At 39.5% G+C, this 144,179-nt stretch overlaps 4 protein-coding genes across 8 annotated transcripts in view; 2 read left to right on the top strand and 2 right to left on the bottom strand.

The window, feature by feature from the left end:
• The window catches only part of tlcd1 (TLC domain containing 1), a 24,497-nt gene extending 3,348 nt beyond the window's left edge, over positions 1 to 21,149 (top strand). The window contains exons 2-4 of the mRNA XM_028806588.2: positions 3,226 to 3,308; positions 11,790 to 11,872; positions 20,288 to 21,149. Coding sequence (XP_028662421.1) covers positions 3,226 to 3,308; positions 11,790 to 11,872; positions 20,288 to 20,686 — 565 coding nt within the window. The 3' untranslated portion in view covers positions 20,687 to 21,149. The remainder of the gene's footprint in view (positions 1 to 3,225; positions 3,309 to 11,789; positions 11,873 to 20,287) is intronic.
• Positions 21,150 to 30,663: 9,514 nt separating this feature from the next.
• rpl23a (ribosomal protein L23a) lies at positions 30,664 to 40,478 on the bottom strand. The gene is made up of 5 exons (XM_028806589.2): positions 40,359 to 40,478; positions 38,196 to 38,376; positions 33,963 to 34,139; positions 33,563 to 33,632; positions 30,664 to 30,722 (listed from the first exon to the last, which is right to left on the bottom strand). The coding sequence occupies exons 1-5, from the start codon at positions 40,381 to 40,383 to the stop codon at positions 30,708 to 30,710; spliced, it is 468 nt and encodes a 155-aa protein (XP_028662422.1). The 5' UTR covers positions 40,384 to 40,478; the 3' UTR covers positions 30,664 to 30,707.
• Positions 40,479 to 40,925: 447 nt separating this feature from the next.
• On the top strand, positions 40,926 to 90,336 carry LOC114655522 (ras-related protein Rab-34-like). 2 transcript variants are annotated; one of them, XM_028806586.2, is made up of 11 exons: positions 40,926 to 41,387; positions 47,331 to 47,435; positions 65,082 to 65,173; positions 72,527 to 72,595; positions 74,223 to 74,324; positions 74,433 to 74,497; positions 77,393 to 77,444; positions 82,185 to 82,266; positions 83,181 to 83,271; positions 85,629 to 85,736; positions 89,293 to 90,336. In XM_028806586.2, the coding sequence occupies exons 2-11, from the start codon at positions 47,382 to 47,384 to the stop codon at positions 89,355 to 89,357; spliced, it is 780 nt and encodes a 259-aa protein (XP_028662419.1). In that variant the 5' UTR covers positions 40,926 to 41,387; positions 47,331 to 47,381; the 3' UTR covers positions 89,358 to 90,336. The 2 variants fall into 2 exon arrangements, with proteins under 2 accessions (XP_028662419.1, XP_028662420.1); XM_028806587.2 differs by having other exon boundaries at positions 40,928 to 41,387; positions 72,530 to 72,595.
• A 13,378-nt stretch (positions 90,337 to 103,714) lies between these two features.
• zgc:174895 (uncharacterized protein LOC100126024 homolog) lies at positions 103,715 to 128,340 on the bottom strand. Of its 4 annotated transcripts, none has more exons than XM_051930562.1 (6): positions 128,317 to 128,340; positions 119,935 to 120,059; positions 113,125 to 113,218; positions 109,566 to 109,712; positions 106,271 to 106,366; positions 103,715 to 104,403 (listed from the first exon to the last, which is right to left on the bottom strand). In XM_051930562.1, the coding sequence occupies exons 2-6, from the start codon at positions 120,055 to 120,057 to the stop codon at positions 104,252 to 104,254; spliced, it is 612 nt and encodes a 203-aa protein (XP_051786522.1). In that variant the 5' UTR covers positions 120,058 to 120,059; positions 128,317 to 128,340; the 3' UTR covers positions 103,715 to 104,251. The 4 variants fall into 4 exon arrangements, with proteins under 4 accessions (XP_051786522.1, XP_028664146.1, XP_028664145.1 ...); XM_028808313.2 differs by lacking the exon at positions 128,317 to 128,340 and adding an exon at positions 120,608 to 120,862; XM_028808312.2 differs by lacking the exon at positions 128,317 to 128,340 and adding an exon at positions 120,322 to 120,421.
• Positions 128,341 to 144,179: the final 15,839 nt, after the last annotated feature.

The following is a 144,179-nucleotide window of genomic DNA, read 5'->3' as shown; positions in this document are numbered from 1 at the left end:
GAGCTCTATGTCACTAAACTGCCAGTGGTCATACTGCAATAGTTTTGTGTTTATGAGGTGCTTAGGGGCAAAGCTTACCAGAAGTCATGCCACTTGCACTTCAGAAAAGGTTACCCACCTGAAGCTAAGCAAGTTTGGGCCTGGCCAGTACTTGGATGGGCAGTCAACTAGGAAAAGAGTGGGCTGCTGTTGGAAGAGGTATTAAGGAAGCTAGCAGGGGGGAGTGACAGGGAGAGTGTGCTATAAAAATGGTCCTTTGAATAAACTAAAACCAAGTCTAGAAAAGTACTATATAAATGTAACTAACTAACTAACCTTAAGAAAGAGGTCTCATTCATGGTTTTATTTAAACAATCATTAGAAATATTACCGTGAATCAACGTTTTTGGCCTGGAACCTCGCTTGAAGGTTACTAGTTGATGACTACACAAGATGTTCCAGAATTTGACTGTGCAGTTAAGAGTCACCTGACTGACACAAAGACATTGCCTTCACAGCAATCAGACAAGAGTTTGCCTTCACACTGGTCAAACACATGTTTCTTTTGAGACAAAGATGACACATGCTTTATGTTTTGTTTATTAATGGGTATCAGAAAATATCCCTCCATTCATTGATTTTCAATAGTCACCTAATTAATTCAGTGTCTGACGAAAAAACAAAGAACCCATTGAAAAACCTGCTTAAACATGGGAGAATGTGCTAATGATTGGGCTAGGATTTCACTATTGGCACTACCTAATGTGCCACCTGAATCATAAAATATATTAGTAGTTTTAAGTAACATGGAGGCAGGGCTCAGTAATTTATATTATAGTGACCTGCAAAAAAATTTAATTAGAACAAAGATTGAATTATCTAGCGTTTGAAACCTCCATCCACAGTCTACTGATGATATAAGGAGACAGCAGACTGGCCTGTCCATTCAAGAGATTAATCTCCATTCACTGCATCCTCTACCATCCTGCTAGAAACTATAAAATGTTTCACAAGTCAAATCTATTAATACATGTTACCCTAATAAGTTTAGTTGGGGGTTTTACACTGATGAACATCATAGTTATATTTAAACATAATTTTGCCCAGAATTGTAAATTAATTATAAGACAAAACCCTAGATCATAACAGAAATTAATTCTAGGATTAAATCTCTGCCAGCTTTACACATTTGGACACCAGTTATTTCCATTTTTCATTACAAAATTGGCTTATTTTGTTCTATTGTTCCATTTTTGAAAACTGGTGAATAGCAAATAACACTGCTGCGTATTCCTAATTGGTCTCAGGTCAGTTTTTTAACTGGGCTACTCTAGAACCTATTTGCATTTAAGCTAACAGAGTGTGCTTTTGATTTTTAGTTTTGGGTCATTGTTCTGCTGGAAAATGAACCTTTTAGAAACCTGATTTTCTTGTAAGTTGTGTAAGGTTTTCCTACATGAATTATTCATAGATTGTTGCATTCATTTTGCCTACATTCTTCTCAAGTCTTCCATGTCCTGGTGCAGAGAAGCATACCCATAACAAGATATATCCACATGATGGCATGAATTATGTTCATCACTAATAAGACAATCAGGTAGACAATCCCCGTCTACAAGTGAATGCAAAACCTGCTAACCACCTCATCAACACCCTGGAGTCAGTCCACCATGCTACTACACACCTGCATGCTGCACCCCAAGTTTTGAGCACAATTGTTTCTAGAAATTTTCACTGGCACGGACTTTCCTTCATGACAGTATGATATCAAAAAATCCTGTAAATTTAGAGAATAACACCAAACATAAAGAGAACTCACCAACCACCAAGTGCACACAATGTACAGCAGAGGGACTGCAATTTCCATAGGCCTTAATTGGGACTTGTAGCAGTCCCAGAGCTGAAATTGAAAGCTGGCTCCGCCTCTTGGGGAATCACTCACAAAACACCAGGAACAAGACACAACATACTCTCATACATAGAAACTAAATAGCAATCACAACTGAAAAAATACATAATTACACAAATTATAAACATTATTAACATAAATGATAATATTTTAACAAAAAAGACAAACATTATTTAAACACTCACTTAAACATAACATTGAGGATGGAAATTCAGAAAATGACTGAGGACACCTCTATATTATGACAAAGTATCCACATAGTCCACCATCTGTAAGGAGTGAAAGAAACAGTCTGCTTAGAGTGTGCCTCTAATGATTCACCTAATGTATTCAAAGTCAGGTCTCTTTTGTCTCCAAGGGAGTCTAAGCCCCGCTCACACAAGAGATGCTTTCCCAACACAGGAACTTTGCTTTCAGGAAACAGTGAATTCCTGTATGATGTAGGCCCTGGGCTACTTGGGGTCCCTGACCAAATTTGTGATGTGCAAAGAAGATCGATTCAGTGCAACATGAGTGGCGTTCGGGAGTTTACGGAGTTTACAGGGTAAAACCCCCCAGATTTGGCACTTGTACTTATGGCCAACCAATCAGAATTCAGAACCCAAGCCCAGCCCACTATAAACTCCTGACTGAATAGAAAGTACATACCCTAGAGTAGTAGCTACCTTCCAGGAACTACAATTTGCCCGAGTCCCTGTAATAGGAATGCTACAAAAGTTTCAAAAAAGTCTCTGGTTCCTAAAAAAAGTTTCTGAGGCGAGAAAGTGCCTAATCAGAGGAGTTAATGTACAAGTGGCAGATTACTACTGCTGCTGGAAGTTCAAAGGTCCTGTTTGATTTCTCTCTGGAAATTTCCGAGGTCTGTACTCTGAAAGTTTGACTGACCACTATGACAACAACAAAAGTGAACTGTTTGGTGGGGAGTGGACTTTGTTTTATAGTCACTTTAAATGCCATGGCCATATTAGGTGCATCATAATAGATCAATGCTCCTCTCTTTTGCAAGTCAGGGCCCAAAATCTACAGTCTCCACATTGACATACACAGGTGGTCTGTCTGTTCAGTCCAGACAGTCTGAACTCTTTTTTCCATACATTCACCCTTGACCTCTTCAAGTCAGACATGAATCAGATCATCTGTTCAAATAACCATATACTGTATATGGCATTACTGCAAATTAATCTGCTTATGACAACAGTTTCAGAATGACATAAATGACCATGCACCCTAATGTTGCCTGTCCTCATAGACCACTGCTAGTGTTCATGTGTTAGGATTGGGAAAGCCTTATATACATGTCATTATTATTTCTAACGTCTCTCTGCTTTTACCTGCAGTGTTTTCTTAAAGCCGGATATGCTTGCAGACATCATGCTCTCCTTCTCGCATGCAGCTTACCTACTGGTTTGTGTGTCCTCAGGTGAGAAACATTCTTTAAAGCTATTGCTTCATATATAAGTCAGTGGGCTGAAGGGTACTTACAAATTTGCTTTTTGTCATTCATCTTTTTGAGTTTAATTTTTTTTAACTGTTGTCTGAGGCAAGTGGTGTGTTTGGTCTAAAATTTAGATCCAAATATCAAGAAAATGGAAGGCATCACAATACATCATATTAGTTCTGTGTCACAGATTTACTGTAAGTCACAATAAGTTGTTCTGAGACATATGGTCATAATTCAGCCTAGGGCTGGAACACTATTAGGCCAGCCTACCTGTTCAGTAGGTCATCAAGAAAACAGTGGGCTGCTCACAAATGAAAGTACTTATAATGAAGAAATGATCAATCTCACCTTATCAAGTGTTTAATAGTCATTAAGTGAGGCTATGTCAAACAATGAAATAAATGAGCACAGTGCCAACTCATTTATACCTTTAAAAAGATTGTCTTTGGTGTATAACTGACCCAATTACTAACTTCACAATCAGACTTGGTCACACACTCTATAAAGGGTGGCATGGTTACACAGTATTTCACTGCTGCTGTTCAATCACTCCAAAGTCCTAGATTTGAATCCCAGCCCGGATGCTGCCTGTGTGGAGTTTACATGCTCTTTCCGTGATGATGAGGGATTTCTCCTGTTACTCCTGTTTCCCTCCCACATCTCAAAGATGTGCATGCTAATTTAACCAGTGACTCTAAATTGGCCCATTTAGGTGTGATTGTACCCTGCAATGAACTGGCATCCCATTCAGTGTTTGTTCCTACTTGGCATCTCCCTTTTTTGATTGAATACCCCTCTTGTCATAACCTTGAACTGGATTAAGCAGGTTTGATAATAAATGGATGGATAAATCAACCAGTTACAAACAAGGAAAACCAAAAAAGATATCTGTTTCTCAAGTCTATCTATTAGTTGTCACTAAGCCTTTATTTTTGTACTGTAGCACAAGTAATGCACATGCTGTATTTTTGGTCATAATTCTCTCTTTACTATAGTTATTTTGTGTTTGAAGGTTATTCTTGCTGTTTGTTATAATATTTCTTGAATCTCTGTAAAAATCTACATTGTCCCTTGGGACAAATCTATCTATCTATCTATCTATCTATCTATCTATCTATCTATCTATCTATCTATCTATCTATCTATCTATCTATCTATCTATCTATCTATCTATCTATCTATCTATCTATCTATCTGTGCATTCAAATGAGACATACTCTGTTTGCCACAATATGATGTTTACATGCAAGGCTGTTATTCTTGTATATTTTGCAATTTAGGTAATGTTACAAGTTGGGTCAAACAGGGGCCAGTATGGGGACCACTGTTTTTTTATTAATATATATTTCTGTTATAGATAACAGTGTTACTAACAAGCTGGTTAAATGTACCTGTGACACTAAACTATAGTTAACATTGGATACTCTAGAGTCAGGAAAATGAATACACAAGAACTTGTACAGAATTACGAATTAAGCACATACAGTATATGGAAGGTGATGCTGAATGTAAATAAGGTTTTCCACAAATGAAGTGAAACATCATTTACCCAAAATATCAGAGTGTGGGGTTTGAAACTTGAACGTGCAGAATATAAGAAAGACTTTTGAGTCATAGCGGACTTTTCACTATTTACAAGAACAGAGTATAGAGTGGGTGGCACGGTGGTGCAGTGGTAGCTGGGTTCGCTTCCTGGGTCCTCCCTGCATGGAGTTTGTATGTTCTCCCCTGTCTGCGTGGGTTTCCTCCGGGTGCTCCGGTTTCCTCCCACAGTCCAAAGACATGCAGGTTAGGTGCATTGCCGATCCTAAATTGTCCCTAGTGTGTGCTTGGTGTGTGGGTGTATGTGTGTGTGCGCCCTGCGGTGGGCTGGCGCCCTGCCTGGGGATTTGTTCCTGCCTTGTGCCCAGTGCTGGCTGGGATTGGCTCCAGCAGACCCCCATGACCCTGTGTTAGGATATAGCGGGTTGGATAATGGATGGATGGATGGAGTATAGAGTAGTGATTAAGAAGACTAAGGAAATGTCAGGTTAGAAAGCACACAGTGCCTAGTACAATTCATTAGGAATACTGTTTGTAGTTTTGGTCTAAATATTATAAAAAAGACATATTAGTGCTAGTAAAAGTCCAAAGACGAGTAACTAGACTGATTTTAGGATGGCAGGGTATGAGAAACAAAGAAAGACTGAAGGAGCTTTTGATTTTAGCAATTGAACATTAAGAGGTGACATAATAATAGTGATTAAAAGTAAAAGAGCATTAGTCTTGAAGTTGCGGAGTGTTACTTTAAAGTTAGATCTTCATCACATGGAGGCCCAGATTTCGGTTGAGAGTAAACTTCACATTAAAGGAATACTTCACTAAAAATATTTAATTCATTTATTACTTTCCCCATGTAGTCTGTAGAGTTGGCCAAGAAAAATTTTAATCTGATGTTTTCAGGCAGAATGAGAGAAAACAGTTTATGATATAATGGAATGAAATTGTGACCCATGTTTAATAGCAAATTATATGAAAATTTTAAATTGAAAAGAGTAAAACATTCTCAAGTCCATTATCCAGTTGAATGCTCAAAACATGCAAAATGTACACAATTTTTGTTAAAATATTATTAATACTTTTGGAAAAATCATTGTAAAAGGTAAACAAGAAAAGGCTCATTCCCGCCTCTCCTCCTTATTCATTGGTCAAGAGCCCTGTCTTTATTTAAAAACCACAGACTTATGAGAATTGTCTTTTTCTGCTTACCTTCTGCTTACCTAAGTATTGCTAAGTTTTTATCACAAATGGCTCACTGAACATCAAATTTTTCAGATTTTTAATTCCTATATATGCTAATATATTCACCAACTTACTGTTGGTAAAGAAAGATTCACAGATCTTGACTTTGTCAATGATGCTGTGATCTTCACAGAGTCAATGGAGGCTCTGATTGGGGCTCTCGAGAGACTGAGCAAGGAGTCTGAGTGTCTGGGCTTGCGAGTGTCCTGGATAAAAACCAAGATCCAGGACTTTAATGACCTTTTGGGCACAGCCATCAGCAGTGTGTCTGTCTGCGGAGAGAGTGCGGACCTTGTAGAGAGGCTTACTTACCTCAGCAGCGACAGTCATGTCTCTGGTGACTCTTTCTATGAAGTCAGTAAACGGATTGGGAGAGCATGGAGGATCATGAGGTTGCTGGAAAGGGGTGTGTGGTGCTCCATTTATCTTTGCAAAAGGATGAAGTTTTGCTATATGGTTGTGACACATTGATGCCATCCAGTGACCTAAGATGAAAACTGGACTCCTTCGATACTGTGTCTCTTCCGAGAATCCTTGGGTACCACTGCAGTTGCTCATGGAGTCTCAAATGAGGCACATTGCCTGCATTGTTAGGGAACGTCAGTTACGACACTATGGCCATGTGGCGTGATTCCCGGGGGTGATCCAAATAACAGGATCCTCATAATTGGGGACCTGAGCAGCTGGACCAGGCCAAGGGGATGCCCATATAACACCTGGCTGTGTCAGAAAGATGGTCATTTCCAGGCATTGGGACTGGACCATTTGTCTGCCTGGGGGGTTGTCAACCAGGAACCCAAGCTGTTTAGTCGTGTGATGGATGAGGCAATGTGCTGTACCAGTGCATGCTCACCAACCTGACCTGACCTGATAAGATAACCTGTAACCATAACAACTTTACCTAATAAATTTGCAAAAACTTCTAAATTTCTGTTTTTGCTTTGCAATTCTAGGGTATTGAGTGTTGCATGATGTGGGGAAACATTAATTTAATGATTTTAGCAGAAGGCTGACACATTAAAAAAATGTGAAAAAAAAACTTCAGGGGTCTGAATACTTTCTGAATCCATTGTAAATGAGAACTAACAATATGCATACACATTTGCAAGATATTGCTTATTTACATAAAGAAACACCACTATGCAGAGGAATATGTTACATCCATTGTTTCTGATCAAGAGAAACAGTTATAGAGCATTGAAGAAGTCTCATCAGATCCTTGTGAGTAATGGAGTTTTTGGGTGAGCTTTAAGAATTTAGAGCTTGACTCACCAGACAGCCCAGTCTGGCAAGAATAAACCGGAAACTGAGCTTTTCAGGAGTATAAAGTAAGTACTGTATATAATATATTTAAGAATACAAATTAAACACATTCATCTTGGCATGTCACTGTAATATTGCGTGAGTCAAGCCATGTCTGATGACATCAAAGTTTGCAAGTTAATGAGATTTTTTTTTTGTTTGTGCCACCTTCCCTACTGCTTTACTTTAGAAAAATGATAAAGATTGCACAAACTAACTGGCATGCAGCCAAAAGCTGTCATTTCACAAGACCTCAAAGGTATGCTGAATGGTCCCATTAATTAGCTGGAAGCGAGTTGATAAGTAGCTTTATTTTTAAACAAAGGTTGACGCCTTGTCTTGGCAACAAAAGAAAATGCAATCCTACGTGTCTCTGTCACACATGTCTACACTTGACCTCTTTAATTGTTTCTATTCCCGTTAAAATTATGCCAAGAACACTGACGCCCATCGAAGATCCCAGTTAAATGCAACATTAGCATAATTTGGCAGGATATTCTGTGAAAAAAATAAAAGGTAAGGTTATTAAAGATATACACTTTTCAGTATTGCTGAAACTACTTGCAATCACTTTTTTGGTAAATGTTTTATTGTAAGATTAAGAGCTTGGTCACAAAAAGAAGAGGTCCTTTTAGTGTCCTGTAACTATTATTTATTAAACCCACATACTGATTTGAATTTCTTAAACTGGATATAAAAATATCATTTGTTTTAATATGAAATAACACTGTTCAACAACATTTTTTTCAGAATTGTGATGTATGTTCTAAGCACACTTTATAATGCTGAATCCAAACATGAAGATTGCTATAGACTATAGCTCAGCTTTTAATGCCATGTGCCCCAGACTGTTCACCAAACTGAGGGACTTGGGGCTGAATACGCACCACATAAATTGGTGTTAGACTTCCTCACAGATCCCATGTAGTAAAAATGGGACGCTTTATCTCCAATACTATTATCCTCAACACAAGAATCCTTCAAGGATGTGTTCTAGGCCCCCTTGCTGTATTACATACCAATGACACACAGCTCCAACTCTATCATGAAGTTTACTGGTGTCATGTTGGTGACAGTTCTCATCTCAAATAATGATGAGATGGCCTACCTAACAGCCTCCAACAGAACATCAGAAAAACTAAGGACCTGCTTGTGGTCTTCAGCAGGAAACAGCAGCGGTCCTTCACACCAGCCTGTATTAATGGGTCTCCAATGGAAAAGTAAGCAGTTTCAAGTACATTGGAGTTCAAATCTCTGAGTACCTCATATGCTCAGGTCAAAAAGTAAAGTACATCCGTACCATTTGAGGCACCTGGGTACGTTAAGGGATTCCTCAATGTTTCTAAAAACTTTCTGCACAGGCAATCTGAACACTGAACATCACATTCTGGTTTGGAAGATGCTCTGTAAAATACTGCAAAGCCCTGCAAAGGGTGATATGAGCACCATCAGATTTGCTCTCCCCTTCCTGCAGGTCATTCACACCAAGTTTAGGGACAAAGCAACCAAAATCATCCAGGATTCCTCCCATCCCAGTAATGGACTGTTCTTCCTGCTCAATTCGCTCTGCAGTCTTTCAGCCAAAACAGAGTGCTTCAAGAAGAGCTTTTATGCTTAGGCTATAGGGCTTCTTAAATAGGACATACACCACAACATTTTTTTAATATTATCTACGCTCTGGTCTTGTTTGATCCCTCTCCCTCCTCATATGTGTCATTGTTCACAACTGTAAACAGATACATTATTCAATTTAGCTTATATTTAAATTATTTCTATTCAACCTTATTGTATTTAAATTTAAGTTGTTTAATTTAGTCTGATATTTGATGTTCCTATTTCTCTATATTTATCTCTTACTTTCTTCCTGAACAGTGTGAGTAATGAACCAGGCTTACATTTCACTACACGTTGTATGTGATGAATACATCCATCCATCCATTTTCCAACCCGCTGAATCCGAACAAAGGGTCACAGGGGTCTGCTGGAGCCAATCCCAGCCAACACAGGGCACAAGGCAGGAAACAATCCTGGGCAGGGTGCCAACCCACCGCAGGACACACACAAACACACCCACACACCAAGCACACACTAGGGCCAATTTAGAATCGCCAATCCACCTAACCTGCATGTCTTTGGACTGTGGGAGGAAACCGGAGCGCCCAGAGGAAACCCACGCAGACACGGGGAGAACATACAAACTCCACGCAGGGAGGACCCGGGAAGCAAACCCAGGTCCCCAGGTGTCCCAACTACGAGGCAGCAGCGCTACCCACTGCGCCACCGTGCCACCCCGTGATGAATACATACATTTTTTATCTTGGATTATCTGTGGATATCTAAAGTTGATTGCACTTTTGTTTAGCTTGCAGCTTGACTACTACAAATCCTATTATCTTTTGTGTGAGTGGAACAGAAGGGATAAGAATTCAGAAAATCTGGCCAAAATGTTTCTCACATGTTCTAGGAATGAAAAATGCCATAAATAGACCACCTGTTGAACCTGTGAAAATTTTCCTTCCTCCCCTACATATCAAACTTGGACTTATGAAAAACTTTGTTAAAGCAATGGATAAAACACAAATGGGATTCATGTACTTGATAAATACATTTTCTCTGGATCAGTGATGCCATCACTAAGAAAAGCATTTTTGCCAGTCCTCAGTTCAGAGCAGTGTTAAAAGATAACAGATTTGAAGAAGAGTTGAATGAATTTGAGATAACTCCTTGTCTGAGATTTATAAGTGTCTGAACAAATGTTTAGGAAAACTGTAAGGCTGACAACTATCCTGAAACAGTAAGTGATCTTCTCAAGTCATACCAAACAATGGAGTGCAATATGTCACTGAAGATTCATTTCTTGGACTTTAACTTAGGGCTTTTTCCCTGATAACCTTGGTGCGGTCAATGTTGTATCCTGAAAGTGATTTCATCAGGGTATATCCAATATGGAAAGCCATTAAAATGCAAGTCAAGTTCCAGTGACTACTACTGAACTCTTTAGAGAGACCAAGTATAGCAGAAAATCAAAAAAATGTAATAAGCATTTAAATTTACAATATTATCAGATTTAATTTATAAAATTTCAATCAAAAACCATTTCCTAATAGAGAATTATTAAGAACATTGGATTCAGCATACAAAATGCTATCAGTCAGTTATGGCTGTCCGTCGATTCCAATGATAAAGCTGTACATCCATTTGTCCATCTCTGTCACTCCCCTTCCTATGTGTTCACTGCAGGGAGAACAGCCCAATTTGGGAAAGATAGACCCAGGGGCAGGACGGGCAAGAGAATCACATCTCTGGGCACAGCAAGGTGATGTCAATAGAGATGTCTTGCTCCTCTCTTTAACTCTCGTTGATGGGTTCATTCTTGTTTGAAGTGACAGTGTCCTTCAATGACATTCTGTCTCCAATGTGTGCAATCCCCAGCAATTGTCTTGAGCTGCCCTTATGAAATAGAGCAGGCTTTGAGAGAATGCTTAAGTGGTCCTTCTAGGGTTTCTTCTGACCAATCCGAGGTTGCCTTCACCAAGTTCACTATAAAGGAACATATGGTGGAACTGGGACTAATTTTCACCCATGGGACAAATGGGTGTGCCCTTTGGTGGAGTGCCATCACAACCAGGGTAGGTTCTCACCTTGCTGGAAGGATAGGTGCCATATCACAACAACCCTGAATTCAGTCAGTCAGTCATTCTCCAACCCAGTATATCCTAACACAGGGTCACGAGGGTCTGCTGGAGCCAATTCCAGCCAACACAGGGCGGAAGGCAAGAACAAATCCCGGGCAGGGCGCCAGCCAACCGCAGGACCAACCCTGAACTGAATGAGTAAATTAGAAAATGCCCAAATATTAAACATTTATTTTTTTAACACTGAAATGCTTTATATAACCTTAAATAGCACAGTTTCCTACTTTCTAAGCAGTAAAATATAGAACATTTTATGAAGTGGCCAAGGCAGCTGCTTTAAGAAATGCTGACTGTTAGGGGACTGCAGGGCACAGGCATTCTCTCCATTGTGTTTTCTTTCAGATAAGTCGTTAGGATAACTCTTGTCACTTAGCAACAGTATGCCACACCTAAACACGCTTTGTGTGTCGCAGGTAGTTTACCACAAGTGCACCACCACCACCTCTCATATACTTAGAAATCTCATGTGCCAATTGCAAAACATGTGTTAAGGCAAGGTTTGAAGTTTGTTCAAAGTGCTTCTCCAGGCCTTCAGTGTCTTCAGAAAAGCATTTATGTTTATATTCTTTTACTTAGGTAGATATTTTATACATTTACAAAATTTTACCATCATAGCCAATTAATACAATAATTGATATATGACAGCATCCTCCTAAAGTGCCTTGCGCATATTATTTTTCAGGGTATTTCATTCAGGATGCGGCTGACATCATCATCAGTGGACAGTCACGAGCTTCCTGGGAGTTTTTGGTTCATCATGCCTTGGTAGGTAGAATTGACATGTAATACTTATGCATTTCCTTTCTGGTTCCTCCCCTTTCTGCTAGTGTCTTTTGATGGAGTCTGCTCAGAAGTTTTCCTGTTCAAAAAATGGGATGCTCCCAGCTCAGACTTTGACCTGCCAAGTGATACTAAGCCGATGATCTACACATCCTGATACTCTACTGAGGAGGTTTTTGATGCTCAGTGTGTAAAAGATTTTAAATCAGGAAACTTTCAGTATAGATTTTAACTTGGTACAAGCTACTGAACCAAAGGCCAACATTCCTGTGATCTTTCCTCGGGTCTTTACTGAGTCTCTTGTAGCCCCAGTTAAGTCACTTCACTTTTTCAAGTCTTCCAGAAATGCTAAATGCTGGATGTTTTTTTTTAAGTTGACTCAAGACACTATAGCTGAAAGGCAGAATATGCAACGATGCAAAGAGGACGATAAAATAAAAAATGCACTTAGACCAAATTTGGACAAGACATATAAGGTTAAGTGTGACTGTAGAGGTCCTGATGTGTGTCTGTGAACATGGCTATGTCCTTGGTTGGTTCATTCCTTGATAATGCATCTAGTGGGCTTGGTGCTGGCTCACTGGGCCCATGTACTGGATTGGTAAGCTAGAAAATGGATGGAATTTGCATTCTTTATTGTAGCATGTAAAAGATCATGCCTGTCTAAATAAAACCTTTTTTGTTTGTCCATAACACTTGAGCGTTTTTAGTCTGCCACTAAACAACTTGAGTCAAATGGTTTAGCAGGTAGGACTAAAACAAATCCATGAGAGGATCTGAGCAAAACGAAAGGCTTTTCTTTAATTGTAAATAATGTGTACAATTTCCATAAAGCAATATTCCCTCTGGGAATGCAGAATAATCAATAATAGGCATTCCTATTTTGGCCCAGAAATGATGGAAAGGCCTACAAAAAGGGCTAAGCTACATTCAGTTTGACTTCCACATGATGGGGGATTTCTTGTGTGAAAGGGAAAATCTTTGTAATGGCACATTGTAAGTTTACGTTGCTCCGGGAATGCTACAATCCTAGAATGGGTGTAGGCAAGCCGAATCGCCTTAGAAAACATTGCAAAACTAAATAATTGAGATAATATTCAACCCTATATTATGCTGTAAAGGTTGGGCGTCTCATCTAGGCTTGTTTCCTGCCTTGATCCTGATATTGACAGAATAGTCTCAGGCCCTTGTAACCCTGAAAATATACAGTGGATTCAGAAAGTATTCAGGCCCCTTCACTTTTTGCACACTTTATTGTGTTGTAGATTTAATTTTAAATGGATAAATTTGCCATTTTCACCCATTTACATTTCTACACTTAACAGTCTGTAAAGACAAAATGGAATTGTGTTTTCAAAAAGTTTGGCAAGTTTATTTAAAATCAAAAACTAAAGTCTCTCATTCATATCAGATTTGCCTATAACTTTATTGGAGTTCACCTGTGGCAAAACAATTGATTGGACATTATTTAGAAAGGCATGCACCTCTGTATATAAAGTCCAGCTATTCCCACTGCATGTCAGGACAAAAGCCATGAAGTTCAAGGAACTCTCTGTAGACCTCAGAAGTTTGAAACCACCAGGACTCTTCCCAAATTAGCCGTTCAACCAAGTTGAAAAACCTGGCAAGAAGAGCTTTGGTCAGGAAGCTGACCAAGGACCCAGTGGTCACTCTTACAGAGCTTCAGAAGTCCTCTGCTGAGATGAGAGAACCTGTTAGAAGAACAGTCATCTTGGCAGCACTCCATCAATTAGGTGTTTACGTTTGAGGATTCTGAGGGCATGAGGACAAAGATTCTCTAGTCTAATAAGTCAAAAACTGAACTCTTCGGACAGAGCCCCAAGCGCTATTGTCTGACAAAGACCAGGCACTGCTCATCACCTGCCTAATACAATACCTAGGGTGAAGCATGGTTTTGGCAGCATCACACTATGGGCATGATTCTCATTGTCAGGAACAGAATTGAGGTAAGGATAAATGCAGCCACATATAGGGAGGTATGTGAAGAAAATCTGCTCCAAAATGCAGGCCACCTCAGAATAAGTCGATAGTTCACCTTTCAACATAACAGTGACCTGAAGCATTCTGGAAGATAACACTAAAGTGGCTTCGGGAGAAGTCTCTGACTGTCCTTGGGTGGCCCAGCCAAAGCCCAGATCTACTGTAAACACCATAGAAGACCTGTGAAGAGACCTGGAGATGGCCTTTTACAGGCATTTGTGTTCCAGTTGAACAGAATGTGACAGGATCTGCTAGGAAGAAAGAGATGTACAGGTGTACAAAGTTTGTAGAGACTTGCCTAAAACAACTTGAAACTGTAATTGCTGCCAAAGGGGATTCTACAAAGTACTGAATTAATGGTCTGAATACTTATGTGATACATTTTTCAGTTTTTGATTTTTAATACATTTGCAGACCTTTCTGAAAACATACTTTCACTGTCTCATTCTTTATTGAATTGGCCATTTAAAGTTAAATCTACAGCACAATAAAGTGTGCAGAAAACGAAGGGGTTCTGAAAATGTTCTGTATTCAGCTGTATTCAGCATACATTTGTAAAGTAGTTCTGGGCTGCGGGGGACCGGAGTCTGCCCTGGCAACACTGATCACATCTGGAAGGGGTGCAGGACTCACACACAAATACAAGGGTTGCGATTCAAAAAACAGCCAATCAACTCAACAAAAGCATTTTTGATGGCTGACATGGAAAGAAAGTGCAAACTCCTCACAGACAATGGTTAGACATGGGTTTGAACCCAGGGCTAAGGAACTCATTTTATTTCATGTTCAAGAAATTCATAAAATGGTCAAGTTAATATTAGCAGTGGATAGAAAAATTAACATAAAAAAACTACTAAATGCATCATTATACAAGTTTAAAAACTTTTCCAACTGGTTTTGCTAAATCATATGATGCCTGTAAGCTGAGTAAAAGGCAAATAGTTCTGGCCTAGTGACTAAGGTGCTGTTCTGGAAGTCATAAGATCCCATTGTTCATTTGCCACCACTGTGTTTTGTGTGAATCTGAGCATTTGGGTAGTTGCAGAATTCTGGATTCATTTGGTCAACCTGGTCATTGTCTGTATGGAGTTTGCATGTTTTCCCTGTGTCTGTGTAGTTTTATACCTATATCTCAGAGATATTTAGTTCATCCTGATTGGCGACTCCACACTGGCCAAGTTGTGCCAAACTAATACTGTGGTCCTGCCTTGCAACTGATGCTGCCAAGATTGGCTTTGGCTTGATGTGCCAAATACTTGAAAATTAATTTATTATTATTATTAGTAGTAGTAGTAGTAGCAGAAATAATTAAACATGTTGCTTCCATACAATAGTAGAGCACTGGCTTCACAATAGCCTTTACTTTCCATGCACCTGGTTTAGAAAAAATGGGTTTGCAAATTGCAATATTGCTCTGCTACTACTACTAATACTACAGGCTGAACATCCCCAATGGGAAATTTAAAAATCCGAAACTTTTTGACGCCAGTGGTTGAAAATTCCTCTGACCAATTCTCCCTCTAATTTATTTATTTACTTGTGAGTGGATATGAGTAACACATGAGCAGGTACTTACCGTTTACGACCGATTTCAACAATAACGCTTTGAATTTTTTGCGGCGCGTAGAACTAACACATGGACGCCGAGCGTGTGAAGGGATCGGGTTTACAGGGGTCCCTAGTGAAGGTGCAGTTTCAGGGGTCGGAGGAATGTCCGCTGGTAGGGTTTCGGTACCAAAGGGTAAAACGCGTGACAATGCCTGAGTGACACTTCCAAACTGCTGCGCGGGAGACGGAGTGCGCGGCAGGAGAACACCAGCTCAGCGGTTAAAACGCACTGCGCGGCATCCACGCGGCTCTGACGGCCTTTTGGCGCCAGTTTGTTATCAGCCATCGTCACCGCCAGCCCTCTGTGCGTTGCTCACTGTGTTTTTCACTTATTTTCAGTGTGCAGTAACCTTCTAATCAAAACACAGCATCGTAGATGGAGACTGAAAGCCTGCCGTTGTTTGTTGTTACTGTTGCTTAACAGCTGATACAGGTATTATACTGACGAAACTTTGTTTCATGCACACAATTATAAAAATTGTGTATAAAATTACTTTCGGGCTATTTGGATAAGGTGTACATGAACCAAATAAATTTCGTGTTTAGACTGTGTCCCGTTGGCAAAATATCTCATTATGTATATGCAAATATTCTACATTAGAAAATATCAGAAATTCCGAAATACATCTGATCCCAGGCATTTCGGATCAGGGGCCTCGCCTGTGCTGCTAGTAATAATAATAATAATAATCTGTTAGAGTGGCTCGGTGGTGCAGTGGTAGCGCTGCTGCCTTGCAGTATGGAGACTTGCATGTAGTTTGCATGTTCTCCCCGTGTCTGCGTTGGTTTCCTCCCACAGTCCAAAGACATGCAGGTTAGGTCATCCTAAATTGTCACTAGTGTGTGCTTGGGGTGTTTGTGTGTGTGCCCAGCCCGCCTTGCGCCCTGTGTTGGCTGGGATTGGCTCCAGCAGACCTCCGTGACCCCTTGTTAGGATATAGCGGGTTGAACTGATGACCGAATCTGTCTATGAATTCTTGTAGCCACAGTAGCATGTCTTCCCTTTGAAAAAGTGGTGAGCGTCTTGCCTAGCACCACAACAGCAGGCCTATTGTAGTCGCCTTCTTCGCAGCATCACAAGACTGCACAAGCTGGGTGGAAATTGGAGGTTTGGACAATCGGTCATATTTATTTTATAACAATACATTTATTTTTCTACTCTGGTTGCCATCGGTTTAATCAGCGGCTGACGTACGCAGGCAGGCTCAGTTACAAATAAGCCATCCTTTCTTCCTCCAGCCGCTACATAAGCAGTCAACAGCCACAAGAACCGAAGTGTTTTCATCCAACAAAGAAGGCTTTTTGATCTTCTGCTTGGCCAGGTTGTAGGTCGACATTCTTTACTCGTCAAACTCCTCTCATAAGCTATGTTTCCATCCAGTTTTTTCCGACGTTTTGTTATCGACAAACAGAATATACGTAAAAAAAATGTGCGAAATTTGCTGTCTCCAGCCTGTTTCCATCAAACTGGCTTTTTATCGATAAAATGGTGTGCGTGATGACGTCATCCCCCCCAAAACGAACTGTCGCATAACTTTTGTTGTATCGCGAAAAAAATCTGCCCTTGAGCCGTTTCCATACATAATTTTGTGTATGTCGCAAATTATCAACCTTTTGTTTTCCACGTTACACCCCCTCCACTAAACAAAGAAATGGAGAGATTATTCAGACAGTTTTTTGAAATTTGCCAGCTTACTGTTATTTCAGTTTCACAAATAATTGGAATTGTACATAATATCCGAAGACGACAGCAGAATGAAGCAGTTGCTTGTCTGATAGCCCTAGAGCTCGAAGAAAGTACCCCAGTGCGACGAAACCCACGGGTATGGGAGAGACGATGGAATAAGACCTTCTGGGAGGAGGTGGTGGAGAGACACTTAACAGAAAATCTCTGGCTGCAACATTTTATAATGACACGGCCGACGTTTGACATGTTGTGTGGATTCATCAGTCCTGATGTTGCGCCCATCACAGGTTGCCACCGACCACCGGTTCCAACCCAAAAGCGGATTGCCATCGCCCTTTACAAGCTGGCAACCTGCGCCGAGTATAGAGTAGTTGGAGAAACTTTCGGGGTTAGTAAAACTACCGTCCATCGATGTGTATATGCTGTGTGCACCGCTATTAAAGAAAAATTAATGCGGCGTTATATCAGACTTCCGACTGTAGCGGAGGCCAATGAAATTGCATACCGCAATTCCTTGGTGCATCTTGTGCCACAGATTTACGGTGCGCTGGATGGCACGCATGTGCCTATTCTTCCCCCGACGGAAGGCTACCGCGATTACATTAATCGCAAAGGGTGGCCATCTATTGTTCTCCAGGCCCTTGTTGATGACAGGTGCATGATACGAGACATTTGTGTTGGCACTCCTGGAAGTGCCCATGATGCAGCTGTGTTTGCAGCATCGGATCTGTAAAGGTGAGCCTACCTTTCAACATCCCTTCACAGTGCGATAACAACTGAATTAACCTGCTTCCCTGAAGGTTTTTAATTAAAACTGAAATTTGAATTAATACAAAATAACGACGTTTAATCAAAAAAAAAACTCTCTTCATCAGACCATGCGAGCCGCTCCGCCATTCTCGTTTTGATTGCACGTGATGAAAATGTGACACATTTATTTGCGTTACAGCCCTTTTTTCCGACAAAAACTGTTTCCAATGTAGTTTTTGCGACATCTGAAGTATCGACATGGAATTTATGCGCTAAAGTTAAACGGAAAAATATTATGTCGACATGTACAACATTTCATCGATAATTAGCATTTCCATCAGCTATATCGGTAAAAAATTTGAAGCGCTAAATATTTTTTCGCAAAAACTCCTTGGATGGAAACCTGGCTATAGTGGAGAGAAAAAAAATGAAAACGTTGCCACCATGTGGTCAAGTAGTGGGAATGCAGTTTTATTATATGGCTAAAATGTGGATAAACGGGCGGAGCACAGGGATGATTCCTCACAGCTTCAAGAGAGCTGGTCATCCTGGCCATGGTCATTCTGTGGAGTCTGCATATTCTTCATTTTTCTGTTCTATTTTCACAATCCAAAAACTTACAGGTTAGATTGATTGGTGACTGTCTATCCTCACAGGTGGCACAGTGGTAGTGCTGCTGCTTTGCAGTAAGGAGACTGTGGAAGATTGTGGGTTCGCTTCCCGGTTCCTCCCTGTGTGGATAGCGCTTTGAGTATTGAGAAAAGCGCTATATAAATGTAATGAATTATTATTATTATTTGTATGGCTGAGTCTAGGTGGGCATGTTTAGACTAACAGGTTCACTATAATAATAACAGTGACACGGTGCACAGACCTTTGGTGGGCAGTGGCTTAAAAGAGAGAGAAGGGGCAACACTGTAAATACATTTGTTAGTGATAAAATAATAAAAATAATTACCTTTTGCTTTCTATGTTTTGCCAGCTTTTGGGTTTTATAGCAAGATCTTCCTTTTGGATGATATGTTTAGACGGCGTGCAATGACTATATCATTGTTAATAGTAATGGACAAAATCAGAAGATCAGAGAGCCATTCTTGTCCACACAGATTTCTGAGTTTTGACTTTGAAACTGTGCTTGAAAAAAACAGTTTCTGTTCATACAGGCAACGTGGCATTGATTTTCAGCAACTGTCCCAGTATAAGAAACACACAATTAGCATCAAACTTTGAATACAGTTGTCAAAAAAACTTTGTTCAACAGTTACTGTTCATACAGGCAACGTGGCATTGATTTTCAGCAACTGTCTTGGTATAGGAAACACACAATTAGCATCAAACTTTGAATACAGTTGTCACTACTTGGGCAGTACATTTTGGGCAGGTGTTTGCAGAATGAAATCCTTTCATCTCTGTCAGTACACTCACCCTGATTGATCTTAAATGTTCCTGCCATTACTGGCCCCACTCTTTTCCTCTAATAGACGTGGACACACTCTTTCACAGACACCCACAGTTTTACGACACTAGCTGCAGTTTGCTTAAGTTGACCAGTAAAAAAATGCTGTGTGCTGTGAAATATACTTATCTTGTAAATCTCTGATACTTTTCTAAAGTGGGGAGGAGATGTTAACTGCAACAAGACTGCAAGAAAAGTGTTAGAAAAGGAATGAGCATATTGTATGTGCAGCTTGTGTGCAGACATTACAGCTACCTTACACATCATTACATGATACAAACTAACAGGACCAGTACACAAATATTTATTGTACATTTTTGTGGAATTAATAGTAATAATTATCATAGACCATACTTTACATCCAATATGGAATAGCACAGAGTAGCCAAAAGAGGAATGTTGCTTATCGCTGTTTATTTCTCTATTTCCTACAATTAAAAGGAGATGCTACCTTGTGCTTGGAATGAACAGACAACACTTGGGTCAATGAGTCCCTGACTGACTTATGAGACAGCTTAGCTATTAGCTAAACAAACAGGCTTGATGGGATGAATGGTCTCCTCTTGTTTGTAAAATGTTTTTTGTGCCTTATAATGCACTGTAATGGGCAGTCATGCCTTGCTGCATTATCACATAAACCACAATGTTTTCATACCACCTTACAGAGGAAGATATATCAATAGATCATAAACATGTAATCAGTTAACATTATATACTAAAACATGACTCTTTTGAATCCTCAATAAGATTTGCTACCCTCTAAGTCTATGGCCTTCAGTTTGGTCCACCTTTCACTTTCTCTCAAACTCCATTTATAAATATGTTGGAGATTGGGAGGGCATGGTGGAGGTTGTAACTTGTTTTAAGCACTAATCGGTATTCATGCTTGGATTTGTAGGTCATCTCCTCCTTCTTGTATACAATCTACACTCATCGTTATGTAGCTGGCTCTGTCCTTGCTCTCTTTGTGGAGATGAACAGCATTTTTCTTCACTCAAGGCTCCTTCTCAAGCTCGCCAACGCCCAGACTTCAGACTTATATTGTGTGAACAAGTATGTCAACTTTGCCACGTACGTGCTGTTCCGATTGGGAGCCCAGTTCTACATTACTTGGTACATCCTCTACAACTTCAACACATTGGTCCACCCGTCTTTCTTTCTAGTCGCCCTCATGCTTATGAATCTCATGATCCTTGTGTACTTCTATCGCTTGCTCCGTACAGATTTCCTGAGGTCACCAAAGAGCCGGATTGTACTCAATGGCACCAACAACAACTTGAAGTTTGTAGATGATTAAGGCTAACTTTGGACTTTTCACTAAAGAAGTTAAGAAACATTTCACGATGGAATGACCATGCTGTTCTGCAGAGTGTTGGGGGTGGACCCTCCAACTCAGCCGGCAGTCAGCTTGTGACAGCACTTGGACTGAAAAGCTGCACACAGAGGAATGGACATGGACTTGTTCTCTTTGAAATGAGACTGTTCTTGTGTCCTCCATTAATAAACTAGAAGACAGTTAAATGATGAAGGCTGACAGCATGACCTGAAAATGTTGCAGTTCCATGGCCCTCTCCAAGGACTTAACTGCTACTGCTCACTGTGTCCACCCCACTTTGATATTTATTGATGTGAAAAGTCTCCTCTGACAGATTTTGGGTCCATTTTCTTATTCTGACAGTGTTTTGCAAATTAAGTTGTCTAGTGTAAAGCACTGCAAATGATACCAATGTAACTGTGCTAGTAAATGATTTTTGTTGTCAGTCTGAGTTATTGTTCGCAACCTTTTTTATGGTAGGTCAGCTACTCTCCTTTGTTCAATTATTCTTCATTTTACATCAGATCTTTTATGCTTCAAAGCAAAAAAGATAAAGTCCAATACAAAAAGGGGGTGTTGTGGTGGCATTGTGGTTATCATTGAGTGCCATGCAGCTCCAGTAGGTCTAAAGCTAGATCTGGTCACTGTCTGTGTGGAGTCTGCACGTTCACCCTGTGCCCCCTCATAAGTTAGATTAATCTGGACAGTCTGAGGGTGTCATGGACTGCCATTTAGCTGTCCCCATTGAAGTTGCAAACAAGGATGACCTAATTATAAAGTGAGTAGGTACTGTAGCAAAAGTTTTATGACATCAAATTGCATTGGCAAGCTGGATGTGGTAGCACATTATTAATTTTTGTCTGTATTTACTGAATTGTAGATGTAACATAAACAAGAGATGATGGAGGATCTTATAAAACTCTATCTTTTCATTTTTAGAGTGGAAATATATAGTACACATATAAAATATCTGTGGATCACAAACAAGTTATTAAAGCAGTAAAGGTGAAGGCACATTCTTTTTACATCTCTGCTCATTTACTTTTGCATGACGCTTGAAACGTCTTGGCATGTATTACAATGAGTTTGGAATGAATTCAGATGCCTTCACTTTGTTACATTTTGTGATGTTCGAACCTTGTGCTAAAATCTTTTAAATTCTATTTTTCCCCACATCAAGAATCACTTAATACTCCAGAATGACAAAGCTCAATAAAAGATTTAAGTGGAATAATTGTATGCTTTGCGCATGTGGAGCTAGAGTGAATTTCAGTTTCTTTTCAAATTTATTAAAAATAAAAACCTGAAATATCACATTGACACATGTACAGTATTCAGACCCTGTACTCGGTACTTAGTTGAAGCACCCAGGTCTGAGGTCCAGAGTGCTCTTTAGAATATTTTCATTAAGGATACCTCTACTTTGCTCCATTCAGCTTCCCCTCAAACTTAACTAGTCTCCCAGTTCATGCCACTGAAAAACAACCCAACATCATGAAACTGTCACCACCATGCTTCACCAATGGAATGGTATTCCACAGGGGATGAATGGTGCCCTGCTGCCTCCAGACATGATGCTAATCTTTAGTTACATCACAGTAGAGACTTTTAATTCTCACAGTCTGACAAACTTTTGCAAACTCCATGTGTCTTTTACAGAGGAGAGGCTTCTGTCTGGTCATTAAAGCCTGGATTATTGGAGTCTTGCAGTAATGATTGTTCCTTTGGAAATATCTATCATCTCCACACAGGTTTTCTGTAGCTCAGCCTGAGTGACAATCAGGTTCTTCATTACCTCTCTTACCTTGGCCCTTCTCCCACAATAGTTCAGTTTGGCCGGGCAGCCAGCTCTTGTAAACATCTTCCATTTAAGAATAACGAGATCATTGTGCTCTTGGGAACCTTCAATACTGCAGGATTTTTTTTTGTAGCCTTCCCCAGATCTGTGCCTCAACACATCATTTCTCTAAGCTCTGCAGACAATCCCTTCTACCTTAAGTTTTTTTTTTTGTTGTTGTGATACACATTGACAGATGTGGGACTTTCTATAGACAAGTGTGTGCCTTTCCTAATCATGTCCAGTCGACAGAATTCCAAACAAGGTGTGGAAACATCTCAATGATGATCAATAGAATGAGATGCACCAGAGCCAAATGTCAAGTGTCATAGCAAATAGTCTGGATACTTGTGTTAATGTGATATTTCAGTTTTTTTATTTTTAATAAATTTGCAAACATTTTAGGATCCTGTTTCACTTTGTCATTTGGGTCTATTGAGTGTTGCTTGATGAAGAAAAAATGAATTTAAATGATTTTAGTATAAGATTGCAACATAACAAAATGAAAAAAGCAAAAGAATGTGAATGCTTTCTGAATCTAGCTCATGCACTCACTGGACACTTTATCAGAGTGGGGAAGGTGATTTAAAATGACTTTGAATGTGGCATGGTTGTTGGTGCCAGACAGTATTTCAGAAACTGCTAATCTACTGTGATTTTCACACACGACCATCTCTAGGGTTTACAGAGAATAGTCTGAAAAGAGGAAAATATACAGTGAGAGGTTCAGTTCTCTGAGAGAGAATACCTTGTTGGTGCCAGAGGTCAGAGGAGACTGGCCAGACTGGTTTGAGCTGATAGAAAGGCAACAATAACTCAAATAACCACTTGTTACAACCGAAGTATGCAGAAGAGCATATCTGAATGCACAGCACATCAAACCTTGAAGCAGATGAGCTACAGCAGCAGGAGACCACACCGGTTGCCACTTCTATCAGCTAAGAACAGACAACTCAGGCTGCAGTTTGCACAGACTCACCAAAATCGGACAATAGAAGATTGAAAAAATGTTGCCTGGTCTGTTAAGTATTGACTTCTGCTACCACATTCGGGTGATAGGGTCAGAATTCGGCATCAACAACATGAAAGCATGGTTCCATCTTGCCTTGCATCAAGGCTGGTGGTGGTAGTGTAATGGTGTGGGGGATATTTTCTTGGCATATTATGGACCCCTTAGTACCAACTGAGAATTGTGTAAATGCCACAACCTACCTGAGTCTTGTTGCTGACCATGTCTATCCCTTTACCCATCTTCTAATGACTACTTCCATCAGGATAATGTGCTATGTTACAAAGCTCAAATCATCTCAAACTTGTTTCTTGAACATAACAATGAGTTCACTGTACTCAAATGGCCTCCACAGTCACCAGATCTCAATCCAGTAGAACATCTTTGGAATGTGGTGGAATAGGAGATTTGCGTCATGAATGTGCAGCAAACAAATCTGCAGCTACTATATGATACTATCATGTCAATGTGGACCAAAATCCCTGAGGAATGTTTCCAGCACCTTCTTGAATCTATGACATGAACAATTATGGACACTCTGAAGGCAAGGCGAACCTAATAAAGTGGCCAGTAAGTGTATACAGTTAGGTCCATAAATATTTGGACAGAGACAACTTTTTTCTAATTTTGGTTCTGTACATTACCACAATGAATTTTAAATGAAACAACTCAGATGCAGTTGAAGTGCAGACTTTCAGCTTTAATTCAGAGGGGTGAACAAAACGATTGCATAAAAATGTGAGGCAACTAAAGCATTTTTTTAACACAATCCCTTCATTTCAGGAGCTCAAAAGTAATTGGACAATTGACTCAAAGGCTATTTCATGGGCAGGTGTGGGCAAGTCCGTCGTTATGTCACTATCAATTAAGCAGATAAAAGGCCTGGAGTTGATTTGAGGTGTAGTGCTTGCATGTGGACGAGGTCTACAGACAATTCCTTTGACTTCATGCTTGGTTTGTGCTCCAACATGAACTGTCAACTGTGGGACCTTATTTAGACAGGTGTGTGCCTTTCCAAATCATGTCTAGTCAAATGAATTTACCACAGGTGGACTCCAATTAAGCTGCAGAAACATCTCAAGGATGATCAGGGGAAACAGGATGCACCCAAGCTCAATTTCGAGCTTCACGGCAAAGGCTGTGAATACTTATGTACATGTGCTTTCTCAATTTTTTTATTTTTAATAAATTTGCAAAAACCTCAAGTAAACTTGTTTCACGTTGTCATTATGGTGTGTTGTGTGTAGAATTCTGAGGAAAAAAATGAATTTAATCCATTTTGGAATAAGGCTATAACATAACAAAAGGTGGAAAAAGTGATGCGCTGTGAATACTTTCCGGATGCACTGTACATATATATACAGTATATACGCACACAGTATATTATATACATATATATACACACATTATATATATATATATATATATATATATATATATATATATATATATATACTGTATACTGTATGTTGCATAGTTTACTGTCAAGTAATGCAAAGAGTATGCGACACGTGTTTCGCCCTCATTTGGGCTCATCAGGCGTACACACTCTACTGCTCCCCTCGGAGTCCCTTTATGCTGTGCCACAGCGTGTGGTTCATTTATTTGACAGCCTGTAGTTCCGGAGTAATTACACTCATTGCATTCGTAGTCTGAGTCCCGACCTGAATTGTATGGGTGGTTACCTACCAGGTAACACTTGTGGATGTATATAAGGATAAATCAAAAATTAAGAAGTTAGTTCAAACACATTCAGAACATGGACGCTTCACTGCAGGACTGCACCACTGTTGAACAACACACCATCGTGGGTTTTTTTTTGGTATTGGGAGTGAAACCTGCTGAAATTCACTGAAGGATGTTGGCTCAGTGTTGAAGTGAAAACAGCATGACTCAACACAAAGTTTATGAATGGGTAGAAAGTTTATAGCAGGGAGAAAAACAGTAACCAATGAAGTTTGATCTGGTCTACCATCAACCAGTTTGTGGTTCCGGAAAACCCACATTCACGTGCACAAACTAATTTTGATAAGGTAATCCAGCCTGTGCACCTTTGGCTTTAGGAGGTAAAATGAGGTACCTAAAGAAAAACCCATGGAGGTAATTAGCTACAGTAAACCTCACAGAGACAGAGGTCAGGGTGAGATTTAGGCAAAAGACAGCAGTGCTAACCACTGTACCACCATACACAAGCCTAAAAAGCACATTTTTAGGTTTAAATGCAGTTGCTTGACATCACTTGGTCATAAAATCATCTGGAAGCTTTATGTAGAATAAAAACATGGCTATCACCAGGAGTTCACATGTGCCACTTTTTCCAATCTATTATAAAAAAAAATCCTGGGAGAGAAAGACTAGGGAAACAAGACGTGATCTTCATGTGAATATCACGGAAGACACTTAAAAGACCCGCAAGAAGAAAGAGATTGACCCAGGACCGTCTCGCGGGGACGTAGAACATGAGATTCTTGCAAGACATCCTTTACTTACAACCAATATCAAATAAGACCATGGGCAGCAAAACACTCAGTCATGTAAAGGCTTTGAGCACACACAGATCCAGGGCTCTCAGCGCATATAAAGCATACAAGGACAATACGTTATAGATGAAACGTCGACGACTAAGCGAAGAAGAAAGAGCAGCGTGGAGAACAGAGACTCAAAAGCGTTGGGAGAGAAAAAAATGCAAAAAAGAAAAAGAATAATCTAGGTGCAAATTAAGAAAATAAGGAAATAATCAGCCAAACAAGTGGAATTGGAAAAAAAAAGCATGACCAATCGGGCTCAGAATTAAAAGACAAAGAACTTCATAAAGATGTTCAAAAACGTTGGCGCTATACACATGCAGAGCAGGTTAGAGGTTATGAAAACAAAGCTCAAAAAAAAGTTGTGATACAAATGCAGAGTAAATTAAAGAATATGAAAGCAGGAAAATTATAAAGTATCAAAAAAATAAAGATTGCAGTAGCGCAAACAAACAAATTATTACTTGAAAAAAGGGAAAATAATCAGCACGGACCAGGTGTCATTGAAAAAAAAGCAGGACAAAGCGAGGTCAGAAATAAAAGACAAAGAGTAGAAAACAAAGTAAAAAGTCATAAAGAGGTTAAAAAACAAGGGGGCCAAACACATGCAGAGCAGGTTAGAGATAATGAAAACAGTGGAATTCAAAAGACTAAAAAAAAAAACGTAGGCGCAACACACATGCAGAGCAAGATACAGAATATGAAAGCAGAAAAAAAACAAAAGTGTCAAAACAAAGAAAGTAAACATCGCATTAGTGCAGAGAAATTATTACTTGGAGAAATAACAAAAAGGCAAATAAAGATCGAATATATGGGCATAGGTGATATGTCAGAAGTATGTAAATATTGTAAGGCTTTGATGTTTAAGTCGGGGTTTACCTCACATGCATTGATTAGTTATTTTGCAAATAAAATTACTAACTGCTAATGATGTCGATCGTTTTGTCTGTGCTGAAATTCCAAACCGAGAAAAATATCCTGAATTATGGTACAAAGTCATTAAACACGTCTCACGGACCTCATTTAAAAGATTCAGTATGTTGGGACTCGAAAGATTCCAAATATTGTTTATAAAGAAGGTCTGAAATAAAAGTGAAAGTAATGAAATAGCACCAATTCAAAGAAAAAAAAATATTAAAGTGTGTATCTGGAAAACCAAACACGGGGGTTGGTGAGCGAAGCCCCCTAGTTTCTTAAAAAATGATTTGCTAATGTATATGGGGATACTTTGAAATAGAATAAGAAGCATGGGAAAGATATTCATCTTGACAGTGTTGATTCTTCTAGCTAAAGTGAGATGGAGGGAGACCATCTATGCCCATTTATCCATGCAGACAGCAAAATTTTGTTGAAAAAGAGCTTTATATTTACTTTGTTTACCCCTAGGTATTTAAACAGATCACCAATGATAAATGGGAAGGTGTCCAATGTAATATTTTGCGCTAGAGTTCACTTTTTTCAAATAAATTTTGAGTCCAGGTATCTTTTGAAATTCTGCTAGTGCTGTTAGCAGTGCTGGCAATGAATTTTGTAGGTCTGATATATGTAGTTCCAAATCATCTGCATATAGTGATATCTTCTGTTCAAGTCCTTCGCTGATGATTTCCTTTATCACTGATGCATTTCAAAAGTGAACAGCTGATGGCGATTGCAAAGAGCAGTGGTGATTGGGATATCCTTGTCTACTAGTATGTTATAGTTTGAAGTATTCTGAAATAATGTTTATACAAACCAAAGCTTCTGGACAGTAGTTTGATCTATGCACATATGTTCAGGTCAGTGGTGAATACATAGTCCCATTGAACTGTATCAGATGATTTTTCTGAATATAAAAATAATAAGTTCACTGGGGAGTTAAGACTTTATGGGTGAATATATTACCTTAAATAGACAATGAAGATTGAAAGCGAAATGTCCACCTTCAAGAAGTCTGATTTGGTCTTGACATTACCGAAGGGAAAGGCTACAGCGTAACAAAGAACCAATCAGAGCACAATGGAGTGTGCACTTCCAAAAATCTTAGTTATTTACCTATCCACACTGAAACACCACACCGGCATTTTCAAGGGTTTCCAGATTTGGAGAGTTGTTGCAAAGGTATTAATTTTCACTGTTTAGAAACATTGGGGTAGTGTGGATGAAAGTCAAAAACAGACAAATGTCTACATTTTTAAATGAAAACATACTAGTGTGTATATGTGGCCTTTGATCACCAACTGCAGTCTCCAGTCAATTATGACTAGGAAATGGAGGGGAGGACATTACATGACTGCCTCTCAACATCTCAGCCCAGTTTCAACTTTAAGTTACACACCAGTGGCTACATGAATGTTTTGAGATGTAGTGCGGGGAGGTAAGTTTTACATTCTGTTGTGGTAAGACAAACATCAGACAGGCAGCTTTCTTTGTTTTTGTGGCCCAAAACATCAGCTTTCTTTCATTGCAGCTGCGCAATTTGCACTGTACTTCTGGCCATGTGCTAATCAGTTGCCAACTTTTGTCCACCTCTATAACTTAAGACAAAATCAAACCTAATATTGTAAAACACAGGAACCTAAGAATTTTGACAAATGAGAGGGGGCCATATGGTCCATCAAGCTCGCTTGTTTAGGTAATAGCTAAACTGTAAGGTTTAGTAGGACTGAGAGAAATACATTTATTATAACAGCTAGAGTGTAAGGATATGATTTGTGAAAGGATAGTATGAACTTTCTAATAACTTGGGCACCTGACTCATGGTGCTGAATAAGAAATGAAGTGGTCATTAAAGAATCAATGAAGTGTATTTACCTTGCTTTTAACATTTTTAAAAAATATTTTCAAATGAATGGCACAATTGACAATAGACTCTTCCAAATGAGTTCTAAAATTTTTCAGCAATTATCCCTGGAATTCAGTGATAAATTCTTTCTACAAAAATTAATGTGCAATTTGCATTTCATGTTCACTGACAGAATGGATCTTGATGAAGAATTTGGAAGATGATATATTTTAAAAAAGGTCACTAGGGGAGAAACAGAAGAACAAACCTGCTGTCACCATCTCCAAAGCTACCATCAGACACCACCTCCGTCCTATGATATTTAGAAGGCATTGTTCAAAAAAAAAAAAAAGCATTTCCTATCATTTAACCATAAAATGTAAGCAACTGGAGTCTGCTAAATACTAGTGAAACTTTGATTAGAACTATGTTCTAAGGTCAGACAAAAATTCAGCCTTTTGGCAATCAACACTTGTGAAGTGTGTTTGATGTAAAAAAAGAATGGCTACACCAAAAAAGAACCCAGTCCACACTGATGTGGTGGGGCCGTTTCTATTCCAAAGGACCTAAGGAACATTTTTGGTACACTGTATCATGGACTTCATGAAATACTAGAAGATTTTAAATCTGACTGCCTATGCCAAAAAACTAAAAGTTGGTTATAGTTAGATCTTTCAACAAGATAATGATTGAAAATGCATGTCCAAAATTAACACAAAATGGTTCAATGAAAACCAATCACACTTCTGAAATTTTTCCATTCATGATCCCACTAAAAACTGGGTTGAGCAGAAAAGGGCACACAATAGAGGATCTAGGACACTGGGTGATGTGGAGAGATTCCGTAAAGAAGATTGATCCTTGCTCTGTATTCTCCAAACATATAAGGTGATATAGGAAAAGAATCAGTGCTGCCTAACAAAATACTAAAAACAGGAGTGGCAATAATTTTGGCACTTGTGATCATATTATATATAAAAAAGAAAAAGGATGAGGAATCTCCCCCCCCCCCCCCCCCCCCAAATAAGTATACTTCAGTTAAAGGTTGAATTTCTCTTTTTTTGTAACATTTATGTAATTCAGCATTTTTTTTTTTAAAATACACAACCCTTTACACTAATTCTTCTCTGGGCTGAAAAGGACTGTAGGTATGGGTCATTCGCCTACAACAGTGGTCAGCTTACTCTTATTCACGAAGTGCCGTGTTTTGTTTTCAAACAATTGATATAGTAAAATAAAACAGACTTACAGGATTTAAAAAATATCCAACTGAAAATTTCCTATTTGAATTTAACCACCAACTGACAACAGTAAAAACATTAATAGATGCAATACAAATATCAAAAACAAAAACTTCTCATATAATCGTGATGGTCTCCCAACTTATGTCAAGGATACTACACCTGAATGGTTAAACAATTTTCCCCCTCAACCAAAAATTAACAGTTCACATCATAGCTGCACAAAAATATCCATGAAGCACAACAGTAATAATGCAGTATGGTTCAAGCACCAGTAAAATGTAAAAACTTAATTCAGAAACAAAACTGCTGAATTTTTGCAGCTGGAAAACGGCTAACAATACATGTTAAAAACTAAGATATCTTGATACAAAGTGACAGCAGCATGCAGGGAAAGGTAGTTATATTTAAAAAAAAAAAGAAAAAAAAAAAAAAGAATCAAGAAAGTACAATAATCTTTTCTATATAACATGTCACAGAACAGTAAACATACCAAAACATTCGAATATTTTAAATTTGTCCCTTTTTGTTTTGTGGTTGCAAAATCTAAGTGAAAACATTTTGAAATGAAAAATGAGACAGTGTCTATTTTTACAAATTTTATTATCATCTGTACATTTCAAGAACAGTTTAGATGATGCCAATCTGCAAAAGAGGAAAAAAAAAAAAAAAGTAAATAACAGGAAAAAGTTGAAATTCAAAAATGGCACATCTTAAAATGGCTAGTGACCATCATTAGCACGTCACAGAGCTTAGAACTTGAATTAAAATTAGATCTTTATTATCATTGACACTTTTACAAAGGAACAATTGGACAAAGGAAATTGAAGGTACAGTCGACTCTTTGTGAAGCATAAGTTACAAAGACAAGGAGAGAAAATAAACCGAACAGTAATAAAAACTATAGGAAAAAAAAAAAAAAAAAAACAAATTTTATAACCTATAAAATTAATAGGTTAATCAACTAATTGATTCTTTTTAATTCTTTATATTTATATAGCGCTTTAATCACTACTCGAAGCGCTCTCCACACAGGGAGGACCCTGGAAGCGAACACACAATCTCCTTACTGCAAAGCAGCAGCACTACCACTGCGCCACCTGTGAGGACTAAGATGCAAGTCACTTGTCACTGCAGTGAAACCACACTGCACCAAAATTGCTCTCATTAAATCAATAAAAAGTTTATCATATTCATTACTGCAAATCAGAAAATTCTGTTATACAAGTCCTTAGCTGTGTGTGGCTCTATACTGCACCATTTTCTAAGAAAGCCCTCCAGTTCTTTGTAAAATGGAAACAATTAAGTTACACTTGATGCCACAAAATTCCCTGGCAATTAGGGCAGACGGTAATGAACTACTTTTATTGGGGAGTGGGGGTTCAGGGTTATTTGTTTGGCTTGCGATTTATCATCTTGGTAAAACAGGAACATCATGATGGAAGTATTCACACTATTGGGTGCATCTGGAGCTGTAAAATGATTTCATTCACTCTGGCGATATTAAGAGCATGTAGGGCAATCAATCACTGGACCGAATGACTACATTATGACAGCTAACCATATCATTAAGTACCACCTTATGATTAGATAGATAGAGATAGATAGATAGATAGATAGATTAACAGGCAGAAAAAGACATGGCAGACTGAATGAACCTTTTTTTGACAAAATTCAGCCAATACGTAGGAAACTTGGTGAAAAACTGATGACCTTTTTCCCACTTGCTGTTCAAGGGTACATAGTCTGCTGTTTATACCAGGTTATTTGTGAGTCTTTCTACATTGGCCATGAATAGAAGCAATTTCTAAATGATAGCTCCAGAAAAAAACAGATTTGAAACACCCAAAGTGTGTAGGTTTTGCTACTACTGGGTCAGAGAAGGGCAAAAAGTCTACTTTGCCACAAGTCTCTATACTTTGAAGCATTCAGAAATAAGTTTGGAAGTGTCTATATATTCCCATTAGTTGCCATTGAGGACATCTTTGCATAGGCTATCATTTAGAGACTGTTCCACTTGATAAAATTACCTTTTTAGCTTGCGTTACAAATGTTTACAATCTGAACATCCACCATTTGGCCTTTCTGGATCTCTGTTAGGTGTCTCATATGCTGCCATACCTGTTTAATCACTCACAAATACTTGTAACTGACCTAATATCTATATACTGTGCAAACCACCAAAAGTTAATTGTTGGCAGTATACCACTAAATAGGAAACACTGCTATTAAGGCTGACAATCTCAACTCCAAAATTACTGACCATGAGCTCAACCCACCTGCTACATCTGTAAAATGTATAACTGAAAATCACTAACATATCCTGAACTACTTTAAGGTGCCCTGGTCTCAGCAATCATCTAAATGTAAAAAATACTAAAAATGACAATATTTTGAAATTTCTAAACATCTGAGGTAGAACAGATCCCCAAAAACCTTGATATTAAATTCCTCTTTATTTCAACCAGCTTCTGGCATAAGCTCATAATCATGCAGGGAACAAGCCAAAACATGCACAAATGTGAACCTAACAGTACTTATTTAAAACACACATGGCTTTAAAAAAAAAAAAAAAAAAAAAACACACACCAAAGCCTGTGTTTGTAAGATAAAAAACAGTCTTAAGCACCACAGATGTAGATATGCACACATTTTGTATAATCACAAAAAGATTAAATGGTTAGATTTTCCATGTCTGTATCCAACAATGAGGTGTTGAGAAGGTGGAATGAAGTTTTAGAATTGCTTTTAGCAGAAACATATACACATATATATATATACACATATATATATACACACATATATATATATATATATATATATATATATATATATATATATATATATATATACACATACATACATATATACATATATGAGAGAGAGAGCACTGCATAACTAATAATCCCATGTGAAAGTTTGGCTTCACATCCTTAAGGATGTGCAGTCTTTGTAGTGAGCGGTTTCCTAACCTGTAATAATGCTAGATTTAGTACTGCTCAACCAGAACAATGAACAGGATTAAGCAGTTTGTTTGTTTTTTTTACTGAAATGACATAAAAGCTGTCCTATGCACTTATTATAGATATGCATATTTTGAGGGAAAATGTTATTACCAAACTACTATTTAAAACTTTCAATGATCTTTAACCAGAGGAATCTGAGAACAAGATATATCCATTCATTTAATTAATTTTACATTTTTAATAAACACATGGAAACCAGTAAGTATTTTCTTGTGATCTGGCAGTGTTCTGGATTCGTGTAAGGGGGTGAATCAGCAAAAATGTTACATTTTAATACTACTGCAATTAGTTCAATTAAATCTACCAAACAAAAAAAAAAAAAAATGCATGTGCACACAATTAAGGAAACTTTCTGGAACTAAACAAAACAATCACCATTACTTAACTTAAAATCGTATCTTAACAAAATAAAAACAACCCTCAATATTAAAACTATTATTTTGGCTGTACAACACTTACTTTGTTTGCAACATCCAGGGCATCATAATCTGGTGCAAGACGAACGTATGCTTTTTTCTCACCATCAGGCCTATAAATAAGACAGTCTGCTTTAATGGACTTTGTAATGTTCCAAATCAAATTGAACATTTTCAAAAGGTAAACCTGTCGACACTTCAACCCCCCCCCCCCCCCCAGCATAAATTAAACTATCCACTTATTAGACCAAAGTAAAAAAGCTTTGCAAACTAACTGTACACAGAAAACTTGACAGTAAACATTTCTGTTGATGCCATACATGACAGGGAAATATATGTACTGTCCTTCTACACAATAAAGAATGTTGAAATGGAATTAGGTTAAATCCATAATGCACAAAGAGCTAACTAGAACATATTAGTAGCTTGACAGTCAACAGTACCTGATGAGAGTGTTGACCTTGGCCACATCAATGTCATACAATTTCTTGACGGCATGCTTGATTTGATGCTTGTTGGCCTTTACATCAACAATAAACACCAGGGTATTATTGTCCTCTATCTTCTTCATGGCAGATTCGGTTGTCAGAGGAAACTTGATAATTGCATAATGGTCCAGCCTAAAATGAAATTGAGCACAAATTGAGTGAAAAACCAAGTCTCAGGTATCAACATATATCAGATTTTTTTTTTTTTTTTTTAAGTTTCTTGATTATTTTTTAAGTTTCTTTAAGGGCATCAATTTCAGACAAGTAAATCATTGTTCAGTCAAATTTAGCTTTTTTTTTTTTTTATATGTCAGGTTTAAAATTCCTTTAAATTAAAAAAAAAAAAAAAAAAACAAAAAACCTGGAGTCATAAAATGTTTATGCCAAGCTCAGGTCGTCCCACTGCCATAAACACAATAATGCTGTTGAGAAGCATAGCTAAATGCATCGAAGTGACACAGGATTAGCTAAACATTACACTTTACGTGATACACTGTACTGAATTTTACTTTTACCTGCATACCTTTTCTGCACGTCAGCGGAACAAGTAAATTTTCCTGAACATGCTGCAGTGTGAATGCTCATCAACAGAGGCATTTAAAGCCTCAACTCTCCTGCATCACTCCACAAATGTGTTCTTAATTATTAAAATGATCAACAAAACTTATTTTTCTACACACGGTGAAATCAATGAAAACAAAGTTGACTTTTTTTTTTCTGTCCAAAAATCACTTCTAAAAAAATCCAGACCACCACTTAGGGCCGGGATATACACAGTGAGAAAAACCATCTAGTTTCACCGTGTTCAAAGTTGAGGGAAGAAAGATACTGAATATAAAAAATTCTTTGTACAATAAATGTTGCAAAGGTTCAAAAAAGGCAGTAACAGACACAGAAGATGGTGACACCTTTAAATGTATCATGTAATTACGACAGGGAATATGAAACACTTGTATTGCCTTTGTGAGAAATGGATGATGCTTAAATACTTTCAAATGTCAGCAGTGAAGTTTAATAATTTGCTTCACCACATCAAACCAAACATTGAAGCATGCACATTGGTCCTGCTGGAGCTACAATGCAGATTGCCATTACACTGCGTTATCTTGCAACAACTGAACCCCCACTTCTTTTCTTGGATATGTTCTGCTTTGCATGGACTTATCTGTCTCGAATTTCTTTCATTTTATCCTGCATTTTCCACATCCACTTTGAAAGAGCTGGCTATTTCATGCTAGCTGTTCTGACAGGCATGTCGGTCATTATGGAGACTTCAGTAGCAAACAACAATGCCGATGTCACGTACTAAAATTTGAACACACATTCTGCTGACAACACAACTCGAGCATGTGCAGTGTTAATTTCTGAAGATGTGCTCTGAGGATGTGTCGAGCGCTTCTGCCACAATTTTGTGTTTACTACAAACTTACACAAAGCTAGTTTTGTAAACTTACTGTTTCACTTTATTAAAGGGAAAAAGTGAAAGGTAAGGTATACTGGATGGTTTTTTCAGAATACTTTGTGATGCATAATGCAATAAGAACAGAAACCTAAGATTTTTGAAATAAGAAACAATATCAATTTCTGGTATGCACCACTTGCACTGAGGATGCATTTTACAACTGCCACCACCATTTCAGCAAAGCATATATATATTCAAGTATTGCTCCTACATAAACAGTAAAAAATCAGGTTCCACATACACTTTCAGATAAAAGGCAAACTCATACAGTGGCTTGTATGAAATGTCTATTACTGTGATTAGTTAAGTGAGCAGAAAATGAACTGATCAACAAAAGGAATAAAAGTTAAAGATGATGCAGGTTTGTCAGCATGTTATGCAAGAACCAGCAAGCCCGCGATTCTCGAAAGAATCGCAAATCCAAGAATGGCAATCACCTCATGGAGGGTGGGTGCGTCCTGGGAAATGTCATTTAATTAAATAAACATTTGTAGTAAAGAGTTTTCTTTTTGGAGCTGTGACTCATGTGGTTGTGGTGTTTCAGAAGCGCTTTGTAGGCGCCTTGTTTCCATCAGGACGTAAATGCATGACAATATCGCGGTGAAACGGAGGCTCACCATCATCACTTTGAAACACAATTGCCACTTCATTAACGATGGGAACATTGTATCGTCTCGGATCCTGTTCCTTGTCCTTTATTAACACTAAGGCAATTGTAGTTGGTGCCACACCGTCCGCCTCTGCTTTTGTATTGGCTTCTCTTTCAACCTCATGTAGCATTTTTATAGAGTTTGCTAATGGGTGATCGTTTATGACTTCAACTACGTTTCTCATTATTAGCTCTGTGGTTGACATACCGCGTCATCTAGATGTAACACGTACATTTGGACACATTTGCGGTGGCGATTTGGCTCAGGGTGCACTATTCCAATCCGATGCAATATTTGTCAACACACGCGAAAGCAGTATGGGCCATTCCCAGGGGGGAAGCTGGTGCGTGATGAAATATCATGGAGGGGGGGTGCGTCCTGGGACAGTTCATTTCAACGCGCTTCTGTTATTGTTTTTCTTCATGCAGTCTTGTTTTTGTTTTTTTATGGCTGTGTCGTCGTATATGCGGTGGTGTGGCCGGTCGTGTCCGGGCGGCTGTACAACCTGGCGTGCACGCTTTACCTCAGGTTTAGTTCACAGGTCGTAGGCATGGTAAAGTTTCCATTTAATTCAATAACCCCATTTGAACTAAAGCGGTTTCTTTGTGTGGGCGCCTTCGTTCATTGTTTTTATCCATGTTGTTTGGGCGCCACCTACTGACTCTGGTTTGAACTAAAGCAGTTTCTTTGTGTTGGTGCCTTCGTTCACTGTTTTTATCCATGTTGTTTGGGCGCCCCCTACTGACTCTGGGAAGCCGCTGCGTTTGACTCTGGGGCGGGCGCCACGGCCGCAGTGCGCATGCGTGCGTTTGACTCTGGGGTGGGCGCCAAGGCCGCAGTGCGCATGCGCCTCGGTGCGTCCGCTGTGCATAAATTAACTATGGTTTAGTAAGATAGATAGTGCAGTTTGTTTTGTACAACTGTACAGTGGTAAAAAGGAGCACCGTGCAGAAGTTTTAACACCACAAGGTACTTCAGGTCTCAGACCTTAATTAGCTCATTAGGGCTATCACTTATTCACAGTCATCATTAAGAAACCCCAGGTGATGCAAATTGCAAAGCTGTATAAATGACTCCTCAAACCTTGCCCCCAACAATCAGCAGCAGCCATGGGCTCCTCTAAGCAGCTGACCAGCACTCAAATAAAATAACTGATACTCACAAACCAGGAAAAGGCTACCAGAAGACACCAAAGTGTTTTCAGATAGTATTATGAACTAAGGAAATGGCTATCAAGAAATTACTGTTAACAAGAATGATGGAAGTCCAGTTGAGGTCTGGAAGACCAAGAAAACTTTCCAAAAGAACTACTAGTTGGATTGCAATAAAGGCAAATAAAACCCCGTCTGACTGGAAGAGATCTTCAGGAAGATTTATCACAATCTGGAATGGTGGTGCACTGTTCTACTGTGCAGGGAAACCTGAACAAATCTGACCTTCCTGGTAAAGTCAGCAGAGGAAAACCTTTCCTGCGCCCTTGCCACAAAATTCAGCACCTAAAGTTTGCAAATGAACATCTAAACAAACCTGATGCATTTTGGAAACAAGTTTTGTGGACTGATGAAGTCAAAACAGAACTTTTTGGCCACAAAGGTATGTTTGGAGGAAAAAAGGTGACAAATTGCAGGAAAAGAACACCTCTCCAACTACTAAGCATGGGGAAGAATCACTCATGCTTTGGGCTTGTATTGCAGCCAGGGTCAAAGGGAACATGTCACTGGTAGAGGAAAGAATGGATTCAAATAAATACCAGCAAATTCTGGAAGCAATCATCACACCATCTGTAAACAAAAGTTGGAACTTAGGAGGATGGGTCCTACAACAAGATAATCCAAAACACACCAACTTTTTAAAAAAATTTTGTACCAGTGAATGATGTAAATAAAAATAATCTTGCTTAAAATAGTAAGAAGTGTTGCTTTTATAACTGCCTTTTGGCGATCAAATCATCTTCTGCTGACTTTATTCAGAGTAACAGACATTTTAAGCATGGGTGCCACTTTTACAAAATACAAGAATACATAAGCCAAGAAAGTTGAGAAACATTTGGACACAGGTTTGTGTGAATTAACATACTTGTTCCGTCTAGGGGCACTCTTCCTTGGGTACTTGGGATGCCTCTTGAGCTTGAGGGTCTTAGGCCTCCGGAAGGTAGGAGAGGTCCTGATCTTCTTTTGCCGGTGGCTGTGCACTCCTTTTAGTACAGCCTTCTTTGCTTTCAAAGCCTTTGACTTGGCTTCAGTTTTGACCGAGACAGCTGTAAAGGTGCAAAATGGAAAAACCAAAGCAAATAAGGATAAAGTTTAAACTTAAACAGATTTTGTAAAACTTTTTGGTACTTATGTATTAAATGGACGGCTAGTACCCTTTACTATTATTGTGACGCAAATCGGATTTTCATTTTTAACATTAGGCACCTATAGGCAACTATGCTCCACCCCCACTAACTTTAGTGTTAATATTTGTGGTTGGGGTAGGTCAGTCTAATAAACTCCAAAAATTAAGCAACCATGGCACTTCCCCCAGAGACCACCACTAGAATGGGTAGGAACTACCGTCCATTTAGTACACAAATACCAACTTTTTTTTTTTTTTTTTTTAATAAAATATTTTAATTGACAGCCTGTTACCAGAACAAAAAAACATTTAAATTTGAAAACTGAAGCACTACTCAAAATATTGTTCTGAATATAATGTGTTTATTAAATAAAACCTTCAATACCCAAAATATTCAGCTTTGCATTTGCGAAAATTTTTGCTGCCACACTGTCATGCAGCAACCTTTGGAATTCAAGGAAACTTATATAAATGTAAACTGAAAGATGACTGTAAATCAAGAAAGTTACTGTTCAAAGATAAAGTGTAATATAAAATACAGTGGGAAACTGGAAAAAAATGAAAATCACAAATATCACATACACAGCAGGATTGTACATAGTAAGCATCAAATTATTCGCAAATCTACATCCCAAAAAGCCACATAATACAGTCCTGTTTAAAAGTAAACCAAGGAACCTTCCATGTGCATTATTATTCTCAAATGTCTCAAGTTATTGCTCAAATGGTGGAATCCGTTTAGGTACAGACATTCAAGCCTTAGCTCTCTCTTCTTTAGGAGTATTGGATTCAATTTAATAAAATAAAAAAAAGTAAATTCCTTCAGCCAGAGTATTCTTCACCCGTTACTGCTCCATAGTTCCAAGATTAAACTGTAATGGCAATTTATAAAATGTTTGAAAGATAAATAAAAAGGATTTTTATGAGCGTTAGTCACCCGTTATTCCCCATATGGTATGATTTTGGCATCATCATGTTAAATATTTAAATAGATAAAGGAATTTACACTTAAATCGCCAATATACAATTATTTGGAGTTTTGAATTCTATCACATCATTTAAATGTTCAAAAAAACTGCGTATGATTGAAAACCGGGTTAGCTGCACTAAATCTAAAAAGTAGTACTTGAAAGGTCAGAAAAGGCAGCATTACAAAAGATTGTATTTTAAGAAATTACAATTTTATGAGAGATACACACATAATGAAACATCGGTGGAATCAGGCATCCATATCACGAAATTAAGATATGGTCTGGTTTTCTACAAAGCATGTTACAAAAAGAAAATACATATAATTGGGACAAAACTTATTTTCCTACCAACACAACGAATTTCCAGCTTTGAATAAACAGAGCCGGATATCCTAAAACTAAGTGGAATAAATTACACTATGCCATATACCAACGTTCTGTCATCGGATAAATTAACGTTAGATCCATTCCGCCTTAACTGATCTAATCCTTCTTGTTTAAAAAAAAAACAAAAAAACGTTATAAATAGCCTCAATTTGGATTCGTGGTACATATTATTGCGACTGCGGCACTGATCAAAATGTAATCTAGAATGTCGTCTTCTCTGTATAGATTTAATTTCACGAATTTATGACACGACTACATAACCACATATGCCACCAATTAAATACGAAACAAATGCGGAAAAAACACACGTTTATATGCAACTCTTCTCCGCGTGCCAGGCCGCAACTGCGATACGACTTACACGTTGTATACTGGTTGCATGTGGGGAAATAGTTCTTGTATACGTTCAGTTTCGTTCAAATTTATAGCAAGACGTCACCGGCACCATGTAAAGTCTGGATAATCCCTTTATGATGTTACAAACGAGAACGCAGTCTACATATTTACAAAATATAATGAAAATATCGCCGCTACAATTACAAACCTTCCTTCTTCACCTTCGGAGCCATCTTGGAAAAGGAAGAGCACACGGGGTAACACGGGCTATAATGAAGGGACTATCTACCTAACATCGCGAGAATTGTGACAGCGGATGTCTGAAGAGATTCTGGGTGTTGTAGTTTGCGTTTTAAATAAAACGCAAAATATGAGATTGCACAGCAATAGCTAACCAAACTATCAAATTGCCATTTTTTCAAAATCCCAACAATTAAGTGATACTCCTTATAAATACAATCTACCTAACCCATAAAAAAACATCACAGTATCAACATCATAAATTAAATGCAAATTCAATAACTAAAGGGAGCTTATACGTAAATCTGTAACTTTATCAAATGTAAATCAGTAACCCATCACCTGTAAAGGTGTGATAAAATTATATTAAACGATATTCGGTTATTACTGTAAAATGCATTGGTGAACAAGCCATTATAACCAATAACTATTAAGTGAAATCGCTGAAATCACAGCTATTCATTTATTTGCGACTTTCCCCAGAAAAGGAGTAAAATAGATGCGGATCGCATTAATTAACATGTAGAGACGTCACGTGTTTTTCTTACGCGACAACTATCCGACAAATGCGTGAATAACTACAGATCTTCGTATGGTCGTTATATGATCCTAAGTGACGGTAACGGATTTTCCATAGTCGCCAAACCGACAACAACACGAAACATCATTGCTGGAACGCGCCCATGCTAAGGCCAGGCCAGCAGAGGGAGTCTCGCCCACTTTCACGTGGCTTCTTGTCTCGCCGTGGTTAATAGATTCCAGCTGGTTTTGGAGTCACAGACCCACCTTTCCGAGATCGCGTTCGTTGTGGGTTTAAAGAAACACACATGTTGGTGTAATTTACTGGTATTTCGCACATCAGCTTTCTTTTAAAAATTCATTACTAAAAAAAGGAGGCACTTGTCAAGTAAAGCGAATCAAACGGAATCATCCGAACCGGCAGCGGGACGTGTGGGTGCAGACGGACTGACGGGCTTCTGATCACTGGTTTGAGGAGGTGAGGAGTGGAGGTATAAAATCATTATGGTGTTCACCCTTTCTAACTGAGGATATATGACTGCCAAATGCTGGACAGTTTGTTTGCGTTACAGTTGCCAGGAAAACTTTCTCTCGGGCTTTAGAATTGTTCTATCATTGCGTCTCCTCGTAAACGGAATGGGAGATTTGGAGTGAGTTAGTTTGCAGCCGAATTTCTTGCTCCGCCAGTTATAATAGCAAGCCGATCACATTCGGGGAAATGTATTGAAACCCTTTAAATCAATCGGGAATTACGTCGCGATAGGAAAGCCGTTTTTGATACCGTATCACATCACATTTGCAACGTATCTTTTGTCGTTTCACTAGAAATTCCGTTGATTTGCCCAAGGCCTTTTAATTAAGTGGGTTGTTTTATTAAACCTTTAAAAGAACTATGCGTTTTATGACTAATTTGTGTGGATTTTGATGAGTGTAGATTTCATTTTTGTTTCATTGTCTCAAATATAAAACGACTGGATTCTCTCTTGGGGTGTTTAATCACGTTTAAGCCTAAAACGAAGTTGCAGTTTTTAGGACATGTATACGGGGTCGTACTTTGGCCTTTGATGTTTCTTATTTATCTTCGTCTCCACAAATAAACTTGCTGGTACATCCAGCTGAAATTCCCTTACAGTAAAGCACACTGTGATTTGTTCGATCTTTTCTATGAGAAAGTATGCGTTAGCTGTGGATCAGAGTTTCTATTTCAGAGGAAGGTACATGGATACACGTGGTACTGTATATCCTTGATTCGTTGGACAGCACATTTTGATTAATAATGAATGATGTCCTTAGAGCACCATCACTGCCATGCCTTTAAGGTTATGTATCTTTTTTTTTTAACTACTACGTTATCCGAAGGCTGATTTTCTGCTGTGTTTTGATGAACGGATTTTTGGAACTTCTGTAACTGTTTTGAATTTCTGGAATCCATTGATGGGCATGTATGCATAAAGCTTTGAATGCTTTGCTTTAATTGATGACTTGCATTAAATACTTATAAGCATGGGCATCATAGTGGGGGGAAAAGGATAATGACTACCAAGGGCCCATGGGGGGGCTTGAAGCCTGGAATGAAAAGTTTGTTTTGGAGAGGAAGGGGCCCACAGAGACTGCTTATGTTTAGAGGCCATTTGCATATAAGTAGAATACACATACCCACACATATACATTTCTTTTTCTTGGCTGTACAACACTTTTAATTAATCGGAAAATGCATTGGATTTTCAATTATATTTTGTTGTTTGGTTTAAGAACTTTTGCAGAAAGCCAAGAGTGGTAACCAATGTTTACTATTTTCCTTGGCTCATTCATCCGTCTATGTATTTTAACAACCAACTTTTCTGTATTGGTAGCTCCAGCCTATCCCAGCAAGAATCAATTCTGAACAGAAAGGCAGTTCATCACAGAGGACGCACATAGTCATAGTAGGCTAATTTAATAGTAATCTAACAATTTAATGTGCATGATATAGGGGTATGGTATGAATCCTTAGTAATTTAAGAAAACTCATAAGGATGTGAGGAGAATATTTAAATGGGGCACAGATTGTAAGAGAACTAGATATGGAACACCGCTTCCTAGAGCTGGAACCCTACAACACTAACTACTGTGCCACCATTACAGATAAAGTATTTATTGGTCTCAGTGATTGTATGGCAATGAGTCTGCGCACAGTTTCTGCATAATATCTTGCACTGCCTCAGGGGTGGCATTGTCCAATTTTACAGTCAGTCACCTTATATGGGGAAATATGGATCGCTGTCAATGTGTGTAGAATGAACCTCTGAATTTAGCTACATTATGTTTTGACTTGTCTGATACTGAGAAGCAGGAAATTTAGACATCTCTTTTCATACGATCTTTCTGACTTGATGTTCAAGTTGAGTCGAAGTATACAGTTACCATTCTGAAACTCAGGGTTGTGTGAATTTTCATATGGTGGACCATATATTGATGGTCAGCATGCTGTTAATGGGTATAATCCTTGTCCACTTTCCTTTATTGTTGAAGGTCCTTATATATATTTCCCATGTCTGCATGAAATTTACATTTCAATCAACTCATCTATGGTCAATCTGAAGCCGAGCAGCATTTAATCTAAAACTGCTTGAAGTACACACATATTACTCACTTTGTTTCTTTTCTTTTTTATCTCTTTTCCAGGTGGAGACAGTACATAGCATTTTGGAATCACATTTTTCCCTAGGAACTTTTACCAATGACAAACGAATATAGGACTTTATATACATCCATCCATCCATCCATTTTCCAACCCGCTGAATCCGAACACAGGGTCACGGGGGTCTGCTGGAGCCAATCCCAGCCAACACAGGGCACAAGGCAGGAAACAATCCTGGGCAGGGTGCCAACCCACCGCAGGGACTTTATATACATTCTATTTTTATTATGCAGATAACTTTCACTCATACACTATTTATCAATTTTAGAACCCATTTAATCCAGTTCAGGATCATGACAATAGGGTCCTATCCCATATACCATTTGGCTAACTTTTACTTTTAATTTTAAGTAAGAAGTCTAAAACCCCATAAATGTAGTCATATTGTGTACAGCATAGTGAAAGTCTTACTTGCATATTTGACCAACATGTCACCACTCTCTGGCACCATGCTGAACAAAAATATATTAAAATACATCCATCCATTCATTTTCCAACACACTATATCGTCACTACAGGGTCACGGGGGTCTGCTGGAGCCAATTCCATCCAACACAGGGCGCAAGGCAGGAAACAACCCTGGGCAGGGCGCCAGCCCACCGCACGGTCTACGCACACACACACACACACACACACCAAGTACACACGAGGGACAATGCACCTAACCTGCATGTCTTTGGACTGTGGGAGGAAACCAGAGTACCCGGAGGAAATCCAAGTTCACTTAATTTAATTGAAAATGGAAATTGGCTTTCTGGATGTACTCCATATTTGTGTTTCTATGCTTATTTTCCTGAACCTTTGTGAGGGGAAAACCCTGAGAATAATACTGCATCAATAAATTCATTATTGTCATAAATAAGGCACAATTATCAAAGTTAAATGATAATTGCATTTATTAATGAATGGGACATGAGCTGATGTTGGAGATCTGAATATATAACTTGGTTGTATTTTAACATTTTGACATTCGTTGTTTTTGAGGAGGTTGCAAGATTTTTTTTTAATACTTTGCTTTAAGTGTTGTTTTAGTAAGTTACTGGGGTGATTATCCATGTACATCTGGTGGCTTATCTGGTTTGAATAAACAGATGGCCACTCACCACCCCCCACCCCTTTTGTACAAGGCATCCTGATCTGGTTTGAGACTTTGCATGTCTGGTACTTATAGGGATCATCCCACATCGTTCTGTGTTTTTTGGATCTTTTTTTGATACTATTCTGTAAGCACAGTGCAGCAATATGCCATTTTTGAGCCATCCCAGGAACATGTGGTGTAGATCTGTTCTGCGTTTTATGGGCACATGTGATTGTATTTTTGTTTATAGCCCCTTTCATTATCCTATATAAAATATAGCTTAACCTTGTGACATACTGTATATAGTCAGTTTCCTTTTGATTTACTGTCCACAAAGTGAAACTGCATCTCTCATAATGCTTTCCAAAGGGTTACATCTTGCCTGAAGAAGGGGCCTGAGTTGCCTCGAAAGCTTGCATATTGTAATCTTTTTAGTTAGCCAATAAAAGGTGTCATTTTGCTTGACTTTTCACTACATTCATAATGGCTAAAACGGTACAACACCCTAGTACTACAAATGGTTATCAAAATGGATAACAGTTTATCAGCTTTACAAATATTATTTTGTATTGCTTCTTAGTCCAGTGCTTTTACCTTTGGGCAACACTGTTAGCATTAATTCACTATCTCCCATTTTTGTAATTTGCCCAAAACATATATCAAGTGCTTGAATTTTCTGATGGAACAGCATCTCAGTTTTATTGTCTGGCTTTGAGATGGCAAAGAGCTTGCATGACTTTAAAATGTGTAATATTTAAGAGGAAAGGTTAAATATTATATGTAAGGTATCCTGTAGATTGAATACATTTGATAAACTTATGTTTTTAGGCTTGTTGGAATATCACACCCAAGTGGTTATTTTATTTATTTATATAATTATTGGTTGGGATGCCTGTTACACAGGTAATATTAATTTGTTATGTTAAAACATTTTTAAAAAGAAGCATGTTTTATCCATGACCCAGTTTAAAACTGCATGTTTTTTCCTTTTGTTCTCTTTAGTTCAGATGAATAGTTTCTAATTTAATCTATAGCCCTGAAGAAGGGCGTGTGAGTCCCAAAACGTGTTGGCTAATTGATGGTAACAGAATTGGACCTCTGAATGTGCCAATTGAAATCCAGTTGATGATTGAGTGCTTTGTATGTATTGTTAAAAAGTTGAATTAATTGAGTATTATGTTATTAGACACCAGGAAGGGTCAATCAGATCCATTGGATTTTGCATTTGAATTTTCATATTTATTATAAAAAGGTTTATGACTTTTCTGTTATTTTCTTTTCTCTCCAATGTGTAATGTACATCATATGTGATGTTACAAAAAGGGTTTGGTAACTTCCTAGCTTATTGTCATAAAAATCCTTTATTAATGTAATTGTGTTTTGTGAATATTATCTTTTTGAGAAAACCTATTCTTTTATGTATTGTTAATATTACAAGTTTTCTGGTATGATGTTAGATGTTTAGTATTCTATATACAATAAATTGGTATCCTTTATCTGACTCGCTAAATCAAAACCAGTGTCTCAGGGGGCTAGAGTCTACTTTAACCACTTTGGATGCAAAGCAAGAACAAATCCTAGATGGAATGCCGGTCAATTGAAGGACACATTCATAAATTCTTAGGTCAATTGTTCCCTCTAAATTCACCAGAAAGTATTTGTATCTTCGCTGTATGGAATATGGGAGCAATATTGGAGTACCAGTTTGAACACGGGATGGAATACAGAGCTCCACTTGGGTAATTACCAGGTTATGGTTCAGTCCCAGAACTCTGAAGCTGTAAGGGCATAACAGTAACCACTGTGCCAAATTATTGAATTATACTGGTTATTACTAAGGCTGTAGTTGCTTTATGAGGATAATGTACTTTAACCTGAAATGTCTACCAGTGTGCTTATGTTCGGCTGTTGACTACAGAGTGAGTCAGTGTTAAATTTGTTCACATTGCTAAATGCCCATGAGTCACCTAGTATCTTATAGAAGTAATGCATGCATGTTGTATTACTTCTCCAGCAGGGAAATCGAATTTTACATGGCATCTGGAGTTTTACTATTTGCATTTTGCCAGTACCACCTCAAGCTTTGCTCCTTGAGATAGCTATCTTAAACAGTATTTATTAAAGTTCTTCCTTTAAAAGGTGCTATATACAGTAAAATATGATATAGAACGTTTTTACAGAAAATAATTGCTGTGCACCTCAAGGATATGTACAGAATCCTTAACTAAATGTCACCAAACACTGTATACGTAAGAAGTTTTGGGTAGTTTTCCAATAGGTCATTATAGTGCTTGTTGCTAAGGCCTCATTATAATTAATGGCCTGGAATGAGGATATTCTTCTTCACTGAAGGATAACAACTTTGTATCAGCATTTTTTTTTCTTCTTACAAGCACTGTTGACTCTGGCTTATGTTCAGCATAGTTGGGATGAGTCACTAATAAACCCAGGAAGTGGCAGACACAAGGAGGGTAGAAGACGTGTACTCACCCTGCCTTTTGAAGTGCATTCCTCTGTCTCTCTGGGACAGAGGGATGTTTTATTTCTCTGTGACAGACTGTTTGGTTACATGTGTTTCTCCTAAGCTGCTTCTTCCTTTTAAAGAGTAATGTTTCCCCTTATATATAGTAGATTTTTATTTTTTGTGTTTTTTTGTTCCCTAGGCTTTCCACTTTTGATAAGCTTGACCACCACTACCTCCTACCCAGAACAAGATGAGTTTCTTGCCCCCAGTACGAAGAGACCGTATCATTCCTAATCTGCCTCAGGTACAATCTGATGCCTTTTTTTTCACTCTAGTTAAGTATGCAATGATGAGGGCATAGGTGAGGATCGAAGATTGAGCAAGGCCCTTAACCTGCAAATGCTGAGCGCTTTGAGTCGTGAGAAAAGCGCTATATAAATGCAAAGAATCATTATTATTATTATGAAATTGGGACATTCGTGTGGTAGCATTCATTAATTTTTTCCAAACTTTTAGCTTAACTTGCTGTCCTCTTTCCCCGTTTAGGGTCATGTTGGTAACATTCTTAGCTGGGCTTATCAGGCCTGTTCTTGGCAACCTTTTTTTTTTTTTTTTTTTTTTTTCTTTCTTTTTTTTCTCATGAAGAATTCCCAGGTACTGCCAGGTAAGTTGACAGATATTTTATGTCCTGATTGACCTGAGTCTATCCCAGGTTCTTTTTACCTGTGGGCCTTGCTTGGTGTGCTGACTGTTTCAGCAAACTAACTTCATACCCAAACCAATCGAATGGGTTCTTATTGATATGAAGACACATTGATTCTGCTGTAAAGCCCTCAAGTATTCATGAGCTCTGTACCTTATCATAGAGAGCAAACCCTGCTACATGGTGTGGGGACCTCATTCTGGCTGATTTTGCTCACAACCTCATATTTTCAGACACTATCCAGGACTTGTGACCATAGGTGAGGTAGACTAACTGGTAGATTTAAAGCTTTGTACAAGAACGTGGTTTTCACTTTACTATTATGGTCTGGCACAACATCTTCATAATATTGATTAAATAAATCTGTCCAACATTTTTGACCACCCCATCCCTATTCATAGGACAGGCTATGAGGTACCTGAATCATTCAACTTGGTGTAGATTCTAACCACTTACCTAAAGAAAACAACCCACTCTTTTTCAGCAAAGGACCCATACCAGTTTTTTTTTTGCCAATACCACATCTTATTCCAAACTCATTTATTCTAATTTAGGGTCATATTTGGATCTGGGCCTACTGTATCATGGGAGCTTTGGGTCAATGCATTCACTTACATATATCCTTACTTACTCTTACCAGTCCAGTGTTGATTTGCAAATTAGATAAACATGCATGTCTTTGTGATTTGGTTGAAAAATACACTTGGACAATTCTCAGCCTGGGATTCAATCACAAACCCATAGATCTATGAACCAGCAACATTAATGCCTGTACCATTGTGTTGCCCTATGTGGTATCACAACAGAAGCAAAGGTTCGTCGGATTTTATTTAGTTAATGCTGTTTTCCAAAGTGGCTTCCAAGTGCTATAGATACTTGGCAGCTATATGACCATTTGCTGAATCCCCTTTTTCAATGTTATGCAGAACCAAAGCCTACCTTGAAGGTTCTATAGCAAAGCAGAAGCAAACCATGGAACAATTGTTGAAGGGCAAATTACCAAACCATTTGGGACACTAGATATTCCCATAGCTGACATGACCCCATTTGCAGTTTTACTTATAATAACCTCACCTGACAATTGTTTTCTTTCTTCTCTTTATCTGTAATATTTATATCTGGTATGATCTTTGTTTTGTTTTACGTCCTGCTTTGGATGACACTTATTAAATACTAGACATCTTTTCTTAGTGTTTCTGTTTTGCACAGAAACCAGCGTAAAAGATGCATGGTAGAACATCAAATGTAGATTCTCGATGATGGCACAGTATGGATGTGCATGTGTGTGAGTGTGTCCCATGCTGGACTAGCATCCTATCTATTGTTGGTTTCTGCCTTAAGATAGTTGCTTCTTGTTTTAACCTTGCATTAGAAGAAACAAGTTAAGAAAATGAATAGGTGGATACTGTTAGATACTAATTACATTTACAGATTTTAATATTTGTATTCATAAAACCTGCATTTTGTGATTTCTTGCTTGAGATGGAAAATGAATATCATTATGATGTTTCACTGTTATGTAAAACCATTTACCTTTTTAAACACTATGGAAAATAGCAGGTAAGAAAAGAGAGGACTTTTGAAATCTGATTCCATTAATTTAAGATGTTTTCCTACCGTAAAAACTTTTTTCGGTACCAGCTATTTTTCAGAAATTCTGGATCTTTAATAGCATTCCCACCAAAGGAACACAGGCCATTTGTTGTTCCTGATTGGTAGTTCCTTGTACTTTTTTTTTTTTTTTTTTTTTTTTTTTTTTTTTTTTTTTTTTAGCTCCTTCTCCAGGGTATGTACACTTCATTCAACTGGGAACTATTGTGGGTGGGGCTCGGGCATGGAACTGTGCTGATTGATTGATCTCCAACACTGGAATCATCTTAAATCTGTTAGTAGTTTGAACTTTGGAGAATTATTGGTGAAGCTAGAATGGTGTGCTGCTCCATGGACTACATTGAAGCAATGATCTCCCCAGTAAAATCACAATCGCTTTGTAGCAAGCCCCTGATCATTCCTCACTTTGCACCACATCATTCTTCATAGCTGCCTTCCTGGTGCACCGTGTCATATAATGCATTATAGCAGTAAATGAAAGGGTATTTCCTGTGAACTCCAAAATACACCTTCCTTTGCACCACATCACTCTTCTTTCCGCATCCCATATTTGGGGACGCAACACATGAAAGTGTTCCAGAGCCTACATCGTACAGGAACCCCTTGGTTCCTGAAAACAATGTTTTTACAATGCGGAAAATGCCATTAGCCGTGTGGATTTGGAAGCCATATTGGCAGCATGAAATGTGCAATGAACCCAACCCAGGATGGGATATCAATATTCAGAACACTATAACACTCACTCACTCACTAACTCAATCCAGGCAAATATAGATGTCTTTGATATGGGAGAAAGCCAGAATGTCAGGATGAAAACCCATCCAGACACAGGGAAAATGTGCAGACTCCTCACATATGGTGAGCAGAATTCTGCAGCTATAAGGCAACAGTGCCCACATCTTGTTTTTAATGCACTTTGTGGTGATTCAGAGAATTCCTACAGAGAATGTACAGTAGGAACACCTACTTTATTATCTCATGCTTTATTAAACATTGTACCAAATTTAATAATCAAAAGCCCTACAATGGCGTGCAAAAGTGTTCAGTCCTCCTGAAAGTCATCTTCATTTTCTACGTAACAAAAGATTTGTACACACTGTGACAAAATGGTGCTATATGGGCATGGAACCAACACATACAGACAGGCACACTTATAAAAGAAATAAAATTTTACTTTCTTCGTCTGTGGGCTACGTCTTCCCCGTACCCACAGACACAACACAGTCCCACACTAAGCACAAACTCGGATAAACCCAAATCAAATCAAATCTCTCTTCTTTATCTCTACCACTCTTCTCCTCAAACTTAGTCCTTCTCCTCCCGACTCTGGCTCCCGGAGTAGTGGCTGCTGGCTCCTTTTATAATGCACCCAGAAGTGCTCCAGGTGCTTGATGGCTTCATTTCCGGCAGCACTTCCAGGTGTGGTGGAAGGACTGCCCAGAAGGGCTCAGCAACTCCAGCTGCAGCACCCCCTGGTGGCACCTGTGGATGCACCAAACTCCCACTCCCCTGAAGTCTTGCGGGAGTCCGAGGCACTGCTGCAGCCCAGGGGGGTTGCCATCTAGCATCCCAGGGAAGGTAACTTACTGGCCATGCTTGCTCCCCTGGTCCTCCCAGCGTGGAGGCGTCTCAGCTGGGCAAGGGCCCTGGCCGCACGCTTCAACACATTTACCCATTTGGTATTTTAAATGTGAGCGCTTATGTTGAACAATAGATTTCCAAAGTTTTCCGCTTTAGGGACTTAGTAAACTGATTTAAAAGTTGGTGCATTTTACATTTTTTAGTTATTTAATCAAAGTGTCAGTTATCACATTTTCTTTTATTAAATATTTTTATAGCAATTCATATTTATATAATACTAGCTGATTACCCAGTGGCTTCGCTCACTGAGTGCAAGGGGAAAAAAATAAAATGTAGTATTTGTAAAATAAGTTTGTTAATTGCCAATTTTATTTTTCAATAAATGAAGAGCATTTACAATAACACAGAAATCAATATAATCATCATTATCATATGATAATATGAAGTAATATATAAGAAGCACATTGCATATAAATATAAATTATTAAAAAGTAAAATATTTTGATAAAAGAATTTGAACAACATATAAGAAGCATATAAATTATTAAACAGTAAAACATTAACGTTTAAGAAGTAAAGATACATTGAGTACTACTGCAGTGCTTTCGGGTATACTACATTTTTTGTTTGCCCATTACGTGCATAAATGTATACATTTTTTGGTGTACCTACCTGAGAACTAGAGACATATAACTGACCGTGGAAGAAGCATGGATTTTAAACATGCGTTGAGTTCATCCGCTGGTGTCCCTCGTGGAATAACTGGTAATGGTTGACAAAAATCTCCTGCGAGTAAAATGACAGTACCTCCCATTATTTTGCTAGGATCTCTGAGATCTTGCATTGTTCGGTTCAAGGCTTCATAAGCTCTTTTATGTGCCATGGTGCACTCATCCCAAACTATTATCTTTGAATGTTGCAAGACTTTTGCCTTTCCAGAGCCCTTGCGTATGATGCAAATTGGATTTTTGTCATGAGTGAAGTTTAATGGTAATTGCAATGCCGAATGTGCTGTACAGCCTCCATCTAATAATGTAGAAGTGAGTCCCAATGACGCTATAGCCAGAGCTATGTCACCATTCGCTCTCTCAGCAAGAATCAGGTTTATTAAGAATGTTTTTCCTGTTCCTCTGTGGTCATATGTAATTTCCGTTTCAAACGCGAAAAGAATTATATATGTATAGATTTACAATTACATGAATTTAGTAGACTACATTAAATATGTGCTTTTGAACAGAATTTTATAATATTGTGTAGCTAAAAAGAGGTTTGTGGTGGCTCAATAGCTTTCATGGCCAGCAGAGTCCAATTCAAGTGGTGCAAAAATGGCATTGATTGATTTACTGTTGTTAGTTGTTGAGGGTCTGTAACTAACTGTTGTTCAAATATCTTAAATATAACATTTTTAAAAGAACTAACCAATAGAGAGTTAAAATATCTGAAGTGTCAAGATAAAATTGTCCACTACTGGTGTGCAGCACAGGAGCTTTGTTAATAATTTATAGTGACAGATAAATGTTGAATTTTTACATAATTAAGGTTTTTTATTTAAAAATCTGAAAGTTTTTTTAATTACAAACAGGATCCCAAAAAAAAAAATCCACTTGTGACAGTCTGTGTCACAGGGCCATTTTGAAACACGGCATGTGCTACACTGCAAATAAAAAGGCAGTGCAGGCAATGACTGTCTGGGATGATGCGGCTGACAGGGAGAAGGCTTTTAATGAGGCATGTGCAATTGAATGATCAGCACAGCCACTCCTCATTAGTTGCACCGGTGTTAATCGAGTCTGTACCTTCATCAGATAAACAGATCGGGTGGACAAAAGAAGGGAAATCACATTTGGAGATGTTTGTGGCAGATGCAGTGAAGACTGTTCCAGAGACAGTAGGAAGTTTCCTTGGGCATGATGAAGCATCAAAAGTGACTTTTGAGGATTGTGGAGGCAGGGTAGACGCTAGAACCAGTTTGTGCTCATTGGGTACTGATTGTAGGTGGCAGAGTGTGCTACCTATGGAAGGTTACAGTGAAGTAGCATATAGGTGCTGATGAGTTTGGAGTCAGAAATGTCAGGGCTATTGACACAGAGAGGTGGAGATGGGTGCATTTGCCAGGTGAAGAAGTGCATATGGTGTGGCCATAGAAGGCACAGCACGAGGGTGAAGTAAGCACGGTGAACAAGTCATCATTTGCAGGTTTATCGGGAAGGTGGCGAATTAAGTTATGTTTTCACTGTTTATGGATCTTGTGCTTGTGTGTGCTTCTTTGGAGGCTAGAATCAAAGGGGACATTTTAGACGGATCTGAACAGATTTTAACTATTGGTGATATTTATTTTCCCTTTTTCTAACATTTTTTTTTTTTTTTTTATGAACATCTATTTATTATCTGCACATTGGACACTTTTTCACCTTAATGAAAGATGAGTGTCTTTGTTTCTGTCTTTGTCCATCTAATTGCTTTGTCTCTGTCATTCCGATGGATGGCGCATCACACCGATAAATGCAAAATGACCAGTACTAGTACGAAATCACGATCGTGGAAGGAGAAAAGCATTTGCTTTAAGTTCTCTGTTTAGCTGTTAATATTAATTAAAACCTAATAATTCATTAAAGTTATCTAAATAACTAAGATCTTGGAAAGGAACTGATTTGTTGCATAATGGGAATACCAAAAGTAACACAAATGTTAAAGATTAAATTTCAGTCTCAAGATATAGAAAGGCAAAAGCGGTTCTTCAGGAACCGATAAACTGTAGCCCCCAACTCAGTCTTTCAACATTGTGCAAACTGTAGTTTTGCTCAGTCCTTGCCATTTGTGGCACAAGCAACCTGTTCCTGTACTATAGGAGCTCTACACCACAGCACAGTTTTTATTTGAATGCCATGTAGTTTCCATCTTCTGTCAACATAACAACTGCAGTTCTCTTTATTTACCCTCCCTATGTTCATAATAATTAGTGGAGCTGCACCTTTTCCTATGTAAATAATTACTTCAAACACTGTTGAGCTGCAGGTTGATAATGTCCGTTCTTAATTACAATGTTCAGATAATGCGGCCCTGAGGTTTTTTTCTTTAGTGTAATGTCAATACTGTGTCCATATACAGTATGTTTATTCTACTGTATGCTTAAAGAGTAATGCTTACATAATTCCTTACCTCTTCCATTCACTTCCTAGTAAGATTCTTTTTTTATTTAAAGTTTAATATTTAAGTCAAGCATAGGGCTGCCAACTCTGTTTCTCTGGAAATGGTGACATTTGGGTCAAAAAATGAGGACTTTTGAGGACACCTTTCCCTATGATGCCATAATACACCTTTATAAAGTATTGTTTTTTTTAAAATGATATAAACCTTTAGTAACAGTTTATCACTATAATTATGGTATGATGGCCTCAATCACAGCCACTGGCAAACTAATAACCCATAAAATATTTTAAATATGTCAAATCTCTTAAGAATGGAAGAAATAAAGTCTGTTAATTTATTTGGATAGCTTAACTGTTATAAACCTATAAAAATTATACAAATGGTAAATTCAGTTCTAGTAAAACAAATAATTTTAATCTTGAAATTAGTTTATTTGCATTTATCTACTTTCTTTTATATTTTTCCACTGAAGCTTTTTTTTTCCTCAGTAAATCTGAGAAAACAAGGATATTTGTTGTTCAAGTAGTCTGTGAACTTGCACTTTCTTTTCGGCATAATGGGTATTCCTGAATTTATGTAAATGAAAGAATTATGAAAATTATTATTAAATTTATTTGAATAAGTGACTTATTACTTGATCAACTGATAACTACAAAAATATTGCATTTTTATGACAGGATAAATGTGTGATTTTATTTATTTGTTTTTTTTAATTAAGTGAAACTTTAATAGTTGACTTATTCATTTACAACTATAAATCCATTTTGGAACAATGGGTGGTAATAATATTTTTCATTCAAATATTACAAAACAGTACTTACTCGCACTTAAATATGACAGACTGTACTTGGATGTATGAAATTTCTTGTTTAACCAAGCTGCTGAAAGAAGAATCGAAAATAAGATCTCGCATACAAAACATGAAATTGTTAATTTCGATTGTGAATAAATTCACTTAGTTACAGCGAATTAGGATTACAAATAATTAAGGAAAGGAACATTTATAATGAACTGTCTACTCACCAAGAAGATAAAGATGAATTCAAAAGATGAAATGAAAAAGCCAAGTTGGACAGACAAAAGCCAAGAACTCGAAAGTTTTTTCTAATCTTGTCAATATCTGTGTTGTTTACTACAAGAACGGAAGTAAAGATTCTGGTAGAAGAGTGTGTGCTGATTGATATACGGCTTTCAAATTTTACCAAGGATAAGGATATTTTCAAATTTTAGGTGCCAAAATTCTTGACATTTTCAAAATGAATAAATTCCTCCCAGATAGTCCATGGAGTGTAAAAAATGAGGATATGTCCGGGAAAATGAGGACAGTTGGCAGTCCTAGTCAAGCAGTAAGAGACACAAGCCGGTGTATGAGTGGCTTGCACATGTGCCAGTTCCTCAGAGTTTTAACTAACTTGTACTGGGGATCTGAGTTGCTGCCAGAAAGTAAAACGGGAAAATATACATCTTGAAGTAACTTTCCTGAAGGTCCGTTTGAAACAGTAAACTATTCCATGTTGAAGTTGCACTGAATGTTTCTGTTTTAAGATAGACAATTTTGAAATTCACCAATGCTTTTCAATGGGAGATTTTAAAGCTGTACAGAGCTCTCTGTTCAAGATATCTCAATGCAAATTGTCCCAACAAATTTCTTTGAAGAATAAGTGTTCCAAATTTCAACAAAATGGATCCACTGAGAGATGAGTCTTTCATGTGGACAGACAGATGTGACTATTTCAGTAGGCCCTTTTTGCATTATAAAACAGCGTACCACTATCTGTTGAGAATTGTTGTTCATTCATGCGGCACTATGTCTCACATAAACAACTCTTTTAATGGAATTTCTAGCTAGAATTTATGTGACAGTTTTAGTATGTATCTATGTAATGCTGGAACAAATATCCTCATGTACAGTAAATACATAGGTGATAATATAAAATCCATTTGTTAACAATGGTACTGTACTTCTAGGATGGCCAAGTTGTATTGTCTGATTCTGCCCTGTGGAATTTTAGTGAGCATTAAATTAAAAGAATTGGGTCCAACTTCAGTTGAAACGGAGAGAAGACTTATATAGGGTCATCATACAAATTAAAACATTTACTTAATGTTGTCACAAATTTGCATTTACAGTGGCCACAGGATGGGTTCTGCACCTTTTGTAACTCATTCTTTAGGTAGTGTAATTAATGATGGTCAATGGACTACACATTATTGTGAGTGCCTTTGAACTGAAGGCAGCAAATTCTGCATCGTGTTATTGTATGTGCATTTCATTTATCTGAATGTTGTCATTATATTGTCCCATCCATTGTAATTTACTGCGATGGTGGTGTCTTCTGTTAGAATCTCTGAAATAAGCTATCCATCTCTATGGTAGACAACCTATTTTACAGAGGATGTTTACTACAATAATATGCTAGTTGGTTTAGTAGATTTTTGTATTCATTTACTTATTAATTTCACATGACATAGACTTAAAAGATTTTTCATACTTTAAAGAAATAAGTGTTTAATGTTTTACAATGGCTCAGCAAAGACTTAACAGGGTAAATTTACTATGCATCCAGTGTGACTTGCTGAATTTTTCTTCGTTAACAGAATCAATTGCAGCATAAAGGCTAATCCAAACAAGTATGTTTACTCTCTAAACCTAGTGTCTTCCATAGAGTAATGAAGGCTGAAATAAGTGATTATTATGTGTAGTGGCAGCAGGTAAGAGCTTAAGTTTACTGATTTCATATCTTTAGCAAAACGGTGAAACACTGTGTTTTTGGTAAATTGACAGTAATCAGAATTGTCCAAAAGTACAAAGCAAAGCATTCTGAGAGTATTTTAAACAAGACTTCTTTACCAGGAATGATTTAGTGGACTACTGCTGCTTTCCAGTCTGCTCACTTCACTCGCCAATCCCCCTGCCTGCGCTATGCACCAGCAACTTTGCGTCTCTGCTGCGCACGTATGTGGATTTCACTTTCATCAAACAACAAAACTTTTAATTCTCGTGGATACGCCTCTTCATTGGGGGGAAAAAAACACTACATATCCCTGATGGCAACACGAATTAGACAATCTACAAGTCTCCGACTTAAAGTTTAAATCTGAAAAATATATTCAATCTCTTTTCACTGTTCCGTTATTTCACAGAGAAATAATTTCCGTTGGTTTGTGCTAATACGGTATTTACTACAATTTTTTTGAGACTTTCGAGTTTTAGTACCTCCATTATCTCTAACCTGCTCAGCATGTGTAGCGTGCCAACATTTTTGAATTCTTTGCGACATTCTACTTTGTCGTCTACTCTCTGTCTTTTATTTCCGGCCCCAGGAGTGGTTACATCTCTTGGCACAAAGTCTCATCTCGTGGGACGTGAAAGTGTCTCTCTGAGAAAATCACGTCTTGTCTCTCTATTCTCCTTCCAAGATTTTTTTTTTATAATTGAGAGATGGATATTTGCACACCAATAACAGACCTGAAAGCTACATTATGCCATGCCACCTTCAGGTTTAGATTTTTGTAGGGTCAACTTTTATTTCTAGCATATTCGACAGATGCTCGATCAGATTGACTTGGCATTCAAAATCCCCAGAACTCAACACCCTGAACTCTTTGTCATGTTCCTCAAATCATTCCTGAGCAATTTTTGCAGTGTGGCAGGGCGCATCATCCTACTGAAACAGGCCACTGCCATCAAGGAATGTCATTGCTGACCCTTTCCCAGGTAAATGACGCATGTGCACCTGGTCATACAGATGATCTAAAACAATACCTGATTCATCAGGCTAGGCCACCTTCTTCCATTGGTCCATGTTAAAGTTCTGATGCTCAATTGCCCATTATAGGCACTTTTGACGGTGGACAGGGCTCAGCATGGGCACACTGACCAATGTGTGTGTCTATATGCAGTAAGCTATGATGCACTGTGTGTTCTGACATCTGTATCTCATGACCAGCATTATGTTTTTCAGCAATTTATGCTACAGTGGTTCTTCTTTGGGGTCGAACCAGACCAGATGGGCCACTTCCCACATGCATCAATTAGCCTTGGATGCTCATAACCTTGTCGAAGATTTTACATTTTCATTCTTTGGACCACTTTCGGTAGGTACTAACCCAGGGTTGGGCAAAGTCGGTCCTGGAGGGCTGCAGTAGCTGCAGGTTTTTGCTCCAAGCCAGTTGCTTAATTAGAAAACAATCCTTGCCAATGATTAAATTTCATGGCTTGTTAGTGTTTTAACTCTGCCATGTCAGGCCATTCTCATATCCTAGATTTTTTTTTCCCTTTCTAAAGATATCATCCAAATGATTTGAAGTCTAAAATGGATGAGTAACACTCAATCTTTCACTTGTTTCTCTTCACTTTCCTTCCAAGTATTTCATTTAACCAAATAGTGAACAATAAATACACTCGGTGTAAATGGTAATAAGCTAAATGGAGAAATGCTGGTTTCTTTTGTCATTTGCATCTTATTGCTAATAAGGACCCATTAAAAACCAAGAAAACAGCTATTTAAGACTAAAATAAGCAACAAGGGCTCAAAATCTTAACGACCAAGACAACTAAAATGAAGCAGAAGTATTACTAGAGCAATAAGTGCTTCTTATTAAACAACTGGGTTGGAACAAAAACTTGCAGCCACTGTAGCCCTCCAGGAATGACTTTGCCCACCCCTGTACTAACCACTGCATACCAGGAATGCCGCACAAGACCTGCCATTTTGGAGATGCTTTGAACCAGTCATTTAGCCATCACAATTTTGGCCCTTGTCAAAATCACTCGGATACTTGCTCTTCATCAATTTTTTTTATTCTGCTTCCAACACATCACCTTCAACAACCGACTGTTCAGTTGCTGCCTAATATGTCCCACCCCTTGACAGGTGTTACTGTAATTGAATAATCTGTTTTTCACTTCACCCATCAGGGATTTTAATGTTGTGGCTGATCAATGTTTGCATGTGTTTATACTGTATGTATATGTGTGTGCAAATATAAAATATATGGGAATATTATGGGCAGGTGTTGTGGTTGAGGATGCATTTTGGTGTTCTAGCATGTTATTTTTAAGATTTAACCATATATACACACATTAGCAATATTGTATTTAAATGTATACGTGTAGAAGTGTGTGCGTCTGTCTGACCCGGAAGTGAGAGGTGGAGTCAGGGTAAGGGCTCCGTCTTCAAGGAAACAGAAAACTTGCTTAGCTGCTAATAAAACAAGCGAGGCCAGCACATCAGCAACATGTAACCTCCAAAGAAAGACAAAGGTGCTTAGCCGCTAACATCTGCAAAACGGTATTCCTTTTACTTTTCCTCCCACCGCTAGTACACAAGCGAGGTGAGCACGCCGGCAAAAGGAAACCTCCGAAGAAAGACCGTTGCTTAACCGCTAATGCACAAGCGATGCAAGCATATTGACAAACGAATCCTCCTAGGAAAGAGATGCCCAGAGTAGTTCCTTTCACTTACCTGACATCTCTACATTTCAATTTTTTCTGACAATTTCAATAGTTTCTAGGACCCCGGGCATTTTATAGCATGGGCTTAAACAGCTAGTTGTATATGAAATTATATGTAAAATCTTATTTTTGTGTCCATAAGAGTTACTTATGAGCACTTTTTGTTTTTAATAAGGCACCTCCTGACACACTAGTGAGAGGAAAAAAAAAGCATAATTGTTCCACTCATCTTGATATCTAGATATGCAACATTCTGAGGTTTTTGTTTTTCCTCCTATTTTTGCCCCTTTAGACCCAGAAACAACCCTCATTTTTAGCACATTTTTTGACCATATTTTGTGCAGGAAATGACATCCTTATGATAAAGACTGAAACAATAGTAGTCTTTAGCAAAAATGATCAGAAGGACTTGAAGTTATTCATGCCACATCAACCCCAAGGGTTCATCCTCCAATGGGATAAAGGGGGTCAAAGTTATTCCTGTTTATGAAGCTTCCAAAAAATGGAAATTGGTAATATAGGCATGTAGAGGGTCGTTTTTATGCTTTTTAAGGTGCTTCGATGTTTGATGAATGGTTCGATATACAAGTGTCACAGAATTCCTAAAGTAATGACATGATACATTTTAAAGGTCTCACATACCTTCTTCTGTGCTGTTTTTTTTTTCCCACCTTCACAACAGCATCAGAATGTACAGCAGAGTATTTGAGCCACAGAGAAAAAAATTAAGAATATAGTGAAAAGGTCTAGTTTGTGATTATAGTGGAAATTTTGCCATTAATCTCGAAATGTCCACTTTAACCTCGTCATCTTAAAACTGACCCAGTTGTTAATCGCTACATGCTTTTGGGGCTTCCTCTTGATCTGACAGCAGTGGCAAGCAGCAGTAGATCACCACACAGAACACATTAAATGTATGATATTCCAACTCTCTGCACATTTAGAATCCTAAGATTTATACTTCATGTCACTTTCATGATGAAACGCATTCAAGTATGTGTGTTACATTTTACAGATAAATCATTAATTTCATTTAAATAAAGAATACTGTTAATAATTACACATGTGGGGGAGGCACGGTGGCAGAGCGGTAGCGCTGCTGTCTCGCAGGGAGTCACGTCACTGGTGTTCCCTGCTTGGAGTTTACATGTTGCCCTGGTGGGTTTCCACAGTGTGCTGAGTTTTCCATCCAAAGACATGAAGGTTTGGAGATTTGGTGACTCTAAAATGATGCTAGTGTATTTGTGTGCTTGTATTTACCTGTGATGCCCTGTCCAGCATCTGTCTCATGCCCAATGCTTGCTGGAATGGGTGCACCCCTGGATTGATGGATTTAATCATTAAAAATCAATCCTTTTCAGAGATATTGTGACAAGGTGTCCTCGGAATTTAATGGGTGTTTCAGGTAATTCATAACACCACGAAACCAAACCAGTGCTCACCATGATGATATTTCTCACTGCCACCTGGTGGAATCTTCCAGATTTACGTAAAGTATGCACACAAGTATAAAGAGTACAATGCTTGCAAAGCAGTAGCGTCTGCTGGAGCACACGTCGTGTGAAGTATAAACCTGGCCTAAGAGCTACTTCCAGAAGGTTAAACATGACAAACATCAAATATAAGCATGTGGGGCATTGTATGAGACTATTTCAAGATCAGTGATTGTAATTATGATGTTATTCTTGATCCTTTACTAAGGATGTAGCCCTCTGTGGACCTCTGTCAGAGGGTGCCAAATCTCTATCAAATTTCTATTTCAATCGAGAGTATAAAGATTTTAAACATTAAAATTGAAGCATACATTTTAATATCTGTTTATTATGTACTTTTACCTCGTGAAGTAAATCATTACTTTTCTTTTGTACACCCTGAATAAAGGATGGTTGTGCCAATTCAGACTTTTTTTAAAATTTTTTTTACCCATTTATGGTGATTTCCTAGGAAGGCAGGTATGGATTGATGACCCCTTTTGTGCATTAGCCTTTTCCCCTGCAGTCTACATTTTTTCTGTGACATTGTCAGGAAGCTCATTTCCTTAACTGTAGTTATGTGTATCAAGGTGTAGACATTTCCTCACAGAGGCCCAAGAAGACGCTGCTGCTGAGTTTCTAGTCTGGACTCGCAGGGTGGCAGTCTGCCCTAACTCGACTGCAGCAAGCCCGCATTCCATTGTGAAACTGAGTCGTACAGCAGCACGTCGTCAGTGCGTGTGTGGTCTCTGACTCTGTGGGTGTATGTGTGCTGCTTGCCTTTTTATCAAGGGTTCATATTACACATTCATCTGTGTTTAAAAAAAAAAAAAAAAAAAAAACATAAATAAAATTTTGGCTCCGCAAAGTCAATGGGGCATGATGCATAGTTTCTTATATTACATCTTCACTTCTGTAACATAAGTCATTATGAAATCTGTTTTTTCTTTTTTGTGCAGCAGTCTCTAAACTTGCAGACCATGGCAGAAAGAAAGTTGTTCACACTGCAGGCACTGAATTTGGTGTTGGAGAACTTTTTTTTGTGATCAACATTTTATTAATTATTTATTTGTATATATTAAACTCTGTTGGCCATGCAATGCCTTCCAAGTAGCTTGGCTATATTAATAGAATAGTATTTGAATATTTGTCTTGTGTAATGTAACCATCTTATGTTACTATGATCTGATCTGGCCAATGATAAAGGTGTAGCCTTATTTTTAGCTATGAAGACTAATAGTATGAGGATGATGACTTGAAGTAGAATTAATTTGATGTGTTTGGGGGGGAGGGGTTTGGGGAGTTCTTGGTTTTGAAGAGTCTAATGGGGAGTCATTAGGGGCCTTGAGATTAATAATAAAGGTTTACCACATAGAAAAAACATTTCTGTTTGTCCTAAAAAAAGAAGTGACAACACCTAGAACTGAACAAGTCATTTGCTAACCTGTCTCTCTCTGTCTCTTGTAATGTTGCTTATTCTTATAAAACAACCTAGTTCTCAGCATCCATCCATCAGTTCATCTTTCAGTTTCTCTACCATCCTTTTTCTATTTGTTTGTTTGTTGGGCAAAGGGTGTAGAACCAATCCTCAGGACAGCAACCAATCATGGATACAATGACAAGGCACACTCTTGCACGCACCCACATTCACACATGCAGAGCCAGTTTATAGTACCTCTTGGGGTTGTGGGTGGAATTAGGATTACCTAAAGGAAAACCCACTCAGATAGTCACTGGACCTGAAATCAAATTCCATGTCAATGCTGTGAGGCACTGTGCCACTGTATCGCTCCCCTTCACTAAATGCTTCCATGATAAAGATCCCCAGCAGATTTTACTGTTGTATTGCCCATAAACTATGCTCATTGGTGTCATCATCAAGCATTAAGACAGAAGAGTTATTCAGAGGAGTTCCTGACCAATAGTTGAAATTATGTACTCTGCAAGAATGAAGCCCATTACAGGAGGTCAACCACCTGGGCATAAACTGTTTTCCTCTGTAACATATAGTAGATGGTGGCTTCTCAAATAGTTTTAACCTCAAAAAGAACAATGCCATAAATAGGTGGGTATCCTGAATATCTGACTGATCCTTTTTTAACATTGCATGACTTGATTATCTTACATTTTACAAATTTTTATCTAGTGTAGTATCTTGAAAATGCATAAGTGTATCCAGTGGAGGGGGCTGACTGCATGGGAATTCAGTCCTTTTATAAATGTAATTTTCGAACCCACTTAATATCCAGATCATGGTTGTGGATGGGCTGGAGCCTATCCCAGCAAGCCCAGGGAGCAAGACAGGAACAAATCCTGGACAGGGTGTCTGTCAATTAAAGGGCAAACACACACTAGGGCCAATTTAGCATTGCCAATTCACCTAACCTGCATGTCTTTGGACAATGGGAGGAAACTCATGCAGGCACCATGTAGGGAGGACCTGGAATGTGAACCAAAGTCTCTTTATTGCAATGGTGCAGTGCTACCATTGTGCCACTATGTTACCCTTCCTTTCATAATAACTAAGAGAAACATTAAAGGAAAGTAACATAACAAAAATACTCACTTAAGTTATTTTAATACTGATGGAGAACAAACACAACTAGATAGATAGATACTTTATTAATCCCAATGGGAAATTCACATTCTTCAGCAGCAGCATACTGATACAAGAAATAATATTAAATTAAAGAATGATAACAATGCAGGTGAAAAACAGAAAAACAGACAATAACTATGTATAATGTTGAATGTTAACGTTTACCCCTCTGGGTGGAATTAAAGAGTCGCATAGTTTGGGGGAGAAACGATCTCCTCAATCTGTCAGTGGAGCAGGACAGTGACAGCAGTCTGTCGCTGAAGCTACTCTTCTGTCTGGAGACGATACTATTAAGTGGATGCAGTGGATTCTCCATAATTGATAGGAGCCTGCTGAGCGCCCTTCGCTCTGCCACAGATGTTAAACTGTCTAGCTCCATGCCAACAATAGTGCCTACCTTCCTCACCAGTTTGTCCAGACGTGAGGCGTCTTTCCTCTTAATGCTGCCTCCCCAGCACACCACTGCGTAGAAGAGGGCGCTCGCCACAACTGTCTGATAGAACATCTGCAGCATCTTATTGCAGATGTTGAAGGACACCAGCCTTCTAAGGTAGTATAACCGGCTCTGTCCTTTCTTGCACAGCGCATCAGTATTGGCAGTCCAGTCTAATTTATCATCCATAATAGACTAATAATAACTAATAGAAGCCCATGGAAAAAATTCTTGTCAGTTCATAGTTTCTCTGTTATTCATGATGTCTTGGCTTTATCCACTGGCACATTTCCCATACTTCATTGTTTCTCTGTTTTATACTCTTTTTAGAGTCTTTAATCCCAGAATCAACCATTCATGTCAAAAAACATTCTTAAGGATATCCAGTTTTACTTTTGCATCCTGCCAGTTTTAAATATCTATCATGCTCTAGCCTGTTCATTTACATGACATATTGTAAAAGGTACTTGCTTAAAATTTTAACATACTTCATTTTATACCAAGCTAAGAGAATTTATATATTTATATATAAAAAAAGTACTTTTTTAAATCAATTTTAAAAAGGCATTGTCTGTTCTTGTAGTTACTAATCTAGGCTACTGGGGTCAAAAGATAAAAGAAAAAGTCTTAAAACTTACCAAATATGTCCACTTTGAAGTGGCCAAGGTTTTCATTTAAGAAAACATGTCTTCACATTTATGAGGCATCCTTGAGATAACGGATAGAGATGATCCTCTCAATCTGCTTCATACTTTGCTAGAATGGACGCTAAAGAAGATAAATAAATAAGGTTTGACATGACTTAGGATGTTATTAGTAGTGTTTATTTGGTCCTTTCTCCCTGTGCTAGACTGTGTCCTCAATATTTTTCCTAAAAATCTCCTTCAACCTTGCAAAGAGAATTTATGTAATTTGATGTAACTATTTTTTGTACATCTTCTAGTGTTACATAAAGGAAGCAGCTCTGCAGTGCAAAGACACGTTCCACTCCAAAGTCAAGAGAGCCTGTCAGGATCAGCGAACTGGTACAGTTGGGTAAGTCAATAAGTTGTTTTTAAGGGAAAGGGATTGACAGACTTGAGTGTTTTGAAAAGTTCTGTCACAGTAGTAGAACCAGTTTGTTTTTTGTTTTACTTTTTTCTTTTTCATTAAAAGCAAAAGTCAATATAATACACACACACTGTGGATTTATATACTGTATATGCAGGATGTCCATAATGTTCGTGTGCAATTTAAAACAGTTGTAACTTTGTAAGTATATGTGATAGAAAGAATCTGTAAAAAGGATTAGAAAGAAGAAATCTTACATTTTTTTATTGTTTTTGTTAATTTTCAACATGTCCACCATCATTACTAATATAAAGGGTAATACGATTCTGTAGTTCTCAGAAAACATTTTCAAGCTGATTTTCAGTAATACCAGCAATCACATCAGTTATCCTAGCTTGCAAGTCTTCTAAAGATCAAGGTTTGGTTGAATAAACATTTAGTTTTCACATGTCCCCATAAAAAGAAATCCAAAGGAGTCAAATCTGGCAAACGTGGAGGCCAAAAAAATGGTTCACCTCTTCCAATTCATCTGTTATTGAATTTCTCATGTAGAAACTGTCTAACATGCAAAGCAAAGTGACAAGGAGCACCATCTTGTTGAAACACTGTATTCTCTTTCAGTCCTAATTTGTTCAAGTTGAGGAATAAAGTAATTTTGCAACATTTCTAAATAGCTATAACCATTAACAACATGCCCTTCAAAAAAGAATGGCCCGATGACTCAATTTTTTCCCATAGCACACCACACATTAACTTTGGGAGAATCTCTTTCATGTTCAGCAGACTCGTGTGGATTTTCAATTCCCCAAATACAGCAAAAATAAAACTTCTAAAGACAAAAAAAGACTAGATACATCAAGCTTGCTAATCCTTTTTACGAATTCTTTCTGTCACATATACTATTTTAAATTGCACATGGACTTTATGGACACCATGTATATGTATATATACTGTGTGTGAGTATTGTGTACAGTATATATAGTATGTATGTAATGGCTTTCCTAAGCAAATTCCATTGTAAGCCTCTTCTACAGTTTAAATAAAAAGCTGTTGTCAGCTTAGTGCCTTGCTTGGGGTCGCATAATGAATTGGCTGTGAGCACTGCACAAGCATCCTTGTGGTTTGCACATAACCAAATAGGTTTCAGTGCCTGTCTGTGTGAGTGAATACAGATGCCTTGGCTGTTTTCCACTGTCATGTGAAGATTATTACAAATTTGGGGTTGGGGGAGATTTGGATTTGAGGAGGAGGATGAGGGTGGTTTTTCATTCTGGATCTTCAAACTCCTTTGGCTGCCCAAGTTTATTTCTGGAGAACAGCTGAGATGCTGCAAGTAGGAAACATTATACACTGTCGCTGTATAACCCAGCTCAACCTGGCATTAAGATCACAATTTGCTAGAAGAATCAATAAAGGTTAGGCTACACTTGATAAGATCACTGATTTATGTGGTTACCTATTCTTTATCAGTGGCCAACCGTCTTTCTTTTCAGTGTTTATCCATATTAAATGAAAACTAAAGCCTTGTGTCTGAATGCATGTTATATATTTTTAATTTGTGGCTGTTTGTCTAGATTACTAGTCTTATAAAATTGCAGTCTTTCACTTGAGATTGTGCATGAGGTTTATCTGTGTGTCAAACTGGGTAAAGGAGTTGGCATGAACATGGCAAGTGCATTATGGTTGTGAAAACATTCTGCTTGGCTTAGATTGTTTGACTGCCTAAAAATTTAAAGTAGCATTTTTTAATTTTCTGTCTTGTAGTGCACTGTCATGGCTGTCTACATTTTTGTTAACACAGATGATAATGTTCAACGAACAGAAAAACTTTATTATAGTACTGTCCTAAAGATGTTATGCTCGGGTTGGATGACCGCTCCAAATTGTCGTCATGTGGGTGCTTTGCCATGGACTTGTGCCCCTACCAGAGCCTATTCTTGCCTTGCCCACAGTCCTCCAGAGATACACTGGCCCGCCTATTAAGTAGATTTGAGAATATTATTAGTTATTGAATATATAATATAAAAATATAGTTAATGCAATATTATACACTGCTCAAAAAATTAAGGGAACACTTAATCATCACAATCTAACACCAAGTCAATTAAGCCTCAGGGATATCAGTCTGTCTATTTAGGAAACATATGCAATTATGAATTAAGTTCACCTGATTTGATGTAAATGAAAGTGACAACAGGTGCACTGGAGAGGCAACAGAAAGATAACCTCCAAAAGTAAATGGTTTTGCAGGTGGTGGCCACAGACAATTGCTCTATCCTTATCCTTCCTGACTGATTCTTCTCGAGTTTTCCTATTGCCCTATTGGTATCAGCCTATCCAGGTTGCACAGGTAGTCCAGATCCTCCAGGATGGCACATCCATACATGCCTTCTCAAGAGCATGGAGGAGATACCAGGACTTAGGCCATTACACAAGGAAAGTTGGGCAGGGCCATTGAAAGGCATAAACCCAGCAGGAGGACCAGAATCTGCTCCTTTGTGTGAGGAGGAACAGGAGGAGCACAGGTAGTGCTCTACAAAATGACATACAGCTGGCTTCTGGTGTGCATGTTTCTGACCAAGCTGTCAGAAACCAACTCCATGAGCGTGGCATGAGGGCACGATGTCCTCTAGTGGGACCTATGCTCGCAGCCTATCACCGTACACCTTGATTGGCTTTAACCAGAGAATAACACAATTGGCACCTCCACCATTGGTACCCCATTCTCCTCACAAATGAGAGCAGGTTCACACAAAACAGATGTGACAGATGTTAAACAATCTGAAGATGCTGTAGTGAATGTAAAACAACCAGCAACATCATCCAGCATGACTTGTTTAGCGGTGGGTCAATAATGGTCTGGAGAGGCATATCACAGAGACCTACATGTGTTATGCAATGGAACACTGACTGCTGTTAGGTACCGGTATGAAATCCTTGGAACTATTGTTAGACCTTACGCTGGTGCAGTGAGTCCTGAGTTCCTCCTGGTGTAGGACAATGCTTGGCCTCATGTGGCCAGAGTGTGTAGGCAGTTATTGGCTGACCAAGGCATTGATGCCATTGACTTGCCAGCAGTGATATTTTCATAACGAAAATGAGAACTAGAACTAAAAATGTTTTTCGTTTTACAAGAACAAGAACTGAATTTAAGGCAGTCAGAGAAACTAAAACTAAATAAAAATGAGTAATATGTGAACGAACTAAAACGAGAACAAAAATTGAGTGAAAATGAAAAAAATAGCAATAGCATTTTCGTTCAATCCGGTTCAGTTACGTTCCGCTGTTCACTATGCGGTGATCTTGTACCTTGGGTTTACTGTAGTCATGTGACACAACTTCCGTAAAGGACCATTGTTTGTTTGCTGAGCACATTTGGTTTGTCGGGTTAGAGCAGTAAACACATGTGGTTGCTGATGGCGAGTTTTGCACAGATGTTTGCAGGTAGAATTGAAGAAAGTAACGTGTGTAAATACTTTAATTACAGCACAGATTATAATGAAAGCAAATGTAGCGTACGAGAAGAAGAAAAGAGTCTCGGAGTTTCAGTGTAGGACCAACTAGATCAGTACTTAGTGGAAGCCCAGCACTTCTCTGGCACTATGACTGCACTTCAGTACAGGGATGTGCGATCGGGGGAGGCATGGAAAGTAAAAAAAAAAAAAAAAAAAAAAAAAAAATGATAACATAAATTTGTTCACTGGTTTGTACTGTAAATTTGTATTCTATATGATTCCAATAATTTGTATCGTTTTTTACCGTCAAAAATTGCTGAATATGCACATTTCCTGATCAAATACAAGAGAGAAACGCGAGATGTGGTAGCAACAAGTGGGGCCTCGGCTCGGACTGCACTATCCCTCATACACTGGGTTGTTGTATGCAACTGGTGCGTGCCTGTTGCTGCCTCTCTGTGTGTCGCCAATATAATGTTTGCAGACACGTTTATTATACACCCTGACTTTCCACAGTCTCATTAATATCTTTAATGAATGTGCGTGACATATTTAGTCTTGCTGATTGAACATAAAACCGCAGTGAAAAGGCACAAGATAAGGCAGACAGTACTGTGCCGCACTGGATGGGGCTGATGTGAACTCAACAGGTGCTTGTTGCTGCTGTTCTTCTACGCAGACGCACCAGGAAGTTAGCGATATCAGAAAGTCAAGTGCACTGCAGCAGTCTGTTTTTATTTTTACTTTTCTTCCAACTTCAAAATGGAAGATTAAGACTTTTAAAACTAAAGGGAAAACAAGGAGGACTTTTACAAGAAAGTGACGGAGATTTTCGTGGAGAAGGATAGGTGCATGGACTTCATTTACAAATAAGGGTAAGACCATAAACAGTTTTCAGTTTTATAAAAAATAGGATCAGACTGAGAAAAAAAAAATCCAATATTTAAAGACTAAATTTTGACCATAAATAAAATATTCATTTGCTTTTCTTGTTATCCTTTTGTTGAACAGTCTGTATTAAAATTGATTAAAGCATAAGAATTAATATCTTTTTAAAAACAACTTAATATTTCAATTAAAGTCAAAACTGAAATCCGTTTTTCTGTACACCAATCTATACTTTAATTTGTATTAAATGAGTATAAATTGTGAAATTGCAACGGCACATTTAGAACATATGGAGGGTGCAGAGCAAATGCGCTCTCTCCGCTCTCTCGCCACTATAAATGTAATGTTCTTTCTTAGCCATATACAGTATGTTTGTAAAGAATGTTGATGAGATATTAAACATAACCAGTAGTCAATGTGCATGCTGCCAATCGAATAGTGAATAAAATATGGGTTCATATATTTGTAAATCTGATTCTGAAGGAGTCAGTGCCTCACGAACCTCACTGCATGTCACTGCTTCAGTATTGGCAGCAGAAATTGTTAACATATAGTCTTGCTGGTGCCCCTCATAGTGCCGAGGACCTTGTCTGTGCACCTGCATTACAGGTGCTCGTCAAGCGAATATTTTCACAGTGTTGCCATCTGTGCAATGGATGTCATTGCAGCATGAACCAATCTCTTGAAATGTGTACTTGTTTAAAGCTTAACAGCAACGTGCTTGCACAGAACGGTTTCTTGGGTTGAAACATTTGATCTTGCTGACTGTACTCATTAGGTCACTTAATCTGTTTGCTCATTGATAGTCAAGATGTGTTTAACAGCATCACGAACTGTGAATGTATTTTGTTGACTGAAACATAACTTGCATTGAAATATGTTTAGGGCTAGCATTTGTGGTCTTGTAACAGGAAAAAAAAATTGTACTAATTATTATATAAAAAGGCCAGAACTAAATAAAAAATAAAAAAACTAAAATTTTAAACACAGAACTAAATAAAAATAAAAATTGTTGACTCCAATGAAAACTAGAATGAAATAAAAATAAAAATTAATTTTATAAAATAAAAGAAAAACTAAAATTAATATCAGAACTGAAATCACTGCTTTCCTGCACCTTCCCCAGACTTGAATCTAACGGAGAACCTCTGGGATGTTATTTATCGGTGCATCCGACACCACCAAGTAGCACCACAGGTTATCCCGGGGCTCACTGATGCCCTGATCCAGATCTGGGAGGAAATCACCCATGACCATCCACCTTCTCATCAGGAGTATGTTCAGACGTTGTCAGGAGTGCACACAGGCACGGGGGGGGGGGCTATACAAACTACTAAGTCACATTATGAGTTGCCATAATGAAGTGCACACAAGTTAGATCAGCTGTGATTTCAATTTTTGATTTTGATTTTCTGTGTGATGTTGAATCCAGCCCTCGGTGAGTTGGTGATTTTGATTTCCATTGACCGTTGTTACATCATTTTGCTCTCAACAAACTACACAGTATTACTCAGTAAAGATGTCCCACTTGAATATTTCTTTCATTGAGATCCAATGTGTGATTTAAGTATTCACTTAATTTTTTGAACAGTCTATTATTATTATTATTATTATTAAATTGTTGCATGAGAGGCTTGGCAGAGCATCACCAGAGAAGATACTCGGCACCTGGTGATTTCTATGAATTGTCACATATGCCTAGCATGCAAAGTCATCAAGTACTAAATATGACTTTAATATACCTACCATTGCTATGTTCCAAACATTATGGTGCCCTGCAATTGGGATACCATTTATAAAAAGTGTTGTCATTTTTACCTGCTCTCAGGTTGAGGAGCATGCACTGGTAAGGCGCATTGCTGCACCCACCACATGACAAAACAGCTCTGGATCCCAGTTGGCAACCCCCCAAAGACAGACACACGGTCCAGTCCCACCCTCCAGAAATGACCCTTTATCATCCGCGGCCAGGTGTTACGTGGGCTTCCCCTTTGCTTGGTCTAGCTGCTGGAGTCCTCAACAATGAGGATCCTGTGAGCCGGATCACCCTCTGGAAGGAACCAAAGTATGGTACCGAAGGAGTCCAGTCTTCTCAAGTCACTGCATAGCGTACATGTCTCATAAACATATAGCAAACCAGAAACACAGACTCTAAAGACTTGGTCTTTCTTAAGGTTGTTTCCAACCTTAGAAAATGGATTAATGGCCAGAAAAGGGTTGAATTAACTGTTCAGAATGCAGGAGCAGAGACGCATCTTGTTGGGTTTGCTGTAGAGCTCTATTATGAGGGACACCAACTTTCAGTACTAACCTCTTACCTCAGCAGACGCATCTCATTTTTGTGGCCATTGTATTATTTTTTGCGTAGTGAATGAAAATAAAAAGGCTGACGGAGCATCGCTGCTATATTGGTGCCAACAGAAGGACTGTTCTGGTCTGCCAGTAAAGTTAAGCTACTTTTCCACAGTTTCTTACTTCTCATTCATACATATCCTTAGGCTAACTTGTGGGAGTTATGTTACCACCACACTTGCAAACTTATGTCTTGTTAAATGGAGGACCTCTATTAAGTAGTAATTATACTGGATGGAAGTAATGGTCATTGAGGCTAGGATAAGACTCGTCACACTTGCTTCTCTTCCTTTGCCCGACACCACTTGGTCTTTTTAGACAATGAAAAAACACATCTCTGGGTTCTAGACAGTTCCTTGGAATGAGTTATTGTATGATGAGATTTTTGATGTATTTTATTTTTTTTGTCTCAATTTGTAAGTGCCTAATAAGATAAAGTAGCTTGGATAGGGTGAATGGACTTCCAAGTGGATGCAAAAAGTAGTTTTTCTTTTGTCCAACTTAGATGTTTGCATACCTCCAGAATTTTTTGAAAGCCCTAATGGAGTGAATATCATTTATTTCTGTTTTTTTACTTTTTGTTGCCAACTACATATGTTTATTTAACACATCTGTCTACTTGTCTGTCTCTGTTTATCCTCAGCAGGTTTAAGATTTCAAAGATCATTGTTGTGGGAGACTTGGCAGTGGGGAAAACCTGCCTAATTAACAGGCAAGTGAGACTACAGTTAATGTAATGTTCATTACATGTAAAACAGAGGCGTTTTGCTTTAGGAAAAATTATTTGTTATTTTAATAGAAATCCTTTTTCATCTTCCTGCTCCAAACAGGCCAGCTTAGCATTTATTGTAACTAATTTACCCATAAATATACCCATAATATACCCATAAAACTATTGCTGTTGTTTTGCCAAAAGTGTTGTCTCTTGTAGGATTACAGTGAAAATGTCACCCAGCACAACATTTGTCCATGTGACAAAACAGAGAAGAGTTTTTAATGTCAAAGTGATAACAAATTAATTACAAATAAATAAAACATAAAATTGCTTAATTATTCATCACCTTCAAGTTAGTATTTAGTAGATGCACCTTTTTGAAGCAGATCCCTCCTTAAGTCTGTATGCACAGGTCTCTGCATTTTTCCCCCATTCTTATTTGCGAAACTGCTCAACCTCTGTCAGACTGCATGGAGATTGTGAGTGAACAGCCTTTTTAAATCTAGCCTCAAATTCTCAGTTGGACTGAGATCAGTGCCCATATTTATCAAGAGCAGGAAAATGGCCTAACTGGCTCAAAAATCTCAGAGTGATGCAGATCTGGTCCTACTCTTAGGAGTAAAAGTAATAGCTTTTTGTCAGTTTTTCTAATTTACGAAGCTACTCCTAAATTCACTAGGATTTAGGAGAACTCATGAGCTGTCCTAACTCGCTAGGAGCCATGATTTCATCATTCCAAGAAAACTACAAAACACCTTCATTTTGTGTCATAAAATCGTCATGTCATTCATTCTCAAGCATGAACTCCTACTCCTTTCTGGTAGTGGATGTCGACCACTTCATAACTACGTCTTGTGTTCTACTTTGGAGTAGGACAAATTCTTATCCTGGTCAGACTTTTAGTGCAATTCCTAGAAGTAATTCCGAGACACTTGATATTCAGTGACTTGGCTATTTTCTTGTCTCCATCCCTTGGCATGTGCTTTGAATTACCTTAGAGTGTTCTTTTGTGTCCATTGTGTAGGTTAGGCCATTATACTGATCCACCACAAGTTGTCCTTTCCAGATAAGGTGCACTTACACTAAAGTCAATTGAAACTGTTTAATTAAAGACACGTGATCTCCTTTGAACTAATTCTGTGATGTCTAGAACCAAGTGGCTATACCAGTGATGATTTAAGTGCATCATACTAAAGTGGGTGAATGCTTACACAATTATTTTGGGTTTGTAATTAATCTAGGCCACTTTTCAGGGATGTGGTTTTACTTTGACAATAAAGAGTCGCTTTCTGCTGACCAGAGTCAAAAGAGCCAAATTCAATTTTGTATAACAATAAAATGTGAACATTTCCAAGGGGGTGGATAATTTGTATAGGCACTGTATATGTTAGATTGATTAATGACTCTACATTGACTTCATATGAATGAGTGTAGGTGTGTTTGCTCCTTGGTCGTTTTTCTGGCCTATGCCTGATGCTGCCCAGATAGTTTGCCTTTAATATCAACAGTTGAACATTTGGACTGACACAATGCATTTCTGGTGTTGTGTTTTTAAAACCTCTCTTCCAGATAAGGCTATGTAATGTCACTTTAATTGCTTCCTTTCAATTTCACCCATTACTAGGTTTTGTAAAGACACCTTTGATAAGAACTACAAAGCCACCATTGGTGTAGACTTCGAAATGGAACGCTTTGAGGTCCTTGGGGTCCCATTTAGCCTGCAGCTGTGAGTATGTCCTGCTGTTTTAACATGACATTTAAATGTATTTTATAATTTATGATGGTGATGAGCAGATGTGGTGTTCTCCTTTACAAGTTCTTGTGTCTTCAACAGATGGGACACTGCTGGCCAAGAGAGATTTAAATGCATTGCCTCTACCTACTATCGAGGAGCTCAAGGTATCAGTTATTTTCTTTTTACACTAGAGTGCTGGGGAATTTTTCATCAATATACAGTATATACCTGTACTTGAATATATTTTGAATAGTAATGATGAAGATGATGGAAGACTTTAAGAACTAATTTAATGGTGTGTACCCCTTGACAATCTTAGTCAATAATGACCAAACGGACTAACACGGAATGAAATTCAGTTATTCATAATGTCTATCAGATAGTGTTGGACTTAAAATTACTCTGATTTCGTAATAGCATTATGTGGATGCACACCAGACAGGATAAGACTGTGCAATGTTAAATCTTGTTTAGCTTGTTTAGCTTAATTGGAGGAATTGTAACCCTCTTTAAGCTGATGTGACATTATCTGACTTCTAGTCATGGGATATATTAGATCTGCCAACCGCAGTTGCTGATCTCATTGCCACGTCAGTTTAAATGACTGAAAATTGCTGGCCATGTTTACTTTACTAACTGACTGCTGACATTCCAGCACTGCCGTGCTTGTCCCTTTTTGTGACCTCCAATGACGTAAACAAATTTGAATATAATAAATAGAAAAATAATAAAGAAAAACAAAAATATTAAAATACATTTTTATCTCACTTTTCCCACTTATTAAAGTGCTTTACATAGACAGGGGCCCCTTCAACCATCACCAATGTGTAGCTTCCAACTGAATGACGTGACAGCAGACAAGCACGCTAACCACACATTAGCTATTACATGGTGAAGGGGTGAGAGAGAGAGAGAGAGAGAAAGATAATTAGAAGACAGGGAATGAGTAGGGGAGAAGAATGGACCGAGGATGTGATGTTCAGTTTAACCAGGACATTGGGGTACACCCTACTGTTTTTGAAAGATGCCCAGGGATCTTTAATGACCCCAAAGAGTCGGGACCCCTGTTTTACATCTCATCTGAAGGACGGTACCATTATTACAGCACCGTGTCCCCGTCACTGCACTGCACTGCACTGCACACACAGACGACAGGGTAAGCTTCCCCTGCTGGCCACACCAACACCTCTTCCAGCAGCAACCCAAGCTTTACCTTCATAGTCTCCTATCCAAGTAATGGTGAGGCCCAAACATGATTTGCTTTTAGTAGATGACCTGTTCTAAAACGCAGGTGGTTTGGCTCCCGATATATATAGGGAAACCCCCAAAAAATAATAAATAAGTTTGTACGTTAAGTTGAAGATCACAACAAAGAAGTGGTAGAGTGCAGAATGTAATAATTTAATTGCTCGATTTAATTAATGCAAATGTTCAACACATACAAATGTATAGCACAAACATATGAAAAATAATATGAACAAATAAAACAGATGAAAAAAGTCCTGAATCATAAAAATGACCAAAAAAAAAAAAAAAGAAAAAATGTAATTATCCGTCCCAAGCTGTTGAGATCATGTCTCATGAAATATGAATGTCCCATGTGTTCGGAACAAAACTTGACCTAATACCTGTTATACATGGGCAAAATGTTAAAAAACTGGGATATAATCACCACCATTGAATGGTAAGGAATATCTACACAGAAAAGAAAAAAGGTGACTTAATTTTATTGATGAAGTGGAAACGAAGAGCCGCAAATATACTACTTGAAAAGAGAGGGGCTCATCTATATTGTCAAGAGTGAGTTATCAAAGACAATGTTTTAAATGTTCAAACTTCCAGAGCTAGAAAATAATAAAAGAAATAAAAATTATAGTTGTGAATGCAAAATGAAATTGCAGCTACAGTCTGCTTCAATATATTGCTTTATTATCATTCTATGTAAACCCTTGCTTATACCTATTATCATTAGTAATAACTAACCTTCATTATAAGCAGAAGTTTTAACTTCTTTGGTGCGTTTTAGTAACGTTCATTTCAGAAAGCAATGACAAATGGGTCATTTGAAAAGACACACAAATATTTCTAGTAGTTTATTGCACATTGAAGGTAAGCTTAACACCACGGTATATTATGTATTAGTTTTCCTGTGCTGGATATGTTTAAGTTGGTGGGCAGGCATACTGATTTGGGGTAAGAGTTTTTTTTTTTTTTTGCAAAGCAAGAGATTTTGGCTGAAAAAGTCTGCTAGTGTACTGGAGAAAGCTGATGTGGAAAAGTAGATCTCGGTCAGTCTAGGCATTTTTTGCTTTGTAATTGCAAATTACAAATGATCCATCAATGCTGACACCATTTTAACAGACTATAGTCCTATGTTGGCATTTCTAAAATTGGACTGGCACTTCAAAACTAATTTTTGATGTCAGTATTATTTGTTGCAACATTTTGCCATCCATATGGGTTCAAAAACATTTCTTGTATATCAGCAAACTGTACTTCCATGGTGCCTGTTATTCGGTTCACTGATTTGAATATCAAAAGTTTTCAGTGTATTTCTGATAATAAACAGTTAATGTTAAACACTGTTTATAGCTTGGGCATGCTAGAAATATTTACAAAATTGTTGAGTATCTTTTGTGTTAAATTAAATTATAATTTATTTCACTGAGATATGTAATTGCCAAAAGACATACAGCACATTAAAAAAATCATGAATTTTATAAAACATTATGGCAAGTTTATTAGCCTGGGTTAAATTGTATTCCCAATGTGAAGTCTGCATGTTTTCCTTGTGTCTGCATTGGTTGTTCTGCTGCCAACTCTCGTTTCCTCTCCCATCTTCTGGACATTCAGACTTGCTTCACTGACAACTCTTAGCTGGACCTTAATGAGGTAGTGCGGGTGAAATGAACTGCCATCCTATGCTGGGCTGGTCCCTAAAGTGTGAACTTCTGCTTTCCTTATAATGGAAAATGTTGGTCCATAAAAAATGAGAAATTATGATCGACACTTTTATTATAACTTCTTAACAATTTTTCTATTCATCTTTTGCCCTCCAGCAATCATCATTGTTTTTGATGTGAATGACATTGCCTCTCTGGATCACACAAAGTAAGTACACATGCTTTTAAGAATATTGTAGGCCCATTACAAATCACTAGACTTAAGAGAGTCAGAAACCAGAAGGTATTTTACTTTGATTAGTAATTATTTTATAAAGTATATGTTTCTGGTGGGAACCATCTCAATGAACTTATACAAAACCTAAACATTGTATATTAAACTTTAAAAATGACTTATCCACTTCTATAAAGCCGAATTGCCAAATCTTTGCTAGAATAATGTACAGTATATACTAAATAGTATAGTTCCAAGAAAACATTTGTGAACCCTTTGGAATTGCCTTGATCTCTGCAATAGTTACTCATATAAATTAAGACACTTTTAAGTAGTGAATGTAGTAGGGAAAAGAAGTACATAATGTATGTGATTTTAATATAAACGGATTATGTTTGTCTATTTTGAATTAGTTAAAGATCAGGTCACCTTGTTACCAGATATTAATGGAGAAATTCAGGTAATTCCAAAGGGTTTACAACATTTTCTCTTTGCTATTGTAAAATACAGGGTGAAAAGAAAGTCTTGTATATCAGCTCCAGTTTATTTGTCATGCATTCTTAACAAACTTTCAGAGACATTGCACCGAGTTTTAGTACACAATGTCTTGCTCGGTGCATTGGTGCCCTATTGTGCACTATTGTGCATGATTTCTATTTGAAACACACAATTTCTGTCCAATTTGTGTACTGTAAATGTGACACAGGCTGTAAGAAGTATTAGTCCTATGTAAATATGTCCACAGTCTAGATTGCTTTAGCCATAATTCATACTGTAAAAGCTCACTTTAAGTAAAAAATACAGAAAGGAGGACAAGCAGTCTAGCATCTCCAGCTGAGAAAGGATGTTTTTGAATTCTTTTTTTGTAAATTATAGCACAGCTATCAGTGATTGGTGATGATCATTGCTGACTGGTGTTAATGGAAAATTGCAGTTTATGGTTAGTAGTTTGCACTAGTTTGGACTTTGTTGTGCAGTGTTATTGTTGGTTACCTTGAATGGCCAGGTAGGGCCTCTTTCTAATAATATTATGGAGTTCTGCAAGGTGTGTAAATATAAGGTAGGTAGGTAGACAGACAGAACTACTTTATTTGGCCTTGTACAGAAGCTCTTTAAATAAATTATATAGTGTATGTATGTATGTATGTATGTATGTATGTATGTATGTATATATGTATGTATGTATATATATATATATATATATATATATATATATATATATATATATATATATATATATATATATATAATATAGACTCTAAACACACAGCAGAATGACCAAAAAAATAGAGTGAAAACTTCTGACTGTTGGTATAAAGAAACCCCTTAGTGCTTCTTGACACAATTCTACTGTCTATTTCATGGCTAAAAGTACGATTTATCATGTGCAATTCACGGGGGTTAAGAGCACAGGAGCCCTGTCAATGTGAAAATCCATGAAGACATTTTGGGCACACGATTACTGTATATTCTATGTTTATTGAACTAAATAGGATACAAAAAATTGTGAGAAATGGACAAAAGAATGATTACTGTGCAAGCAAATCACGTGTATAAGGGTGGCTGCTAAGACAAAGTGCATAATTTAGCAGTTCTTTAGTAAACTAACTTTTTACAAAATTTAATATTCTTATTTAAATTTAATATTTCTTGTATGAATATTTATGGTAGTAAATGAAAAAATGAATAATATTACAGATACAAAAGAAAACCAACAAAACACTAAGCAGAAAACACTAAAACGCTCACAACACAGCTAGCACCCTCATGTTGTTCTACCCAGCAGCCCTTGCAGCAACCGCAGAAGCTGCCCTATGATGCAATACTCTGAAATTGCTGGGATTTGTAGTCCATTTAAGTAGCACAGCTACAGCATCATCTACGGCTTTCAGCAATAGGTCGCAAAATAATTTACATTTAATTTTGAAGACACATTGAGAACAAAAAGTTTTGTTTTATTTCTCTCCTTCGCTAATACCTTCAGGTGTTCCAGAGTGTACCCCACAACTGAGCCTGTCCTTTTAGTTAGCTTATTAATTCACTGGGCCTCTCTTGATGTGAAGTTACCAGCCCTGTACATCCCAGTGTAAAAAATTGCTCTGGCCATCACAGAGTTGAAGAAGATGTGAAGGATGTCACTGCCGACATTAAAGGAACACAATCTCCTAAAGAAAAAGAGCCTGCTCTGCCCTTTCGTATATAGATTCTATGTTTTCTGAGACCAGTCCAACCTGTTATTGACTTGGATTCTCAAGTATTTGTAGGAGTGGGCACCTCTACATCCATTTCTTGAATAGTGACCAGACATAGATGCTCTTTGGTATGGTGAAAGTCAATAACCAGCTCCTTGGTTTTGCTGATGTTACATTGCAGACAGTTTTGTTTGCACCAAGAAAAAACTTTTCTGCTTGACTCCTATACTCTGTCTCATCCCCTTTATCAATATACCCCATAAGTGCAGAATCATCTGAGAATTGCTGCAAGTGATGTGGCCTGGTGCTGTATTTATAGGTGTACAGAATGAAGAGGAAAGGACACAGGACCGTTCCTTGTGGTGCTCACATCTATATCAGAAACACAGAGAAAGAGACAGGTGTGCATTCTAATATGGCCATTACAGTACAAAAGTAGAAACTATAAAAAAAAGTATATTGGTATAGCTATGTTATATGTGTTATCTATTAGCTTTGATTTTTGTTTTTCATTCCATTGGAATTTTAACTCCCTTAAATAATCTATATATAATAAGGCTTCATTTTTAATAGCAGATGCTATGATAGCAAATAATGTAGATTAAACAATCTGCTGTGTTATTCTTGTTTTAAGAGTCTCTGCTGTGAACAGTTTTAACCAGTGAAGTAACTGACTTGCCTTGAATGTCTGTCTTTTTGTCTAAAATTCACTGTGCCATAGTCTTAGTATAATGAATGAGCTGTTGCTGCTTAGTGAGGTCTCTTGTGTGTGTAGTTAGAGAAAACAAATTTTCTGTCACATCAGCTGGGTTGACCCCTAATGAGTCACATAATTAATAAATTAATACCTAGCACGTGAACCAGGGCCACACAGCTTCATAATACAAAAGAATCAAGATATTTATATAATAACATCTCAAATTTGTTAAATCCAGCTCAGGGTCATGGGGGACCAGCAACATTTGGCTCAAGGCATGAAGCAACCATGCTTGGGGCATCAGTCAATTAGGTTATGAGAACAACATGCCACCTCCACACCGACAACAGCTGGGAGAAGAATTCTAGCCTAGGAATCTACATTTGTAAAACTGATGGCTAACTTTGTTGTTTTTGTGTTGCTGCATACACACTTTAAAAATATGTATTTAAATGTAATATTTTTCCAGTCTTGCAGTCATTGTTAAAGTTTCTATATTGTTCTGATATTTTTGGAGGCATTGTAGAATTCAACAGTGTGACAAATGCTCTGCATTCAGTGCACAAATATTAAAATGTGAGATTTCAAAGAATCCATTTAAGTACATCAGTTTTTTTTCCCTGCAATAAGTAACCAATGTACATTTGTACTTTTTGTTCTGAAACATTTGTGAAGAAAATGCCATAATGCTGCTGCAAATAATGCAGTAATGGGATGTGTGTGGGATTTTTGTACCAGGATCCATGGTCAAGCTTTATGATGCACTTCCTTAGAAATAAGATTTTTGTTCTATTTTTATATACCTTTTTCTAAATTAAAGCCAAATTTAGGCTAAGCTTAAATAACTGCTTTGAAGGTGCTACAGAGTTCAGTAGCTGAGACTGGATTGACAGCGTGCCAGTCAACCATACCAAAAGTGCTGCATAACAATGGCCTGTATGGAGGAGTAGCACAAAAGAAGCATTCCTCAAAAAAGAATCCTGTGAACGCATGCTTTTAGTTTCTCAAAAAGTAAAAGAGTGTCCCAGCTGTGTCACTAAAAAAGGTTTAGTGGTTAGATGAGATCAAATTAGAGCTTTTTGGCCGGAGTTCAAAAAGATATGTAACACTGCTTATGGTGGTAGCATTATGCAGGCAGGCTGCTTTTCCTCTCTTGGAAACTGAGCATCTGTTTGAAGTAGGAGGAATGCTGGTTGATGGGATAAGTGCAAGAGAATCTCCTTGAATCGGCTGGGAAATGAAAACTTGGGCAAAAGTTCTTCATTGAGTGGAACAAAAATCAGAAACACAACACCATTGTGACCTTGGAGTTGCTTCAAGATGAAATGGTGAATGTCCTACAATGATCCTATTAAATTGGAAGTGCATGTTACTTTTTTTTAAAAAAATGCGTCAACAGCCAGAAGCAAATCTTCCTGGAAGTCTCGCTCCCAAATGGTGGTGCACATGGACCCCAAAAGACTTAAAGCTGTTGTTATTGGAAAGGGTGGCTCTACAAAGTATTAAAAGTATGGGATCAGATACTTCTGTAAATTGCAGTTATGCTTTTGTATTCTTAAGATTTTTGTTAATTAAAAAAATATAATTTTGAGTTTTTGTCCCTTGAATTAAACATATCTCAAGCAAATTTCAGCGTAAGATCTGATGTTCAGTAAAATTACAGAATTATTCTAGTGAATAAATACTTTTGCAAGATCCCATAAGTAACCGTTTACGCACCAGAGTGCCCTCTGCTGGTTTGTCTCTAGTGATTGTTGATGATTGCGTGCTGATTTCAGCTGTACATGTATTACTGTATTTTTAATAATGCTTAAACCTATTTTGTTCTAACATTTCCCCCTAAAGGCAGTGGCTTCTTGATGCACTGAAAGAAAATGATCCTAATAATGTGCTGCTGTTTTTAGTTGGAACCAAAAAAGATTTAAGCGTAAGTATGACATGTTAATGTTTGTGAAATTTAATATAATGAATTCCTAAATAAATCTGTTGCTGCTTTTTGTTTTGTTGGATTTGTCAATATTGTCTTGAAGTGGTTAATGTATTGCACTTTAATACCAGGCAGATTTGCCACAAACTAAGCCTGTCCTGGGGACCTCTGTGGCTGCAGGTTTTTGTTCCAACCAGTTTTACAACCAGTGAGTCATTTTAACTTGAATTAATCTCATTGTTTAAATAAGTGAGTATTTGTATTATTTTGCTTTCAGAAAGGTACAGTAGTGTGAGATTTACATACAGTTTATAAGAAATTTGGGAATATTTGTATTTTTCCTAGTGTTGTATGCTTTAAATTCTATTGTTACTTTAGCTTTAATTTATTGAGGATTGTTCCTTAATTGTATCTTAATAATAACGTTAATAACTGTGCAAACAGTTAATTCTGGGAGCCTGCAGCCACTTCGGTGTCATACTGACGAGTGTGCGAATTAGTAAATGACAACTTCAATAGCCAGAACACCATAAATGATGATAATAGTGATGAAAATCTTTAAACCCAAAACAAAAAATACTAAATTATCACCGTGTACCATAAATAAATGCATACTACATTCCAGTAAATATTTAACCAAATTCAACATTAAAAACAATTGAATCGAACTGCTAAACCCAGCTTTTTCAATCCTGTAATGACACCAAAACACAGAAACTGTGCAATAACAGCTTACCTATTTAATACAGGAGTTCAATTAAAGGGAATATTTGTTTGGGATGAAAACCTGCAGCCATGGTGGACCCTCAGGAGTGAATTTGAGAACCACTAATCTCAGCTGTTCAGAGATGGGTAGAGAAGAGAAAGTTTGATTAATAAGGTGCCATAGACTCACTGATATTATGTTGTTCCAGTCAGCTGCCCAGTATATGCGAGTTGAACAGGATGCTATCAAGATGGCCAAGGAGATGAAAGCTGAATATTGGGTTGTATCATCACTCACAGGTGAGGCTAGACATGGCTAACATAGTAGCAAATGCAGCTGTTTTGAGCACTAGAAATACTTTACATGGCAGCAGACACAGAGGACATGCAGTACATCGATATGATAGCCGCTGCTGTTTCATTTAAATATTCCATACATTGTGAACACAGGGATGCATGTTCATCTAGTCTTCTACACTATATTTGAATTAATATCTGATCAAGCAGCTATCTGAGAGATGGTTACCCAGTAGTCCATGAGAATAGTTCATTAGTTGAATGCAGGTCAGCTATTCTTGAATTCCTAAATATTAAACAGACTAGAAACTACAGCTACAGCAAAGTTTGTCATTTTGCCATGTTAAAGGAATACTCCATTTGAAAATGACATTTTTTATATGTTACCGCATATAGTTTTTAGTGACAGCCAAGAAAAATTTTCAATCTTCTGTTTTCATTCAGATTCGATATAACAATTCATCATCTACATTTGAGTATGTTCCATTTTCACTCACTAGAGTGTTTTGCAGAAGTGACTTATATTATAATATTTTAGTAAAAAAGTGTGTTTGGGGCATTGTGAGCATACAACTGGATGACATGATGTGTGGATTATGCAGCATGAGAAGGATGAGATTTTTTTCATGGATATTTTTGATACTATTTGTTGTTGTCAAATGTTTTTTCATAAAAGATTTTTTTTTTTAAATCATGAAAACATGAGATTTAATTTTTTCTTGGCCATCACAGCAAAGTACATAGGGTAAGTAAAAGACATATTAAAAATATCATTTTAGGTGTAATATTCCTTTAATCATATATAATATTACAAATGCATGGGGCAGATGCCGTATTTTTTGGAAAAGAAAACTAAAATTTATTAGTAGTGGAGTATGTGCTGGCCATCCAATCAGATGAGAGAATCTTTCAATCCAATGTCTGCAATGTTCCTTTATCTGAGATGGCTTTTCCATACGCAGGAGAATAGTCTGGCAGTAGTATGTGATAGACAAATGAATTGAACTTTATTTGTCTGGCTTTTTACAGAAGTTCTTTAAATATATGTAGACAGGAGCATGCGCCTGGAATTAGAAGGTACATGGACATCATGCAAAGAGTCCATGTGGATCTGCCCTAGCTTTAGGCATCCTGACATAGCAAAAAAGCCACAAGCCTCATTCACAAGGGCAGATTAGAGACCCTGTCTGCAACCCCTTCCAAGTTGGGCAGTACAGTCCCTCCCTCTAAGTTAATTTTTGAGAAGTGGTGGTGAGAGAATCATATTGTATACTATGAAGCCGGTGGCACACACAATTCAAGCTGATTCTAGATCATATATTGCAGAGGCGTCCGCTAATTTCAAAAAATTATCCAAGGCGGGAGATACCGACCTGCCCCCTGTTTGCTTCCAAAAGGCTTCTTATTGTGAAGTACTGGCAGTATGTTTATCTAAGCCACCGCTTACTTTTAGTTTTGGGATTAACCAAATAATTCCCAATAAACCTACGGTCCAAGTAAAGACTCACATTTTATACTAGTTTCCCTTGCAGTGGTGTCTGAATGAATGAAAATTGCATAACCTTTTATGGAAAACCACCAATAAAAACTATCACTCTTAGCAACACTGCCTAATTACAGTAGATGAAATTGTGAAAACAAGAAAATTGAAATTAAAAATGACTGGTGTACTAAGCAAGCAACTTAATGCACCATACCATAGAGTAGAAAATGAAATGGAACTGTAAATAATTAATCAATCATATACATCCATCCATTTTCCTTACGTTTATTCAGGGCAGAGTTGCAGGGCAGCAGTCCCAGCAGTGCACACACCAACACACTCTAGGCTCATCGTTCACAATGAAATTCTCACCTCAGGAAGCAGTGGAGGTGTTTTTTAGGAAATCTATTGCTTCTTCCGGAATTTCTTGTTGTGGTGTGACTACTGAGTGACTTTTATGAGTTGTACTTCTTGCCAGCAGCAGCCAAGCTGATCTAATGCAAATGAATTTTTCCTCTTTAGTTCACTTTAGTGCACACACGTGTATAATGCATGTGTTAATACAGATCTTGCTCTACAGGAATATTCAAGTAATGGCATGGTGTAAGATGCAATGTGAATAATGCACTCCAAGCAGTAGTAAGCTAGCATGGAGCTTGTACTGTATGTAGCATGTGACTGATTTGGACATACTTACTAACCATCCCAGTAAAACTCTTATAATAGTGAGGGGACATATTGTGAAAAGAAGATAGAGGTATACAGTATACCTCATAAGCAAAATTATGAGCAATCTCTGGGGCCCATGTATAATAAACCGCAAAGTGATGAAGGAAGTTTACTGATACATATGTATTTTTTTTTTATCCATCTACAGGGGAAAATGTGAATGAATTCTTCTTTAGGGTCGCATCCCTAACATTTGAAACTTGTGTGCTGTCTGAATTGGAGAAATCCGAATCCAGGCGCATTGGAGATGTTGTTCGTGAGTATTCCAAAATATGCCTAAAATCATATCTGGTTTTATCAAGTAGATTGGCTCTTGTGAACGGAGTCAGTAAAGAAAGAAAAAGTGTGATGGTGAATTTTCACTTAATACCTGTTAAAAGATAAAAGATATACAGTAACCATGCAAAGACAAAAGGGTACAGTTTTAAAAATGTGAAAAAAAAAAAATTCATTCATGAAGTGTAGATAAACAGAATGTATATGTAATACAAGGGGGAAAACACTGCATTGGAGTGTCTTGACGTTGTTTTCTGTGTAGAGCAGGGGTGGGCAAAGTCATTCCTGGAGGGCCGCAGTGACTGCAGGTTTTTGCTTCAACCCAATTACTTAATATGAATCCCTTATTGCTCAAGTGACACTTCTGCTTCACTTTAGTGGTCTCGCTCATTAAGATTTTGAACCCTTATCACTTATTTTAGTCTTAAACAGCTGTAGTCTTGGTTTTTAATTGCTCCTAATTAGCAATAACATGCAAATGACAGGGGCGGCACGGTGGCGCAGTGGTAGCTCTGCTGCCTCGCAGTTAGGAGACCCGGGTTCGCTTCCTGGGTCCACCCTGCGTGGAGTTTGCATGTTCTCCCCGTGTCTGCGTGGGTTTCCTCCGGGCGCTTCGGTTTCCTCCCACAGTCCAAAGACATGCAGGTTAGGTGGATTGGCGATTCTAAATTGGCCCTAGTGTGTGCTTGGTGTGTTTGTGTGTGTGTGTCCTGCAGTGGGTTGGCACCCTGCCCGGGATTGTTTCCTGCCTTGTGCCCTGTGTTGGCTGGGATTGGCTCCAGCAGACCCCCGTGACCCTGTGTTCGGATTCAGCGGGTTAGAAAATGGATGGATGGATGGATGCAAATGACAAAAGAGACCACCATTTCTCCATTTAGCTTGTTGCCATTTACACCTGTGTGTATTTATCAGGCACTATTGGGTTTAATTAAATACTTTAAAGGACGGTGAAGAGAAAAAAAGTGAAGGACTGAGAACTACTCATCCATTTTAGACTCAAAAATCATTTGAATGATATCCTTAGAAAGGGGAAGAAAATCAAGGATATCCGAATGACCTGACATGGCAGAGTTAAAGCACTAACAAGCTATGAAATTAAATTATTGGCAAGAATTGCTTTCTAATTAAGCAACCGGGTTAGAACAAAAACCTGCAACCACTGCGGCCCTCCAGGACTGTGATTGAGGACCCCTGCTCTAGAAACATCTTCTGCTTCATTTTAGTTATCTCCCTCATTAAGATTTTGAACCCTTATTGCTTATTTAAGTCTTAAACAGCTGCATTCTTGGTTTTTAATTGCCCCTTATTAGCAATAAGATGTAAATGACAAAAGAAACCAGCAGTTATTAATTTTGCTTGTTACCCTTTACACCTGTGTGTATTTCTTGTGCACTATTTGGTTTAATTAAATACTTGGAAGGAAAGAGAAGAGAAAAAAGTGAAGGATTGAGAATCACCCATCCGTTTTACACTTCAAAGTATTTGGATGATATCCTTAGAATGGAAAAAAAAATCTAGGATATGAGAATGACTTGACATAGCAGAGTTAAAGCACTAACAAGCCATGAAATGTAATTATTGGCAAGGATTGTTTTCTAATTAAGCAACTGGGTTGGAACAAAAACCCGCAGCCACTGTGGCCCTCCAGGAATGACTTTGCCCACCCCTGGTGTAGAGCTTGCACATTCTTCCTTTCTGCAACCCTAAAAACCTACACTCACCAGCCACTTTATTAAGTACACCTGTTCAACTGCTTGTTAATGGAAATATCTAATTAGCCAATCACATGGCAGCAACTCAATGTATTTAGGCATGTAGACAGTGTCAAGATGACCTGTTCAAACCGACCATCAGAATGGGGAAGAACAATGATTTAAGTGGCTTTGAATGTGGAATGGTTATTGGTGCCAGTCGGGCTGATCCGAGTATTTCAGAAAACGCTGATCTGCTGGGATTTTCACGCACAACCATCCTCATGACTTACAGAGAATGGTCCAAAAAAACGAAATTATCAACTTGGTGGCAGTTCTCTGGGCAAAAGTGCCTTCTTCACGCCACAAGTCATAGGAGACTAGCCAGACTGGTTTGAGCTGATAGAAACTCAAATAACCACTTGTTACAACCGAAGGTAGGCAAAAGCATATCTCTGAATGCACAATGTGTCTAACCTTGACGCAGATGTGGTCTCCTGCTGCAGTAGCCCCCTCAGTGCTATTCCTGTCGGCAAACGAGCAACTGAGGCTACAATTCACTCAAGCTCACCAGAATTGGACAACAGATGATTGGAAAAACATTGCCTGGTCTGGTGAGTCTCGATTTCTGCTGCCACATTCGGATAGTAGGGTCAGAATTTGCATCAACAACATGAAAGCATGGATCCATCTTGCCTTGTATCAACGGTTCAGGCTGCTGGTGGTGGTGGTGTGGGGGATATTTTCTTGACACACTTTGGGTCCTTTAGTGCCAATTGAGCATTGTATAAATGCCATAGCCTACCTGTATTGTTGCTGACCATGTCCATCCCTTTGTGACCGCAGTGTACCCATCATATGATGGCTACTTCCAGCAGAATAATGTGCCATGTTAGAAAGCTCAGATCATTTTCAAGTTGGTTTCTTGAACCTGACAATGAGTTCACTGTACTCAAATGGCCCCCACAGTCACCGGATTTCAATCCAATAGAGCACCTTTGGGATGTGATGGAACAAGAGATTCGTATTGTGAATATGCAGCTGACAAATCAGCAGTAACTGTGTGATGCTATCATGTCAGTATGGACCAAAGACCCTGAGGAATGTTTCCAGCACCTTGTTTAATCTATGCAAGAAAGAATTACAGTACTTCTAAAGGCAAAAGGGGGTCCAACTCGGTACTAGCAAGGTGTCCATAATAAAATGGCCAGTATATGTGTATACAAAAAGAGCAAAATAGGTTCAGAAAAACATGGCAATGTTAAATTGGGACTAGTTTGTGTGTGTGTGTGTATTTTTGTGCGCATTTTCACCCTGTGATGAACTGTGTGTCCAGTGATTGTTCCCATCTTGTGTCTGATGCTTTCTGGGATAGAATCCCTGAGACCCTGCTCAGAATATGCAGGTTTAGAAAATGAATGAATGGATGTAAAAATGAGCAAACACAACAAGGGGTGTGTGAGTGCGTACAGCGATGGACTAATAAACTGTCCAGGGCCCCTGACCCTTAACAACCTTGAACTGGATTAAATAGGGCTGGGAATATTAATTATATGTCCATGCATACATGTACTGTATATAAGATCAAGATTGCTATATTTTTCACCCAACTTGCTGCACATTCTTTATCCTATCCTTTTATGCTTAAATCCAATCTTTTGTGATCTTAATTATTCTTTTAGTAAAATCAAGCAAGGAGGAACACATTTTGGGATAAAATTCACAAAAAGCAGGGTGAATTGGTCATTTAATGATCTTGGGTTTTAGTTTGTGTGAGAATGTGGTATTACTTTTCATCCAGTGGTCTGCGACTCTGTATAACAAAGGTTCCATTTATTCTTTCAGGGATTAATAGTAACTCACATAATCTGTACGAGACCAAGAAGAATAAAGCAAACTGCTGCAAGTAACGATCAAGACTGAAGTTTTTGCATGCAGGTTATGAGTACAGAGGACTGCATCAAAAGCACTGGACAAAGTGTTTGTCGCACTGGAGCGGGAAAGAACAATCTGCACTTTATTAGCTTATCACAAAATTCAGCCACCACTCAAAGAGGACCAGAGGCATTCAGAGTGTAGCTGTTCCCTTTTTGAGTTTGATTAAAGCTTGTAATGTTTCTAGTACTCCCTCCAGAATATGCTAAAAAGAGAAATGCATCTGCAAAGTATTCCTTAAACAATTGTGCAGCTGGTTCTGCGCTTCAGTGTTCTGTCGTCAACACAAAGTGATAGGAACTGCCTTCTAACAGAGAAAGTAAGTCCCATCTACTGTAAGTTGATCTGATATCACAGATGGACATTTCTACACAATTTCCACTGAACAACAATTACTACTTTATTGCAAAAAATAACTAAAAAGGTGCTGCCTATTGAATAGGTTAACTGCATATGAAAATTTATTTTTGTCAAACTATTGTAATACAAGACAGAAAGAACTCTGTCCAAAGACCTCTCATGTTTTATATGTTTTTGGTACATTTTATTAGTAGCCAGTGATTTGTTTGCAGACTTTGCATTTTATAAATAAAGAAAAATGCCAAAATTAGCAGCCTGTTTTGGTTTTAGGATTTGATTTGATCTATAAATCACAGATAAGTTACACCAGATGTGATATAAGTAAAAGTGTAACACTTATTTAACAGGGTATGTGATGTATTTACAGTCTTCTCTGAAGTATTATTTGTTATGTTGGTATTAATGTACTAGTTTAATATGACAGTAAAGCACTTTTTCAAATGTTTTTTAAATACACAAAGGTATTTCATTTAATAGCCTGTCTGTATAATAGTGTCTTGAAATATACAAAATCCCAAACAAGCGAGTAAGCCTATTAAAATATGAGCACCAAATCTTCTATGAATGCTGCTATAAAACCGGGCACTACTTTAATTTGTACATTTTAAGTTTTAGATTTTTTTTTTTTTTTTAACTGAAGTGGTGATATCTATCTAAACACAAAGTTCCTTTCTCTACTTTAATTGAAGTAAATACATCTTGGTGGCCAAAACTCAGACTCTGGGAACTTAGACTCCAGAAAATATCCCCTTGACTAGAGCTCCTGTGAATATCACCCAAAGTGTCGCAACATGTATTTCTGTACAGTATTTGCTGATAGGAATGTCATTTTTGTACAAGTTCTAAGGCTTTGTAGGAAGTTGTGCACTAATCATGTGTAACTCTTAAAACTGATGAAAAGCCAACTTCCAGAAATCCCAGTTGAAGTCATGCAAGAAAAGGTTGGTCAAGTATAAAAACAATCTTGCTTGAGTTTTTAACATTTTGGTGTCTCATTTATTATGAATTTGTACAGAGTCGTCAGATATTTATAAATTTAAAAAAGTATTTTACAAAGAAGTTCATACCTGAATGACAGAAAATATGAAAAGAGTTTACAATAACCAGTCTGTGCCATAGCCTTCCTCCTACTCTCTGTATTTCAGCGTTACTCAACCTTTAAGTATTTGCGACCCAAGTTTTCATAACAGTTTTAATCGCGCCCCCCTAATGTTTTTTTGAAAGGAGCCCACTAATACCAATTTGTTCTTTTTTAATTAATGATATATCATAGATGCATATTTTATTATACCTACTTAGATCAACATTTATCTAACTCTATTTTTCTAATATCAGAATGTAAAGTTAATTTGTTTTGGTTTCAATAGATGTATTTTTCATATTTTTGATTCTTGTTTTCTTTTTTTCACATCTTCGCTCCCCCCTTTTTGTTACATCGCGCCCTCCTAGGGGGGCCTGCCCCATAGTTTGAGAACCACTGCTGTATTTAATACATTTGTGAAGGAAAAAGAAAAATCCTATTTCATCTCATCCACACACACAAGGCAAAGTGTGGATGAAGGGTTCACAAGTTGAGGACACTCCAGTTATCCCCTAGAGCAGTATTTCTTAAAATTTTCATTCTGCTAACCATTTTTTTCCACATTCTAGTGCAGGGGTCTCCAACTCCAGTCCCGGAGAGCTACTGTGGCTGCCGGTTTTCATTCTAACCCTTTTCTTAATTAGTGACCAGATAATTAACTGTTTGCCTTAATTTGAATTGACGTACAACTTAAGACTCAGGCCCCTTAATTATTTCTTTTTTCCTTAACTCTTTGAGGGCAGAAAACTCAGTTTTCTGAAAAGCACACAAAGCGATGGTTTCACACATAAATCAACCGAAAATGTCTATTGCTACGTGCTGTGGCTGCTGTTGGTGCATGTTTGGCATCTCTGTGGCTGCACAGGGGCACCTCGATGGCCAGCAGGAATGCACGGTGGGCTGGCTGTCTTCGCACAGCAGGTGGGCAGTGGTGGCAGTTGCAGTGTGACGCAATATGATTTGTACCTCTTATCATCATCATCATAAGTGGTGGTCCTCCCAGGCGAATGCTGCCATAGGTGCATCAGCTACCCAAACGTGTTCAGCACCACAAGATCAGCCAGGGACTGATCAGCTGATGCTGGTACTTCAGTTTTGTTTTCGATCTCCATCTCCTGATCACTTGCATCAAATTCCAAGTCCAATAAGTCCTAGTCCGATTCAGTGATAATATGTAAAACGTCCATGGGTTTTTTAATTTGCATATCCGCTTTAGTCTCTCGCCAGATGTGTGGACACTTTTTGTGACTGAAGACAGAGAAGAAAATTAAAATTAGTCAAAACCTTTTATTAATACATACCAGGCAAGGGTAAAATGTCAGAGAAACACAGTCCTAGGACACCGCGCTTCATCTGCCTCGAGCGCAGATGTCCTTGTTCTTTTATACCTTTCTAATCTCCTGATCGTTGACCACGTAAGCAAAAAATAGCGTCCTGACTCATTGTACTTTTCCAATTTTGTAAAGTCATTACCCTAAAGGTATATTTTCTTGTCACACACATCATCAAAAGAAACTTCTAGAAAGTATACATGCTTTTTGTCACGTACGCAAAACACAAACAAGTTTCATCATTCTGTCCTATTTTCTATACACACATACATTTTGTTCAATTACATCTTTTTATGTTTTCACACTCCTCCCTTTTTGAACAAAAATGATGTGGGCCTATATAATTCTATTTTGAAATGGTTGATGAAGGGGAAGGGGAATAGGAAGTGGAAGAAGCTATACGAGACATGCGCTCCTCATGTAGCATATATGCCCTTTCCATAGAGGCGGTAAAGTACTTAGATATTATATAGCGAACCAAAGGAATAATACAACAACCAACCAGGAGGAGGAGACAAAATGTCACAACCAAAGAAATGAAAACAGATCTTATCCATTGTCCCCAGGATCCGAAGGAGGATGTAAACCACTGATCCCAAGGATTTGTAATGCCAGAATTAGTGGAAAGTTCTTTAGAGAGAGCAGTGAGGCCTGCCAATGCACGAGTTATTGATCCATCTGGCGCGGTATTATTTGGAATATATGTACAACAAGCATCACCAAACATAGCACAGACACCTCCCTTTTCTGCAAGTAACATGTCCAGGGCTAGACGATTTTGCCAAGTCATCAAAGAAGTACGATCAAGCTGTTCATGTATGCCTTCAATAGCGTCTTTGGTGAAGTTAAGGAAACGTTGTTGGTTATAATAAAGGTAATTAATCCAGTCTACATTCTTATTAATAGTAATTTGGGGTATGATAGATTCAAAACCGGCAGCAACTTGATCCCTAGCTTTAAATCTGTCTGGGACACCCCTAGGGACTCCAATAGCATCTATGTATACTCCAGGGCCATGTAAGGAGATATTAGTAGGTGTATGGAAAAGGGAGCGGGTATGTCGGAAATAAAAAGGAGGTGTGGAATAATATGGGGAGTGAGAGGGAGGTAAGGATAGAAGTCTAAAAGGCATAACTAATTGGATTGGAGCACAGGTACCAGACCAGTTAGGGGGAAGGGTGACAAATAATTTGGACCTACGACACATCCACCAAATATCTGATCTAGGAGTGGTTTGGGAGAGAAGAAAGGAAGACAGAACGGTGTTCAGAGAAAAGTTAACCTGAAAAGTTTGAGAACAGAAAGAAAATGGTAATTCTCCTACCCATGTCGTTCCATAAGATTTGAAACATGTATAATTTCCTTCGTGAGTTTGAAACATAGGGGTATCCATGTGACGGGTGGGGGGAAAAAGAATAGATAGATTAGAACACTTTGAACCAGAGAGGGGTTTCTTGGAAGTACAGAAGGCAGGGCAACCCCACGGGGTCAGAAATGTTAGATAATGGGAAAGGGACTGTAGCTAAATGGGGACGGGCTGCAGCGCACGCATAACAATGAGAACGATTAACTTGCTTAGCTGAATAGAGAACCCACTGCAACCATCTATTCTGATCTCCATAACCAGTTTCTACTGAAAAAGTGGATGAAAGGGTGGAAATATTCATAATCTTAACAGGAGAAAAATCTGAACCAAAAGTTGGGGAGATGGGTGTGTGTGCCAGAGAATGAGGGGTGTTAGTAACAGGATTGTCAATCTTAATTAGAAATCTCCCTAAAGGGTCTGTTCCAGATACATATGCCCCTAATACATAAATACCTGAGTCATGTAAAGAGGGGTTCTTCAAAGTAATGATCAAGGGGTTACAATGGTTGTCAGCACATTCATGAGAGGCATGTCCTTTTATGATAGAAAACCGATTTTTCAAACCGTATTTTTGGGCCTCAAAAGGTTGATAACCCCAGTCCTCAGTTCCAGTGTTAGCAAAAACCCATTGCCAGTTGTCGCAGTCACTTCCCCTCATACACACGTATTTGTCAGATCCGGTCCACTGGGCTTGTCGACCAGTCCCACAGTTGATAATAGAGCAGAAATCAAACTGCACTGATGTGGTAATTCCTAACGGGAAAGTCAAGGTGACCAGGGCAGTAGACAAGGGAAAAGAAAAACATATTAGCACAGCAATCAAGGGTGCCATCTCTTGCAATGTGAGGCGTGAATCCAGGCAGGCAGTCCTTCAACTTTCACGGCGTGTGGTGTGGATAGAAGAATTTGGAATGGTCCTCTCCACCTAGGCTGATGCTAGTGTTTCCTCCGAGTATCTCGAACCAGGATCCAGGTGCCCAAAGGAATTGGTAAATCCTTGGAAAGGGGGCTGGTCCTCCAGGCTTGATTAACCTGCTGGTGGATTTCCTTCAACGAGGTTCGCAAACCTGCAAGACTAGAGAGAAGATCATTGTCCACAGTATGCAAATTCACATTACAACCATGCCAACGGGCATGGGACGTCCGGTCAGAATCTCAAACGGCGATAGTCCCAGTTGTCGGTGTGTCCGTCCCCTTAGTCCCATTAAAGCTAAGGATAGTGCATCCGGCCATGATAAATTAGTTTGTTCACAAATTTTTTTTTTTTTTTTGCGAGTTTAGCTTTTAAAGTGCCATTGCATCGTTCTACGATGCCTCCGCTTTGGGGATGGTATTCACAATAGCCAGGTGGTTAATTCATTTATAATGGAGTTCACAAAATGAGTGCCATTATCTGTTTGTAACTTTTGAGGGATACCCCATCTTGGTATAATCTCTTTAATTAAAGTGCTTTAGCTACTGTTTTGGCATCGCTGTGTTTTGAAGGGAAAACCTCTATTCATCGGGAGAACACATCGACAATCACAAGACAATATCGGTACCCTTTAGACGGGGTTAGTTCAATGAAATCCATTTGGAGGTGTTCAAACGGACCCATTGGATTAGGGGTAACGGCGGGACTTACCTGGGTACCTTTTCCCACATTAAACTTTTGACATATTGCACAGCATCTGCAAAATTGCTCTGCATATGTAAAGAAACCTACAGCTTCCCAATGTTTTTCAACATCTCTTTTACAATTGCATTTCATTCATAGAATAAAGTTTTCTTTCAATTGTACTTTATTCACAGAAATCTCTCACGCGAGGTTGTGCTTAAAGGTTATCTATGCAACATACTTAAACGCGTCTTTTCCTTCATGCTTATTATTATTCTGACTTAACAAGGAAAACATACGTGCTTGAACCTTTATTCGTATCAAGTGTGCTGACCACTGCGTCACCATGCTCTTCCTTTATAGTACCTAAAATACACAACTTCCATTCATATCACAATTAGAATATTATTAAAAGAGTATTTTTCCTTCAAACTTGATCAGGGTTTAAAAGGAAAAATATTTTGTATATTTACAAGCCTTAAACGAAAGTGGAGACATTCATTTGCGTTAAACCAATTACACAAATCGATAATTATCTTTTTCAGTTTTTAGTTAGAGCTCTCCAGTACTGGTCTTAAATCCCCTTAGTTTCCATAGTGCTCCATGATCATGGCAGACTCCAAAAGCATACCTGGAATCTGTATAAATTGTTACGATCTTCCCTTCGGACAGCTGACATGCTTGAGTGAGTGCTACGAGTTCAGCTGTTTGTGCACTTAGCTTGATGAAATTCGATTTGCTTCCAGCAGGCGGTCCCCTTGGACCACTGCGTAACTGGTTGAGGGTGCTCCATTTTTCAATTGACAAAGTACAGAGTACATTCTGATACTCATAGGGATCCCTTTAATACACTGTATAACACACAAAATCACCCAAACCATTTTCAACACACTTCACCCCAGTATTATTCTATATTTACACTATATTTGGAAACAATGCAGCAAAGGAAACAGAAACAAATGGACTATTAACTCAATGCACACGTCACAAGAAAAAAGAAAAGGACAGAAGAAATTTCATGAGAACTACATCCGTGCTTGCTAATACAGTTTCTGTTGTTGCAGCCACAGCACGAAGACACGGAGGAAGTGCTGCGGCCACTGGATCCAGTTTTTTTTTTTAGAAAAAATAAGTCACCGGTCTTTGTTTATCTCCATGTTGTTGCGTCAGTACTGCATTCATAAATCCCTGCTTTTCGTCCACGAACAAAGTGAATGGACGAGAATGATCAGGCAAACCTAGCGCGGGCGCAGATAGAAGAGTAGTTTTGAGGTTACAGAGAGCCTTCTCAGCCAGTTGTTGCAACGGCTGTGCTCTTTCAGTAAAATTTAGAACCCACTGTCTGCAATAGCCCAGAATACCTAAAACAGACATAACCTGTTGTTTTGTTTAGCTGCAGCTTAACCTTAGAAACTTTATGGCCATTTTCCCACAGAAACAGCAACAATTTCTGGGTGTCTATTGTACAATTTTCTTCCGTCGCGCTTTCCATCTACATACTGTATCAATGTACTACTTCCGGCCAGACGCCGTCCAAATTTTGGGCAAGAGCTTAACCAGAAACACAAAGGGCTTCTCTGTATCCCTGAGGCATGACGGTCCATGTCCATCGGCGGTACCGCGTTTGACGAGATCGGGATGTACGGCGGAGATGCCAGCCTCTGCTTCGGGAGACAAAGGATATTGGGCACGGTGCGGGCGGAAGGAGGATTTCGGGTGGATCACCAGAGGCTCACAGTGGGCTATCCTTTGAAACACTACTGTAGTTATTAAATGGTCAGGAGTATCAAAAATACCTGGAGTAACTTGTAACCAGTCTGTTCTTTCAAGGCATTTTTCCACCCATGGTCCTATTTTCTCCCATTTAACAGTGTGTGATTTAGCTAAGGAAAAATGAGGCACTATTTTGCCAAGATAATATATGTGCTGTGAGCATGTAAAATGAACAGAAGCAGCTGCCTTTGTGGATGAAATAAAAACACAGGAGATGTGAAGGGTTTCGGGGCAAATACCAGAAGTAAGGAAAGATTCTAGCCAGGTGGTGTCTACTTCTATAGGGAAGTATTGGGCAGTACAGTGTAAAATGTCAGGGGCCTGTAAATTGGGAAAAAGACAAAGGGAAAAAGAGTGTAGGGCTTTGAGGAGAATGGTGTGTGGGGAAATATCTAAAGTCCATGCTGCAAAAGAGGGTTTGGGATAAGGGGTAATTAGACACAACAACTTTGGGGTTGAACAAAGTATGTCCGCCAGGACGTGACTGGACTTGAAGAGGTTTTGATACTTGAAGAAGGTGAGGTTGTCCAGAAGCAGTAAGCACAGTAACAGTTTTCGTTCGAAGCAGGGACCTTTGCCAGCGAGCGAGTGGCACCAGTGTCGATTAAGAAAACAGTCTCAGTGCCATCAACGAACAATGTCAGTAAAGGATCAGTCTCTGAATTATGGGTGAGCAAAGGTAGTTGAAAAGAGTGGCTGGAGGTCCCAGCGTTTTCCTATGGCCAGTATTGTTAGTCAGGGGTGTCAGAGAAAACAGGTGGAATAAGGGGAGGTGGGGGCTGTTGCTGTCTGTGAGGGCACTCCCGACGAAAATGTCCAGTTTCACCACAGGCGTAGCAAGAGAAGGAATTAGCATTGGAATTTAAGGGAGAGGGAATAAAAGGATTCTTAGTGTGGTCAACAGGAGGAGCTCTAAAACCACCTCGTCCTCTTCCTCGTCCTCGTCCCCTTCCTCTAAAGCCATATCCTCGACCTTGGTCAGGAGTATTCCTGGTATAATAGTTCATCTGTGCTGCCAATAATTTGGCATGAGAGTCCGATTCGGCATGTTCAGCATGTCGTTTGACTTCAACAAACGTGGCACTTTCCCACTCAATACAGGAAGTGCGGACTTTGTTTTGTATATCAAGGCGCAAACCGGAAACAAAAGGTGGAACTGCAGCTCGGGTGCGGTCATCAGCATTTCCCAAGCCCGAGTGATTAGCCATAAGGTCTTGAATCCTATGTGCCCATTCATCAACCGTTTCGTCTCTCTTTTGTTTTACAGCAGAAATAAGGGACCAGTCCGTTCCTTTTTTATATTTTTCTGCAATATTTTGTCTCAACGCCTCCCATTGTGGGTTAAAATCGCCGTCTCCACCCATCCCCTGTCCTCGAGTTAAAGCTGGATTCCATACCCATGGAACGTCATTGCGGACACCCCTGCTAACAGTGGCCCATGTGGTCCCAAGCTTTCGACGAAGTACCTGGGTCCATTCAGCAGCATTAGGCTTATACATACTTTCCTTCTAGCAAAGAGAGTTGAACTTAAATGGAAGGGTGGGTCTTGTCGCAGTTTACAGCCGCTTACCGTCCTCTACCCCCTGAATTTCGACAAAAGTCGACATCAGCCCAGAAAGTTAATTAGCAACCAAACAATATAAAGACACAAAATGAACCAACACATAAACAACAAACTGTCCATCACACAATAACTGAAAATAAAGAAAGGTGATGGCCTCAGTAATGTTGATCTGCTCAGGTCCACAAAACATTTTGAAAGTGCTCTTAAAAAAGAAAATCAACAGTTTTGGAAATGTCTGCCATGGCACAATGAGCACCATGGAATTAAATAACGGGTTTAAGTAGCAACGAGAATTGGCTTCAAATTAAGAAACTGAATGACGTGAAGTTGGTTGGAGTTTGAGGCCCCAACTTAGTTGGTCATCTGTTGGCTCACTTCACGTCAAATTTATGTTAAGGTGCCATTTAAGGAAAAAAGAATCAATTCAGCAGTCAGTGTCTCAAGAAAAGTCAATTAAAATAAAGGGAAATAGTTAATTAGCAGCAAAAACTGGTCACAATTAAGAAAAGAGTTAGAATGAAAAATTGCAGCCAGAGTAGCTCCCCAGGACTGGAGTTGGGAGACCCCTGTTCTAGTGTCTTTGCGACCCACCAGGGGCATGCCAGTGGGAGGTGGGGGCTTTATGTTTCCCTTTGGTGAATTGAACACAATCCTCACAACTGCCTCCTCATTGGTGAAGTGAGCGTAATCGCTGGAGTCACAGATAGACCACTACAATTAAAATCAATTGTAACCAAAAAGTTTATCATGACAGTCATTAAGAAACCCCATCCTTAATATATTAACAATTTTTGAAGTTGGTGATTGAAGTTGGTGAGACATATTTACATAAACTAACTGCTACCAGAAAAGGGGCTTTCATAAAGAGTACATTCATTATAGGGTAGGTGGGTGAGTGAGTGTGTGTGTGTGTGTGTGTGTGTGCATGCACAATTATAAAAGACACTGTTATTTTTTGTTTGTTTTTAAATTATAGTTTTTATTCCCACTTAATCCAGTTTAGGCTTACTAAAGAGCTGGATCTTAAATGATGCATTTGTTTTTCATTAAATATTTCGTAACCAATTAATATTAAATGTGAAAGTTTGGACACAATTTATGTTATTTACACACATTTTTGAAATTTTAGCTGTTGTTGATGTGTTTGTGTGTACAGGATCACATGCAGAAATCCTTTCCTCCAGGTAAGGGTCACAGAAGGCCTGTGCCTATCCTGATAAAATTGACCACAAGGCAGGAGCCCCTTCTGACCTGGGTGCCAGTCCATCACACTGAAAACCTGGAACCATCAGTTAAAACTGCTAGTGGAACATGGCATCTGCGTGAAACGTTAGTTAAAAACTCTGTGCATATACAGTGCAGTGGATTTCATTTCTTCCTGTTGATCGTGATGAAAAGGCTAAATGAAATCCACAGTGATTCAATGTTGTATAGTAATAAAATGCGAACATTTCCAAGGGGTGAACACATTTTATAGGCTCTGTGTGTGTATACCTTAATACATAATTCGCCAGCCTCCTCACTCACTCACCCACTCACTTCCATTCGAAGCCGAATGCACAGTCGCTTTCTGCGCATGTCCAAAGCCGAATGCGCAGTCACCTTCTGCGCAGCTGCCCGAAAAACCTTACGAGACCGACATCGCGGCAGGCGGCAGATTTACAGCCGCGAAAATTCAAAGAGAAAGGCGACTTTGATTAAAGCTCTACAGGCCTGAAAAGCGATTTCGACTACAGCTCGAGGCCTAATTACGCATTGTGATTCAATTATGCATTCATTCGATACACCTATATCAGGTTTGTGGTGCTTATACTTATTACTATTCCACTCGTGACCGTTTCATCTTACGTTGTCGAAACGGGCTCTTTGTCTAGTAAATACATAAAATTAAAGGCTGCCTCAGTCACTCATCAACAAGAGCACTATTTTCCATTTAAGTAAAAAGTTAAGCAGGAAGGAATATTTAGGTTAGTAGGTATCCACTAAGTTAGGACATTTCAATATATCCATATTTAGGAGTAAACCATCTTGCAATAGAACAACTAAATACAAGTCTCAAAAATGATTTAACTGAAATCTGGTGAGATTATAGAAAAAAGAAAATTAATTGACCAGTGCTTTTTATCTGTTGATATTTGTCGGTAATAGTGCTGTAGCGAGTGAACGATTCATAGGCAAAAAGTCCTTGTTTCAGCTTAACCCCGAAAAGTGATAACATCAGAGAAATGGAGCAAATGTCATCAGAACAAGATCACAGCTAAACATCCTGTGGCTGTAACTGCATAGATAAACAGGCCTGATGGTAAGTGAAGAAGATGAGGTGTCCTGCACAGGAAAAAGAGACTGACTGGGTGATGTACCGTGTGGAAAATGAGCTGTGAATTAGACGAAAGACAATTAAGTGAAGCGCAAGTAAGATGTGCTTAGCAACCATGCTCTGACTCGACTGCGTGCCAGCCACTGTGGTTGTCAGTGACCGGGGAGTAGACCCCTACTCATGCCGTTCAAAATGGTTTACATCTACTTTTGCAATCGTGGACATTAACCTCCCCTCACAATTGTTTAAGAAGCCTCCAAAACCATCAGTTATTTTCTTTCACTTCAAGCACTACAGAAAGAGAAAGGAGGTTGGGAACATGCGCTGATTACAACACGTTGCTGCACCCACCACACAACGAACCACCCAGATTGTGACTTGAGTGCAGCTGTGTAATGTGTGACACCTCAGCGCCACACTGAACAGTGTGAGGTTTTTTTTTACAGTGGCTGGAGTATCAATCCTGCCACCAAACTCTGAGTTTTCCCTGCAAGTTAGAGTACCTGCTTGGGCCACCTAACTGTGCAGCCTGTAAGTTTCATTTGTAATAAGTTGAAATAAAACATTCACTGTTGGAACCTTATTGTTTGGTTATGGGTATGGCAAAAAAAAAAACAGCAGCTTGAACATACAACTGTTGAAAGACACAAAGAAATGCTTGAGTGAACAGTGTAAAAAATATATAAATGATATGATATACTCAAAATTCATATTAGTCCTATTATTTACCTGTATGAAAGCAATGGACAAACACAGGAAAAGGTTTGGGGGCAGCCGCCTGTATACTTGAAACAGGCTGCCAACAATTGAAAGTTTGGTTCAAATAAAACAGGTCTCAACAGACTTCAGTCCAACAATAGAACAGACAGGCAAACATGGCGTTTTTAAAGTTGGCTTGGGGAAGTGATGTCATCGTGTCCAGAAACCAGAATGACATCATTGAGTCCAGGTGGAATTTACCATGGTTGCTCTGCCAATGAAAAAGAGGAAGGATCAGTGCACTCTGCCTCTCCCTGGTCTGGCATGGATTTATCTGTTTTAGAGCTCTTCAATTGCCTCCCATGTCCACGTGTGTAATACCTGTTTCAGTGGAAAAGAATAGTTTCCAGAGGAGTGGAGGAACAGTGTGATTGTACCCATTTATAAGGAGAAGGGTAATTTTCAGGATTGTGGAAGCTATAGAGGGATAAAGCTAATGTCACATACAGTGACAATTTGGGAAAGGGTTATAGACAGAAAGATTAGGGAAGAGACCACCATAGGGGAGGAGCAGTTTTGCTTTTATGTGAGTGAGAGGAACAATTAATGCAGTCTTCGCATTGAGACCACTGATGGAGAAGCATCGAGAAAAACAAAGGTTTGCATATGGTGTTTATTGATTTGGAGAAGGCCTAAGATAGTGTGTTATGTCAAGAGGTCTGGAGATGCACGAGAAAGAAAGGAGTGCCAGTGGTGTATGTGAGGATTGTCCAGGATATATATGACGGAGTGAGGACTTGGGTTAAAACAGTGTTGGGGTAACAGACAGGATCCCAGTTAGAGTAAGTCTGCACCAGCGATCTTCTTTAAGTCCTTACCTCTTTGATCTGACTATGGATGTGTTGAGTCATTGGATAAAAGACCAGTCCTCCTGGTGCTTGCTTTTTGCTGATGACATTGTGTTGTGTAGTAGCAGAAAAGAGGATGTGGAGAAGAAGTTGGAAGAACAGAGAAGGGCTTTGGAAGATAGAGAGCTGTTGATAAATAGGATGAAGACAGAATATATGAGGTTTAATGATGATCAGGATTCAGAGGTTAGCCTGCAGGTAGAGCTTTTGAAAAGAGTGGAAAAATTAAAATATCAAGGATTAGTGGTAGCCTGAGATGGAAAACTAGAGACAGAGATATCCGGTAGAATGTAGTGTGGATGGACCAATTGGAAGAAGGTATCAGGCATATTGAGTGATCAAAGAATTAACGTGAAGGTTAAAGGTAAGATTTTTAAGACAGTGGTAAGACCAACAATAATGTATGGAGCTGAGACCTGGGCATTGAAGTGAGTGCAGGAGAAATTAGATGTGGCAGAAATGAGAATGTTGAGATGGATGTGTGGAGTTAAAAAATTGGACAGAATAAGAAATTAGACAATCAGAGGTACAACAAAACTGGGGGAGCTACCTGTAGGGTAAAATAGGTTGAAATGGTATGGACATGTAATGAGAAGAGACATGGAATATGTGTGGAAAAGAGTGATGGGAATGTAAGTACAGGGGATGAGAAAGTGAGAAAAGCCCACAATGGAGGTGGATGGGTAAAGTAAAAGAAGATCTGAAGGAAAAGGGCCTGACTAGTGAGGGGGTCCAGGGCCGAGCTGCTTGGAGAAGGTTGATGAAACACTTCAACCGCACACAGAAATGGGAAAAGATGAAGAGGAGGAAGAAGAAAGATTAAAAAGAACACAGCTTCCTGTAAAATTGTTTTTCAATGACAATCAACAAAACCAAAGTCATTCAGTAGGACACCCAACTGCTGATATACTGCAGAACAGTGGCGTAGCTGGGGGGGACAAGGGGGGACATCTGTCCCCGGGCGCAGCATCCAGGGGGCGCCAAATTGATATTTCTTTCCTTTCCCCATTGCATTTTGGCAAACAGGAGGGGGTGCAAAATCTTCAGTTGTCCCCGGGCACTGAAAACCTACGCCTCTGCTGCAGAAATGTTTTTTTTTCATGTGCAGTGTAAAACGTTCAAGAATAAAGAGCTTCAGTCAACTAATAATAGTAGCCTCTGGTTAAAAAAATGCAACTATTGTATACAGAAAAGTACTTAGTAAGTCACACAATACTTCTGATACTTCCAATTAATTGATGGCACTATAACTGATGTCAATTGTCTCAAAGAATTTCCCAAGCAAAGCAGAGTACAGTAACACAGCCAGTTATATCATCAAAGAAAGGACAGCAGGATCTTTTAATTTGATATTTATTGGTAGTTTTTTAATAGAAGTATTTTTTTTTCTGAATGGTTATAATGACATGCCAGTGTGACAAATCATGCCAATATAACAAGTCACCCCATAACCATGTTATTTTTTGCAGTAATCTAAAAGATTTCCAGAATTCATTAAAATCTTATAAGTTTAATTAATTTCATGTGAAATCATTTTGAGTTCAACTAAGCCATTTTGACATAAAACAGAAGACACCACTGTTTTATTTCCAGTAGTTTTCTTCAGAGTTAAAAAGCATTTGCAGTTAATTTTTGAGTACTGTACTGTCTTAGGTTCATGTTTAGCTGTTTCTTGCTCTTATCATTTCACCACTATTGGCAGTCTATTCCAAACCAGAAAAATGAGTGCACATTCTGATAGAGCCTAATCCTTACTTGTCAGCATGCAAACATTAAGCCTAGTTGAAAGCTTTAAAATGCATATATCCATTGAGCAGTACAAGGCTCCACAAGTCTTTCTCCACTGAGCAGGTACCCTGCCCTGTCCTGTAACTTATGGACTGTTACTGTGGTACAGTGCAAATGACTTCAGGTAGTGGGCATCAAATTCACCCTGTAAGTGTTCAGGGACACAGTGGGAGCATTTATAATTCTCTTTGATCCACTTCCCCACCTCACTGTTCTCAATGCATATTGCAGCAATGCCTGAAAAGAAAGAGGAGAAAACATAATAGCAGCATCCAAAACATTTGACTATCCACTGGAAGTCATACCACATGAAAATGTAATGATCACCGCAGCTTGGCTATATAGCATGGTTACTTCCTGCTGCAGATTATTCATTGTACATCAACACCCCAGCTTTAGGGCAGATTATAAAACATGCATACCCTTCTAACTGCAGTGCAAGCTGCTGTGATGCCCACCAAGGATCACGTGAGGCTAATGAGAAGTAATAAAGCATTACAGAACTGAAATGGATTTTCAAATAAAAGAATTCCTGAAATGTGCAAAATGTCCCTTCAGTTTCTGTAAGAGGGCACACTCTTCGAGCTTACAGGCCGGGCCTTTCCATTCAACTTCCAACTTCCACTCAATTCCTTCCTTGCAGCTGGCTAAGGAAAAACTCAGGTATTCTCCACATCAGCATTTCCCAACCTGTGGTGGGCCAGCGTGGCATTACAGATGGGCCATGGCCAACCCCAGACGAAACCCCCGCTCCTATCAACCATGCTGATGATCACGCTTGATTCACAGCAGCAATTTACAGGTGAACTGCGGCCTATACTGGATGATCTCCCCAACCTCCACACGGACAATCATGTTCCATTCACCAAGGAGTAAAAGCATTGATGATCACACTTGACTCATCTAATACTCTGGTGATCGCATAGTACCAAACCCCTACCGCGCCCCCTTGACAGTCAAGGAGGAACACCCCACACCCAACTAGTCAGATGAAAGAACAAAATTCAAGGAGGGAAGGGATGGGATGGGAAGGGGAGCCCCTTCCCCCTTTGCATTGTAAACACACTGGCATGTGAAAAAGTCATGACACTACAAAAGTTAGGAAGTGCTGCCTTACTGTACATCATCTGATTGTTAATCGGAAGGTCAGGGTGCCCCACCAAAAAATAAACTATAGGCCAACAATTGGTATGCACACAGAATTATAACAAGAAAATAATTCAGGACATTGGATTGGTACGCAAGCTGCCACAATTAACAGAATGTATCACCTACCAAGGCGGCACGGTGGCGCAGTGGGTAGCGCTGCTGCCTCGCAGTTGGGTGATCTGGGGACCTGGGTTCGCTTCCCGGGTCCTCCCTGCGTGGAGTTTGCATGTTCTCCCCGTGTCTGCGTGGGTTTCCTCCGGGCGCTCCGGTTTCCTCCCACAGTCCAAAGACATGCAGGTTAGGTGGATTGACGATTCTAAATTGGCCCTAGTGTGTGCTTGGTGTGTGGGTGTGTTTGTGTGTGTCCTGCGGTGGGTTGGCACCCTGCCCAGGATTGTTTCCTGCCTTGTGCCCTGTGTTGGCTGGGATTGGCTCCAGCACACCCCCGTGACCCTGTGTTCGGATTCAGCGGGTTGGAAAATGGATGGATGGATGGATGGATTGGTACGCAAGCTGCCACAATTAACAGAATAGATCACCTACCAAGGCGGCACGGTGGTGCAGTGGGTAGCGCTGCTGCCTCGCAGTTGGGAGACCTGGGGACCTGGGTTCGCTTCCCGGGTCCTCCCTGCGTGGAGTTTGCATGTTCTCCCCGTGTCTGCGTGGGTTTCCTCCGGGCGCTCCGGTTTCCTCCCACAGTCCAAAGACATGCAGGTTAGGTGAATTGGCGATTCTAAATTGGCCCTAGTGTGTGCTTGGTGTGTGGGTGTGTTTGTGTGTGTCCTGCGGTGGGTTGGCAGCCTGCCTGGGATTGGTTCCTGCCTTGTGCCCTGTGTTGGCTGGGATTGGCTCCAGCAGACCCCCGTGTGTTCGGATTCAGCGGGTTGGATAATGGATGGATGGATCACCTACCAAAATCAGCATTAAAATGATTTCATGAAATGAAAGAACTCACCTGCTATAACTACACCTTGATCCTCCAATAGCTTAATGGCTGCTTTCATTGTACCGCCTGTCTCAATCCATTGGTCTACTAGTAAAACTCGAAGTCCTGCAAAAAAAAAAAAAAAAAAAAGGACACCTGGGGATTCAAGATATCTCCAGAGAACCTTTAGACTCCACAGAGTTTCTTCAGCAGGTCAGGACATAACTAGGCTAAAAGGTCAGACAGCCAGTTCTATACAATGAACCTGGTCATTTTTTCATGAGGCTGAGTGCCATGTGTCTATTCCCCATTCCTGAAGAAATATCAGCTGTTCCCTAACCTCGTGCCCTTCAGGATCAGGTTGCCATGTGTTATACTATGTTTTGTTATTTCAGTTTAATGCCACTGTTCTCTGTGCCCACTGTTATGGACTCATTCATACAGGCAGACCAAGTATGGTACACAGGGGCACTATAGGGCACACAGGGTCATTTAGAATTGCCGAGCCAAGCACAGGACTAGAGAGCTAAAAGACAACTGGAGAATTGAATAGTCAGCCTAAAGACAGACTAGTATATTTCTGTCCTCTGTCAGCACACTTTCCTTGTTGGGAGAATGAGAACTGTACGTAGGTATTGTGCTATTCCTGTATTTTTGAAGGTGGGGTTTGAGTCCTTTCCTGTCCTTGTTTGGATCCGGAGCCAAGAGCCTGCACATGGAGCAACCAGTATATAAGAATGGACTTATGGCCAACACACTTTGAAGCTGCCGGGCGGAAGATTATGTCTTCTGTCCGGTTAAAATCCTTTCAGCGTGGAAAACGAAAGATGGCAAGACTGCGTAGATCAAGATACCCACATGCTTGATATGTCTGTCATAAGCTTCCCGTTTGTAATACCGCGTGAACCCATCAATAAAGAGCTAGATTATCCTTTATGCTTCTCGTGTAATCTTGTAACCGTCATATTGCATGAGGGGTGGGGATAATACCTTTTTTATTTATAATTATTTAAATTCAAGTTAATTAAAACGCTGCAATTCAAAAGAACACATTTCCAAAGAGCTAATGCCTCTTAAGGAAACACCATGTGACATCACTTTGATGGTCCAAAATATTTTTATATTTACACACTTGATGGCCTGTGATACACTGGGCACTTGCACTCTTACTTCAAAAACAGTCCATGTATCAATCCCCTTTTCTGGTCTTGATGGTGCCTATGTTGGCAACATTGAATGCAATGCAGGAGCCAGCTGTGAACATGATGCCACTTTACACACGCGTACCAGTTAATCTTTGGGATATGGAAGGAAACTCGCAGGGACATTGAAGAACATGTAAACCTTGCAAAGACACAGACATGGTCTCTGGGGTTGTGACAGATTAGTGACATCCATTGTCACCATGCCCCCATAAACAAAAATAAAGGTTTGCTAATCTTCAAAACTATTGGCTTTACACTTGCTTTTTTATGAATCACTAGCTGTACCTGGCCATGCGTTGCTGTGGCTCAGTCTGGTTAAATGGAAAAGAATGAAAACAGAAAGCGCACGTTTCTAATATGTTTAATTTCACAATGCTTGTGGTTATACAGTATTTTTTGTTGTTCCACTGTCTGAATGGTCTGATGTTTACACGCAAATCTTGCAATGATCGATCAAGAGCCTCGAGCGATTTTTTGTGCGCCATTGTGCATTCATCACAAAGAATAAGTTTGCATTTCTGCAATACTTTTCCCATCCTGGATGCTTTGGAAATGTTGCACGTGGGAGTTTCAATGAATTGCATGTTCAATGGCAATTTCAAAGCAGAATGAGCAGTTCTTCCACCTGGTAGCAATGTCGCAGCTATTCCGGACGAAGCAAGAGCTAAGGCTATGTCATTTTGGGATCGAATTGCTGCCAGAATCAATCTAATTAGGAACGTTTTACCAGTTCCTCCTGGCGCATCAAAGAAGAAGATTTCTCCAACCCTGTTATTGACAGTTTGAATTATTTGAGCGTTAGCTTAGGAATATTTGATTGCACATACGACAAAAGACCACCCGTGTTGTAATTTTGTTCACGACGCAATTCTACATCGAACGAAGCAGCAGCAGATCGATTCAGTGATGGCATTCCCAATTGATTGATAACTTTGTTCGCGATTTCTAAGCACAAATCTTCAATCATTATCAACGCTTCGTTGTAGATTTCTGCTGTGAAATCCATGTTCATATTTGAATTTTCCTTGCGTATTCGACGGAAAATATCTTCAGCCACGTGTGATTTATATTTCTCCCATAACTGTGTTGGAGATGAAGGAGAGCAGGCGGTCAATATGATTGCAAACAATACACGAATTTGATTTTGATGTGACGTGTTGCACGCGTCATTAATGTATACATCCCAGGGTCGGTCGTTCTCCAATAAATTCAGAGCTTGACATGCACTGCGGAAAGTGGCATGTGTAACGCCGTTGACAATTCTCAGTTGCTGGAAAGACGTTGGACCGGGCACATTTACCAACAGCATGCGAAGAAATATGCATTCATCTTGATTGGGATGCACGGTGTACAGTCTGCCTATCGTAGTTTCTTTGAATATGCCAGGTTGTCCATCGACTCGCTCTCCTCGTTTGCGTCGTTGAAATTATTTTCTACTCGCATTCCATGTGTAATATGTAGGCACTTCCGAATACAGCAGTGTTTTTGCAAACGCGTCATTTTGACATAACGTGAAGAAAGCAGTTAACGTTGTAGCCGGTGGATTCAGGGGTTTTTGTTGCACATTTGCAGCTGTGAAATAAACGCGTTGTCCATTTTCTAGATGTACTGCTAAGTGAACAACAGCTGGACTTCGTTCATGTATGGGAAATGAAAGAATTCGCCATACAGCTTCATTGCTGCTTATGTATCCTCCAGCCTGATACTGTGCGATTTCATCGATATGTATGACCGCATTCCTATCACTTCTTTCTGGTTGTACGCCAAAAACTGCCATGTCGCTGCCATTATTCACGTACTTACAAATGTATTTGATCGATTTAACGGAGTTAAAATCGTAAATGGATCGTAAATCGGAAACATTGAAATGGAATCGTAAAATATTTAGTATAGCATGTGTTGCTTTTACGTCCAACAGATGGCGCTGTTTTTCAAAAAAAGCATGTTTTTACCTGTCACAGGTGTGACATCTATATAATATAGGTATACAGTATAAAAACACGCGCGTATTCGAATGCAACGTTGTGTCAAAATTTCAAAGCAATCGGTGAAGAACTTTCGGAGATTTAAGGTTTTGAACAAACGAACATTTACATTTTTTATTTATATAGATTGTGTACCTTTTTTCAAAATATCTGTGCGAACTTCTATGGTCTTCTCTGTCCCAGAGTAATCAGAGAAGCTCAGGGCTTTGGTTGTCACACAGAGATGTCCAGCTTTACGAATTACTAGGAAACCTTTATTGAGAAATGTAGCAATGCTACTACCTGGAAACAGAGAAAAAAACAGCATTCAAGTGAACAAATAATTCAGATTTCTGTTCATTTTCACACACTACCCTAAGGAAGCTGGTTAAAAAGAATAGTAATGAAGCAGCAAGCTGTAGTATTTTATGGTGATGTTTACTGCCAGAAGACACTCACTGAAGAAGAATGACAGGCTTGTTGGCTGGCAAATTAGTTTTCTGTAGCTGGTATGAGCTGTGCATTCTCTTTTAGCCATGCCCTAAAATGCATTGATTGATGTTTTGGAATGAATGGACACTAGAGTAATAACGTGAGCTCCTGTGTGTGTGATGGACAGACCCAATACTAAATAACTGATGCCAGATTGTTAAAGGGCGGGAGGACCAGTGCTTCCCAATACAAAGGCCAAGCAACATTTTTACAGGTCAGCTGACCTGCTTTTAGGAGTGAAATGAAGTAGCTTCATACCTACAGATGTCTGTTGGGAACAACCAAGACAACTCTCAAGATAAAACTGACATATTTTCCAAGAAGATCTCATACAATTAATTTTTATTTATTTTTGAATAAAGTGGGTAATTTCCACTAGATCAACACATACAAAATTAAAGATACTTACTTTCAAAGTCACATCACACATTTAGTTGCTGCTTTAATTTTTTAAGTGAAACTGTATTTATAAATAATAAGAAAAAAAATCTCATCCAATGGCTTACAATTGCTGCCAAAGGACACCAGAAACAATGAAATACAAATGCCATCAAACTTACCAGTATGTCTAGTCTGAAGCAGCAAAGGTTTCAGATGCAGAGAAAATGTCCTCAGGGGGATGACTATGACAGCACAACAAGCAAATAGTTCATCTGTATGAGAGATTCTTGGCACTGTATTTTACAAGTGTGTTCACAATGACAAGTGTGGGTAGAGTAAAGAACAGCCTTTGTGAAGAATGCTATGGAGCCATTTGCAGAGTAATCAGTAGAATAGGGCAGGGGTAGGCAACGTCGGTCCTGGTGAGCCGCAGTGGCTACAGGTTTTCATTCCAACCTAATTGCTTAATTAGAAACCAATCATTGCCAATCTCAGACCTTATTTAATTTTATGGCTTGTTAGTCTGTGCAATGTAAGGCTCTTATATCGTAGATTTTTTTCCTTTCCAAGGATATCATCCAAATGATATGAAGCCTAAAACAGATCATTTTCAGTCTGTCACATTTTTCTATTAAGTGTTTTATTAAATCAAACCGTGCATGATGAACACACACAGATGTAATTGGAAAAAAGCTAGCTAGAGAACTGCTGGCTGCTTTGTCTTTTACATCTTATTGCTAATAAGGAGCAATTTAAACACTGAATGCAGCAGTTTAAGATTGAAATAACCAATTAAGGTTGGAGAACATTAACAAGCGAGACCACTAAAATGAAGCATCAAAATGTCACTTAAGCAATATGTGCTTCATCAGCAATAATTGAGTTCTCGTTAAGGAACTGGGTTGGAACAAAAACCTGCACATACTGCGGCTCACCAGGACCGACGTTGCCTACTCCTGGAATAGGGGTATCCAACTCTGGTCCTGGTGGGCCGCAGTGGTTGCAGGTTTTCATTCTAATCATCCTCTTAATTAGTGAGCTGTTTTTGCTGCTGATTAACTTGTTTTGCCTTAGTTTTAACCAGCAAGCCCGCGAAGAATGGCAATCACTTTCTGTTCTCTCCGATATTTGGAGGGATGAAATATCATGGAGGGTGGGTGCGTCCTGGGAAAGTTCATTTAATTAAATAAACATATTTGTACTAAAGCGGTTTCTTTTTGGGGCTGTGACTCATCTGGTTCTGCGCCTTCGTTTATTGTTTTTATCCATGCAGTCTCTTTTTTGTTTTTCTATGGCTGTGTCGTCAGCGAGAAGTTGTTTGCTGACGGCGGCGGATTTGCGTGCTGAAGTGGCCATGGCGGCGGATCCGGGCATGGAAGGCTACATTACTAAACGAACGTGGTATATGTGGTGGTGTGGGAGGTCGCGTTTGGGCGGGTGTACAACCTGGCATGCACGCTTTACCTCAGGTTTAGTTAACAGGTCGTAGCCATGGTAAAGTTGATGGGAATGGAGTCCCAAGAGAGGAGTGTGTGGCTGGAGTTTGAGGGGGCCGAGGGTTGCTCCTGCTGAGCTTGGGAGCAGGAGCAACAAGAGTGATGGCTCAGCAGCTCCCCGTGGATCACCAAGAGCTAGACAGCAGGACTGAAGTTTCTCTGCGCCTGTTGGTGATGTCTCTGCACGCTGCAAGATCTAAATAGGATAAGCCGAAGAGATGTCAATTTTAAAGGGAAGCACCAGGGACTGAGATTTTTATAAGAAGATTCCTGCCACCCGTGACCCTGTGTTCGGATTCAGCGGGTTGGAAAATGGATGGATGGATGGATGGATGGAGATTCCTGCCATGTTTTAACCTCGTTTTTATGGATTTATTGATTGGATTGTAACCTCCACTTTTATGGACTGTTTATATAAAGAACATTTGCACTGCACTGGTTGAACACTGTTTTGGAGTTTTAATAAAGTGGCGCCGATTTGCACCAACTGCTTGTCCGGATTCCTGTGTTCTCATCTGCCTGGCACATATCAGTAATGTTATTGACAATGGTGGGTTCAAGAGACTCCTGGAAGGAATCAATAGTGTGGAGCTAACCCGCACTGTCAATATAATATTTAACCAAAAAATGCACACATTTTGACCATACAAATGGGTAACGGACATGTGGATTATGCAACACAAGTTATGTGAAAATTTCTATTCTTTTTTTTTCCATGGACGTTTTCACATCATTTGCGATTGACCAGAAGTGGTCACCCAAGGGTTCGTTTGAGGTTGACTCATCCAATCTCTACAAATTTCACAGGGCAAGTAACATATTGAAAAAGATATCATTTTGGGTGAAGTACTCCTTTAATCTCAGAATATGGAAAAATGTATCTAGGAGTTCATAACTCATGGCTGCTGTACAGCTGACCCAGCACTAACACAATATTATGAATTCCTGGCAGAAGAACATCAGTTTAAGGAGATTTTGATTGAAGAAGAAATAGACTGAGAGGAGGAAGGCACAAAAGGAGCTAGAAGAGACTAATCTAAGAGCAAACAGAAAGCCAGCAAGTAAATTATCTGTTAGAATCAAATCTGCAATGCCACACTGAAAAATAGAATCAAAGTCAAAATAAACATTGCTAATTCTTTCACTGGTTTGTTTTATTTGCCCCTAATTATGGTAATGGTTGTTCTTAGAAAGAGTATCTGATTAGATGCTTATTCTAAGCTTTTGCCTATGTAGACATTTTACATGTTTGTTGAAAGTGTATGCAGTGAAAGCAGGCTAGCATGCCTCTCTGGTCCTTGGTTCATTTTTGTCATATTTTGCATTTCATTAGTATATACTATTACCTAGGACAAATCCCATGGCATCAATTCCAGCTACAATATCAATGGAGTCTCCCTGGAATGGTTGTAGAAGGTCCTTGACACAATCCTGCAAACCCTATCAGGTGAAAAAAAGTAGAGATATACAGAAAATCAAGAGACGATGTAAAACATAAACATGTCCTGAAAGTGACATTCATTAAATATTTACAGATAACATTCACATAAGAGATGTCAATAAATACTAAGTTTTATAGTAAACCCAACAAACCTATATCGGTACCAAGATAGACCATGACAAATAATACTTGGAGTTCTAAATAATTCAGAAAACTATAAATTCTCATCGCTAACTGCTATCCCAAATCATTCAATAGCAGGTGCAAGTCTACAACTTGGTCTACTTCACCTCGACATGAGAAGAATGTGCAAACCTGGTGGTGTTATCAGTAGGACTGTCAGATGACTAACTTACAATATTGAAGCATATTCATGGAGAGATGACATGCAGCATGTCTAAATGAAAAACAAATAAAATTTAATTTGTCACATACAACTATACACATAGTACAATATGTAGTGAAATGCTTAGTTGCTAAACTCCAAGACTGTGCATGAAATGGAATGAAGAAATATAATACATGTAAGTTCTGCATTACTTGTCCAATTAAGGATCAATGGAAAAAATAAAAGATTGTATTGGTCTAATACACAGGTGTCGAACTCCGGTCCTGGAGGGCCGCAGTGGTTGCAGGTTTTCATTCTAACCATCTTCTTCATTAGTGACCAGTTTTTTGCTGCTAATTAACTTCTTTTGCCTTAATTTTAATTAACTTGACTCGGACCCTTTGTTGTTTCTTTTTCCTTAATTAGCAGCAAAACAATAATGAGACACAAAATGAGCTGCCCACATGACCAGCTATTCACAATATCTGAAAATAAAGAAAGATGAAGGTATCAGTAAGACTGATCTCTCAGATCACCAAAACATTTTGACAGTGTTCTTAGAAAAAACAGAAAATCAACAATTTTGGAAATGTCTACTTTGGCAGAATGAGAGCAGCAACAAGCCATGGAATTAAAGAACGAGTTTAATTAACAGCAAGAATTAGCTTCTCATTAAGAAACTGGTTGGAGTGAAATTGGTTGGAGTTTGAAGACCCAATTTATCTGGTCATCTGTTGGCTCGTTTCACATCTCATTTCTGTTTGGCTGTCATTTAATGAAGAAATGAATCAAGTCAGAGCACTGAATCCTTAATAACAGGGCTATTAAAACATAGGGCAAATGAGTTAATTAGCAGTGAAAACTGGTCACTGATTAGGAAAAGGGTTAGAATGAAAACCTGCACCCCTGGTCTAATATAAGATATGTCAGCCTTTAAAGAAACAACTACCTCCTTACTAGGGTTGTGTGGTATACCGATACCTGGAAAAATATTGTAAAACCCAAATTTGAAAATGGTACGGAAGTAAACATCAACTTAACCCTCCCACCGTCCTTCCCTCACCACTCTCTAGTGCAGTTGTTGAAAAAACGTCCATTACATAGATGTCACAAAACAAAGACACACCCTTTGACCGGATCAGAATTTCACAGGGGAGTCCCACCTTACTTTTTGATGCTACTGGAATTTCACCGGGGATCCTGCCCCCCTATTGCTTCAACTTCACAGCTATCAAGAGGGAAGTGATGGGTACTGTGGTGCACCAAGGAGGCAAGCGATTATGTGGTGCACAAGAGAGACTGGAGTAAGATGGGAGGTTTTAGAGTTATTCATTATTTTCTTTGAAACCATTTTGGTAGCAGGAAAGAGGCCCAAAAGCGGGTATCGACACTGAAGTCAAACTTTTGGTACTGATCCAAAACTAAACTGTACTTGAGCGATATCTCTATATCAACAGCAGAAGAACAGCATGAGCTGAGTCATAGCCTAACAAAATTCAACAACAAGCCTCTCCCTTCTCACTTTCTTTTATACTGAATTTTTGATAAACATGAGAAATCAAATAATGGAGGACACGTGTTTTGCAGCTAAATTAACAGAAAAGCCAGAGTTAATGGCAACCATTCGAAAACCATTAAGTACAACACAAATGCCAAACTCCTCTTGACTGCTCTTGGATCTTAAAACTGTTCATCTGCCTTTGACTGTAGTGTTTTCTACAGTGGTGCAGCTTCCCAAGATTTCAACAATAAGCAGGAATTACAGTTTTAGGAAATTTAAAGATCTACAAATTTTGTTTGAAGTATTTTTCCATTGATTCCAGTTTTTCCCCTATCTGCTGTCATTTTATGTTTACCACAAGGAAAGGTTGTTTCATCTACAGTATGACAAGCTCCTTTTTCAGAAACCTATTCCAAAATTAATGATGTTGGGAATAAAAATATAAACCATATTTATTTGAAGTAGGTGGACTACTTAGGCAGGCAATATGGTGCAGTGGTAAAGGCTTTGGACTTCCAGTGCTAAGGTTGTGGGTTCAAATCCCATTACTGACACTGTGCAACCATGAGCAAGTCAGCTGACCTACCTGTGTCTCAACTGGAAAATCAAAACAAATGTAACTAAATGCATCATAAATGTTGTAAGCTGCCTTGGATAAAGGCATCAGTCAAATATTAACTTAATTATTCTGAGCAATGGAAGAAATCATCACATTCCCAACTAGAAGTCCTGAGCTGTGGTAATACCTCAAGTTACCTACAGTCTCCTGCATTTATAGAACATTTGTATCATGTTTACAGTACCTTTGAGTGGATTTTGTTGTTCAGAAATTTAAAAAGGGAAAACACAGATGTGCAGCCAACACAAGCGATCAGAGTATAGAGAAAGTCATGTGAACTCCTAGCCTAGATTCATTTTTTGTATTCTTGAGCATTTTCATTTGATGCTGTGTTGTAATCTTAATAGCTTTTTAATGCGCCTTTTGATAGCGGCCAGTCATTGGTTTTAGTCATTGCTTGTCTGAAAAACAGACTGCGTGCAGCATTAAGAGATGAAGTATACTTTAGAACAGTACATGAGTCAAGAGAAAAACACCTCTTCATTTTACAGATCAGCCTAACTATGAGTATAACAAGAAAAAAAATCATCTCACAATCAAACATGATAACTTGGCATGCCTGCATTAAATTTATGTCTATGAAAGACTCTTTATGGATGGGGCGTTGGTGGACTTAGCATTTCCCTTGCAGAAACATCTAGTGTGGGAAGTGGCTTTAGTGCCCATGACCTGGGTATTTTGCCTTTCAGAAGAACGCAGTGTATTCTTCTGTTAGAGATCAAGCTGTACACAATTGATCAGGTAGTAATTTTATGAAGCAGAAGGTATCCTCAAACATCAAGAGGTGTACAAGTATAGTTAGTGTTGAAATGTGAGCACTGCTAACACCTTTACTTCCATCCACCTGTCTGCTTTCGATTGTTACACTTCACTTTTCAATGGTGGTTAACAGTTTCTCTTAAACTTCCAAGCCTTCTGTTCTCCTCCCCATCTACCACTGCTTCTTTGTAACTTTCATATACAAGATTTTACCTTCTGAGAATTACCTAAAGTGATTTGCCAAAATTATTGAGTTGCTTATGATGTGTTGTAAATGTTTCATTTTACTGGGATGCTTGCCTTATCTTACACAGAACTAAATTAACTATGGTGCTACATCAACTCTGTCTCTAACACGTCTGATGTGGTGTTGAGATGAATTCATTGTCCATTACTGGTATTGAATTATTGTTACTAGTCTGATAGAGTCATGCAAGTAAGAATTTCATGGCACTATGTAAAGTCATGTCAAAAAATTAGTACACCCCATGGTTTTTTTTAACATACTGAAGGTGGACAATTTGATAATTTGATCTTCTATAGATGTTACATCAGCAAAATGTGGCTACTTTGATGAATCAAAAATTTAAATGAAATTTTTGTACACTCAATGTTTCCTTGACTTATTTTTATTTGCCATTGTTTATTTTTTCTATGCTTTGACTTCATGAAACATTCTGACATTATACTGCATGTATTTCCATAAAAACTGAAAAATTGGGGTTCTTTAACTTTTGAACGGTTGTGAATGTTTAACAAAAACACACACTTCATGGGGCGCACTTACCTTTTCACGACTATACATGAGACAACTAATTTAAGCTTGAACTTGATGTAATTTCTCTTTGTATTATTAGTAGTAGCAATTTTTACTAATAGTAGTAGTAGTAGTGGCAGTATTAAAATTGTTTACTTCTTGTTGTATCACATGTCACAAGTGACACTATTAGCTACATACATAAAGTAACAAAGAGTAACAGGACATTGATACCCTGGATCTTTATTGTTATTATTATTACCAATTATGCCTTCATTTATAAAGCATAAGTTTTATTTTTTATGTATTATATATATTTATTGATCAAATTAAAGCATTTAAGAAATGTAGTGGATGCAAGGAGGGGTGGCTGAGGAGTGTTGGGGGCCCAAGAAGAACATCCTGCTTAGGGCCCCAGTTCAGCCAGGACGGCGCCCGGATAGATTAACTAGCAATTTTAAGTGTAATGTAAATGTGTGTGTGTTCCCACAATGCACTGCTACCCTATAAACAGTTATGACATGGTGTATAATAATGTTTGTACAGTTGTCAGCTTCACTCCGTAGCTCCACCGAAGCAATCTATAGTGGCTTGCTAAGGAGATTGTGAAAGGACGCCCTGAACGCCTCCCTCAGGCACTGCCAGCTGGCAGAGAAGTCGGGAGACGCTGCTATGATTATACTCTCTGGCAGGCTTACGACCACAAGGGAATTCCCCCAGTCACTAACAAAGGATTGAGTGTCCTGCTCCTCTCCAACTCGGATGAGTGGTCGAAGAATGAGTACAATTTCTACTCCAAAAATACTAATCGCGCCATTCTTTCCAAATTAACACTGCGTTGTAACTTGTAAAATAAAAGTAAAAAAGCTAACGGACGTACTAAGTGGAGTGAAGGGAGATAATGCGCTAGTATTCTGCCAAATGCCTTCAAAACCAAAGAACAACCATAAAAGGTTCGTCCCAATTCCTTATCAATACCACAACATTGGGTGTTATTCCCCAACCACGCCCTTTAGAGCTTCAAGTCGCGGCGGCCGTCAAGTTCAGTTAAACAAGCTCCACCCATCTTTCAGTAAAGTTAAACCATTAAACGGTCGTCAGATACTTGAGTGGATGTAAACGTTGCCAGTAGTGGAGGAACCTGAATCATCCCCGCACTGAACGGGCTTGCGTTATCCACAAACACTCTGCTGATCACGCCGCTTCGCTCACACGCACCAAGTTCGCATTAATATCTTCACTAGAAGGGCAACATTGCGTCGCTTTGACGAAGAGAAAGTTTCATTCATACATTCGTCACCGGTTGCAATGCCAGCACCAAACCTGTTTGGGGCGCTAATCACTCACACTCCCATACGGGGCCGTTTCTCGCTCGCTTGACTAGTCAATCAACCTTCAAATGTCTGGAATGATAGACGAAACCGATTCATAGCACGGAACATTCTGACACCCCCGCAATTAAGCAGGCCCCAAATAAACAAATAATGTAATTCGTGAGATCTCCCCTTGTAGGCCTACAATAAAAGGAGTAGCCGCGGTTGTGGTATAAACGGAAGGTCCGCTTCGATTATTTCTTTAACTACAGTAGGCTCACCCGCCTTTTAAGGCGACCTACTTTTATCCTCAATTTGTGTGCGCTCCATGTGTACAGCAGGCATGTAAGTGTAGGGAATGAGAACATCAAAGTGCCCATTCATAACATCTCCCGGAAACCTAAGTTTTTTATCCCCTCGAGTGCCTGTCCATACTTGGAGTGTAGGACTCCATAATAATATACTTGAAACTCATAGGGGAACAACTCTCCCGCTGCCATTGGCTCAGAAATGGTACCATAAGTTTGAGACTGACATTTCAGTGAGATACTTAAGCTCATTTGTATAAGAGATTCCTGACGGCATCATTGTAAATGGCTGAAGCCTTGACCAATTACTTAAAACATGTCGTACAATGTCAGTCCGAATCTGTACCGCTAAAGACGGAGTTTCATGCACTAAATAATCTATAGATGAGAATAAGCAAGCACCATCTCCCCTGATATTTACTACGCGGTGAGGCATTTGTACTCCATCAACATTAATTATTTCCAGAGACATAATTTTGTCTATTTTTCCAGCGCATCGCGCACAAAAGCAAGGCAACGATGGGAGCACCAGAACTCTGCTCACATCGCGTTGCTTCGTACCGCAAGTCTGTGATAAGCGGAACACCGCTACGCTTTGCACTCACGGGACGGAAGGACAATCAGGCCCGGCCTTAGGCATCGGCGAAGTAGGCGACCGCCTAGGGCCCCGGCGTCCGGGGGGCCCCGGATCGACTCCTTGGTCTAATTTTCACAGAGCTTCCAGGGGGGATCCGCTGGACCTCTGGACCCCCCTTTCGCCTAGGGCCCCATAATACCTAAGACCGGGCCTGGGACAATCCCGACCGCTTTTATATAGTAAGATTCTAACGCACTTGGATAATGTCTAACTCTATAACCTTTACAGAAGAGATCAAATCTGTGGGATGAAGTTGTAAGATACTTAAGAAGGTACATGGGCGAAAAGCATCAAGCAAAATATAGAACTACATATTTCATATTAAAGGGTTCAAGAAGTAAACGCTTTAGCAAGTTTAGCCATCCTTCAAAAAGTATAAGATCTTTTTGACCTATGAAGAAGCATTTACTGTATCAAATAAAACTTTCAAGTTGGATCAAGAAGAATATTAAGAAAATAAAACAGTGCTATCTGATCATCAGCGCCTTGATACCTCCGTGCTGCAGTACAGTCTGCTGGGATCCAGCCATGCGTAGCTCTCCCCTTTCGTGTTGGGGACCATCAAATGTAGGTACCAGCCTTTGTGACGCTCCTCTGGTGCACTCCACACGTCCATGTCTGTTAGGATCCAAAGAGAGAAATACAGTAACTTTCGTAGGGGGACAAAGTTCACGGGAAGGGCTTTAAGCGGAAATACGAATGGGACAGGACAAATGTGCAGAAAAGTAACATGTAACGTTATTTAATTTAAAGTACATTGGAAATAAATCAAATAAACACACAGGCGTTCCCATGCACATTTTCACTAAGGCAACTAATAAACTCAGCGATTAATGCTACTACAAGTAAGAATGCAAGCTATATAAAGGAATGACGATACCCCCAAGTTTAAGAAATCCCGGGACGAGCGCATTCTCACGGTTCATCGTTGGACAGACACGCTTCACTTTAAGACATCTCCTGGCAGCTCACGGAAGGTTTGTATTTATATGATATCACCCTGTTAGAAAAAACCAGTCACGAAATCCGATAAAGCCGAATTCCTTGCGTGGCTCACAGAGCCTAAACGTCAAGTACGAAATCCGAGGAAGCCGAGTTGTTTGCCCGGCGTGCGATGATAAACAAGAAATGCATTCTAGCTGCATCAGTCTATTTATACAATTTACCTTTTCTAACTCTTTCAGCGACGCCTTGCACTCTGGAGTTTAATCGTGCTTACAACGATATCTTTAAAAGTAGGGTGCGAATGCTTTCCGGTGCTTTGTTGGGTCGTCCTACCCGTGTCTTGTCTTCTCTGGCGGGTACATATCTAAAAGACGCTATATTGTACGGGTATGAGTGTGTCCCACAATGGATCGGTGCCTTGTCCAGGGTAAATTTAATCTCTGGATCAGTGGGATGCAAATGAATGACCGGATTTTTTAACTTCACTTGTTATTTTACGATCCCATCGCCTTCCCTCTCCCTCCTAACCGCCTAGATGGAATCATCCGACCCCAAACCGACTATACATAATAGTTTAACGGCTCAAAACTGGAAATCGGGTTATTAAAATCAAGAAAAATAGTTTTTTTGAATATGAATAAACATGACCGCATGTCGTTGTTCAGACTTATCTGTGTAATTCCTTTAAAAATAATAAGTACAATTCTGGTAAAGAAAAGAAATTAAAACACGGCATGATGTATCTGTAACGCTTGTTTTGCAATTGAGAAGCAAGATTTTGTAAGAATGTGATGTTAATCTTTTTTAACTCCTTCTACTCAATCTGTAGGGTCATGGGGAAAAAGCCTATCACAGCTGCATCAGACTGGAGGCAGGAACCAATCCTGTACAGCCAGACACGCTCCTACACTGCATCAGTTCAGAATACACAGAAAAGAACCCCATGCACAGAACTTGGAAACCACACACAAGCAGCACCCAGGCTAGGATATGAACCCAGGTCTCAGGAAATGTGAGGCTGCTGCACTAGCCATTGCACCATCAGGCAGTATTAATTAGCCATCTATTATAAAACCTATTTCAGAGTTTCAGGGGGCTGAGCATATTGTAGCAGCAAGAGGCACATGGAACTAGCCTGAAGAGTAGTCCATTGCAGGGTGTGCTTGTATCCACACTCACACATTTAGGGTGTTCACGTACAGTAATGTAAACTGAATGTCTTTGGAATATGTGAGGAAAACCACTGAGATGATCATGCAAGTTACACAAAACAGGAAACGGGCACATGATTCAGGCCCAGGATGTGTGGCAGCAGTCTTGCACCACGATGCCATGCACATAGACATAGAACATAGCATAGAACATGCTATTCATAGACTTTAGCTCTGCCCTCAACACAATCATTCCCCCAAAGCTGGTTGTAAAACTGAGCAGGTTGAGCCTGAACACCACCCTCTGCAATTGGATTCTGGACTTCTTGACAGAGAGGCCCCAGTCAGTTTGGATGGGCTGCAACACTTCCAGCATCATCACACTGAGCACTGGAGCACCGCAGGGCTGCGTGCTTAGTCCACTGCTGTTCACCCTGCTGACTCACGACTGCACAACCACGCACAACACAACACCACAACAACACCAAACAGCATACAGAGATGAGGTGGAACGGCTGTCTGCATGGTGTGAAGACAACAATCTATCTCTCAGTGTCGACAAGACAAAAGAGATAATCGTGGACTTCAGAAAATCACATCCTGCCCACATTCCACTCAGCATCAACGGTTTAGATGTGGAGACTATTAGGAGTACCAAGTTCCTCGGTGTGCACATAACTGAGGAACTTTCGTAGACACATAACACCTCATCACTAATCAAGAAAGCCCAGCAGAGACTACACTTCCTGAGGTGACTGAAACGAGCAAGTCTTCCCCCTTCCATCCTCACCATGTTCTACGGAGGCACCATTGAGAGTGTTCTGACCTGCTGCATCACTGTCTGGTATGGCAAATGCAACATATCCGGCCACAAGCACCTGCAAAGGATAGTGAAGACTGCAGAGAACATTATCGGGGTGCCTCTCCCTTCACTACAGGACATATTTTACAAACGCAGTGTCCACAAAGCCTGCAGCATTGTGCAGGACCCCTTACACCCCTCACATGGACTTTTCACACTTCTGCCATCCAAGAGAAGATACTGCAGCATCAAAGCCAGATCTGCCAGGCTGCAGGAGAGTTTTTACCCCCAAGCTGTTAGACTCCTTAACACCATGTTGCCACTTGGGATCTTCCACATGGCCTCAACCACCTCTAAAAACAGAACTTTTATACATGCAAGCCACTTTCCTGCAAAGACAAGTGTGCATGTAGAGAAGAACTGAAAATCTCATACTGACCTTTAAGTATTTTGACACTCTTGTTATCCTTCTGCTGTGAAACATTCTGACCTGTCATTGTTTACACGTCTTAAACAACTATTATCATACACTGATAATTTCTGTATTATCTATATCTATTATTTATTATTATATTACATATTTTACACGTGCAGGCGGCACGGTGGCGCAGTGGTAGCGCTGCTGCCTCGCAGTTAGAAGACCCAGGTTCGCTTCCCGGGTCCTCCCTGCGTGGAGTTTGCATGTTCTCCCCGTGTCTGGGTGGGTTTCCTCCGGGTGCTCCGGTTTCCTCCCACAGTCCAAAGACATGCAAGTTAGGTGGATTGGTGATTCTAAATTGGCCCTAGGGTGTGCTGGGTGTGTGGGTGTGTTTGTGTGTGTCCTGCAGTGGGTTGGCACCCTGCCCGGGATTGGTTCCTGCCTTGTGCCCTGTGTTGGCTGGCATTGGCTCCAGCAGACCCTCGTGATCCTGTGTTCAGATTCAGCGGGTTGGATAATGGATGGATGGATGGATATTATACACGTCAATTTTGCTGCTACTTCTTTGTCTTGTCTTTGCACAATGTCTTGTGTTTTAATTTTAAATTTTAATTTTAATTCTATATTTCATTTATTATTTGCACGTAATGTTGTTACACTGTGGACCCTGAGCTTCGCAGTTTCGCCTATCTGTATACTTGTATATGGTTGAGATGACAATAAAGTTCACTTTGACTTAAAGGATACAATTACTAATCATCTTTGTATCTGTAGACCACAGTCTTTGCTTTGTTTTTCATGCTACAGTATTGAAATGTGGCACAGAGGTACTTGTTACCCTAAAGCAGGGGTAGGCAACGTCGGTCCTGGTGAGCCGCAGTATGTGCAGGTTTTTGTTCCAACCCAGTTCCTTAACGAGAACTCAATTATTGCTGATGAAGCACATACTGCTTAAGTGACATTTGATGCTTCGTTTTAGTGGTCTCGCTGTTAAGGTTCTCCAACCTTAATTGCTTATTTCAATCTTAAACTGCTGCATTCAGTGTTTTTAATTGCTCCTTATTAGCAATAAGATGTAAAAGACAAAGCAGCCAGCAGTTCTCCAGCTAGCTTTTTTCCAATTACATCTGTGTGTGTTCACCATGCACGGTTTGATTTAATAAAACACTTAATAGAAAAATGTGACAGACTGAAAATGATCTGTTTTAGGCTTCATATCATTTGGATGATATCCTTGGAAAGGAAAAAAATCTACGATATAAGAGCCTTACATTGCACAGACTAACAAGCCATAAAATTAAATAAGGTCTGAGATTGGCAATGATTGGTTTCTAATTAAGCAATTGGGTTGAAATGAAAACCTGTAGCCACTGCGGCTCACCAGGACCGACGTTGCCTACCCCTGCCCTAAAGCAAGTGTTATACATGTAACTTAAGGCACTGCTTGTCTAACTCATTGCATTTAACTTTTTCTCTCCTCAGGCATTTCCCTCACTATTTTTGTCATAGCCCCAGGTGTAGCCATATTGTCAGCAGAGCTACAGTATTAGCGTTCTTTGCACCAGAATGAAAAATTAAGAATATTGTACACTAAGGCACTTTTCATTGCTAACATCAGTTACAATGTACAGTTTGGAAGTCAGAAGTTTACATACACTTTCCCCTTTTTATCTTATTTATTTACTTATCTTTTCTACTATTAAAGTTTCACTATGTTGGCATAGCTCCCTTTCTCATGGGTGGGGGCTGACTTGATTTGAACATAGTTTTGTAAAATGTGACTTGCTTGTACGGAATGTTGTTTGATTTTAATAAATTCAATAAATTAAAAAAAACAAATACGTTTAAATGCACTTGGAGTGAATTCTGTCAAACTCACTTTATAACCCCTCCACAGATTTTATATTGACAAACTAAACATTTGGCATATCACCTAAGACATCTACTTTGTTCAGGGTAAAGTTCACAGACAGAGTATTTGAGTTTTTATTGACTACAGTATATCACAATTCCAGTGGGTCACAAGTTAACATACACTTTGTTAATATTTGGTAGCATTGCCTTTAAATTGTATAACTCAAGCCAGACATTTTGGGTAGCTTTCTACAAACTTCTTACAATAAGTTGCTGGAAGTTTGGCCCATTCCTCCAGATGGAACTGGTATAACTGGGACAGGTCCATAGGCCTCCTTGTTCGCACTCGCTTTTTGAGTTTTACCCACAAACTTTCAATCGGATTGAGGTCAGGGCTTTGTGATGGCCACTCCAATACCATGACCTTTTTGTCCTTAAACTATTTTCACACAACTCTGGAGGTATGCTGGAGGTCATTGCTACGTTGGAAGATCCATTTTCGACTGAGCTTCAATTTCTTTACTGAGCTCTTGAGATGTTGCTGTAGAATATCTACATAATTGACCTTCCTAACGATACTATCTATTTTGTGAAATGTACCAGTCTCTCCTGCAGCAAAGCATCCCTACAATATGATGCTCCCACAACCATGCTTGATGGTTTGGATGGTGTCCTTTGCCTTGCAAGTCTCACCCTTTTTCCTCCAAACATAACAATGGTCATTACAGCCTAACCGTTTGATCTTGGATTCAATAGAACAGGGGACATTTTTCCAGAAGGTAAGATCTTTGTTTCCATGTGCCATTGCAAACTGCAGTGTTTTTTTTGTGGGGGCTTTGGAGCAGTGGCTTCTTCCTTGCTGAGCAGTTTTTCAGGTTATGTTGATATAGGACTTATTTAACTGTAGATATAGATACTTGTCCACCTGTTTCCTCCAGCATCTTCACAAAGGTCATTGCTGTTGCTCTGGGACTGATTTGCATTTTTCGTGCCAAAGTACATTCTTTTCTAGGACACAGAGTGCATTTCCTTCCTGAGCGATATGACAGCGGTATGTGTGGTCCCATGGTGTTTATACTTGCTGTGGGATATGGCCGGCCTGTCACCCTGGCCAACACCCCCAGGCCGCCAGATGGAGCTGTCCCTGCTGCATGGAAGTGCCCCGAATACCAGCAGGGAATCATGGACGATGGAGTTTTCCTTTACAGCCCTGCTGGATATCACAGGGGCCAACAGATGACGCTGCAGGGAGGCCCAGAGAGGAGTTTGTGCCCTATAACCCGGAAGTTCGTCGTAGGCAAGTTCCGGGTTGAAGAAAAGGACTTTTTATCTGACCCGGAAGTGATAAGAAATCACATGGACTGTAGGATGGGAAACACTTCCGGGTCAGGAAATATAAAAGGACTATGGGAAATCCCAGACGTCGAGCTGAGCTGGGAGGTAGGGTGGCAAAGTGTCTGGGTGAGGAGGATTGGTTTGTTGGAGAGTTTGATTTATGTGAATGGGGTGTGGAGAGTGCTTTGTGCACAATATTCTTATAAAATAAAGAATATTTATACTTTCACCTGGTCATCAGAGTGGTACCTGAGGGTTCAAGAGGTGGACAAAGCCTCTATCTATCACATTGCATATTATTGTTCGTACAGATGAATGTGGAACCTTAGGTGTTTGGAAATTGTTCCCAAGGATGAATGAGATTTGTGGAGGTCCAAAGTTTTCTTTTTTTCTTTTTGGCTGATTTTGTTTTGATTTTCCCATTACATCAAGCAAAGAGGCAGTGAGTTTGATGGTAGGCCTTACATACATCCACATGTTGACTCCAATTAGGCTAATTGGCTATCAGAAACTAACATCTAATAGTTTAAAGGCTTCACATTTTTTTTTAATTTTCCCAGCGGTGTGTGTGTGTGTGTGTGTGTGTGTATGCACCCTGTGGTGGGCTGGCGCCCTGCCCGGGGTTTGTTTCCTGCCTTGCACCCTGTGTTGGCTGGAATTGGCTCCAGCAGACCCCCATGACCCTGTAGTTAGGATATAGCGGGTTGGATAATGGATGGATGGATGTTTAAAGACACAGTTAAGTAAGTGTATGTAAATTTGTGACCCACTGAAATTGTGATATAATCAATAAAATGTGAAATACTTTGTGAACAATGTTGGAAAAAAATAACGTTTGTCCCACCCAAAGCAGATGTCTTAAACAATGTGCCAAATTTATAGTTTGTTAGTATAAAATCTGTGGAGATGTAATAAAGAGATTGGAAAGAATTCACCCCAAGTGTATTGTTGTGTATGGCCAGGGCCCTTGCCTAGTTGGGTCACATTTATGGTGGAAGGACTGGGGGAGAGAGTGTGGTCTGGGCATTACCTCCCCCAGGACACTAGAGGACAATCCCCCTGGGAGTCCCACAAGGCATGCTGGGAGTTGGAGTTCACTGCAGCCCTGTTGGGTTCCATGGATGCTGCCTGGGGAAGTTATGGAATTGGCAGAGCCTTTTATGGCAGGAATGCCGCCACACCCTACCGAAAGGAGATCACAGGACACCTGGATTACTTCCAGGTGCTCTACAAAAGGAGTCAGCTGCCACTACTCCAGGACCAGAGTCGGGAGAGAGAAGACAAAGCTTGCCGGAGGAGGAGCGGAAGTGAAGAGGAACGAGAGAGAGAGAGAGTGAAAAAGAAAGAGAAACTACTATGTTTACTTATACTTATTGGCACTTAGTGTACTGTGCTGCTGTGGGAGCGAGGGGGAAGCCCTTCCCCATGAAATAAACATGTGCTGTGAGCTGAAACTTGTGCCTGGAGTCTGTCTGTGCCGGGTTTGGGTGTCTGGTGCACCCCCTGCAGGCCACAGTTTGTAAACCTCTGACTTCAACTGTATATTAAATGCTACATGTCTATAGGTGTAGGCTGTAGGGGGCATAACAGAGCCCCAAACCCCAGCTACCAACAGTCCCAGGTTCAAGTAAACTTTTTGTATTACACCAAATACCTTGTCACGGTTTTTTTTCCACAGTTCACAAGCACAAATTGTTTTCTTCCTTTTCCTCCTTTTTCTCCTCTGCTCCCCCCCAGGCAAGTGTTGTCCTTCTCATACCCCGACTCCAAGTCCCCTGGATGTGGTGGTGGTGGTGGTGGTGGTGGGGGGTTTAAGCTAGATTCAGGAGTACTTCTGGTGCATCAGCACTGTAGTGATGAAGCACATCTGGGTCATGTGTAACCTCCATCCGATGAGGTAGCTTTCCTCCTCAACAGCACTCTTTAGAACCCACCAAGGATCCCACCAGGGCTGACCTCCAAAACTCCATGCAGCCCTCCAGGGGTCCACGGCAGATTTATGCTGTCACCCAGTGTACCAGGGGAACACACAGCCTCGGGAGGCAGTCATGCACTCTCCTTCCATAATATCATTGCAACTGGGAAAGGGAACACCAACCATGACATTCTCCTTGCATTATAAGGCCAGGAGGATTGGTTACCTAGCCGAGATATCAGTCTAGGCATTATGTTCATCACAGGGATGATAAGGCTTGGTAATATACTGTATAATTTGTAATTATTACTGTAAAGTTTATAATTATTTTTTTTTAAATTTCCACCTATCCACTCTCTCATCAGGGCAACAATTTAACATCAATTTTAAAAAAATTTAATAAGCCATTACATCAACGGGAAAAATATACAAATAGATTGAGCAGTCTTACTAACCTTAATTATCTCAATTTTTGTGTGAAGCTGTTCCAGTCTGACACCAGCAGCCTTTTCTTCCCGATGTAAAGCAGTCTGGAGCAACCTTGAGAATCATCTTTTGCATTTATCTTATTCAATAATTTGTAGCTGGTAGCTATCAGTGGGAGGAACAATATGCAGACAATGGGGTTTTTTATTCTAAAATTGAACTATGCTAGTTGCATAATCCATCCTTCCATTTTCTGTGTTTGCTCTTTCCAATTCAGGATCATGGGGTTTGCAGATGATCTTTGCCATACCTATATGCAAGAACCACCCTTGGGTGAGACACAAGTTCATCACGGGGTCAGCATCTACACTCACTCATCTACACTGGGTGGCAGCAGCATTAAATGTAGATTCATCTGGGATGTGTAATGATATCCAAAAATAAGTCAACGCTCTCTAGTATTGATGCCAAGCTATGCTGATAAATGTCTTTGGTGGGGTTTAAAAAATTTCTCAGTACTTTCAAAATAGGCATTAACCATTGGGTACTTATTTTTAGAACTTGTCACTGTAAGGACACTCCACGTTGTTTATTAATTTATAAATTGTAGCACCTTTACAGTCTCCTGTAATGAGGTAAAAAATGTGTTGCTCAGTTTCAGTTCACAGCCCTATATATATCCTATATACACACACTTAAAGCAATTGACCCTTTCAACCATTTGTGAATTGACAAGTTAACTGCTAAACCTGGATCTTTGCCATGTCCCAAGAATTCCAGTGTAAAATTGAATGATTTAAGACCCACCTGTTTGTGGTTGATGGTTTGTTAGCCTTATTAAAGTCAAATATTAGTTGTTGTTGATATCTGTAGCACATTACTCCATCCATCCATCCATTTTCCAACCCGCTGAATCCGAACACAGGGTCACGGGGGTCTGCTGGAGCCAATCCCAGCCAACACAGGGCACAAGGCAGGAACCAATCCTGGGCAGGGTGCCAACCCACCGCAGGACTAGCACATTACTGTCTTTTACAATTGCTTTGGCATATGTCTCAATTGACAATTAATGCTTGCGAAACATTTCATCTTACTTCCATACCATTCTGTCACTTGTGCATAACAATGTTATTTCTCATTGTCTCCTACAAACTTCAATATGTTTAGTAAGTATGTGAAAATGGTACTGAACAATTCATATTATTTGGCATAACTCTCAGTTTCTTGAGTCTTTTTGATCCAAATGAATGCCATGTGTTTTCAGTGAATTATTCTCACTAGCCAAACTCTGTACGTACGCAGTCATTGTTTAAACCAGCATATACAAAATAATTCAACAAAGTTTCATAATAAGTCACGAAAATATTGCAAATATTGTAGTATTGTGGTACTGTTTTTGTGGTATGTTTGATATTGCAACGTCAGCCACAGTAGATGATGAACTCCAATTATGAAGGGGGTGTGTCATATCATGGCTCGACCAATTGGATTGCGCATGCAATCAACTTCACAGGTGTACTTCATGCACTACACTATAAATTGAAAAACATTCACGGTCTGCAGCAGGTCTCTAACACATCTGTTACAATGCAAGAATCAGTGCAGAAAAAGTTTGGACAGGAACAACAGTCTGCTCATGGAAGAGGAAGAAGATGAAAGGGAATAACAATGCATGGTGGGGTTAGGTTGAGGGGAAGACAACATGGCAGACAAAGAGGCAGAAAAGGTCAAGCTCACCAATTTGTCACAAATGAAATGAGACCAACAATTGTGGACCATGTGATTAACCATGGCCTTAAAATAGCAGGGTCTGGATAATGAGTACTGCCTAATGTCAGACGGTTGACCGTGCCCTCAATCATTCAAACAATTCAGAGGGAAAACAGGTGTGTAATCACATACAGTTATATTGCTACTTCAATGCTGCACATTTACTGCTATTCTATTACAAGAAGGTAAGTAAATACATTCATAAATACATGATGCAAGATTGAGCATCTGCCTCATGCTGGTGGAAGGAGAGCAGTTTTCACACCAGAACAGGAAGAAAAAATATGCAATAATTCTATTAGACTTCGGGTGATCCAGAGAGCTGTTATAAGAGATAATGGCATCTTTTGAAACATCAATTCTGTCATCCTCAATGCAATAAGTAGAGTGTTGAACAAACATGAATACAGTGAAACAACTGTACAGGGTACCTTTTGAAAGGAACCGTGAAAGAGTTGAGGAGCATCCATACCACTATGTTCATGGTAAAGAACAGATATGTACTTCACAGTACTATACTGGACAAAGTACATTCCTGCAATAGCACATCTTTACTACATGATGTACTGTGGCTGCTATAGAAAATATGGAACAATACAATTATGATGTAGCTATATAACTTTCAGCTCCACTAATCATTTTATTTATTCTTGGTTGCAGATGGTCATGGAACTAGAATCAAGTGAAATCCCTCAAAAGTTTGTGGTTAAAACTGGTTTTAAGTTAATCAGGAGCAGAAGACATGGCCAAAATGTAATAGGTTGGTGAGCAATGGTAGATGTCCCAGGCCAGCAGGGAGACAATATTGCAATCTGTGCAGTCATATCAGAGAATGGTGTCATTTTTGGGCCTTACAACATTTAACATCTGCTTATCTTCCAGGACATTCTGTACAAAAATCTCATTCTAGAAAATGAGAGGCTTGGCCAGAAAAGACTTGCCAAATTATGTAACTGTGTGGGACAATGTCTGCTTTCACAGAATCAATGCCATCCACGAATGGTTCAGAGCCCACTCAAGGATACAAATGGTGTTCCTCCCACCCTATTCTCCATTCTTGAATCCAATCAAGGAGTTCTTATCAATGTGGAGATGAAAAGTACAGGTACATGATCATCAGCCTCATAACCAAATGTCCTTGCTAGGTGCAATGGAAGCAGCTTGTGAGGACACAACAGCAGAATCTTGTAGGTAGTGGGTGTGCCATTCAAAAAGATTTTTTCCACGTTGCATTGCAAGAGAAAATATAAAGTGTGAAATGGATGAAAATATGTGGTCAGACAGACATGAGCGACAAGAGGTCCAGTGAAGATTTCTAGTGAACACTGTTAAATTCTTAAATTGTGAGTTTCAGTTTATGGATATTGTGTTGCTGTTGTGTATGCAGTGCTTTTGGATTTTTGGTGCATTGTACTGCTTCTTGAGTGTGTTCCAGAAAAATGTTTTACATTTTTGTTTTTTTTTGCTAATGAAATTTACTGTACTCGGTTACATGCTTTATTGCTCAGTACATACAATGTAGAGGCTTGTAAAGTTATGCTGTTACTGTTACATTGTTGCACTTATGTCTGATATTAAAACAATGTGCCTAAACATTTTGTTTGTTGTGATTTGTGTGATGTTAAATGTACTTTTTGTTATGGTGATGCTGACTAATTAACTGAAGGAATTGCTTGTTTTTGTAATACACCTTAAATGTTTTGTGTGAGAGCCGACTTTTTGTTGACTAACTCTTGTGTTCTGCCTATTGTATGAGCTGTTGTGTAAAATTCACTTAAAGTACTGAGAATGTTAAGAACGTTTCAAGTAACTTCAGTCTGTTGGATAGATAGATAGATAGATAGATAGATAGATAGATAGATAGATAGATAGATAGATAGATAGATAGATAGATAGATAGATAGATAGATAGATAGATAGATAGATAGATAGATAGATGACCACACTGCAGCTACCATTTGTCTTTCCAGTATCAGTTAACTGTCCCCCATGCACCGTGCAGAGTTCTGTTAATTGTTTTCTTTGTCACAACTAAATTGGCTTTTCAGCTCTATCTTTTTAAACCCATATAAGTTCTCCATTTCATTTTACAACAGTGGGTTTGATTCTGATAGAAAATGTGAAAGATGAGATGAAATCAAGGGTTAATGTAGTTATACTGTATTTACTACTGCACCCATGGGGCTCGGCCGGGCACAGCCCAATGAGGCAATGTGGGTCCCCCTTCCCATGGGCTCACCACCTATGGGAGGGGCCAAGGAGGTTGGGTGCAGTGTGAGTTGGGTGGTGGGCGAAGGCGGGGACCTTGGCGGTCCGATCCTCGGCTACAGAACCTGGCTCTTGGGACGTGGAATGTCACCTCTCTGAAGGGGAAGGAGCCTGAGCTAGTGCGTGAGGTCGAGAGGTTCCGGCTAGATATAGTCGGACTCACCTCAACGCACAGCTTGGATTCTGGAACCAATCTCCTTGAGAGGGGCTGGACTCTCTACCACTCTGGAGTTGCCCCCGGTGAGAGGCGCCGAGCGGGTGTGGGCATACTTATTGCCCCCCGACTTGGAGCCTGTTCATTGGGGTTTACCCCGGTGGACAACAGGGTAGCCTCCATCCGCCTTCGGGTGGGGGGATGGGTCCTAACTGTTGTTTGTGCGTATGCACCAAACAGCAGTTCGGAGTACCCACCCTTTTTGGAGTCCTTGGAGGGGGTGCTAGAGGGCATACCTTCTGGGGACTCCCTCGTACTGCTGGGAGACTTCAATGCTCACGTGGGCAATGACAGTGAGACCTGGAAGGGCGTGATTGGGAGGAATGGCCCCCCCGATCTGAACCTGAGTGGTGTTTTGTTATTGGACTTCTGTGCTCGTCACGGATTGTCCATAACGAACACCATGTTCAAGCATAGGGGTGTTCATATGTGCACTTGGCATCAGGACACCCTAGGCCTCAGTTCGATGATCGACTTTGTGGTCGTGTCGTCGGACTAGCGGCCACATGTCTTGGACACTCGGGTGAAGAGAGGGGCGGAGCTGTCAACTGATCACCACCTGGTGGTGAGTTGCCTTCGATGGTGGGGGAGGATGCCGGTCAGGCCTGGTAGGCCCAAACGTGTTGTGAGGGTCTGCTGGGAACATCTGGCAGATCCCCTTGTCAGAAGCAGCATCAACTCCCACCTCTAGCAGAACTTCGACCACATCCCGAGGGAGTTGGGGGACATTGAGTCCGAATGGGCCATGTTCCGTGCCTCTATTGTTGAGGAGGCTGACCGGAGCTGTGGCTGTAAGGTGGTTGGTGCCTGTTGTGGTGGCAATCCCCGAACCCGTTGGTGGACACCGGCGGTGAGGGATGCCGTCAAGCTGAAGAAGGAGTCCTACAGGACCCTTTTGTCCTGTGGGACTCTGGAGGCAGCTAATAGGTACTGGCAGGCCAAGCGGAATGCGGCTTTGGTGGTTGCTGAGGCAAAAACTCGGGCGTGGGAGGAGTTTGGGGAGGCCATGGAGAACGACTTTCGGATGGCTCCGAGGAGATTCTGGTCCACCGTCCGGCGTCTCAGGAGAGGGAAGCAGTGCAGTGTCAACACTGTATATGGTGGGGATGGTGCACTGCTGACCTCGACTCAGGACGTTGTGGGTCGGTGGGGGGAGTACTTCGAAGACCTCCTCAATCCCATTAACATGCCTTCCAATGAGGAAGCAGAGCCTGGGGACTCGGAGGTGGGCCCCCCCTTCTCTGGGACTGAGGTCACCGAGGTGGTCAAAAAACACCTTGGTGGCAGGGCCCCGGGGGTGGATGAGATACGCCTGGAGTTCCTTAAGGCTCTGGATGTTGTAGGGCTGTCTTGGTTGACACGTCTCTGCAACATCGCATGGACATCAGGGACAGTGCCTCTGGACTTGCAGACCGGGGTGGTGGTCCCCCTGTTTAAGAAGGGGGATCGGAGGGTGTGTTCCAACTACAGAGGGATCACACTCCTCAGCCTCCCTGGAAAAGTCTATTCGGGGGTTCTGGAGAGGAGGGTCCGTCGGATAGTCGAGCCTCGGATTCAGGAGGAACAGTGTGGTTTTTGTCCTGGTCGCGGAACAGTGGACCAGCTCTACACCCTTAGTAGGGTCCTGGAGGGTGCATGGGAGTTTGCCCAACCAGTCTACATGTGTTTTGTGGACTTGGAAAAGGCATTCGACCGTGTCCCTCGGGAAATCCTGTGGGGGGTACTCCGAGAGTATGGGGTACCGGACCCCCTGATAAGGGCTGTTCGGTCCCTGTACGATCGGTGCCAGAGCTTGGTCCGCATTGCCGGCAGTAAGTCGAACCCGTTTCCAGTGAGAGTTGGACTCCGCCAGGGCTGCCCTTTGTCACCAATTCTGTTCATAACTTTTATGGACAGAATTTCTAGGCGCAGCCAGGGCGTTGAGGGGGTCCGGTTTAGTGGACTCAGGATTGGGTCACTGCTTTTTGCAGATTATGTTGTCCTGTTTGCTTCATCAGGCCGTGATCTTCAGCTCTCTCTGGATCGGTTTGCAGCTGAGTGTGAAGCGGCTGGGATGGGAATCAGCATCTCCAAATCTGAGACCATGGTCCTCAGCCGGAAAAGGGTGGAGTGCCCTCTCAGGGTTGGTAGCGAGATCCTGCCCCAAGTGGAGGAGTTCAAGTATCTCGGGATCTTGTTCACGAGTGAGGGAAGAATGCAGCGTGAGATTGACAGGCGGATTGGTGCGGCATCCGCAGTAATGTGGGCTCTGCATCAGTCTATTGTGGTGAAAAAGGAGCTGAGCCGCAAGGCGAAGCTCTCAGTTTACCAGTCGATCTATGTTCCTACCCTCACCTATGGTCATGAGATATGGGTAGTGACCGAAAGAACGAGATCGCAAATACAAGCGGCTGAAATGAGTTTCCTCCACAGGGTGTCTGGGCTTTTTAAAGATTGGGTGAGAAGCTCAGTCATCCAGGAGGGGCTCAGAGTAGAGCCGCTGCTCCTCCGCATCGAGAGGAGTCAGATGAAGTGGCTCGGGCATCTGATCAGGATGCCTCCTGGACGCCTCCCTGGTGAGGTGTTCTGGGCACGTCTAACCGGGAGGAGGCCCAGGGGAAGACCCAGGACACGCTGGAGGGACTATGTCTCTCGGCTGGCCTTGGAATGCCTCAGGATTCCCCTGGAAGAGCTAGAAGTAGTGGCCGGGGAGAGGGAAGTCTGGGCATCTCTGCTCAAGCTGCTGCCCCTGCAACCCGACCTCGGATAAGCGGAAGTGAATGGATGGATGGATGGATACTGTATTTAGGGGTAATATAGTTATGCTTTATCTTAGAAGTAGCACAAAGAGATAAATAAGCCAGGGTGTGTGAGCAACAAGGAGATAAAATGTTCTAGGTGGTGGTTTAAAAAAGTGGCTGATGTTATGTACACAGTAAGATCTGATAGACACGTACATTGTTTCCATAAAAGAATAAGAGCTGAAATTAAGAAATATGGAGAAGGACAAGAGCATAGTAGAATGATTTGGATATATTTGTTTGGTTGGTAAGCCAATGAACTAACCAGAATAAATGTGAAATGTGTAAGCATTAATTCAGCACTGTTATGTAAACTCAATTGTCTATAAATATTAGACTCTAACTTTGCTCTGTGACCATTCCTTCACAGGCTGCTGTGACACAGTGTGTCCCTCTTCATAAGGACAAAGTTAAAATCATATGAACAAGCTTCCTCCTGCCTGGTTCTTTGGGTTGATTGATTATTTAAATGCTCCAAGACGTCCTAGCTGGAAACAAAGTTTCTTTTGTTTAATATATTTACATTTATTTATTCCATAAAAGATAAAAACCTGCTTCTAATGTAGCGAGAAGGGGAGGACTTTCAAGATATAGGCCGATGACAGTTTAAAATTTACAATCATCTGTTGTGGTAACAGCATTTTCAAAAGCTTTTCACTTTATATGCTTGTAAATGCTGTTAGATGAAGTGCATAATAAACTTATCATAAACGTTCATGAAACTGCATGATAAACTAAATTTAAAGTTCACTTGTACACTAAAGTTAGACATTGACCCTCTGAACTTCTGTCAGTCAGATGGATCTTCTTCTCTGTATGCACTTGTACTGGATTTCATTTTATTAAGTCAGATCAGCGGACACTGGTGAGTCAAATCCAACTCTGATTAGCCATCTTGCTGTGATACTACATGAAGTTACAACCTGAATTCAGTTGCAAATGTGTCTGCAGATTTAAATAGAGAATCTAGCTATGTCTACACAGTGTTTTATAGTCCAGGAGGTTGGGTTCAGATTTCGGCCTGCTTACTGTAGTTTGGAGTACATGTATGCATCTCTGTGTGCTTTCCCCAGGTAGTACTTACCCAAAGGCCCTGCAGGATGTGTTAATTGGCTCTATGAGGAAGTGTTTGAGTGAATGTGCCCAGAAATTGACCAGCACCCAGTATATCCTTGGTATGTTCTGTCCTGAAATTGTGCCCTGTAGTGGGAATAAATACACATGGACATAATTGACAGCCTTAATATAACGGGTAATATACTGACTTGTGATGTACTTCTAAATGCCAAAGCTGAACCCTTCTTTATTCTAATTAACTTTAAAATATTATTGAGCAAGATATTTTCTTCTCCCTTTATTACATCCATATTACTAAATGAGAATGGTAAACTGGATATGGACGCAGGGACCTGGGCCATGGGCGCAAAAGACGTAGTGCGCAGGCACCACACAAAGCCCCCCTCCAACCAACGGAAAATAAGAAATGAGGCACAGCGCCCATAGCACACAAAAAAAAGGAGTCAGACGCAGGCACCACACAAACCAATGGCACACAGTGCCACACGAAGCCCATAGCACACGAAACGGGACGCACACAAAAAAGAGGATTCAGACCCACGACACACAAAGCCCCCCTCCACTAACAGAAATAAGAAATGAGGCAACGCGCCCCTAGCACACCAAAAAAAAAAGGAGTCAGACGCAAGCGCCACATAGCACACGAAACGGTACGCACACAAAAAAGAGGATTCAGACCCACGACACACAAAGCCCCCCTCCACTAACAGAAATAAAAAATGAGGCAACGCGCCCCTAGCACACAAAAAAAAAGGAGTCAGACACAAGCCCCACACAAAGCCCATTGCACACAAAACGGGACAGACTACGGACATAGCACACGAAACGGGACGTACACAACAAGGAGGATTCAGACCCACGACACACAAAGCCCCCCTCCACTAACAGAAATTAAAAATGAGGCAACGCGCCCCTAGCACACAAAAACAAGGAGTCAGACGCAAGCGCCACACAAAGCCCATAGCACACGAGACGGGACAGACTACGGATTTCACACACTAACATAAATAAGAAATGAGACACAAAGCACCCCTCCACTAACAGAAATAAGAAATGAGGCAACGCGCCCATATCACACAAAAAAGAGGAGTCAGACACACGCCCCAAAGTGAAACGGGACAGACTACGGACTCCACACACTGTCACCCATCAAGCCCGAGATAGCACATTCCACGCACTTCTAAAAAAACGCACGCCGACAAAAGACGTCATACATAAACAACAACAGACCGGACTACAATACATATACAGGCGCAACACCTGATGGGCAATAATACGAAGAAACGAACAGTCTGTATTAAACATACATCATCTGAACACGTTCAAACTATACAGCATAGGTGAATCTCATTACAATGATGCACTATTAACCGTACAACCACAGAAAAGGCTCCATATTAACAAAGAGTGCGATCCTCCTTATTACTTATCCATATTACTAACGATAAAGAACAAACTAGTCATGAATTCACGATCACGGGTACAAAACGATACGGCTCGAGTAACGGGACCACAAACACGAACCCGCATGAAAAAAAACAATACACGTCGGCGCCTACAACGCGCTTCTGAAACCGTGGAAGAAAAAATGTCTCGGCTCCAAAAACGCAAAGCTCAACTAACACAGTTACAGAAATGAGCCCAGATGGACAGACACAATGAACGTAGACGCATGCAGCGCGCGTCTCAAAGTGCTGAGGCCAAGCAGGCACAGGTTCAAAAGGAAAGAGCTCGAATCACAGAGATACAAAAACGGGAGCGACGGGACAAAATAAATGAACGCAGACGTCTACAACGCGCATCTGCAATGCCGGAAAACAAGCAGGCAAGGCTCCAAAAAGAGAGAGCTCGACTGACCAAGATACAAAAACGGGACAGGCTCAATAAAAACAATGAACGCCGGCGACTACAACGGGCTTCTCACACAACACAAGCAAAGCGATTACAACTCCAAAACAACACATCCCAAATACTGGACATACAACGACGCGCCTCTCAAACGGCACAAGCAAAAGATAAACGTCAAAGACATGAACGACAAACACCTGCTAAACGATTCTGCCAGTTGGCTGACAACGCGTTCAATAATGAGTCCACTATTCATGAAAATTTATTGGGATTAATGAATGTCATTTGCAATCATTGTCATTCACTTAACTTCCCTGAAGAAACAACTGGCAATACAAGTAATGAATTTACACCTTGTTGTCAAAAGGGTCAAGTTAGACTGCCTCCAGTAGAAAGCAAAGTAAAACGTCATAAACAGGTTAAACGAGTTGGCCAAACACATGGACAACAGGTTACAGATAATGAAGACCGGAATTCAAAAGCTTCAAAAACAAGAGCTCGAATGACCGAAATACAAACTGAAACGGGAAACACTACGGGGTCCGCGGTACTCCACTATGCACCGCATAATCGTACGGACGAGGCTCCGTATTAACAGTGGAGAGCCCCAGAGTGACACGGGCGAGCGCTCCGTATTAAACGTGCGTCATCCTCACACGTGGCTGCCCAGCGGGCACGGGTTCAAAACGCCGGGGGTAGGCGAGCGAAGCCCCCTTGTGCTTAACCTACCAACGTTTTAACATAACATCAATCTTTGCTACAGACTTAAAATTAAAACCAAAACTAGGAATCAGACATGCAAATCAAGAATAAGAAATTTTTACTTGTTTGACTTGAAGAAAGGTATCCTAACAGAAAATACAGCCAGTCCTTCAACCCTTTAAAGAATAACACAAAATGGCGTGTTCCCAAGAATCTCTAGGCAACCACAAAGAACTCCCAACAAATACATGGCAACTCAAAAGCAACATAACATTTGCAAATCTGCTTTATCAACTTCAAGGTCATGGACGGCACTGTTGTATGTAAAGTAGACCAAACCTAGACACAAATGTCAAACAAAATTACTTTTGCAGAATGTAGTAAAGGGACAAACATAACCAAGAAAGACACAAGAAGAAGGAAAAGATAGAGAAGTGGCAAAATTAGACTGTTGGAATTAATATTGGCATTAAAAACCTGACATAAATTGGTGCTTGTGTTTGGAGTTTTGTAGTACTTACTGTCTGCAGCGGTCGGGAGCTCCTTTTGTGTGGACTCTGCACGTTCTTCCCATGTTTCCATGGATTTTCCCCATGGACATTGCTCCCACTGTCCAAACACATGCTGTTTGGTTGATAAGTGACTTTAAATTAATCCAGTGTGAGTGTAACCAACAAAGCAGTGACAATGGGTACTAGAGGTCTAACTAGGAAAAAATGTAAATGAAAAAATCTTAAATGTATAAAAATCCAAATCTAAGCTTAAAATCTCAAGCTGAAAATATAAAAAAAAGATTTATTTAAATGTAAAATATACCTTTAAAACACTCTTTAACATGGTATGCCTACAATGCAATAAATAAATGCTTACACTTAATGAACATATTATTTCAAACATAGTTTTCAGTAATTTCACTTAACATTGTCTGGAAAATATATTAGCTGTTGAAATACTTAACATTACGTTAACATTATACAAAGTTATTACCTGCATTTTTATCACTCTTCAATTTATTGTTTTTTATCAGTATGCTGCTGCTGGAGTATGTGAATTTACCCTTGGGATTAATAAAATATCTATCTATCTATCTATCTATCTATCTATCTATCTATCTATCTATCTATCTATCTATCTATCTATCTATCTATCTATCTACTTCAATTAATCATTACAGATGAGAAATGTATTTTTATTTTAAAACCTGATATTTACTACAACGTAAGTATTTAAAATGCCACAAAATTAGAATTATCCTCCTAGGCATCAATTTTCTATACTTGCTTTTTCCATTAAATGGTTATATGGAGGCAGCTTAATGAATTCAAGACCCAACCCCAGAAGGGACGTCATTCCCTCACAGAACATACTCAATCTGAGCCAATATAAAATTATCAACTTGCATGAAACTAATGTGGAGGAAAAAAGAACAGAGTACCTGAGCACCTGAACCTGAACAGAGGAAACACCAAACCATGATGTTGAAGGAATTGCCTGCAGAGCTAAGAGACAGTATTGTGTTGAGGCACACATCTGGGGAAGGCTACAAATACTGTATATCCTTTAGCATTGAAGGTTCTTAAGAGTATGGTTGCCCTTAAAATTCTTAAATGAAAGAATTTTGGAGCAATTATGACTCTTATTAGAACAGGACACACATCCAAACTGAGTAATCATGGGAGAAAGGCCTTGAAAAGACAGGTGTCCAAAAATACAACAGTCACTCTGGCTGAGCTTCAGAGAACCTGTGTGTAGATGGGAGAAACATCCAGAAGGTTAACCATCAATGGAACATTCTACTAAACTGGGCTTTATGACAAAGTGGCCATTAAAAGACACATGGAAGCCTGCTTGGAATTTGCAAAAAGACACCCAAAAGACTCACAGAATGTGAGAAACAAGACCACATCTGGAGTATTGTGTGCCGTTTTGGTCACCCTGGTACAAGAAGGACATAGCAGCACTTGAAGTCCTGCACCACAGGACTTAAGGACATGTCTTACTCTGACAGATTCAGGGAATGAAACCTGCTTATTCTCAAGCAGAGAAGACTGCGTGGGGACCTAATCCAGGTATTTATAATTTTCAAAGGCATTGATAAAGTAGAACCAGCAACATGCTTTCAGCTTAAGGGTGAATCGTGTACTCAAGGACATCAGTGGAAATTAAGAGGAATTGCAGTTAAAAGTGAAACCAGGAAGCACTTCTTCACACAAAAGGTTGTGGGACTCTGGAACAAACTACCGAGACATGTAGTTGAAGCAGAAACCTTGACAACCTTTAATAAAAATCTGGAGGAGATATTGGGACAGCTTAGCCATTAGCTAAACAAATGAGCTAGATGGACTGAATGGTCTCCTCTCATTTGTTAAATTTCTTATGTTCTTATGCTCTAATTCTGATCTGATGAAACCAACATTAAAGGCATGTCTGGCAGAAACCAGACAACACTCGTCACCTGTGTAATATCATTCCAATAGCAAAGCATGGTGGTGGCAGTTCATGCTGTGAAGTTGATTTTCAGCAGCATGAATTGCAAGACTAGATAGGGTTGAGGGAAACCTGAACAGACAAAAAATATCGAAAAATCCTTAATAAAAACCTGCTCCAGAACACTCTGAGACTGGGCTGAAGGTTCACCTTCTAACAGAACAATGACCCTAAGCACAAAGCAAAAACAACACAGGAGTGGATTAGGGGTAAGTCTGGGAATGTCCTTGTGTAGCCTAGTGTGGTGGATTGCTGGCTTCCTATTCCGGCCCTCACCCCCAGGCCGCCCGGAGGAGCTCTCCCAACAGCATGGACGTGCCCCGAGTTCCAGCAGGGCCTCATGGACTATGTAGTTTGTATACACAGCCCTGCTGGATACCTTGGGGACCACTGGGAGTCGCTGTCGGGAAGCCCGTGGACTTATGTGTGCCCTATAACCTGGAAGTACGTCCTGGTCACGTGAGCAGGAGAGATGACGTGCTTCCAGGGTGAAGATAAGGACTGTTTACCCTGACCCGGAAGGAATAAGGAACTGTGGACTGTTGGGCAGGAACACCTCCGGGTCAGGGTGTATAAAGGACTGAGCTGGGAGGTAGGGTGGCTAAGTGTCTGGGAGAAGGAGGAGAGAGTATTGTGTATTTGTGATTAGTTATTGTTTATATGAGTAGTGTGGAGTGGAGGGTGCTTTGTGCACGTAATTATAGTACAATAAAAGAGTCTTGTACTTTCACCTGGTGTTTGGAGTGGTACCTGAGGGTTCAAGAGGTGGACAAAAGCCTTAACTGCTACACTAGCCAGAGCCCAGACTTGCACCCAATTGAACATCTGTGGAGAGACCTGAAAATACCTGTCCACTGATGGTCTTCATCCAACCTGACAGAACTTGAGAGGATCTACAGAGGTGAATAACAGAAAATCCCCAAATCCAGGTGTGCTAAGCTTGTCAAGTCATACCCAAGAAGATTCCAGGCTGTAATTGCTGCCAAAGGAACTTCAATAAAGTACTGAATATAGGGTCTGATGTGAAGTGTCAATGTGAGATTTAAATGATTTTAGCACAAGACGCAATGTAGCAAAATCTGAAAAAGTGAATGGGTATGAATTCCTCCTGAATATACGCTGTACAGAATTTTTGAGAACTCTTTAAAAGTGTGTGCAAATCAGGTACCATTAACTTGGCAATACAAAATTTTAAAGAGAATTTTCAAAACAGAAGAGGTCATTCAAGTAAACAAGTTTTTCTTCTGTTTCATGCAGCACTTTGCCCGCTTAACTACTGTGACTGTGCAGTTTTCTTCAGTTTCCTGCAAACACAAGGGATGCAATCATTTATTTTATATTAGCGAATGATTTACCTGGATACTCTGGACAAAAAGATATTGAATTTGAAAAAAGTATTAGAATAAATGAATGAACAAATTGATTCCCCATGTGATCTGCTGAAATGCCATCACTAACTCTTGTTTTGAATACCAGTTGAAAACAAATCCGCGTGAGGGCAATGCATAAGCAGAGGACTTGGAGTAGGAAGGACATGCAATACTGTTGGAAAAGGAAAGGACGGCCTGCTGCCAACAGAATGCAGCCAGGAATGGGGCCTCAGAAAGGAGGACTCCTGTCTCAGTAACCATAATTAGTCAGAGAAATAAAATGACCAGAAAGAATAGCACAAGTTAGAAAGTAGGTGATGCACATAAAATAGTCTGTTTAAAGAAGGACAAAGCATTGGACCCTCTTTCAGCCTTATGATCTCTATTTCTCACAGAGTACATGTGAAAATAAATATTGTACTCTAGTATGGATACTTTTTTCACTTTTATTTACAGGATATTAGGCTGTTGCAGGACATTTGGAGCATTTCCGAATCAGTACTTAATCTAATGTGCACATCTTTGAGATGTTGGAGAAAGCCTTATGGACACAGAAAGAACAACCAAATACCCTCTAGGTGCCTGCAGCTTGCAGACAACAACATAAAGTATCTATCTATCTATCTATCTATCTATCTATCTATCTATCTATCTATCTATCTATCTATCTATCTATCTATCTATCTATCTATCTATCTATCTATCTATCTATCTATCTATCTATCTAACTGAAAACATCATGCTTATTCATGGAAAAGTGCAACAGAATACAGTACTTAGAGGCCTGATGAATATCCCATAGTCCTAGGATTAAATGCAAGGTTTGTATTAAAAATAGGAGCATTAGTAGAGTTGGCACATAAAATTCTTACTTGTAAGTCTGACCTATTCTTGCAAGGCCAGACGTGACTCTCAAATGAGAATACGCCTCTGGGAGCAACCTGTTAAAAAGTTTGTAGTGAACAGCAGTGAAATCCAGCAGTGCAAAGCCAGTCTTTCTGAACCCAGATGTAGAATTTATACGTCTGGAGTCAACCATGAGTGAATCGTGTTTAAAACTGGGTAGAAACCATTAGATGGCTCACTGAGTGTCATATTTCTAAACAAATCCATTGCCTCATGAAGGAGATGCTTAAAGTGGGGGCGTTGATTTTGAACTGAAGTGCTCTCATTAACCCGGTCCGACAGACAACAAATTTTAGTTTACGATGAACCGTCTAGAGTCAAAGAGTCCTAAAATAATCCAATCAGACACATAAATGTGTGCCGTGCAGAAAGCAAATTGCATAACCTGATGCAAGTGAAAAACCTTTCTATAGCATCAGATTATACACTGGCATTTGACAGCCTCAATGGATGAATAGTAAACGTGATCA

The sequence above is a fragment of the Erpetoichthys calabaricus genome, chromosome 8 (assembly GCF_900747795.2).
Source record: "Erpetoichthys calabaricus chromosome 8, fErpCal1.3, whole genome shotgun sequence".
Taxonomy (NCBI): Eukaryota; Metazoa; Chordata; class Cladistia; order Polypteriformes; family Polypteridae; genus Erpetoichthys; species Erpetoichthys calabaricus.
This window is presented reverse-complemented; position numbering and strand designations above follow the sequence as displayed.

Coding starts and splice junctions, on each gene's coding strand:
- rpl23a (XM_028806589.2), bottom strand. CDS start 40,383: ATGGCTCCGAAGGTGAAGAAGGAAG. Junction 38,377..40,358: donor TCCGAAGGTGAAGAAGGAAG/GTTTGTAATTGT, acceptor GCACCTTTACAG/CTGTCTCGGTCAAAACTGAA. Junction 34,140..38,195: donor AGTGCCCCTAGACGGAACAA/GTATGTTAATTC, acceptor ATTTCATTTTAG/GCTGGACCATTATGCAATTA.
- LOC114655522 (XM_028806586.2), top strand. CDS start 47,382: ATGAGTTTCTTGCCCCCAGTACGAAGAGACCGTATCATTCCTAATCTG. Junction 47,436..65,081: donor TCATTCCTAATCTGCCTCAG/GTACAATCTGAT, acceptor TACATCTTCTAG/TGTTACATAAAGGAAGCAGC. Junction 82,267..83,180: donor GAACCAAAAAAGATTTAAGC/GTAAGTATGACA, acceptor ATGTTGTTCCAG/TCAGCTGCCCAGTATATGCG.
- zgc:174895 (XM_028808312.2), bottom strand. CDS start 120,367: ATGAACCGTGAGAATGCGCTCGTCCCGGGATTTCTTAAACTTGGGG. Junction 120,060..120,321: donor GGGATTTCTTAAACTTGGGG/GTATCGTCATTC, acceptor GGATCCTAACAG/ACATGGACGTGTGGAGTGCA. Junction 113,219..119,934: donor GACTGTACTGCAGCACGGAG/GTATCAAGGCGC, acceptor TTCACCTGATAG/GGTTTGCAGGATTGTGTCAA.